The 126,649-nt window shown below is 43.9% G+C and overlaps 3 protein-coding genes and 4 long non-coding RNA genes across 18 annotated transcripts; 5 read left to right on the top strand and 2 right to left on the bottom strand.

The window, feature by feature from the left end:
- The first annotated feature begins 2,509 nt into the window (after window positions 1–2,509).
- Window positions 2,510–4,451, top strand: LOC128120321 (uncharacterized). Its single transcript, XR_008221845.1, has 2 exons — window positions 2,510–2,741; window positions 3,001–4,451. It is a non-coding gene; the product is annotated as an uncharacterized LOC128120321 (long non-coding RNA).
- A 34,871-nt stretch (window positions 4,452–39,322) lies between these two features.
- Window positions 39,323–42,571, top strand: LOC128120315 (uncharacterized). The gene is made up of 3 exons (XR_008221842.1): window positions 39,323–39,414; window positions 40,557–40,692; window positions 40,952–42,571. It is a non-coding gene; the product is annotated as an uncharacterized LOC128120315 (long non-coding RNA).
- Window positions 42,572–42,619: 48 nt separating this feature from the next.
- LOC128120316 (uncharacterized) lies at window positions 42,620–45,997 on the top strand. The gene is made up of 2 exons (XR_008221843.1): window positions 42,620–43,475; window positions 44,751–45,997. It is a non-coding gene; the product is annotated as an uncharacterized LOC128120316 (long non-coding RNA).
- A 6,616-nt stretch (window positions 45,998–52,613) lies between these two features.
- Window positions 52,614–63,850, bottom strand: LOC128120313 (uncharacterized). Of its 4 annotated transcripts, XM_052754147.1 has the most exons (7): window positions 63,756–63,832; window positions 62,461–62,596; window positions 59,889–60,051; window positions 54,695–54,876; window positions 54,053–54,100; window positions 53,425–53,594; window positions 52,614–53,164 (listed from the first exon to the last, which is right to left on the bottom strand). In XM_052754147.1, exons 4-7 carry the CDS (start codon window positions 54,820–54,822, stop codon window positions 52,830–52,832), a joined length of 681 nt encoding a protein of 226 aa, XP_052610107.1. In that variant the 5' UTR covers window positions 54,823–54,876; window positions 59,889–60,051; window positions 62,461–62,596; window positions 63,756–63,832; the 3' UTR covers window positions 52,614–52,829. The 4 variants fall into 4 exon arrangements, 3 of the variants coding, with proteins under 3 accessions (XP_052610107.1, XP_052610106.1, XP_052610105.1); XM_052754146.1 differs by lacking the exon at window positions 63,756–63,832 and having other exon boundaries at window positions 62,461–63,748; XM_052754145.1 differs by lacking the exons at window positions 62,461–62,596; window positions 63,756–63,832 and having other exon boundaries at window positions 59,889–60,763.
- A 33-nt stretch (window positions 63,851–63,883) lies between these two features.
- On the top strand, window positions 63,884–93,675 carry LOC128120314 (uncharacterized). 8 transcript variants are annotated; one of them, XR_008221841.1, is made up of 9 exons: window positions 63,891–64,031; window positions 64,281–64,338; window positions 65,230–65,389; window positions 70,750–70,844; window positions 72,084–72,252; window positions 72,514–74,647; window positions 76,281–76,420; window positions 91,469–91,582; window positions 92,768–93,671. It is a non-coding gene; the product is annotated as an uncharacterized LOC128120314 (long non-coding RNA). The 8 variants fall into 8 exon arrangements; XR_008221836.1 differs by lacking the exons at window positions 91,469–91,582; window positions 92,768–93,671 and having other exon boundaries at window positions 63,884–64,031; window positions 72,514–73,132; window positions 74,581–74,647; window positions 76,281–79,909; XR_008221839.1 differs by having other exon boundaries at window positions 63,893–64,031; window positions 91,469–93,675.
- Window positions 93,676–97,942: 4,267 nt separating this feature from the next.
- Window positions 97,943–123,743, top strand: Zkscan1 (zinc finger with KRAB and SCAN domains 1). Of its 2 annotated transcripts, XM_052754138.1 has the most exons (6): window positions 97,943–98,075; window positions 109,163–109,676; window positions 110,099–110,249; window positions 113,501–113,592; window positions 113,852–113,978; window positions 116,766–123,743. In XM_052754138.1, exons 2-6 carry the CDS (start codon window positions 109,251–109,253, stop codon window positions 117,656–117,658), a joined length of 1,689 nt encoding a protein of 562 aa, XP_052610098.1. In that variant the 5' UTR covers window positions 97,943–98,075; window positions 109,163–109,250; the 3' UTR covers window positions 117,659–123,743. The 2 variants fall into 2 exon arrangements, with proteins under 2 accessions (XP_052610098.1, XP_052610099.1); XM_052754139.1 differs by lacking the exons at window positions 113,501–113,592; window positions 113,852–113,978.
- Window positions 103,345–106,281, bottom strand: LOC128120312 (basigin-like). Its single transcript, XM_052754144.1, has one exon. The coding sequence runs from the start codon at window positions 104,134–104,136 to the stop codon at window positions 103,345–103,347; it is 792 nt and encodes a 263-aa protein (XP_052610104.1). The 5' UTR covers window positions 104,137–106,281.
- Window positions 123,744–126,649: the final 2,906 nt, after the last annotated feature.

Below are 126,649 nucleotides of genomic sequence, written 5' to 3'. Positions count from 1 at the left end.
GACAAAACTGTACATAGCTAAACATTAGCTCATCTCACTCACAGATAGAGAAAAGAACCATTAACAATTAATACCTCAACCCCTTACCTTCACCCCGGGCTATTTACACAAGACCCTAATTTAAGAGATTTACTGCTCACATTCCCGGGATAAAGTTTTAGCCATTTGCTAGATACTGAGTTAAGGCAGTTACTTCCCACTGACCCAAGGAGATTGCCTCCAGGTCAGGCAGGTGATAGGTGCCAAGCTTCTTTCTTGTGCAAATTAAGTTTTTATTCCTCCTCGGCCAGATGCTATTCCTAGATTTTCTCCTCAGTAATTACTCTGAGTGAAAGTGCTTTTACTAACCGAATACTACACGCTCTGACAGAGGTTGCTTAGCCACCTAAACATATGTCCCCCTCCCTGTCAGAAAGCAGCTGCAGCGGGGATGAGTGGGAAAAGTGGCGCCAAAGACAGTTGACTTTCTTGTGACTTACTGACGCCTAACATTCTACCTAGCCATTTCTAGATTATAGTTTGAGCACATAAATTCCCCAATTGGTCTTAGCCTTTAGTTGACCCTACCAGAGAACTCCCCTTTAGTCACTCCCCTTTTGGGTTGTAATTGGAAGCTGATAATTAATTGCTTTATGTGCGGGTCCTTATCACCTCTCTCTGAGACCCTGAAAACTTCAAGCCTCACATTGCTTTACCAGAGAATTACTGTGTGGGTGTATATACTGGTTCTCTGAGAGCACGTGGAGGATTGATGGAAAAGAACAAAGATGAGGACGGAGATGGAAAGAACTAGGGAGAATGATGAGAAAACAGCAAAAGGGACTGAGAGCAGGAGGGACTGAGAGGAGCTAATAAGAGAACAGAAAAGAAACTGTGCAGATAGAATCACCATAGAAGAATAAAGTGAATGGACTAAAAAACTCAGAGTGCTTAGATTCATTGAATATCCCTCAGATTAGAATCCTCAGCTGGTTGGTAGACTCTTCCGCGGACCCTGGGAGCAAGCAATATAGGCTGGACCAAATATTGCTTGCGTTAGTTTACTAATTTTTTAAGATGTTGTTTGTAAGTTTGAGTATCCCAACTAGTGGGCATATGTGGAACAAATAGTTCCTAGGTGATGTAATTCTGTCAGATGTACAAAATTTGTTGCGTCGTGAATAGTAATTGGGAATATATATCTGGATCCATTAGTTTATCAGAGTTGCAAAATGCTGGCATGTTGACTCTGTCCTTCTAAAAATTAATTAATTGGCTGAGATAATTCTTGTACTTCTTAAGATTGTTAATTTGAAAGGCTCTGGAATCATGTAGGAGACCAGCCTTTAGGTTTGTCCGTGAGATTTCTCTAGATTAAATTAATTGAGATGGGGAAACCCACGGTAAATGTGGGTGGCATTATTCCATGGATTGGAGGACATGTCTGCATGAAAAGGAGAAAGCAAATTGCACACCAGGATTCATCTGAAAGGATTCATCAAGGTCACCGTGTTGGAAGTCATGAGTGACTGGTGTCTATAGGCTCCCTTCAGTGTGGTCCCTAAGGAGAGAGGGCAGGATACAGGGATCTAAGAGTTCTGCCAGAGAGTACAGCAGCCTTCCCTTTCCTAGTGGTTGCTCACAAGGGGATGAAAGGAAGAAAAGAGGAAACTATCAGAGGACTCTCTGGAGAGGAAGGCAAAGAAGAGATGGAAGATATTCTGCTGTGGGATGGTCTGTATGTCAAATGTGTTGCTGATTGATCAATAAATAAATCACTGATTGGTCAGTGGCCAGGCAGGAAGTATAGGCGGGACAAGGAGGAGAATAGAGCTGGGAAGTGGAAGGCTGAGTCAGAGAGACACTGCCAGCCGCCATGATGACAAGCCGCATGTGAAGATGCCGGTAAGCCACGAGCCACGTGGCAAGGTATAGATTAATGGAAATGGATTAATTTAAGCTGTAAGAACAGTTAGCAAGAAGCCTGCCACGGCCATACAGTTTGTAACAAATATAAGTCTCTGTGTGTTTACTTGGTCGGGTTTGAGTGGCTGTGGGACTGGCAGGTGTCAGAGATTTGTCCTGACTGTGGGCCAGTCAGGAAAACTCTAGCTACAATATTCCAATATAGATGTTTGTTGTTGCCTCATAGAGTGGTAACAGGTAACGCCTAGACTGACCAAGGCCTTAAAAAAAAAAAAAAAAAAAAAAAAAAAAAAAAAAGGCCTGATATTTTTGTATAGTTAATCCTGGCCCAAACATAAACTGCAAGATGGAATAAGGAGTATGAATCATAGTGCTGTTTGTTTGTAGGTGAAAAGGCATTTATTTATTCCTCCAGTTTTTCAGGCTGTCTTCTCCCAGGTGTAGACACACACTAATTGCAGGTACAGGCCTTCAAGCAGTTTGGCCCTCACCCCAAGTATAGCCAGAGAGTATCTCAAGTTACCCAGGGGTAAAGGCAGATATTTTTGTTGGGTTGATCCTCTTTGATCGTGGCTTCTGGAAGCTGTGTGGCATGATCTTACAAAATATGAAGATATCGGACGTTTACAATTCAGACTCAAGTTTTGTCCCTGATAATCCTCTGTTGGGGCAAAAATCCTTACCTCCTTTTTCTCCTCATTCTCAATACACAGCACAGCAAGCAACTGGATTCCTTCTCTCTCGCTTCTCTGCTTCTTCAGTTTTACAGTGGAATGAATGTCTTTTGTTAGGAAACTGTCCTGTGCTCTGTAAACTCACTGAAGCTGGCTCCAGAGGTGAGATTTTCCCACAGACCCAAGCACGTATGTCTCACAGTGTCCTCCAAACTCCCTGTTTTCCATCCCTCTTCTCTCCACTTTGTAGCAGGAGAGAGGAGAAGAGCAAAGCAGCACTGGGATGAAAAGCACTCTGCCCTTGGAAACAGCTGAAAAGGCACTGTTTCCAAAAGAGGATACTGTTGTTTAACCCAGGATATAAAATGGCTGTGGTACCCAGAGCTAGAACTGACCTGCATTTCTGTTCCCTTTGGATTAGATTTCCTGGTACCAGAAAACACCATGCAAGATTCCAGACATGGGAGACAACCCACAGTCCTTCCCAGCTCTGACACCTGTGAACCGCATCAACCAGCATGGCATGACAACCCGGGTGCAGTTGTGGCATGTGTACCTTGGACTAAATTGGACTCATTGGACTTAAGACCTGCTCAACAAGAGGGCAACCATGCTTGATACAGGAAACAAACCTAACTATTCAGTGCTAGTGAGGTCATGGTTATTGGTGGAGAATTTACAGCCACTAATTTGCTAAATCAGCATCATCCCTAACAACAATCTGTAAACATTTGTCCTTATGCCCACAGATAAGTGTGGTCTTCACCGCTCATCAAGACAACTTCTCTTTGCAACATATGGAGACCACTACAGAAAAACACAATCAATCAATATGCAGAGTTGTAGAGCTCAGTCCCAATGGATACATGTATACAACACTTCCACATCTAAGGCTCAGGGGTAATTTAGTAAGAGGGGATGGGAAGATTGTAAGAGGCCGAGCATCAGGAAGTTTGTTGTGAGGTTGTGTCTCCTAGTGTGGTCAGAAACTATGCCCATAAAGTCTCACTAACATGACTGCTCAAGAATGAACAATGAGGACACCAATGGCCAGACCAACATGGGCAGAGAAGAGCCCATGAGGCCTCAACCCCACATAAAAAACTACAGGCAACTGAGGGAAGCTGGGAATGGAGAGAGCACACCAGTCACTTGTCCAGTACCAAATAGTCAGCCCTGAAAACATCCATACAAGTAACAGGGACTGAAGTAGCTATATTTAGAAATATACATGTGTATATGTATGTACATATTTGCATGCAATAATAGTTAATGAAAAAAGAAGCCATGAATTTGGTGGAGAGCAGGGATTGTTATATTGGAAGGGTTCTGAGGGAGAAAAGGAAAGGAGAAATGTTATATTGTTTACCTTCCCTGGCCAGGGAGGCTAAATCTCTTCACAATAAAAGGTCTGTGAAAAGATCTATAAGGGATTACCAGTGGAATCCAGACTTAAGAGTGATGTGAACAAAGCACTTCCACATTTATTCTTAAAGCAAGAGAAATGTGAGGTGACTTTTACAGTTAACCTAAGCAAATAGAAGGGCACTGAGGGAATTCAGCTGGTGGTATGTCTTATCATCTTTGGTCATATGAACAGAGCCAAAAGTATCCCACCCAGGCCTTTTCCTTTTCCGTAGAGGTAATGTGTACATGCCATGCCGTTCCCTCATGTCCTTGCTTTCAAGTGCATTCACTTATGGTTTATACATTTTTTTTTTCTAGAAAGCTACCTGGGGAAAAGAACATTCTGCACTCCATCCATATTTTACTGTTAAGTTTAAAGCTATTTTAAACATAGGCTCCTGATATTATAATCTCAGAAAGAATTACAAATGGCTAGTAAACTCTCTCTCTCTCTTTTTTTTTTTTTTCTTTTTTTTTTTTTTGAGAAACAGTCTCTCTACGAACTTCTTGACTGTCCTAGCACTCACCATGTGCAGACCAGCCTTGGCCTGCAACTCACAGATAGCCACTTTCCCCTGGCTTCCATGTGCAGGGATTAAAGTTGTGCATCCCAATCAGCTAATAAACAGTTTGAAAAATATTCAATGTCCTTGGCTATGAAGGAAACACAGATTAAAACTACTTCAGGATTCCATCTCACTCCAGGCAGAATGGCTATGATCAGGAATACAAGTGACAAGCAATAGTGATGTGGATTTACGGAAAAGAACACTCTTATGCGCTGTGGGTGGAGGCATAAACTAGTACAGACACTATGAAATCAGGCTGGACTCACGAATGTCCCCCACAGGCTCCCATAGTTGAACACTTGGTCCCCATTTGGTGACACTGCTTAGGGAAACTGTAAAAGGTAGAACCTTGTTGAAGGATGTACATAACAAAGGATGAACTTTGAGCACGAATGGCCTTGCTTCACTTCCAGCTCATCCTCTCTGCTTTTGAAGATAAAACTGTAAATCAATATAAATTCTTTCATAAGCTGTTATTAGTCAGAGTAGCTTCCCAGAGCTAGTGAGGTCATGGACCTTAGAAAAGAATCTACCAGCACAACTTTTCTAGACTAGCATAATTCCTTACTACACTTGAAATCTTATCATTATATCCACAGATAAGTGAAGCTACTATCCCTCATCTCAGACTCTTCCCTTTACAAAAAATGTGGAGATTATCAAAGGAAACCACAACTGGACACAATGCAGAAATAAACCAGTGGGTCATGGGGAGACCAGTACCAACGGATACATCTACATCACAGCTGTGTCTGAACAGGTACCAATATGGAAGCGAGGTTGTGAAAGCTAAAATACCAGGAAGTTTGCTCTGCAACAGTTTCTCCTAAAAATGACTATATAAACAAGACCGGGACAATGGCAGTATCAATGGACATGTTGATGTAGAACACCCCTAGACAAAGGACCCAGGCACCTAATGACTGCTGAGAGGAGAATTAGTTTCTCCCAGGGTTGAACCCCTTATTCAATGTCTAATGCAGAGTGGTCAGCCCTGAAACTGTATACACACAAACAACAAAAACGTATTCCACAAGTTGTGTGTACATATATATTACATATTGTCTTAGAGTTTTTATTGCTGTGAAGAAACACCATGACCATGATGACTCTTATAAAGGAAAACATTTAACTGGGTGGCTTACAGTTTCAGAGTTTATCATCATGGGGAGATTGGTGGCATGTAGGCAGACATGGTGTTGGAGAGGTAGCTGATAGTTCAGCATCTTGTGCAGGCAACAGGAAGTGGTCTGTCTCACTTGCATGGATTGAGCATATAAGAGACCTCAAAGCCCAACTCCACATTGACACACTTCCTCCAACAAGGCCATACCTATTCCACCAAAGCCACACTTCCTAGTAGTGACACTCCCTAGGAGCTAATGGGGGCCAGTTACATTCAAACTACTGAGTTCCACTCCCTGCCCCCAAAAGCTTGTAAAAATATCATAATACAAAATGCATTTAGTCCAACTTCAAAAGTTCCCATAGTCTATCACAGTATCAACAATGTTTCCAAGTCTAAGATTCACCCTTCTGACGTTCATGCAATCTCCTAACAGTAATCCCCTATAAAATCAACATTAAAGAATAGATTACTTACTTAAAATACATAATGACATAAATATACATTAGCATTCCAAAATGTAGGGAAGGGAGTAGAGTGACGAAACACCGGACAAAAGCAAGACCAAAAACCAGCTGAGCAAACTCCACATTCTCCATCTCTATGTCTGATGGCAAAATGCTCTTCAGATCTCTTAACTGCTTTTAGCTTTGATTACTGCAACATACTTCTTTCTCGTGGACTGGTTCCACTCCATTTGCAGCTTTCCTCAGCAGGTATCCCATGGTTGGGTGTGGCATCTGTATTCCACAGTTTAACTGCTGTGAACAGTGCAGCAGTGTGGGTGCACTGAAGGTGGGTGTGGACGTATGCATTGTGACAATGTGACTTAGATTCATTTTGTATAGACCCTGGAGTGGATCCGCTGGACAGTATGACAGCTTTAGTGTTTTGTTGTTGTTAACCTCCTGTGATGGTTGATCTTCCTCTCAGACTGGATACATTTGGAATCACCTGAGAGCCACACCTCTGGGTGTGTATGTGTGAGGCTGTCTCCAGAGAGGGTAAACTGAGCAGGGGAGACCCACCCTGAGTCTGGGCAGCACCTTCTCATGAGATGGGGTTCCTGACTGCTTCAAAATTGAAGTGGATGCTGAGCACCAGGATTCATCTGCTTTCTGACCAAAGAGACAATGTGATCAACCACTTCAGACACCTGCACCACTCCTTCCCCACCAGGATGGACTAAACCCTTAAACAGGAGCCCACATAAATATACCATCCTCACTCAAGTTCCTTTCTCAGATATTTGGTCAAAGAATTGAGGAAAGTTACCAACAGCCCTCCATATTGATTCCCATGGCAGCTGCACCAGTTCCCATTCTGACCAGCAGAGTATAAGAGCTCACTTCCACCTCCTCCCTGGAGATTTTGTTTCCTTAATATGACAGTTCTGACTATGTTGAGATAGTATCACCATACAATTTTAATTTGTATTTTCGAGTGGATTGTCGTATTCACCCTTTTTTCAAATGTTTTTGGAGTTTTTGTAAATTATAGTTGTATTTCCTCAATTCACTTGTCCATTTATTAATTAGAAGATTTTTTTCATATTCAAGTTTTGAAATTCATTACAGAGCCTAGATACTAATCTGTGGACTGATCTTCTCCCATTTGCCAGGCTGTCTCTTTATACTGGGGATTCCTTCCTTGCTATTGGAGCAAGGTTTTCAATTTTTGGAGGCCTATTTGTTGAGTTCTTGGAGTATATTGTGCACTGGATTTCTTCTCAGAATGTTCTTGCATATGCCCATATATTGAGCTGTTTTCTGTAGCTTTTTCTCTAGTGGTTTCAGGTCTCCCCTTAGGATCTTTGTCTAATTTGAACTGCACTTTTGGTTGGAGGAGAGATGAGAATCTAATTTCATCCTCTATGTGTGAATATCCAGAACTACTTACTCAAAAAATATCATTTTCCCCAATGTATGTTTTTGGCATCTTTGTCAAAAGTATGTTGGGGCCTGGAAGGATGGCTCAATGGTTAGGAGAACTTTCTGCACTGACATAGGATACAGGTTTGCTTCCCAGTATCCAATCTGTCAACTTACAACGACCAGTAAGTAGCTCCAGCTCCAGGGGATCCAAAGTCCTCTTCTGTCCTCCAAGGGCACTCCCATTCACTGCCATACACCTGGACACAGACATATAAATAAAAAACAAAAATCTTGTTAAAGACCAGGGTGGTTCTAGCTGTGTGGCTTCAATTCTGTGTCCTCTGTCTATTCCACTGGTCTACTCTTCTGTTTTCTGACAGTGCCATGCTGTTCCTGCCACTTAGAACCAAGTCTTGAGATCAAATATTCTGATAACCTGCAGTGTTCTTTCCTCCTTTGGATTATTTTTTAGGGTCTTTTTACCATCATATGAATTGTAGTTTTTTTCTCTCTTTTTGTGTGAGCAATATCAATGGAATTTTCACAAGAATTACCAAGATCAATAGATAGATTTTGACAGTATAGACAGTTTCATCTTTTAATCATGTCAATCCAAAAGTATGAGAAATTTTCTGTTTTCTAAAACTTTAATTTCTTTTTACTTTTTTGTAACTATCATGTGCCTTCATAGGTAGTTATTATTTTTTAAAAAAAACTTTTAAAAGTGGATGGGGTCCCCACCTCCTGATTTCGACAGTATCCACAGAGTTTGATTTCCAAATAGAATCAGGAAGAATTCAAATTTCAGGCAATTGAAGTAAGTTGTGAAAACCTAGGAGAAAGATATCCAGACATGGTGGCCCTTAAGGCCAGCACTCAGGAGGTAGAGACAGGCAGATCTCTGGATTGAGGCCATGCTGGTCTGCAGAGAAGCCCTGTCTCAAGAGCAAACAATCAAAAAGTTAGGAGAGAGGCTGAGAGATGGCTCAGCAGTTCAGAGCACTGCCTGCCCTCCTTGAGGACCTGGATTCCACTCCCAGCACCTACATGATGGCTCATAACTACCTCTAACTGTAGTCCTGGGCATCCAGTGCCTTCTGTCCTCCCTGGGCACCAATCATGCATGTGGTGCACAGACTTACCTGTAGACAAAGCACCCGTACACTTAAAATAATAATATCAGGGGATGAAGCTCACTGTTTCCCTGTTTAAGTGAGTTCTGTGTGTGGCTCTGGTGGGAACACTCACTGATACCTCACTGTCTTCATAGCTTCTATGGGTTTACCTCTCTCCTGAGATGAAAGGGGCTCTTGGTTCTGTAAGGCCTGTTGAGTATCCACTGAGAGAGAATCTATGGTGCCAAGAACCAGAGTTTCAACGAAAGCTGCCTTGGGTCTGGATGTTTCTCTTTGTGGCCTTTGCTTTGGAATGGCAGATGCTGAATGCTGCTTTCCTAGAGTGCCAGAGGAATTTTCATCTGCTTTCAATTCAGCCCTGTACATATTCCACTTGCACTTCTCTTGCTGTGACTGAAAACAGAAAAAGAAAATCTGCAAACCTCTGACCAAAAGCATCTTAAGGGGGGAAAGCATCTATTCATCTTAGGACTGAAGGTTACAGTCCAACACTGAGTGTAGTCAAAGCAGGATCTGAAGGTGCATCTGCTTGCTGGCACACATAGCATTACTTCCATTAAAGGATCACATTTCACAAGCAAAAATTAGAGCAAGGCTCATATAGAAAGCTGCTTACTCTCGACTTGCCGGCTGGCTTATACCCAGCTAGGTTTCTTATACAGCTGATTTCCACATGCCTAGGAATGGTACCTCCCCCAGTGGGCTGAGCCCTCCTACATCAACCTACAACCAAAGAGTCCCTCACAGACATATCCAGAGGGCCATCTGATCTAGGCCAATCCTACATTGGAGGGTCTCCCCTCAGATGACTCTAGCTGTGACAAGTTGACACTTTATGCTACCCAGGTCAATACACTGTATTGTGTTGTGAGACACCATTTTAGAGAACTGTTTGCTGTCAGGAATGGTGTTTCTTTCTCTATAAACTGTGAGAACTGTCATTGATCTCTTAAACAGAGCCTGTAAATGTCCAGAAAAGGGATCAGAAATGGCTTGGAAATTTGCTGGGCTTTCAATCCTCCATTTCCTGGGTCCCCAAACCTAATATTATTTGCAGGTAGCCAGCTAGGTCAGGGTCACCTCCCCCACCAGGTGTTTACACTTCTGTAACCTTGGGTGGGGTGAAGGGAAGGAGTCTTCTTCTGGCTTTAAGCTGCACTTTTACCTAAGAGGTCTCACAAGACAGAGGAGTAAAACCTCACATACATCTCAGCAACCCACTTGACGTTTTGATTATCACTGCCACTTGATCTTTGGAGCCTGGTCTTGGGTCCCATCATCTCTTCATTAACCCTTTCTTGCTCTCAGACCTTCTGTTCTCATTGGCTGTGTGGAGCCCATGGCCTCTGTCTAGTCTTTTAACCCGAGTGTCCACAGCCTTATGCAGGGGCAAGTCACTAATGGCAGAAGCAGCTCTCATGATGGAGAACATTCCACCAGAAGAATAAATGGTTTTTTCTAGGTATGGTGGTGCACACCTGTAATCCTACCATGTAAAGCAGTGGTTCTCCACCTTCCTGATGCTGTGACCCTTTAGTTCAGTTCCTCATGCTGTGGTAAACCTGGCCATAATAGTATTTTTGTTGGTACTTCATAACTCTAATTTTGTTATTGTTGTGGATCTTAATGTAAATATATGTGTTTTCTGATGGTCTTAAGTGACCCTTGTGAAAGGACCATCCAACCTGGAGATCTGGAGATGAAGACCAGCACACACTTCAAGGTGAACGCCAAGTGAGCCGATACTACACAGTGAGACCCTGTGTCAACACTGCACCCCAGGACCATTCTCTCAGTTTCTGGACTCTTGCTTCAGCTCCATTGATCCTTTTGGCTGTCTTCTTGACAGTTGATCCCACTTAGCTGGTAATAGCTGCTTGAGGTGGGATTGAAATTGGCCATGATCTAGTTGTTTTGTTTTCTCTCTGTGTGTATGTGTGTGTGTGGCGGGGGGGGGGGGGGTATGTTTGTATCCATACACGTGTTTTGGTGTGTGTGTGTGTGCGTACACACACATGTAAGTATGTGTATGTGTGGTCTATGTGTGTGTATGTGTCCATTCACAGGTGTGGAGTGAGTGTGTGTAGCCTTGTGTATGTGTGGTGTATCCTTGTGTATGTGTGAACATATGTGTTTGTGTTCATGTGGTGTCCATGTGGGTGGAAGCAGGAGTTTGAGTCTTCCTTATTCCTTCTACTCCTAGTTTTCATTGAACCACATTTTCTCACTGAATGCAGTGCTCACCAATTGACAAGACTGCTGACCAGTGAGCTCTGGAGACCTGCTGTCACCTAGGGTGTCTTAGTTTTCTTTTCTCTTGCTGTGATAGAACAGTGAACAAAAACAACTTTGGGAAAGCATGCATTTATTTCTTCACAGGTTACAGTCCATCATGAAGGGAAGTCAGGACAGAAATGCAGACAGGAACCTGGAGGTAGGAACTGAAGCAGAGGCCATGAGGGAAGACTGTTGACTGCCTTGCTCCCCATGGCTTGCCCAACTTGCTTTCTTATAGCACCCCAAAACACCAGTGCATGAGTGGCACTGTGAGCTGAACCTTCTCATATAAAGCATTCAGTAATAAAGAAAATGCTCCACAGACTTACCTCCAGGCCAATCTGATAGAGACATTTTCTCAACTAATATTTCCTCTAACAATTGACCCTACCTGTATCAAGTTGAAAACAACAATAATCACCACAAAAGGCAACACAGCACATTGGGCATCATCTGCACATGACCATAGCATTTTTTATGTAAATACTGGAGATCCAGACTCTGGGCCCTGTGTTTTCTTAGCAGGCAGCATACTGACAGAATCTCCCTATCCCCGATCTGGATTGTCCTGTGGGTACTTTGAAACCGCCTAGGGACATTGACATAAGCATTCCCACTGTTGTCTACCACAGTAATCATGTGGAGTGTGCAGAATGATTCCCATGTCACCAACTTAAAAAGTTATGGTCCTTTAACTCATGAACTGCCATTTCTGCATCTCTTGGCTTTCTTGGTTTTTAAGCTGCATGTTCAATTTCTTACTCATTGTTTACATTTCTTTGAAGTCTTCTGGAGGGAACGTTAGGTACACTGTGGAGAGCAGGGGACAAGGCAGTAACAGCATGGAAGGCTGTTTGAATGGCTGCATCTACTTACTCTCCTGTGATGTGCTTTTGAGTCGATGCTCTTATAGGGTGTCTTCCCTGGGCATGGCTGGTGTGCAGTTAAATGGTGAGTTCATTTCTTGTGATGTGTGCTGGTGTGTCCTTTGTGATTTTCTTGAACTAACTTACTAGCTCTGATTATGTTCTGTAGATTCTTTTTGCACATATTACTAATGAACTAGTTCACTTTCTCCATGAGTAGGGATGACAGCTAGACCACTGCTGCCATCATTTCTGGCTACTGCCCCTCTCTGTTCTCTGTGCTGGATAGGCCACCATAGTTCAACAGGAAAGCCTGTCCCCATCCTGCAAAATGGATGAGTTTTCTCTCAACCTGTCTAATGCAGCCCTGGATCTCTCGTTCCCAGAGTCATTGTACACCCTAGCTCTGGAGACTAGATGACATGAACAGCTAGCTTTTTGTTGTTGTTGTTCTTTGAGCTAGGATTTCTCTGTGTTGCCTTGGCTGACCTGAAACTCGCTCTGTAGACCAGGCTGGCATCAAACTCAAAGGATCCACTTGCCTCTGCCTCCCGAGTGCTGGGATTAAAGGTTTGAGCCACCATCACTGAGCTAACAGCTCACTTTTTGATTAGACATGGACTAGCCTGATGTATATAACCTCTTCAAAGTCAAATGCCTAGGTGGACAGTGATGTGGTGTGTGGGGGGGGGTTTCCCATATATCATAGCTGAAATGAGCTGCCCACTGATACCACTCAGTGTCCTCTAAATGGTAGGTGGCATCGCATATGCTCAGGATGAGGACTACACTGAGCCATTTTTGATGGTGACCTCTAGTTTTGTCCTTTGGAGGGTTTCCTGGACATAGTGAACATAAGACGGCATGCAATCCATTCCCCACAGACAAATGTGAAAATTTTCCATGGACTCAACTCTGTCATGTGTTGATCACCCCCAGAATTCTGGGAAAACCTGGCACTTCTTTATGATAACCATCTGTTTAAACATATTCATTGGGGTGTGACAAGTGTCACAACATACACTGAGTGTGTATACACAGCTCTGGGCTCAGGGTTGGTGAGAACGGGGAGCACCATTATAGTTAAGTTGACATCATTTTTCTCTGCATGGCCCTGCAGACCATTTTGACAGAGCAGAAGCCCATGGAGAAAGTGAAGACCTCTGAGCTTGAGCCCTGCTCTATCTGAACTCAGAATCTATGTCCCTAAGTATTAGGGAGACCTGAGCAGAAGACTGCCAGTTCACAATCATATATTCCTCACCATTGTTGGTATTTGCCCTTTTTCTGCCACATGAGCTGCTTGCTTTTCCCTGCTTCTAAGATGGCCTTCAAGGGTTCTCCTTCCATGATCCACATGTTTGCCTCAGAGTTGCCATACACAGGTAGACATGAGTAGATTGTAGCACATGGGGAATAGACACGATGCCCCTGAACCATAAAATGAGTAAACAAATTTTTATTAATATTAAAGTCTAGATAACAACCCACATTGAGAACACCGTAAAAAGGAGTTAAACAGCTCTTTTATGTGGCACCTCCTAGGCGGTTGGCTGTGTCAAGATGAAGCTGAATATCTCCTTCCCTGCCACCAGCTGTCAGAAACTCATTGAAGTGGATGATGAACACAAGCTTCGTATGTTCTGTGAGAAGTCCATGGCCACAGAAGTAGCTGCTGATGCTCTGGGTGAAGAGTGGAAGGGGTATGAGGTCCGAATCATTGGCAGGAATGAAAAAGTTTTCCCATGAAGCAAGGCATTTTGACCCATGGCAGAGTGCACCTGCTGTTGAGTAAGGGCCGTTCTTGTTATAGACCAAGGAGAACAGAGAGAGGAAGCACAAGTCTGTTTGAGGATTCATCATGGAAGCCAATTTCAGTGTTCCTAATTTGGTTATTGGAAGAAAAAAAAAAAAGGAGAGGAGGGTATTCCTGGATGGACAGATACTACTGTGCCTCGTCACTTGGGACCTTAAAGATCTAGCAGAATCTGAAAGCTTTTTAATCTCTTTAAGGAAGATGATGTCCGCCAAAAATACATGGTCAGAAAGCCATTAAACAAAGAAAAAGCCCAGGACCAAAGCACTCAAGATTCAACATCCTGTCACTCCTCATGTCCTGCAACACAAAGGCTGTCATATTGCTGCTCTAAAGAAACAACAGACAAAGGAAAACAAGGAGAAGGCTGCAGAATGTGATGAACTTTTGGCAAGAGAATGAAGGACGCCCAAGTAAAGCGCCAGGACCAGGTCGCCAAGAGACGTAGGCTGTCCTCTCAGAGCTTCTACTTGTGAGTCTGAGTCCAGTCAGAAATAAGTCTTTAAGGGTAACAAATAAATGATCACACCCTAAAAAATGTTAAACAAAATTCAGGGAGATACTAAAAATGAAAACAACAATAAAAAAAGAATTAGACAAAATTTAAAGAGATAGTGACAATGAAGAGAATAATAAAAAGAATTAAACAAAATGAAAGGCAATATTAACAATGAACACAACAATAAAAAGAATTAAGCATAATTAAAGGCAATATTAACATTGAAAACAATGAAAAAAGTACTAAAGAAAATTAAAGGAAATATTAACAATGAAACCATTAATAAAAAAGAAATAAACAAAATTAAAGGTGATATTAACATGAAAACAATGAAAAGAATTAGGCATACTTAATGCTTATTAATAAATATTAATATTGAAAAAACAAGGAAAATAATTAAATATAACTAAAGGCAATATTAATATTAACTTTGAAAACAAGAATAAAAAGTTTTAAACAAAACGAAAGGAGATACTTTCTCTAAAGACGGGAAGGACAGCTGGTCCTGGGTGGATCTCGGCAGGTGATAAACAATCTCAATCTATGTCAACATCAGGCAGAGGGAAAAAGGGCTCTGGTGCACCCAGCTGCACAACAGAAACTAGAAAGAGCCTCTCAGTATGTGGAACATCTGTAGCCACTTCTAGAGGTGGCTGTGCATCAGTGGGCAGAGGCTGATCTGGAGTTTGAAGTGGCACTGGTCCAGCTTCTGGCACGGTTGGTTCCCCAAGGGCCAGGTCTGTGTCATCTTGGGTTTTCAGAAATTCCTGGGGCCCTGCCACAGAAGTTGGTCCCAGATGTGGAGTCTCCACCATCTCTAATGCATCCTGCACGGGTGCCTCTGGAATTATTTCCCTGAGGAGTCCATCATCTAAGGCAGAAAGAGATGGACCATTAGTGGAAGTGCCCTAGAAGTTTCCATGATGGGGTGAGCTTCCCAGAGATGGCCTTGCTGGTTACACAAGGTCTGTTCATGTCAGAAAATCCCCAGTCCCCTCTCCCCACAACAGGACATCTCGCCCGACAGGTGTCCAGCTCTGGTTCCAGGCGGGATATCTGGACAATTCCCTGGTATAACCCATCCTCGAAATTACCTCAGCCTTCCTAGGCACCTACCCCAGGCCTCCTCACCCATTTTACAGTCCTGCTCCTCCAGCGCCTCCCCTTGGAGAGTGAAGTCTTTTGCAGGCTCATCGGGCCACAGATATTTCACGAGCCTCTTGGCCACGGCAAGGTTTGGAGACCGACTGAAGTCCCGGGGTTCTTTTATTCTCCATATGGACAGGAAGGATAACAAGGCACTGCAGGGAGGACCAGGTTGGAGGGAAGTAGAGTCAGAAGCCTGGCCTCACTTCACCAGCACAGCAGTGTCCCTTAGATGAGGAAAAGGCTGCCCAGCCCTCGTGCTGCTGGGCATGGTGGTCAGGAGTGTAGAGCTGTATGGACAGGGCTCGAGACACTTTCTGTCCTTGAAGGAGGGACTGGGCAGACTGGGCTGGGCTGTAGTGGGGATGGTTTCCCCTAGGGCCCTTTAGCTTCCGCCAATCCCTGTGCTCCTCAGGACCAAGGAGACCAATGGAGATTTCTGTTTTTCTCCACCTGCACGTGAAGTCTCTGCACGTGATTCCCACTACCATCCCTCTAGTGGGAATCCCAAGAGCAGGGTGACTGGTAACAGCTCAGTCCTCAACCCTAGCCACCCCAGACATCCCACTGTGTAGAGGGGCTCTTACCTCCCTCGTCACCCAAGCCAACTCACCTCTTTTTTTCCTGATCCTCCATACAGTCTGGCTGCAAAGGTCCATACCTGTGGCATTTCATGAGGGTGTCACCACTAAGGCCATGTGTCCCCAACCCACCAAGGGATCTAGAAGGAGCTACTTGAATCAGGTAGAGAAATAGAAGCCAGGAAGGGGATGAGAGTCCTCAGGGCTCCTTGCAATGTTCTGACTTCCATGGTTAGGGTCTGGGAATGAGCCTCTGGTCACAGCTCTCAAGGATCGTCACACAATGGGTAACCTAAGCTTCTCCTTCTTGGTTTTTTTTTTGTTGTTGTTGTTGTTGTTGTTACAGGATTTCTTGGGTGGTCCCAGGTACCCTTATCTGCTTCTGTTAGTCCCATCAAACCTAGATAGTGTCTAGAACCTTTTATACAAATGGGAAAAAGGCTCTGCTCAAAGAATAAGAAAGGATAGTGTTTGACACTTCTTAGGAAAAGTGAATGACAATCTAGTGTTGTCTCCCCTACCCCTATCTCTGGCCATGTCATCTTGAAGGTCCAGGCCCAGGACCAATGATGCCAGGGTACAATAATACTTGTTCTGTGAGAGCATACAGTCCCAGAGAAGGGTAGAGACATTCTAAAACCAAACAGGGGGCTTGAGAGCCTGACTTGTGTGTAGCCACTCACGTGTCCATAATTAAGTCCAGCATCTCCCAGGTGGTCACAAACTTAGGGTAGACAGCCAATACTATAAATATAAATAGGTAATTCCCATCCTTAACGGCTTTTGGTATATGATTGATAAGGTCTTTCATATAGGTTGGGCTCCGTGGATGAAATATGGGGTCATCTTCCTGATTCCTGATATCCTGAGGAAAGACCAAGGAAGGAAGGAGGGTTTAAATGTGAAATCTCAGAGACAATAACAACCCATTACCACACACTGAAGTGAAAAGCGAGCATAAAAGATGTTTCTCAGTGTTCTCACAGGAACACAGACCCATTCAGGAACTGCAGTGGATCAGGGGGACCAAAAAGTCTCCTGGCTGCAGGCTGACCTGTGTTACCTCATTTTCCCTACGGGAAAATGGACAGAGGTGTCCACAAATCCTTCGCAGCACACGTCGGAACCGGCCAGGAAGCTTTGGTTTTCGGTGGCCTGAGCAACCACAACACCTGAAGCAAGAGAACATCTTTACTGTTCTAGTGCCTCCAGACAAGTGAGTCAGTTGAGGCTGCTGTTGATGGCTGGTTACCTGGTAACCAGGAGCCTGGTTATCTGTAATAATACTAAGGAAGTGAGGTCACTTCCTGGGGCCCTCCAGCCAGCACTTCCTCCACATAGGCTTTCTCTAGGGCTGACCAGGGCTGCCATCTTCTCTCCTGCCTTTCCATGTGTACAATGGGACACAGTGGTGTGTAGATGTAACCAACGGTCTTATTAAATAAGAAACACAGAGCGGATTCAGAGAAGAAAGCCAAGAGGTCAGAGCTAAGAGCCTCACCCTTCCTCATTCAGGGATCCTCTTCAGCCAAGAGAGCTCTCCGAAAAAGGGGACCTACTTCCTGTGTGTGTCTTTATACAGTCTAGCTGTTCTGCCTTCTCATTGGTTGTAAACCCAAACATGTGACTGCCTCGTCACTGCCTGAATGTACCGCCATCCAGGTCCTTAAAGGTGTGCGCCACCGCCGCCATGCACTTGTTATGGCTCTATTAGCTCTGACCCCCAGACAACTTTATTTATTAACATACAATTAAAATCACATTTCAGTACAAGTAAACTACCACCACAGTGGTGTCCATATGCCCATGCCACACCCTGACCTGGGAAGCCTGGCTCCAGCCAGACCCTCAACTTCAAGAAGGCAGAAGAGGTTTCCCAACCATTACCTCTATACCACATGCATTCCAGGAAAAAAGTCATTTTCTCTTAGGGTCTTCCCACTGTTCAAAACCTCCTCCCTGTAGATCATTCTGGTGTTGATTTCCTAGTGTGTCATCTTTTGTATATGATCACAGATTCCCTATACCTGAGAAACCCCATACCTCTGTCACCAGAGGTGAAGGAACAAAAAGGCCCTGTGCCCATGTCCTCATACCCACACAAGGGCACACAGAGGACCCACTTACAAGTGCCTAGGTACATGTCAGTATAGAGAAGGCCATGCTTAGGTGGCCTTAGGGATATTTAGGTTGAGGTTAGTGTTAGGGTAACAGACAGTAGCAAGCTGTATGCGTTCATGTTGAATCGTGCCTTTCACTTACAGGTAGTTATGAGTCATCATGTAGGTGCTGGGAGTGGAACCCAGGTCCTCCAGGAGGGCAGGCAGTGCTCTGAACTGCTGAGCCATCCCTCAGCCTCTCTCCTAACTTTTTGATTGTTTGCTTTTGAGACAGGGCTTCTCTGCAGACCAGCATGGCCTCAACTCAGAGATCTGCCTGTCTCTACCTCCTGAGTTTTGGCCTTAAAAGCTACCATGTCTAGATTCCTTTCTCCTAAATTTTCACAACTTACTTCAATTACCTGAAATTTGAATCCTTCCTGATTCTATTTGAAAATCAAATGTCGGCAGCAGTAAGTTTGCTGCCTTAATTTTAAATGCCCTTTTTTGTCCTGTCCCAGTTAAGTCGTTTGTGTGAAAATTGTACGGTTGGGTTCCGGGGGTGCTGGGGATCAGTTCCCCTGTAGTTTTTCCTGTTTGGAAAACAGTGTCCGGCTTGCCTCCATTCCTTGACCCCTGCTGTTAGAGGTGTATATAAGCCCATGTTGGTATGAATAAAGAGAGCTGCTTCCCTGATGAACTGAAACTGGGTGTCTAGAGTGCTGTTTAACCTTGGTGTCCTTCCCCAGATTTCGTGCTCCAGCTGTGAGGATCGCGGTAATCAAACTCTGGATACTGTCGAAATCAGGAGGTGGGGACCCCATCCACTTTTAAAAGTTTTTTTTTTAAATAATCCCTACCATTGAAGGTACATGATCTCTACAACCAAAAATATAAGAAAAAATTAAGGTTTTAGAAAACAGAAAATTTCGCATGCTTTTGGATTGACATGAATAAAAGAAACTGTCTGTTTTGTCAAAATCTATCTAGTGATCATGGTAATACCTATGAAAATTCCAATGATATTCTTCACAAAGCAAGAGAAAAAAATCTACAATGCATATGATGGCTAAAAAGACCCTAGGGAAAAAAATAATCCAAAGCAGGAAAAAAAACACTGCGGGATATCAGAATATTTGATCTCAAGACTTGGTTCTAAGTGGCAGGAACAGCATGGTACTATCAGAAAACAGAAGAGTAGACCAGTAGAATAGACAGAGGACACAGAATTGAAGCCAAACAGCTTGCAGCCACCTTGGTCTGTAACAAGATTTTTGTTTTTTATTTATATGTCTGTGTCCAGGTGTATGGCAGTGAATGGGAGTGCCCTTGGAGGACAGAAGAGGACTTTGGATCCCCTGGAGCTGGAGCTACTTACTGGTGGCTGTGAGCTGACAGATTGGATACTGGGAAGCAAACCTGTATCCTATGTCAGTGCAGAAAGTTCTCCTAACCATTGAGCCATCCTTCCAGGCCCCAACATACTTTTGACAAAGATGCCAAAAACATACATTGGGGAAAATGATATTTTTTGAGTAAGTAGTTCTGGATATTCACACATAGAGGATGAAATTAGATTCTCATCTCTTCTCCAACCAAAAGTGCAGTTCAAATTGGACAAAGACCCTAAGGGGAGACCTGAAACCACTAGAGAAAAAGCTACAGAAAACAGCTCAATATATGGGCATATGCAAGAACTTTCTGAGAAGAAATCCAGTACACAATATATTCCAAGAACTCAACAAATAGGCCTCCAAAAATTAAGAATCATGCTCCAATAGCAAGGAAGCAATCCCCAGCATAATGAGACAGCCTGGCAAATGGGAGAAGATCAGTCCATAGATTAATATCTAGGCTCTGTAATGAATTTCAAAACTTGAATATGAAAAAAATCTTCCAATTAATAAATGGACAAGTAAATTAAAGAAATACAACTATAATTTACAAAAACTCCATAAACATTTGAAAAAAAGGGTGAATACCACAATCCACTCGAAAATACAAATTAAAATTGTGTGGTGATACTATCTCATCATAGTCAGAACTGTCATATTAAGGAAACAAAAGCTTCCAGGGAGGAGGTGGAAGTGAGCTCTTATACTCTGCTGGTCAGAATGGGAACTGGTGCAGCTGCCATGGGAATCAATATGGAGGGCTGTTGGTGACTTTCCTCAATTCTTTGACCAAATATCTGAGAAAGGAACTTGAGTGAGGATGGTATATTTATGTGGGCTCCTGTTTAAGGGTTTAGTCCATCCTGGTGGGGAAGGAGTGGTGCAGGTGTCTCAAGTGGTTGATCACATTGTCTCTTTGGTCAGAAAGCAGATGAATCCTGGTGCTCAGCATCCACTTCAATTTTGAAGCAGTCAGGAACCCCATCTCATGAGAAGGTGCTGCCCAGACTCAGGGTGGGTCTCCCCTGCTCAGTTTACCCTCTCTGGAGACAGCCTCACACATACACACCCAGAGGTGTGGCTCTCAGGTGATTCCAAATGTATCCAGTCTGAGAGGAAGATCAATCATCATAGGAGGTTAACAATAACAAAGCACTAAACCTGTCATACTGTCCAGCAGAGCCACTCCAGGGTCTATACAAAATGAATCTAAGTCACATTGTCACAATGCGTACGTCCACACCACCCAATCCAGTGTACCCACACTGCTGCACTGTTCACAGCAGTTAAACTGTGGAACACAGATGTCACACCCAACCGTGGGATACCTGCTGAGGAAAGCTGCAAACGGAGTGGAACCAGTCCATGAGAAAGAAGTATGTTGCAGTCAACAAAGCTAAAAGCAGTTAAGAGATCTGAAGAGCATTTTGCCATCAGACATAGAGATGGAGAGTGTGGAGTTTGCTCAGCTGGTTTTTGGTCTTGCTTTTGTCTGGTGTTTCCTCACTCTACTCCCTTCCCTACATTTTGGAATGCTAATGTATATTTATGTCATTATGTATTTTAAGTAAGTAATCTATTCTTTGATGTTGATTTTATAGGGGATTACTGTTAGGAGATTGCATGAACGTCAGAAGGGTGAATCTTGGACTTGGAAACTTTGTTGATACTGTGATAGACTATGGGAACTTTTGAAGTTGGACTAAATGCATTTTGTATTATGATATTTTTACAAGCTTTTGGGGGGCAGGGAGTGGAACTCAGTAGTTTGAATGTAACTGGCCCCCATTAGTTCCTAGGGAGTGTCACTACTAGGAAGTGTGGCTTTGGTGGAATAGGTATGGCCTTGTTGGAGGAAGTGTGTCACTGTGGAGTTGGGCTTTGAGGTCTCTTATATGCTCAATCCATGAAAGTGAGACAGACCACTTCCTGTTGCCTGCACAAGATGCTGAACTATCAGCTACCTCTCCAACACCATGTCTGCCTACATGCCACCAATCTCCCCATGATGATAAACTCTGAAACTGTAAGCCACCCAGTTAAATGTTTTCCTTTATAAGAGTCATCATGGTCATGGTGTTTCTTCACAGCAATAAAAACTCTAAGACAATATGTAATATATATGTACACACAACTTGTAGAATATATTTTTGCTATTTGTGTGTATACAGTTTCAGGGCTGACCACTCTACATTAGACATTGAATAAGGGGTTCAACCCTGGGAGAAACTAATTCTCCTCTCAGCAGTCATGAGGTGCCTGGAGTCCTTTGTCTAGGGGTGTTCTACATCAACATGTCCATTGATACTGCCATTGTCCCGGTCTTGTTTATACAGTCATTTTTAGGAGAAACTGTTGCAGAGCAAACTTCCTGGTATTTTAGCTTTCACAACCTCGCTTCCATATTGGTACCTGTTCAGAGACACAGCTGTGATGTAGATGTATCCGTTGGTACTGGTCTCCCCATGACCCACTGGTTTATTTCCGCATTGTGTCCAGTTGTGGTTTCCTGTGATGGTCTCCACATTTTTTGTAAAGAGAAGAGTCTGAGATGAGGGATAGTAGCTTCACTTATCTGTGGATATAAGGATAAGATTTCAAGTGTAGTAAGGAATTATGCTAGTCTAGAAAAGTTGTGCTGGTAGATTCTTTTCTAAGGTCCATGACCTCACTAGCTCTGGGAAACTATTCTGACTAATAACAGCTTATGAAAGAATTTATATTGACTTACAGTTTTATCTTCAAAAGCAAAAATAAAGCAGAGAGGATGAGCTGGAAGTGAAGCAAGGCCATTCGTGCTCAAAGTTCATCCTTTGTTACGTACATCCACCAACAAGGTTCTACCTTTTACAGTTTCCCTACACAGTGTCACCAAATGGGGACCAAGAATTCAACTATGGGAGCCTGTGGGGGACGTTTGTGAGTCCAGCCTGATTTCATAGTGTCTGTACTAGTTTATGCCTCCACCCACAGCGCATAAGAGTGTTTTTTTCCGTAAATCCACATCACTATTGCTTGTCACTTGTATTCCTGATCATAGCCATTCTGCCTGGAGTGAGATGGAATCCTGAAGTAGTTTTAATCTGTGTTTCTTTCATAGCCAAGGACATTGAATATTTTTCAAACTGTTTATTAGCTGATTAGGATGCACAACTTTAATCCCTGCACTTGGAAGCCAGGGGAAAGTGGCTATCTGTGAGTTGCAGGCCAAGCCTGGTCTGCACATGGTGAGTGCTAGGACAGTCAAGAAGTTCGTAGAGAGACTGTTTCTCAAAAAAAAAAAAAAGAAAAAAAAAAAAAAAGAGAGAGAGAGTTTACTAGCCATTTGTAATTCTTTCTGAGATTATAATATCAGGAGCCTATGTTTAAAAAAAGCTTTAAACTTAACAGTAAAATATGGATGGAGTGCAGAATGTTCTTTTCCCCAGGTAGCTTTCTAGAAAAAAAAATGTATAAACCATAAGTGAATGCACTTGATAGCAAGGACATGAGGGAACGGCATGGCATGTACACATTACCTCTACGGAAAAGGAAAAGGCCTGGGTGGGATACTTTTGGCTCTGTTCATATGACCAAAGATGATAAGACATACCACCAGCTGAATTCCCTCAGTGCCCTTCTATTTGCTTAGGTTAACTGTAAAAGTCACCTCACATTTCTCTTGCTTTAAGAATAAAAGTGGAAGTGCTTTGTTCACATCACTCTTAAGTCTGAATTCCACTGGTAATCCCTTATAGATCTTTTCACAGACCTTTTATTGTGAAGAGATTTAGCCTCCCTGGCCAGGGAAGGTAAACAATATAACATTTCTCCTTTCCTTTTCTCCCTCAGAACCCTTCCAATATATCAATCCCTGCTCTCCACCGATTCATGGCTTCTTTTTTCGTTAACTATTATTGCATGCAAATATGTACATACATATACACATGTATACTTCTAAATATAACTTCTTCAGTCCCTGTTACTTGTATGGATGTTTTCAGGGCTGACTATTTGATACTGGACAAGCGACTGGTGTGCTCTCTCCATTCCCAGCTTCCCTCAGTTGCCTGTAGTTTTTTATGTGGGGTTGAGGCCTCATGGGCTCTTCTCTGCCCATGTTGGTCTGGCCATTGGTGTCCTCATTGTTCATTCTTGAGCAGTCATGTTAGTGAGACTTTATGGGCATAGCTTCTGACCACACTAGGAGACACAACCTCACAACAAACTTCCTGATGCTCGGCCTCTTACAATCTTCCCATCCCCTCTTACTAAATTCCCCCTGAGCCTTAGATGTGGAAGTGTTGTATACATGTATCCATTGGGACTGAGCTCTACAACTCTGCATATTGATTGATTGTGTTTTTCTGTAGTGGTCTCCGTATGTTGCAAAGAGAAGTTGCCTTGATGAGCAGTGAGGACCACACTTATCTGTGGGCATAAGGACAAATGTTTACAGATTGTTGTTAGGGATGATGCTGGTTTAGCAAATTAGTGGCTATAAATTCTCCACCAATCACAATGACCTCACTAGCACTGAATAGTTAAGTTTGTTTCCTATATCAAGCATGGTTGCCCTCTTGTTGAGCAGGTCTTAAGTCCAATGAGTCCAATTTAGTCCAAGGTACACATGTCACAACTGCACCCGGGTTGTCATGCCATGCTGGTTGATGCAGTTCACAGGTGTCAGAACTGGGAAGGACTGTGGGTTGTCTCCCATCTCTGGAATCTCGCATGGTGCTTTCTGGTACCAGGAAATCTAATCCAAAGGGAACAGAAATGCAGGTCAGTTCTAGCTCTGGGTACCACAGCCATTTTATATCCTGGGTTAAACAACAGTATCCTCTTTTGGAAACAGTGCCTTTTCAGCTGTTTCCAAGGGCAGAGTGCTTTTCATCCCAGTGCTGCTTTGCTGTTCTCCTCTCTCCTGCTACAAAGTGGAGAGAAGAGGGATGGAAAACAGGGAGTTTGGAGGACAGTGTGAGACATACGTGCTTGGGTCTGTGGGAAAATCTCACCTCTGGAGCCAGCTTCAGTGAGTTGACAGAGCACATGACAGTTTCCTCACACAAGGCGTTCATTCCACTGTAAAACTGAAGAAGCAGAGAAGCGAGAGAGAAGGGATCCAGTTGCTTGCTGTGCTGTGTATTGAGACTGAGGAGAAAAAGGAGGTAAGGATTTTTGCCCCACCAGAGGATTATCAGGGACAAAACTTGACTCTGAATTGTAAACCTCCGATATCTTCATATTTTGTAAGATCATGCCACACAGCTTCCAGAAGCCACGATCAAAGAGGATCAAGCCAACAAAAATATCTGCCTTTACCCCTGGGTAACTTGAGATACTCTCTGGCTATACTTGGGGTGAGGGCCAAACTGCTTGAAGGCCTGTACCTGCAATTAGTGAGTGTCTACACCTGGGAGAAGACAGCCTGAAAAACTGGAGGAATAAATAAATGCCTTTTCACCTACAAACAAACAGCACTATGATTCATACTCCTTATTCCATCTTCCAGTTTATGTTTGGGCCAGGATTAACTATACAAAAATATCAGGCCTTTTTTTTTTTTTTTTTTTTTTTTTTTTTTTAAGTCCTTGGTCAGTCTAGGCGTTACCTGTTACCACTCTATGAGGCAACAACAAACATCTATATTGGAATATTGTAGCTAGAGTTTTCCTGACTGGCCCACAGTCAGGACAAATCTCTGACACCCGCCAGTCCCACAGCCACTCAAACCCGACCAAGTAAACACACAGAGACTTATATTGGTTACAAACTGTATGGCCGTGGCAGGCTTCTTGCTAACTGTTCTTACAGCTTAAATTAATCCATTTCCATTAATCTATACCTTGCCACGTGGCTCGTGGCTTACCGGCATCTTCACATGCGGCTTGTCATCATGGCGGCTGGCAGTGTCTCTCTGACTCAGCCTTCCACTTCCCAGCTCTATTCTCCTCCTTGTCCCGCCTATACTTCCTGCCTGGCCACTGACCAATCAGTGATTTATTTATTGATCAATCAGCAACACATTTGACATACAGACCATCCCACAGCAGAATATCTTCCATCTCTTCTTTGCCTTCCTCTCCAGAGAGTCCTCTGATAGTTTCCTCTTTTCTTCCTTTCATCCCCTTGTGAGCAACCACTAGGAAAGGGAAGGCTGCTGTACTCTCTGGCAGAACTCTTAGATCCCTGTATCCTGCCCTCTCTCCTTAGGGACCACACTGAAGGGAGCCTATAGACACCAGTCACTCATGACTTCCCACACTGTGACCTTGATGAATCCTTTCAGATGAATCCTGGTGTGCAATTTGCTCTCTCCTTTTCATGCAGACATTTCCTCCAATCCATGGAATAATGCCACCCACATTTACCGTGGGTTTCCCCACCTCAATTAATTTAATCTAGAGAAATCTCACGGACAAACCTAAAGGCTGGTCTCCTACATGATTCCAGAGCCTTTCAAATTAACAATCTTAAGAAGCACAAGAATTATCTCAGCCAATTAATTAATTTTTAGAAGGACAGAGTCAACATGCCAGCATTTTGCAACTCTGATAAACTAATGGATCCAGATATATATTCCCAATTACTATTCACGACGCAACAAATTTTGTACATCTGACAGAATTACATCACCTAGGAACTATTTGTTCCACATATGCCCACTAGTTGGGATACTCAAACTTACAAACAACATCTTAAAAAATTAGTAAACTAACGCAAGCAATATTTGGTCCAGCCTATATTGCTTGCTCCCAGGGTCCGCGGAAGAGTCTACCAACCAGCTGAGGATTCTAATCTGAGGGATATTCAATGAATCTAAGCACTCTGAGTTTTTTAGTCCATTCACTTTATTCTTCTATGGTGATTCTATCTGCACAGTTTCTTTTCTGTTCTCTTATTAGCTCCTCTCAGTCCCTCCTGCTCTCAGTCCCTTCTGCTGTCCTCTCATCATTCTACCTAGTTCTTTCCCTCTCTATCCCCATCTTTGTTCTATTCCATCAATCCTCCACGTGCTCTCAGAGAACCAGTATATACACCCACACAGTAATTCTCTGGTAAAGCAATGTGAGGCTTGAAGTTTTCAGGGTCTCAGAGAGAGGTGATAAGGACCCGCACATAAAGCAATTAATTATCAGCTTCCAATTACAACCCAAAAGGGGAGTGACTAAAGGGGAGTTCTCTGGTAGGGTCAACTAAAGGCTAAGACCAATTGGGGAATTTATGTGCTCAAACTATAATCTAGAAATGGCTAGGTAGAATGTTAGGCGTCAGTAAGTCACAAGAAAGTCAACTGTCTTTGGCGCCACTTTTCCCACTCATCCCCGCTGCAGCTGCTTTCTGACAGGGAGGGGGACATATGTTTAGGTGGCTAAGCAACCTCTGTCAGAGCGTGTAGTATTCGGTTAGTAAAAGCACTTTCACTCAGAGTAATTACTGAGGAGAAAATCTAGGAATAGCATCTGGCCGAGGAGGAATAAAAACTTAATTTGCACAAGAAAGAAGCTTGGCACCTATCACCTGCCTGACCTGGAGGCAATCTCCTTGGGTCAGTGGGAAGTAACTGCCTTAACTCAGTATCTAGCAAATGGCTAAAACTTTATCCCGGGAATGTGAGCAGTAAATCTCTTAAATTAGGGTCTTGTGTAAATAGCCCGGGGTGAAGGTAAGGGGTTGAGGTATTAATTGTTAATGGTTCTTTTCTCTATCTGTGAGTGAGATGAGCTAATGTTTAGCTATGTACAGTTTTGTCCTTGGAAAAATGTATCTTTGCTGAAATACTTTTGTCTGGAGAATGGCCCTGGCCAGATATATGTTAATGAAAGATAAACACAACTGAGGCAGTTGTCCAATTACTCCAAATGTATAGGGAAAGTTGTGCCCAAGATTGAGATGCAATCGTGAGAGTACATGTACCCGTAACATGGAGATGCACGATAAGTGGGGAGAATCACAGCTGTTATTGCACAAGAAGTTTACAACAAGAGACAGACAGTTCATTTAAAAGGCAGTAATCGCATAACGCCTTGTGTGCTGGTTTCCTCTAACAGAACTCTTGGTTCTGATAGGTTGACCTTCTGAACACTAGTTGTCACTGCTGTATACTCTCATGGACTTTCACTACCAGCGGCTCTCAATAGTAAACAAACTGATCAAGGAACATCTGTGGACAAACCTCTCACTCCACCCATCCACAAAACCCTTGACCTACAATCTGTCCTGCCTGCAAGATGTGCTGGAGCAATGGTGGTGCAGAACTTGTGGCAGTGGCCAACCAATATTTGGTTTAACTTGAGGCCCAGTCCATGAGAGGGAGTGGGTGCCCTATACTATCTGGATGGCCAGGAACTGGAGACTGGATAGTCCAGAGACCTAGGGTCGAATCAAACACTACAGGCAAAAAACAAACCAACAAAAAACAATGAAATGATTCCTAATGATATTCTGCAATACTCACAGATCAGTGCTTTGTCCAGTCATCATCAGAGAGGCTTCCTCTAGCAGCACATGGGAGCAGGTGCAGAGACCCACAGCCAGACGTTATGCAGACAGAAAGTTTCAAGTGGAGGTAAACATCCAAATATTATTTTATCCACATTATCCTGTCATATGAACTATGCCTTCTGCAGTTGTGAATACAAAAAAACTCTGACCTCCCAATTTGATACTTTTATACTACTCCATTTCATTGTTTCATTTCTTCATATGAGCAGCTCCAGATTCAGGGTTTTTATCAAGGCCAGGTAAATTTACTCTATAGTCTAGATAAGAAAATTTTGTGTTTGAAAGATTATTTTCAATTCTGAGAAATAACATAAATGAACTCAAGGCAAAGATCACATGATGATCTTAAAAGATGTAGAAAAAGCCTTTGATAAAATCCAACATGCTTTTTTGATAAAAGTCCTATGGTACCTCAATAGAATGGAGGTTTCTACGACAAACCCACAGGCCGTGTCAGGTTCAGTGGAGAAGAACTTGAATCAATCCCAATCAAATCTGAAAATAATCAGTGCCCAGTCCTTTTCATTATTGTATTTGATGCATTAGCTGGAACCAGGAAGCCTTAAAAGGAAATTAAAGACATACCAATAGGAAAAGAAAAAAAAATTAAAGTATCCCTACTTGTCAAGGATATGATATCATACATAACATTTTCCAAATATCCTGCCAGAAAACTTACAGAGATGATCAACAGTCTCAGCAAAGTGGCAGGTCACAGAATCACCTTACAAACTCAATAGCTATTCTACACACCACCAACAAACAGGCAGAGAAAGATCATGGAGACACTGCCATGCAGAGTAGTCTAAAGAAGACAGAATACCTGTGCAGAAGCTTCTAAGTGTTATGTTGGCTTATACATCAAATCTTGTTTATTTCCCAAGCGACTGCATTCTTGTTCAGAAGGTCCTTCTCTGTAATTATAGTTTGAAATTCACTCCTTACGTTTTCATCTAGCAATCTCCAGAGTATTCAGATATTCTGCTGCTGATCTGTTTGTATTCAAAAGAGAAGGATTGAGTCATATGCTTGTATATTTTTATTTACTATCAAAAAGATATTTTTCATGCAAAAATATTTTTTATTGGATGAGATGTATTAGTTCTTCACCTTTTGTTACTCTCCCTTAAAGTTATTTGGTATTACTTTTAAACTTTTAAATATTTTATTGTTTATTATTTTATATATGTTATTATTCATTTTTGAAATGAATACATTTACAGTTGACTAGGGAGGCATTACAATATGTGCTAATGATATGCAGAGAGTGATTTGGGAATACTTTGAAAGCATATATTACAACTGGAAAATCAAGAAAAAAACCAGTATAATTTCAAGACACCTGTGAGATTTCAAAATTAATTCAGGAGGGGAGGTGCCATAGACTCCCAAATATAAGGATATTGTTCTTTGCTACTATTCAGAACTTGATATAAGAACCTATTGCTGATGGTATTGGCGTCAAAACAGACAGGTGGATCAATGGAATCTAATCAAAGACCCAGACATAAATCCACACACCTATGAACACTTGATTATCGACGAAGAAGCCAAAACTATACAATGGAGAAAAGAAAGCATCTTCAACAAACGGTGCTGGCGTAACTGGATCCGCATGAACCCAACACTCAGTACAAAACCTTATCAAAGAAAAGGGGGCTAAGAGTAACAGCACCTTCCACCCAGCTTCATTTTTGATACATTCAGGGGTTAGGAGCCTTCAGAGGCTGGGTTTAAACGCATGGAGAGATTTTTATGACAGAGCCACTCAAAGAAATATAAACTTGTACCTTGTGCAAAACAAACAGTGATTGAAGCTCAGACACACTGCCACCACAAGAGACTCTTTTTGTTTGTTTTGGTTTTTAACATTCTTTTCTAGTCACTTCTTGGGGCGAAGGATAGAACTCAAAAAGCCAGGGAAACTTATCATACTTGGAAATAGAACTAGGACCGTCTGGAGTGTGTGTGTGTGTGTGGGGGAGCGGGTCCTTTAAAAAACACAGACTCGTGGTGGAGCCTCCTGCCTCAGCCTCCAGAGCCTGTGCCACCACAGGCCCTGCTTGCATTGCTTTTGTTTAGAGTTCGGGTTCCAGGGCCTGCTGTATGCTCAGGGCCACCTCTACTAACTACCAAGTCCAGCACCAGGATTTGGTTATTGATATCATTCATTCTAATAGCAGCACAAGTCACTCAGTAGCCTCCAGTCAGGGGACTCGGGCTCCACTTTACCCTGAAGCAACAGGACAAGGCTGGGGGAGGCGAGGCGTGGTGATAAAGCTGATGATGCATTTCCTTAGAGTTCCAGGCTTCCTTTCTTCTGTTTCCTGGGGGAGAGGTTTGCAATTAATATTTCGGTGATCTTTCAAAAGAAATTCTGTAACCACTCTTGAACATTCTGATTTTATTTCAAATTTCACTGCAGAAAAGGAGTTCCGTTTACTTTTTGTTGTTGCTGTTCCATGATTCTGGGGGGTTGTGGTTGTTGTTACATGTTTCTGGGATTTTTGTTCTTGCCTGCTGTTCCTGCCCTTCTGATTGTATATTACTTTTAAAATAAAAAAAAACTAAGAAATTCAAAAGATACAAGAAACTAGATGTAATGTCAACACTTGGAAAGCTGAGGCAGGAGGATTGTGAGTTCCAGTCTGGCCTATGCTCCTTAACAAGGCTCTGTGTGGGGAGAAAATAAAAAAGCAGTTCAAAAACAGGAGTGTCCTGTCATATCAGTATAATCATGAAAATATGGCACTGGGTCTGTCATGGTGGCTCATGTTCTGATCTACATTTAGGGGATGAGCACAGTGAAGATCAATCCAGTGTCGTCTTTGACTCTGGATAGAGTTCTGAGAGCTGCCTAGCCTACAGGAGCCCAGTGGAAAGAGAGAGAAGAAGCACCTGGGGCAGGACAAGTGGCTCACACCTTTAACCCCACCACTCAGGAGGCTGAGCCCCGAGAATCACTGAAAGCTGAGGCCACTCTGGTCTACACAGGAGGCTCTAGGCTGTCAGGACTACTGAGCAAGATCCTGTCTCCAAATAAAGAAATACAAGAAACAAATAAACTTGGGACTAGGAGATTGGAATAGAGCACTTTTCTGGCCTGGGGAAAGCTCTCTGGGTTCTATTCCCAAAGTTGGAAAAACAGACAGACAACCCAACAGTCAGCACATGGCCAGGATCCAGGTCCTTGCTCCTCTAAGGTTCCACCCTCCTGAGAAGGTGGCACCTGGCAGGCAAGCCGCAGCAGCAAAGGGCTGCTTTTCTCCTCTGGTCATTTTCTGAAGTTCCTGAAGCCACACTGAAATGTCTCCAGGGTTTTTTCAGCATTCTCCTCTGTAGGCACACAGACCTCTTCCTGACCCCTGTGACAAGCTCAGAGCCTTTCAGGTCAGAACTCATTTCAGCCAGGCTAAATGTCACCGTGGCAACCCAAGGATCCAGAGGGAAACTCCAAAGAAGTAAACATCAACACCCAATTAAAACCAGAAACTGAAAGAAAACTATGTCAGGGTTGAGATCTACTCTGTAGTATAAAACATGAAACAAACATCATCTCCAGTCCCCCTGCTATCACTACAGAGTCCAAGATAGCCTGAAATTGTGGCAGTCCTCCTGCCTCTACCTCTTGAATGCTGGGATTACAGGTATGAAACACACACACACACACACACACACACACACACACACACACACACACACACACACTTTAAAAGAGAGTTTCTTGCATGTGTAGATATGCACTACATTCATGCAGTACTCATGTAGGTCAGAAGGTGGCTTTGGATCCCCTGGACTTGGAGTTACAGGTTTTAGTTCTGACCACTGTGTGGGTGCTGGGATTTGAACCTGGGTCCTCTGCAAAAGCAGCAAGCTCTCTTAAAAGCCATCCCTCTAGAAGAGAAAGTAGGAAGTACCCTTGAACGCATTGGCACAGGAGATGACTTCCTAAATATAACACCAGTAGCACAGACACTGAGAACAACAATTAATAATAATAAATAATAATAAACAAATAAATAATAAATTAATAAATGGGACCTCTTGAAAATGTATGAGAATTCAGTGGAGTTTCAACCCTAGTTCATCTGCACATCTTCAGGTTCCCATGTGTGCCTTTAATACCTATGGAGTACCCAGGGTTCCCGGGGGTTAGCTACATCTGGCGTGGGATATCAGGGAAAAAAATCTACGTACACTATGTTCTTATGTGTATTAACTTTATTCCTCTAAGACAAAATTCTATCAATTCAGCTATAGCTCCGCCAGGCATTCAAGGCAGGAGGAATAACTCTAGACATATCTATATCCATCTACTTTATTTCTCTGGGAATGAAATCCTGTCTCCATAACTGCAGTTCCGTCCAGGTCCCTAGCTCATAGTCCTGCTAATGACTAATGTCAATTCTTTCAGCCTCATCTTCGTCCTCTGTACCCTCTTTCTCCATTTCTGCTACTCTCTATGTTGGTTATGCCGCCGAGCTGCCCCTCGTGGCTGGTCACCGCCCGCGGTGGCCATGCCCGCGGAGGAGCGTGCCCACGGAGGAGCGTGCTGATTAAAAGAATCTTAGCCATGGTTACCTTTTTAGAGCTTTATTGCGGGGGGGGGGGGGGGGGGAGGGGACAAAGAAAGACAGAGAGAGAGAGAGAGACAAGGGGGGGAAGGGAGAGAGGGGGACCGACGGGGGGGGGGAAGGAGCGCAAAGGAGAGGGGACAGAGAGAGCCCACAGAGGGCTCAACTGCTTTTTAGGCTGGGAAGCCGGCGAAGGCTGATGACGTAATTAAAGGACGTAAATAAGGACCAAAACCTTACATCCCAGACTTTCCCTTATTATAAAAAAAAGCAGGTAGATGGGACTAGGGGCGTCGTTCCTCTCAAAAACTGCTTCCAGCTGACTTTTGGACGTTGGTTGGCTCTGGGGGGAATGGAGAAGGGGAGTCTTCCGAGGTAGACAGGCGTTGTGGGATGCTGTCTGTCATCCGTTTGCTCTGGAGACATGTATCCCTCTTGGCTGTGGCTGGGAACTTTCTGTTTGACAAGATGCTGGTGACACAGAAAAAACTTAGAGAGAGAAAAGAATCATTATTATTTTATGTTGACATTTATCTGAGGTAGAACCGGCCTGTCCCTATGGATTTTGAAACATGTTAAGCTTTATCAGAGACAGATTATTTTAAAGTACCTGTTTCCTTTATTGGTTCAGCATCTAGGAGACAGGTGATCAATTGTTAAAAGCATCTCATAGTAATAGATGTTTACATTAAAGTCTTTTTGTAGCGCCCAGACGCTTTTGGGTCTGGGGGTGTAAATACCTTTTAGCTGTTACAGTTTCTTATTTGATGATCTCTGGTCTCCGGTTCTGTGGTGGTCCTGTACCATTAGCTGAACAGTGAGTTAGAACAGGAAACTGGGAAGAGAAAAGCTTGTGGTACATGAGAAATTTTTTTTTTTTTTTTTGGAATTAGGGACAAGGCAAAGATCAGGGCCCTGTCTGTATGCACATGAGAAACACAGGCACTGGATCTGGAATGAAGCAATGAGCTCTTATTTTAGGGTGGAAATCTTTTTTCATTAAGTAACTCTGAAAGTGCAATTAAATCAGGTGAGGTGGTAAGGCTGTCCTCTGTACCCGACAATAAAGGAGAGGTGACATTCCAAAACTCCCAGGACTGAGTCAGTGGCTCTGGTGTCCAGAAGGAAAGAATCGGATCGCTTCCCTGCTGCATTCTGGGTTCCCTGCCATGTCTGTAGCCAAGCCTAGGTCTGCTGAAGGTCTTAGCTTGATGTACCCATGCATCTTGGTGCCTGGGGGCAGTCAGCTGACTCTGTCTTTCTAGGTGGCACTTTTAACAAGGCTGTCGATGGCCTGGCAGGGCATTCTCTAGCCCATGGCCTTTTCCTCACTTAAAACAGGGACCCAACAGCTTTTGGGAGTCAGCGAGTGCCAGCACTTGGCAATTTTGTTTTCGGGCTTTTATTTCTTCCCTGGCACACCTTAAATGCCACAGATGACTCTTTTGCCTGTGGGGTCAGGAGCCTTGCTCTCCAGATGCTTAAGTTTTAGTCGGGGAGGTCTGGGGAACAAGAGACGAATTTTACTCTCCGAGTCACGGCACCATTGTTGGTTATGCCGCCCAGCTGCCCCTCGTGGCTGGTCACCGCCCGCGGCGGCCATGCCCGGGGAGGAGCGTGCCCGCGGAGGAGCGTGCTGATTGAAAGAATCTTAGCCATGGTTACCTTTTTAGAGCTTTATTGGGGGGGAGGGAGACAAAAAGACAGAGAGAGAGAGAGAGAAAGAGAGAGAGAGAGAGAGAGAGAGAAGGGGGGGAAGGGAGAGAGGGGGACGGACGGGGGGAGAGGGAGAGAGGGGACAGAGAGAGCCCACAGAGGGCTCAACTGCTTTTTAGGCTGGGAAGCCGGCGAAGGCTGATGACGTAATTAAAGGACGTAAATAAGGACCAAAACCTTACACTCTACTCCTGGCACTCAGAGAACTCTACCTGAGATCTGCTTACCCTCTATGGAACCTCTGTCTTCCTCTCTTCTCTCTAGCCATGCGGTTCTGTCCCTGTCTACAGAATATGCCTGCCTTTTCTTTCCCTGGGCACCTCATTGCCTACCACCTCAGGAATGTTGTTTTATCTCCCACCTTGATATGTAAAAAGCTCTTTTGTTCTCATTTAAAGTGCTCTGGAGAACCAGTAGGCCTCCTCAAGGCCAGGGGATGGCCTGAGCTTCATTAGCACAGGAAACAAAGCTATGCTTCTCTGCCAGCTTGTCAGCAGGGCAGTTAGTAACTTAGGTTCAGCAGGTCAGGGGAGCTGAACTGTTTACCAATAGGTCTGGGCACACAAGGATTTCACAGCAGAAGACAGCTGAAATATTAAAGGCTGGGTAACACCAAATATTCATAATAAATGGCTTTGCCTTTTGACAGACCCTTGGCTGGTCAAAGTTCAGCTTTAATACACAGCTGAATCTCTATGATATATTCTTGTGGCCCGCAAGACTTTTCATAAGGAAATTAGACACAGTCGAAGAAGCTTCCTAACTCTGTCTACTCTATTTTACCTCATGAGGCAATAACACATCTTCATCTTGGTGGCAGATGCATGCTGCTTTGGAAGCAGGCCATTAGGGTCATGTCCAGTCTTGTGTGCTTTCCAGGTGTAATGCTGGCCAAGGGTCGGCTCCTTCCCTAGAGCTACTCAAGACCTTTCCTACAGGGTATTTAAGGTCCGGCACATAGACTTGTCTGGTAGTTTCCCCTCTTCCCCTGAGACCACCCGAGAATGCTTTGCTCATTTTAAAACCTGGACTTTAATTCGGTTTGATTAGGCTTAGTGCATGGGCGGAGTTACTCACTACCTGGGCATATTTTACTTATCAGTACCTCTTTCTCAGGCTCTTTCCACCCTCTTTGTGAAGCTCTCTTTGGCAGATATCCCATAGCTCTGATACCTCCAATATCTTTCACTTCACACGATGGCCTCTTAGGACTTCCTGACATTTCAGGGCCATCATGTGGGGACTCCCCTGCCACATGCTGTCTGGCCTCTGTTCTCTGAAACCACAGAGCAATAATCTATGACCCCATTACTCCTACATCCTTCATGCTGATGCCAGCGCCAAGGAGGTGGCACTGCCAAGTTCTGCAGCCAGCTTGGGTTGGACCCTCATCTCCCTGAACCACACTGGCAGCAGCTTTCGTTTGTAGTTGCTTTCTAGGAGCAGAAAATGCTTTAGGCCTTTTCCTTTTACAAATCAGAAGTGCTGTGTGGGGTCTTGGCCTGGGAGAACTCTTTCGTTTGTTCCGGTCAGATCATTGAAGTCACTAATCTTAACAATCACAGCCTCTGTTCCAGCACATACCTGGGATGGAATGCTAAGTTTGCAATATTTTTTTTCTTTTTAAATTTAGCCATAAGTAGGTTCTCAGGTCACAGGCAGAAGGCAGTCAGATTCTTTGCCAAAGTATCCCATGAATGGCCTCTAGTCTGTTTGCTGACATCATTCCCCTCTGAAACCCCTTGAGCTGGGCCTCTCTAGTCCACATGGCTCTCAGCACTACTTACTGCCTTTAGGATCCTATTAGAATGACCCTTTAATCTCTACTTACAGTGTCCAACCACTTTTCTAGTCCAAAGTCCTAAAGTCTTCACATTCCTCTAAAACACAAACAAAAACAACATGGCCAGTCTTTTCAACAGCAATACTTCATCCCTGATATTAACTTCTGTATTAGTTACTTTCCTATTCCCATGATGTTAAAACATTGTGACCAAGGCAGTTTATGAAAGGAGGATTTTACTTGGGCTTATGTTTCCACACAGATAAGAATGCATGCAACAGGAAGACATGGCAGCCAATACAGGAAGCAGAGAGCTCACAATCACAAGAGAGCAAGGAAGTGGTGTGAGGCACAGGGCTTGGGGATTAAACCAGTAGCTTCCAAAAAAGGTAATCTGACACCTGTGGAACATTTTGCAATGTCTGGAGACAGCTTCTGCAGTCAGAAGAGGGAAGGTGAGGTTGGCACCTAGCAGACAGGAAACAGTCCCGAACTGGAAAGAAACCAAGTGTCTGTCACAGTTGGAAGAACAGACAATCTGTGGCATAGGGCTGTGCCCAGTGCTGCTGCTGGTCTACAATCCCAGCTCTTCAGGAAGCAGAGGTAAGGGAATCAATAGCTCAAGTCGCTCTCTCTGCTTTCAGCTTGTGCTGTGAGGTGTGAACCCTCAGCTCCAGCTCTAGCCTCTGTGCCTGTCATCTGTCACTCAGCTCCATCATCATGGGTGTTTATTTCTCTAGAACCATAAACTTAAATCAACCCTTCATTCTATGTCTTTCCCTGGTCATGCTGTTTTATCACAGCCACAGAAAAGTGACCAAGACAACAACAGTGTGAATTCAAGGATAGCCTGGGAACTTAGTGAGACCTTGTCTTAAATACAAGATAAAAAGAGGGCAGAGCATACAGCTCAAGAGTACAATGCTTGTAGAACTTGCTCAAAGCCCTGGGTTCTACCTCTAGTACCATTTTTTAAAAATGTGGGCCGAGGAGATGGTTTAGTGGGTAAAGTACTTGGCACACAAGCATGAGGACCTGAGTTCAGATCCCCAGAACCTGTGTAAAGCTGGATGTGGTAGCACTCTGTTGTCAGGATGGGAAACAGAGGCAGGGGAATCCCATGAAGCTAGCCTGGCATCTGCAGCTGTAAACAACAGGAGACTCTTGACAAGACTGGGGAGAGGAAACCTCAACTGAAGAGTTGCCTCCATCTGATTGGCCTGTGGGCATGTCTGTAGGGCATTTGCTTGATTGCTAATTGATGGAGGAGGGCCTTGCCAACACTGTGGGTGGTACTAACCTTAGGCAGGTGGCATGGGCTGTATAAGAAAGGAAACTGAATATGAGCCCAGCCTACTCTCCAAAACATACATCCAGAGGTGTGTGTCTCCTAGGTGATTTTAAATCCAGTCGAATTTGGCATGAAGATTAACTATCTATTCTAGTTCCTTTTCTGACCAAGAGCAACATGGGAAATAAAAGTTTTATTTTATCTTGCACTTCCAGGTCAGTCTATCATTGAGGGAAGTCAGGGTAAAACTTGTGCGGAACCTGGAAGCAGAGACCATGGAGAAGTAATGCTTGCTCTCAAGCTCACATTCTAGATTTCATGTTAGGTAATGAAAAAAAAAAAAAAAAGCAAAACAAAACACTGTAATATCAAACCTAGTACCTGTGCACCTTGCTTTACTTTCTGTAGTAGCATCACTTGCTTCTTGGCAAACGTGATGAGATCTTCTCTGGGCAACGTTTCCAGCTGAAGTAGTTGTCATATGATCGACTTTTGTAACCCATGCATCCATTGTGTCCCCCAAAAGAAACACAACGTCTGCCTAAAACAAAAACACGCTCAACATTCAAGGCAACCATACTTCTAAAATTAACAAGTATAACTTCAACAACTTTAAGTAATCAGAAGAATCAAAAAGCAAACAAAAACCCCAGCATAAAACTCTTACAGATACCATGAAGTTCTCTAAGTGTACGAGTGGGTGTTGGACCTAGAGATTTGTAGAGCTGTAAAATTCATTCTGTTGGAAGCTGAAAAGTCATCCATGTGCACATGATAACAAACATAACTACATTCGCACATGAATGGAGGGCCATTTAGGCTTTATCTAAAATCTTAGGCTTTACTAACTCTGAAGACTACTTAATCCTTGTGCCTTCCGTTTCCTCATCTGTAGAATAAGATAATAAAGGAACTTAGCTCACGAAGCGTAAGTGACAGAATCGGGAGCTTAGGCAAATGCCTGGAACCCAGTAAGCAAATGAAACATTTTGGTAATAAACAACTACCTTTCAGAATCATTGAGCATTAAACATTTCACAGGGCTGTAAGAAGGACCTTATTCAACCCTCCTTTGACTATGAAGCTGAGTCAACACGATATAACTCCTTGACTCTTCCCTTTATCTAGTCCTCTTCATCGCGTCACTGTGTAAACTTTCATAAAACAGAGCCGGGCGGTGGTGGCGCACGCCTTTAATCCCAGCACTCGGGAGGCAGAGACAGGCGGATCTCTGTGAGTTCGAGGCCAGCCTGGTCTACAGCGCGAGATCCAGGAAAGGCGCAAAGCTGCACAGAGAAACCCTGTCTCAAAAAACCAAAAAAAAAAAAAACAAAAAACAAAAAAAACAGACTAGTTAAATGTCTGAAATACAGCAGGATCTCTCGGGATAGCACTAACAAGGAGCAGGAAAGAAACAAACTGCTTGCACATCAGGAAATTAAAAAAACAAAACAAAACAGGAAATCAATGGGTGATTATAAATTGAAATGGAAATCCCTGAGGAAAGGAAGGGTGCTTCTTTTAAAGAAGAAATCCTTCTCCCCATGCCCGAATTTTCCAATTCATTACCCTTCCGTGCTACAGGGAACCTGGCAGTGGAATGCTCTCCTCACCTTGGATTTTCTGGTCCCGGAGGGTGCATCCCGCAGCCACCCCATCTTGAAGAGGGCCCTGCAAAACCAAATCGTCACAAGAGTTCAGCCAAAAGAGCTTGTGACAAGGAAGAGCCCCTTCAGGATCAAGAACCAGGGACCTTCGCCCTGGCACGTGCCAGCACCGGGCTCTACGCTGAGCGCAGCGGCTGGCACTGAGCCGCGGAAGCGGGGACAGCCTGCTGGCCGTTCCCTCCCCCTCCTTGAGTGATGCAGACCAAAGGGGCAGAGCGACACCACCGTTAGCTCCCTGCCCCACCACCGTTACCTCCATCGTCAAAATGACCCCGGGTCACCGCTGCTATGTAGGAGTCCGGGGTGCTCCGCCTCTGAGGCTGCCAGAGCAGATTAAGGGTGGTGCTAAGGGAAAGCCTCCCGAGAATGCCTCCCCAGGTTTCCAAGGTTACATGGAAGAGGCACTTCCTCTTCCTCCTCAGCCTCCAGGAGGAAGTTAGTTTCCTGTGTGCGGGTCTCTGGCCTTTGCCTGCAGCTCCAGGAGCCTCAGAGCGCTGCCCTGTGTGGAGTGAGGCGTTTGAACACAGGTGTTCGTTGATCAGTTTGTTTCCTAATTTTTTAAGATGTCCCAACTAGCGGGCATATGTGGAACAAATAGTTCCTAGGTGATGTAATTCTGTCAGATGTACAAAATTTGTTGCGTCGTGAATAGTAATTGGGAATGTATATCTGGATCCATTAGTTTATCAGAGTTGCAAAATGCTGGCATGTTGACTCTGTCCTTCTAAAAATTAATTAATTGGCTGAGATAATTCTTGTGCTTCTTAAGATTGTTAATTTGAAAGGCTCTGGAATCATGTAGGAGACCAGCCTTTAGGTTTGTCCGTGAGATTTCTCTAGATTAAATTAATTGAGGTGGGGAAACCCACGGTAAATGTGGGTGGCATTATTCCATGGATTGGAGGACATGTCTGCATGAAAAGGAGAGAGCAAATTGCACACCAGGATTCATCTGAAAGGATTCATCAAGGTCACAGTGTGGGAAGTCATGAGTGACTGGTGTCTATAGGCTCCCTTCAGTGTGGTCCCTAAGGAGAGAGGGCAGGATACAGGGATCTAAGAGTTCTGCCAGAGAGTACAGCAGCCTTCCCTTTCCTAGTGGTTGCTCACAAGGGGATGAAAGGAAGAAAAGAGGAAACTATCAGAGGACTCTCTGGAGAGGAAGGCAAAGAAGAGATGGAAGATATTCCAATATAGATGTTTGTTGTTGCCTCACAGAGTGGCAATAGGTAACCCCTAGACTGTCCTAAGCCATAAAAAAAAAAAGGCCTGATATTTTTCTATAGTTAATTCTGGCCCAAACATAAACTGGAAGATGGAATAAGGAGTATGAATCATAGTGCTGTTTGTTTGTAGGTGAAAAGGCATTTATTTATTCCTCCAGTTTTTCAGGCTGTCTTCTCCCAGGTGTAGACACACACTAATTGCAGGTACAGGCCTTCAAGCAGTTTGGCCCTCACCCCAAGTATAGCCAGAGAGTATCTCAAGTTACCCAGGGGTAAAGGCAGATATTTTTGTTGGCTTGATCCTCTTTGATCGTGGCTTCTGGAAGCTGTGTGGCATGATCTTACAAAATATGAAGATATCGGACGTTTACAATTCAGAGTCAAGTTTTGTCCCTGATAATCCTCTGGTGGGGCAAAAATCCTTACCTCCTTTGTCTCCTCAGTCTCAATACACAGCACAGCAAGCAACTGGATTCCTTCTCTCTCGCTTCTCTGCTTCTTCAGTTTTACAGTGGAATGAATGCCTTGTGTTAGGAAACTGTCCTGTGCTCTGTCAACTCACTGAAGCTGGCTCCAGAGGTGAGATTTTCCCACAGACCCAAGCACGTATGTCTCACAGTGTCCTCCAAACTCCCTGTTTTCCATCCCTCTTCTCTCTACTTTGTAGCAGGAGAGAGGAGAAGAGCAAAGCAGCACTGGGATGAAAAGCACTCTGCCCTTGGAAACAGCTGAAAAGGCACTGTTTCCAAAAGAGGATACTGTTGTTTAACCCAGGATATAAAATGGCTGTGGTACCCAGAGCTAGAACTGACCTGCATTTCTGTTCCCTTTGGATTAGATTTCCTGGTACCAGAAAGCACCATGCGAGATTCCAGAGATGGGAGACAACCCACAGTCCTTCCCAGCTCTGACACCTGTGAACTGCATCAACCAGCATGGCATGACAACCCGGGTGCAGTTGTGACATGTGTACCTTGGACTAAATTGGATTCATTGGACTTAAGACCTGCTCAACAAGAGGGCAACCATGCTTGATATAGGAAACAAACCTAACTATTCAGTGCTAGTGAGGTCATGGTTATTGGTGGAGAATTTACAGACACTAATTTGCTAAACCAGCATCATCCCTAACAACAATCTGTAAACATTTGTCCTTATGCCCACAGATAAGTGTGGTCCTCACTGCTCATCAAGGCAACTTCTCTTTGCAACATATGGAGACCACTACAGAAAAACACAATCAATCAATATGCAGAGTTGTAGAGCTCAGTCCCAATGGATACATGTATACAACACTTCCATATCTAAGGCTCAGGGGTAATTTAGTAAGAGGGGATGGGAAGATTGTAAGAGGCCGAGCATCAGGAAGTTTGTTGTGAGGTTGTGTCTCCTAGTGTGGTCAGAAGCTATGCCCATAAAGTCTCACTAACATGACTGCTTAAGAATGAACAATGAGGACACCAATGGCCAGACCAACATGGGCGGAGAAGAGCCCATGAGGCCTCAACCCCACATAAAAAACTACAGGCAACTGAGGGAAGCTGGGAATGGAGAGAGCACACCAGTCGCTTGTCCAGTACCAAATAGTCAGCCCTGAAAACATCCATACAAGTAACAGGGACTGAAGTAGCTATATTTAGAAATATACATGTGTATATGTATGTACATATTTGCATGCAATAATAGTTAATGAAAAAAGAAGCCATGAATCGGTGGAGAGCAGGGATTGATATATTGGAAGGGTTCTGAGGGAGAAAAGGAAAGGAGAAATGTTATATTGTTTACCTTCCCTGGCCAGGGAGGCTAAATCTCTTCACAATATAGGTCTGTGAAAAGATCTATAAGGGATTACCAGGGGACTCCAGACTTAAGAGTGATGTGAACAAAGCACTTCCCACTTTTATTCTTTTTTTTTTTAAAGATTTTTATTTATTTATTATGTATACAATGTTCTGCCCACATGTATGTCTGCAGGCCAGAAGAGGGCACCAGATCTCATTACAGATAGTTGTGAGCCACCATGTGGTTGCTGGGAATTGAACTCAGGACCTCTGGAAGAACAGCCAGTGCTCTTAACCTCTGAGCCATCTCTCCAGCCCCACACTTTTATTCTTAAAGCAAGAGAAATGTGAGGTGACTTTTACAGTTAACCTAAGCAAATAGAAGGGCACTGAGGGAATTCAGCTGGTGGTATGTCTTATCATCTTTGGTCATATGAACGGAGCCAAGAGTATCCCACCCAGGCCTTTTCCTTTTCCGTAGAGGTAATGTGTACATGCCATGCCGTTCCCTCATGTCCTTGCTTTCAAGTGCATTCACTTATGGTTTATACATTTTTTTTTCTAGAAAGCTACCTGGGGAAAAGAACATTCTGCACTCCATCCATATTTTACTATTAAGTTTACAGATTTTTTTTTAAACATAGGCTCCTGATATTATAATCTCAGAAAGAATTACAAATGGCTAGTAAACTCTCTCTTTTTTTTTTTTTTTTTTTTTTTTGAGATACAGTCTCTCTACGAACTTCTTGACTGTCCTAGCACTCACCATGTGCAGACCAGCCGTGGCCTGCAACTCACAGATAGCCACTTTCCCCTGGCTTCCATGTGCAGGGATTAAAGTTGTGCATCCCAATCAGCTAATAAACAGTTTGAAAAATATTCAATGTCCTTGGCTATGAAGGAAACACAGATTAAAACTACTTCAGGATTCCATCTCACTCCAGGCAGAATGGCTATGATCAGGAATACAAGTGACAAGCAATAGTGATGTGGATTTACGGAAAAGAACACTCTTATGCGCTGTGGGTGGAGGCATAAACTAGTACAGACACTATGAAATCAGGCTGGACTCACGAACGTCCCCCACAGGCTCCCATAGTTGAACACTTGGTCCCCATTTGGTGACACTGTGTAGGGAAACTGTAAAAGGTAGAACCTTGTTGGTGGATGTACGTAACAAAGGATGAACTTTGAGCACGAATGGCCTTGCTTCACTTCCAGCTCATCCTCTCTGCTTTATTTTTGCTTTTGAAGATAAAACTGTAAGTCAATATAAATTCTTTCATAAGCTGTTATTAGTCAGAGTAGCTTCCCAGAGCTAGTGAGGTCATGGACCTTAGAAAAGAATCTACCAGCACAACTTTTCTAGACTAGCATAATTCCTTTCTACACTTGAAATCTTATCCTTATATCCACAGATAAGTGAAGCTACTATCCCTCATCTCAGACTCTTCCCTTTACAAAAAATGTGGAGACCATCACAGGAAACCACAACTGGACACAATGCGGAAATAAACCAGTGGGTCATGGGGAGACCAGTACCAACGGATACATCTACATCACAGCTGTGTCTCTGAACAGGTACCAATATGGAAGCGAGGTTGTGAAAGCTAAAATACCAGGAAGTTTGCTCTGCAACAGTTTCTCCTAAAAATGACTATATAAACAAGACCGGGACAATGGCAGTATCAATGGACATGTTGATGTAGAACACCCCTAGACAAAGGACCCAGGCACCTAATGACTGCTGAGAGGAGAATTAGTTTCTCCCAGGGTTGAACCCCTTATTCAATGTCTAATGCAGAGTGGTCAGCCCTGAAACTGTATACACACAAATAGCAAAAATGTATTCTACAAGTTGTGTCTTAGAGTTTTTATTGCTGTGAAGAAACACCATGACCATGATGACTCTTATAAAGGAAAACATTTAACTGGGTGGCTTACAGTTTCAGAGTTTATCATCATGAGGAGATTGGTGGCCTGTAGGCAGACATGGTGTTGGAGAGGTAGCTGATAGTTCAGCATCTTGTGCAGGCAACAGGAAGTGGTCTGTCTCACTTTCATGGATTGAGCATATATGAGACCTCAAAGCCCAACTCCACAGTGACACACTTCCTCCAACAAGGCCATACCTATTCCACCAAAGCCACACTTCCTAGTAGTGCCACTCCCTAGGAGCTAATGGGGGCCAGTTACATTCAAACTACGGAGTTCCACTCCCTGCCCCCCAAAAGCTTGTAAAAATATCATAATACAAAATGCATTTAGTCCAACTTCAAAAGTTCCCATAGTCTATCACAGTATCAACAATGTTTCCAAGTCCAAGACTCACCCTTCTGAGGTTCATGCAATCTCCTAACAGTAATCCCCTATAAAATCAACATCAAAGAATAGATTACTTACTTAAAATACATAATGACATAAATATACATTAGCATTCCAAAATGTAGGGAAGGGAGTAGAGTGAGGAAACACTGGACAAAAGCAAGACCAATAACCAGATGGGCAAACTCCACACTCTCTATCTCCGTGTCCGATGTCAAAATGCTCTTCAGATCTCTTAACTGCTTTTAGCTTTGTTGACGGCAACATACTTCTTTCTCTTGGGCTGGTTCCACTCCCTGTTTGCAGCTTTCCTCAGCAGGTATCCCATTGTTAGGTGTGACATCTTTTGTTCCACAGTGCTGTGAACAGTGCAGCAGTGTGGGTGCACTGAACGGGGGTGTGGATGTATGCATTGTGACAATGTGACTTAGATTCATTTTGTATAGACCCTGGAGTGGCTCCGCTGGACAGTATGACAGCTTTAGTGCTTTGTTATTGTTAACCTCCTGTGATGATTGATCTTCCTCTCAGACTGGATACATTTGGAATCACCTGAGAGCCACACCTCTGGGTGTGTATGTGTGAGGCTGTCTCCAGAGAGGGTAAACTGAGCAGGGGAGACCCACCCTGAGTCTGGGCAGCACCTTCTCATGAGATGGGGTTCCTGACTGCTTCAAAATTGAAGTGGATGCTGAGCACCAGGATTCATCTGCTTTCTGACCAAAGAGACAATGTGATCAACCACTTGAGACACCTGCACCACTCCTTCCCCATCAGGATGGACTGAACTCTTAAACAGGAGCCCAAATAAATATACCATCCTCACTCAAGTTCCTTTCTCAGATATTTGGTCAAAGAATTGAGGAAAGTCACCAACAGCCCTCCATATTGATTCCCATGGCAGCTGCACCAGTTCCCATTCTGACCAGCAGAGTATAAGAGCTCTCTTCCACCTCCTCCCTGGAAGCTTTTGTTTCCTTAATATGACAGTTCTGACTATGATGAGATAGTATCACCACACAATTTTAATTTGTATTTTCGAGTGGATTGTGGTATTCACCCTTTTTTCAAATGTTTATGGAGTTTCTGTAAATTATAGTTGTATTTCTTCAATTCACTTGTCCATTTATTAATTGGAAGATTTTTTTGATATTCAAGTTTTGAAATTCATTACAGAGCCTAGATATTAATCTATGGACTGATCTTCTCCCATTTGCCAGGCTGTCTCTTTATGCTGGGGATTGCTTCCTTGCTATTGGAGCATGATTCTTAATTTTTGGAGGCCTATTTGTTGAGTTCTTGGAATATATTGTGTACTGGATTTCTTCTCAGAATGTTCTTGCATATGCCCATATATTGAGCTGTTTTCTGTAGCTTTTTCTCTAGTGGTTTCAGGTCTCACCTTAGGGTCTTTGTCTAATTTGAACTGCACTTTTGGTTGGAGGAGAGATGAGAATCTAATTTCATCCTCTATGTGTGAATATCCAGAACTACTTACTCAAAAAATATCATTTTCCCCAATGTATGTTTTTGGCATCTTTGTCAAAAGTATGTTTTGGCCTGGAAGGATGGCTCAATGGTTAGGAGAACTTTCTGCACTGACATAGGATACAGGTTTGCTTCCCAGTATCCAATCTGTCAACTCACAACCACCAGTAAGTAGCTCTAGCTCCAGGGGATCCAAAGTCCTCTTCTGTCCTCCAAGGGCACTCCCATTCACTGCCATACACCTGGACACAGACATATAAATAAAAAACAAAAATCTTGTTACAGACCAAGGTGGCTACAAGCTGTGTGGCTTCAATTCTGTGTCCTCTGTCTATTCCACTGGTCTACTCTTCTGTTTTCTGACAGTGCCATGCTGTTCCTGCCACTTAGAACCAAGTCTTGAGATCAAATATTCTGATAACCCGCAGTGTTTTTTTTCCTGCTTTGGATTATTTTTTAGGGTCTTTTTACCATTATATGAATTATAGTTTTTTTCTCTCTTTTTGTGTGAGCAATATCAATGGAATTTTCACAAGAATTACCAAGATCAATAGATAGATTTTGACAGTATAGACAGTTTCATCTTTTAATCATGTCAATCCAAAAGTATGAGAAATTTTCTGTTTTCTAAAACTTTAATTTCTTTTTACTTTTTTATAACTATCATGTGCCTTCATAGGTAGCTATTATTTTTTAAAAAAAAACTTTTAAAAGTGGATGGGGTCCCCACCTCCTGATTTCGACAGTATCCACAGAGTTTGATTTCCAAATAGAATCAGGAAGAATTCAAATTTCAGGCAATTGAAGTAAGTTGTGAAAACCTAGGAGAAAGATATCCAGACATGGTGGCCCTTAAGGCCAGCACTCAGGAGGTAGAGACAGGCAGATCTCTGGATTGAGGCCATGCTGGTCTGCAGAGAAGCCCTGTCTCAAGAGCAAACAATCAAAAAGTTAGGAGAGAGGCTGAGAGATGGCTCAGCAGTTCAGAGCACTGCCTGCCCTCCTTGAGGACCTGGATTCCACTCCCAGCACCTACATGATGGCTCATAACTACCTCTAACTGTAGTCCTGGGCATCCAGTGCCTTCTGTCCTCCCTGGGCACCAATCATGCATGTGGTGCACAGACTTACCTGTAGACAAAGCACCCGTACACTTAAAATAATAATATCAGGGGATGAAGCTCACTGTTTCCCTGTTTAAGTGAGTTCTGTGTGTGGCTCTGGTGGGAACACTCACTGATACCTCACTGTCTTCATAGCTTCTATGGGTTTACCTCTCTCCTGAGATGAAAGGGGCTCTTTTTTCTGTAAGGCCTGTTGAGTATCCACTGAGAGAGAATCTATGGTGCCAAGAACCAGAGTTTCAACGAAAGCTGCCTTGGGTCTGGATGTTTCTCTTTGTGACCTTTGCTTTGGAATGGCAGATGCTGAATGCTGCTTTCCTAGAGTGCCAGAGGAATTTTCATCTGCTTTCAATTCAGCCCTGTACATATTCCACTTGCACTTCTCTTGCTGTGACTGAAAACAGAAAAAGAAAATCTGCAAACCTCTGACCAAAAGCATCTTAAGGGGGGAAAGCATCTATTCATCTTAGGACTGAAGGTTACAGTCCAACACTGAGTGTAGTCAAAGCAGGATCTGAAGGTGCATCTGCTTGCTGGCACACATAGCATTACTTCCATTAAAGGATCACATTTCACAAGCAAAAATTAGAGCAAGGCTCATATAGAAAGCTGCTTACTCTCGACTTGCCGGCTGGCTTATACCCAGCTAGGTTTCTTATACAGCTGATTTCCACATGCCTAGGAATGGTACCTCCCCCAGTGGGCTGAGCCCTCCTACATCAACCTACAACCAAAGAGTCCCTCACAGACATATCCAGAGGCCCATCTGATCTAGGCCAATCCTACATTGGAGGGTCTCCCCTCAGATGACTCTAGCTGTGACAAGTTGACACTTTATGCTACCCAGGTCAATACACTCTATTGTGTTGTGAGACACCATTTTAGAGAACTGTTTGCTGTCAGGAATGGTGTTTCTTTCTTTATAAACTGTGAGAACTGTCATTGATCTCTTAAACAGAGCCTGTAAATGTCCAGAAAAGGGATCAGAAATGGCTTGGAAATTTGCTGGGCTTCCAATCCTCCATTTCCTGGGTCCCCAAACCTAATATTATTTGCAGGTAGCCAGCTAGGTCAGGGTCACCTCCCCCACCAGGTGTTTACACTTCTGTAACCTTGGGTGGGGTGAAGGGAAGGAGTCTTCTTCTGGCTTTAAGTTGCACTTTTACCTGAGAGGTCTCACAAGACAGAGAAGTAAAACCTCACATACATCTCAGCAACCCACTTGACGTTTTGATTATCACTGCCACTTGATCTTTGGAGCCTGGTCTTGGGTCCCATCATCTCTTCATTAACCCTTTCTTGCTCTCAGACCTTCTGTTCTCATTGGCTGTGTGGAGCCCATGGCCTCTGTCTAGTCTTTTAACCCAAGTGTCCACAGCTTTATGCAGGGCCAAGTCACTAATGGTAGAAGCAGCTCTCATGATGGAGAACATTCCACCAGAAGAATAAATGGATTTTTCTAGGTATGGTGGTGCACACCTGTAATCCTACCATGTAAAGCAGTGGTTCTCCACCTTCCTGATGCTGTGACCCTTTAGTTTAGTTCCTCATGCTGTGGTAAACCTGGCCATAATAGTATTTTCATTGGTACTTCATAACCCTAAATTTGTTATTGTTGTGGATCTTAATGTAAATATATGTGTTTTCTGATGGTCTTAAGTGACCCTTGTGAAAGGACCATCCAACCTGGAGATCTGGAGATGAAGACCAGCACAGACTTCAAGGTGAACACCAAGTGAGCCGGTACTACACAGTGAGACCCTGTGTCAACACTGCACCCCAGGACCATTCTCTCAGTTTCTGCACTCTTGCTTCAGCTCCATTGATCCTTTTGGCTGTCTTCTTGACAGTTGATCCCACTTAGCTGGTAATAGCTGCTTGAGGTGGGATTGAAATTGGCCATGATCTAGTTGTTTTGTTTTCTCTCTGTGTGTATGTGTGTGTGTGAGGGGGGGGGGTATGTTTGTATCCATACACGTGTTTTGGTGTGTGTGTGTGTGTGCGTACACACACATGTAAGTATGTGTATGTGTGGTCTATGTGTGTGTATGTGTCCATTCACAGGTGTGGAGTGAGTGTGTGTAGCCTTGTGTATGTGTGGTGTATCCTTGTGTATGTGTGAACATGTGTGTTTGTGTTCATGTGGTGTCCATGTGGGTGGAAGCAGGAGTTTGAGTCTTCCTTATTCCCTCTACTCCTAGTTTTCATTGAACCACATTTTCTCACTGAATGCAGTGCTCACCAATTGACAAGACTGCTGACCAGTGAGCTCTGGAGACCTGCTGTCACCTAGGGTGTCTTAGTTTTCTTTTCTCTTGCTGTGATAGAACAGTGAACAAAAACAACTTTGGGAAAGCATGCATTTATTTCTTTACAGGTTACAGTCCATCATGAAGGGAAGTCAGGACAGAAATGCAGACAGGAACCTGGAGGTAGGAACTGAAGCAGAGGCCATGAGGGAAGACTGTTGACTGCCTTGCTCCCCATGGCTTGCCCAACTTGCTTTCTTATAGCACCCCAAAACACCAGTGCATGAGTGGCACTGCCCACAGTGAGCTGAACCTTCTCATATAAAGCATTCAGTAATAAAGAAAATGCTCCACAGACTTACCTCCAGGCCAATCTGATAGAGACATTTTCTCAACTATTATTTCCTCTAACAATTGACCCTACCTGTATCAAGTTGAAAACAACAATAATCACCATAAAAGGCAACACAGCACATTGGGCATCATCTGCACATGACCATAGCATTTTTTATGTAAATACTGGAGATCCAGACTCTGGTCCCTGTGTTTTCTTAGCAGGCAGCATACTGACAGAATCTCCCTATCCCCGATCTGGATTGTCCTGTGGGTACTTTGAAACCGCCTAGGGACATTGACATAAGCATTCCCACTGTTGTCTACCACAGTAATCATGTGGAGTGTGCAGAATGATTCCCATGTCACCAACTTAAAAAGTTATGGTCCTTTAACTCATGAACTGCCATTTCTGCATCTCTTGGCTTTCTTGGTTTTTAAGCTGCATGTTCAATTTCTTACCCATTGTTTACATTTCTTTGAAGTCTTCTGGAGGGAACGTTAGGTACACTGTGGAGAGCAGGGGACAAGGCAGTAACAGCATTGATGGCTGTTTGAATGGCTGCATCTACTTACTCTCCTGTGATGTGCTTTTGAGTCGATGCTCTTATCTGATGTCCTCCCTGGACATGGCTGGTGTGCAGTTAAATGGTGAGTTCATTTCTTGTGATGTGTGCTGGTGTGTCCTTTGTGATTTTCTTGAACTAACTTACTAGCTCTGATTATGTTCTGTAGATTCTTTTTGCACATATTACTAATGAACTAGTTCACTTTCTCCATGAGTAGGGATGACAGCTAGACCACTGCTGCCATCATTTCTGGCTACTGCCCCTCTCTGTTCTCTGTGCTGGATAGGCCACCATAGTTCAACAGGAAAGCCTGTCCCCATCCTGCAAAATGGATGAGTTTTCTCTCAACCTGTCTAATGCAGCCCTGGATCTCTCGTTCCCAGAGTCATTGTACACCCTAGCTCTGGAGACTAGATGACATGAACAGCTAGCTTTTTGTTGTTGTTGTTCTATGAGCTAGGATTTCTCTGTGTTGCCTTGGCTGACCTGAAACTCGCTCTGTAGACCAGGCTGGCATCAAACTCAAAGGATCCACTTGCCTCTGCCTCCCGAGTGCTGGGATTAAAGGTTTGAGCCACCATCACTGAGCTAACAGCTCACTTTTTGATTAGACATGGACTAGCCTGATGTATATAACCTCTTCAAAGTCAAATGCCTAGGTGGACAGTGATGTGGTGTGTGGGGGGGGGTTTCCCATATATCATAGCTGAAATGAGCTGCCCACTGATACCACTCAGTGTCCTCTAAATGGTAGGTGGCATCGCATATGCTCAGGATGAGGACTACACTGAGCCATTTTTGATGGTGACCTCTAGTTTTGTCCTTTGGAGGGTTTCCTGGACATAGTGAACATAAGATGGCATGCAATCCATTCCCCACAGACAAATGTGAAAATTTTCCATGGACTCAACTCTGTCATGTGTTGATGACCCCCAGAATTCTGGGAAAACCTGGCACTTCTTTATGATAACCATCTGTTTAAACATATTCATTGGGGTGTGACAAGTGTCACAACATACACTGAGTGTGTATACACAGCTCTGGGCTCAGGGTTGGTGAGAACGGGGAGCACCATTATAGTTAAGTTGACATCATTTTTCTCTGCATGGCCCTGCAGACCATTTTGACAGAGCAGAAGCCCATGGAGAAAGTGAAGACCTCTGAGCTTGAGCCCTGCTCTATCTGAACTCAGAATCTATGTCCCTAAGTATTAGGGAGATCTGAGCAGAAGACTGCCAGTTCACAATCATATATTCCTCACCATTGTTGGTATTTGCCCTTTTTCTGCCACATGAGCTGCTTGCTTTTCCCTGCTTCTAAGATGGCCTTCAAGGGTTCTCCTTCCATGATCCACATGTTTGCCTCAGAGTTGCCATACACAGGTAGACATGAGTAGATTGTAGCACATGGGGAATAGACACGATGCCCCTGAACCATAAAATGAGTAAACAAATTTTTATTAATATTAAAGTCTAGATAACAACCCACATTGAGAACACCGTAAAAAGGAGTTAAACAGCTCTTTTATGTGGCACCTCCTAGGCGGTTGGCTGTGTCAAGATGAAGCTGAATATCTCCTTCCCTGCCACCAGCTGTCAGAAACTCATTGAAGTGGATGATGAACACAAGCTTCGTATGTTCTGTGAGAAGTCCATGGCCACAGAAGTAGCTGCTGATGCTCTGGGTGAAGAGTGGAAGGGGTATGAGGTCCGAATCATTGGCAGGAATGAAAAAGTTTTCCCATGAAGCAAGGCATTTTGACCCATGGCAGAGTGCACCTGCTGTTGAGTAAGGGCCGTTCTTGTTATAGACCAAGGAGAACAGAGAGAGGAAGCACAAGTCTGTTTGAGGATTCATCATGGAAGCCAATTTCAGTGTTCCTAATTTGGTTATTGGAAGAAAAAAAAAAAAGGAGAGGAGGGTATTCCTGGATGGACAGATACTACTGTGCCTCGTCATTTGGGACCTTAAAGAGCTAGCAGAATCTGAAAGCTTTTTAATCTCTTTAAGGAAGATGATGTCCGCCAAAAATACATGGTCAGAAAGCCATTAAACAAAGAAAAAGCCCAGGACCAAAGCACTCAAGATTCAACATCCTGTCACTCCTCATGTCCTGCAACACAAAGGCTGTCATATTGCTGCTCTAAAGAAACAACAGACAAAGGAAAACAAGGAGAAGGCTGCAGAATGTGATGAACTTTTGGCAAGAGAATGAAGGACGCCCAAGTAAAGCGCCAGGACCAGGTCGCCAAGAGACGTAGGCTGTCCTCTCAGAGCTTCTACTTGTGAGTCTGAGTCCAGTCAGAAATAAGTCTTTAAGGGTAACAAATAAATGATCACACCCTAAAAAATGTTAAACAAAATTCAGGGAGATACTAAAAATGAAAACAACAATAAAAAAAGAATTAGACAAAATTTAAAGAGATAGTGACAATGAAGAGAATAATAAAAAGAATTAAACAAAATGAAAGGCAATATTAACAATGAACACAACAATAAAAAGAATTAAGCATAATTAAGGCAATATTAACATTGAAAACAATGAAAAAAGTACTAAAGAAAATTAAAGGAAATATTAACAATGAAACCATTAATAAAAAAGAAATAAACAAAATTAAAGGTGATATTAACATGAAAACAATGAAAAGAATTAGGCATACTTAATGCTTATTAATAAATATTAATATTGAAAAAACAAGGAAAATAATTAAATATAACTAAAGGCAATATTAATATTAACTTTGAAAACAAGAATAAAAAGTTTTAAACAAAACGAAAGGAGATACTTTCTCTAAAGACGGGAAGGACAGCTGGTCCTGGGTGGATCTCGGCAGGTGATAAACAATCTCAATCTATGTCAACATCAGGCAGAGGGAAAAAGGGCTCTGGTGCACCCAGCTGCACAACAGAAACTAGAAAGAGCCGCTCAGTATGTGGAACACCTGCAGCCACTTCTAGAGGTGGCTGTGCATCAGTGGGCAGAGGCTGATCTGGAGTTTGAAGTGGCACTGGTCCAGCTTCTGGCACGGTTGGTTCCCCAAGGGCCAGGTCTGTGTCATCTTGGGTTTTCAGAAATTCCTGGGGCCCTGCCACAGAAGTTGGTCCCAGATGTGGAGTCTCCACCATCTCTAATGCATCCTGCACGGGTGCCTCTGGAATTATTTCCCTGAGGAGTCCATCATCTAAGGCAGAAAGAGATGGACCATTAGTGGAAGTGCCCTAGAAGTTTCCATGATGGGGTGAGCTTCCCAGAGATGGCCTTGCTGGTTACACAAGGTCTGTTCATGTCAGAAAATCCCCAGTCCCCTCTCCCCACAACAGGACATCTCGCCCGACAGGTGTCCAGCTCTGGTTCCAGGCGGGATATCTGGACAATTCCCTGGTATAACCCATCCTCGAAATTACCTCAGCCTTCCTAGGCACCTACCCCAGGCCTCCTCACCCATTTTACAGTCCTGCTCCTCCAGCGCCTCCCCTTGGAGAGTGAAGTCTTTTGCAGGCTCATCGGGCCACAGATATTTCACGAGCCTCTTGGCCACGGCAAGGTTTGGAGACCGACTGAAGTCCCGGGGGTGTTTTATTCTCCATATGGACAGGAAGGATAATAAGGCACTGCAGGGAGGACCAGGTTGGAGGGAAGTAGAGTCAGAAGCCTGGCCTCACTTCACCAGCACAGCAGTGTCCCTTAGATGAGGAAAAGGCTGCCCAGTCCACGTGCTGCTGGGCATGGTGGTCAGGAGTGTAGAGCTGTATGGACAGGGCTCGAGACACTTTCTGTCCTTGGAGGAGGGACTGGGCAGACTGGGCTGGGCTGTAGTGGGGATGGTTTCCCCTAGGGCCCTTTAGCTTCCGCCAATCCCTGTGCTCCTCAGGACCAAGGAGACCAATGGAGATTTCTGTTTTTCTCCACCTGCACGTGAAGTCTCTGCACATGATTCCCACTACCATCCCTCTAGTGGGAATCCCAAGAGCAGGGTGACTGGTAACAGCTCAGTCCTCAACCCTAGCCACCCCAGACATCCCACTGTGTAGAGGGGCTCTTACCTCCCTCGTCACCCAAGCCAACTCACCTCTTTTTTTCCTGATCCTCCATACAGTCTGGCTGCAAAGGTCCATACCTGTGGCATTTCATGAGGGTGTCACCACTAAGGCCATGTGTCCCCAACCCACCAAGGGATCTAGAAGGAGCTACTTGAATCAGGTAGAGAAATAGAAGCCAGGAAGGGGATGAGAGTCCTCAGGGCTCCTTGCAATGTTCTGACTTCCATGGTTAGGGTCTGGGAATGAGCCTCTGGTCACAGCTCTCAAGGATCGTCACACAATGGGTAACCTAAGCTTCTCCTTCTTGGTTTTTTTTTTGTTGTTGTTGTTACAGGATTTCTTGGGTGGTCCCAGGGACCCTTATCTGCTTCTGTTAGTCCCATCAAACCTAGATAGTGTCTAGAACCTTTTATACAAATGGGAAAAAGGCTCTGCTCAAAGGATAAGAAAGGATAGTGTTTGACACTTCTTGGGAAAAGTGAATGACAATCTAGTGTTGTCTCCCCTACCCCTATCTCTGGCCATGTCATCTTGAAGGTCCAGGCCCAGGACCAATGATGCCAGGGTACAATAATACTTGTTCTGTGAGAGCATACAGTCCCAGAGAAGGGTAGAGACATTCTAAAATCAAACAGGGGGCTTGAGAGCCTGACTTGTGTGTAGCCACTCACGTGTCCATAATTAAGTCCAGCATCTCCCAGGTGGTCACAAACTTAGGGTAGACAGCCAATACTATAAATATAAATAGGTAATTCCCATCCTTAACGGCTTTTGGTATATGATTGATAAGGTCTTTCATATAGGTTGGGCTCCGTGGATGAAATATGGGGTCATCTTCCTGATTCCTGATATCCTGAGGAAAGACCAAGGAAGGAAGGAGGGTTTAAATGTGAAATCTCAGAGACAATAACAACCCATTACCACACACTGAAGTGAAAAGCGAGCATAAAAGATGTTTCTCAGTGTTCTCACAGGAACACAGACCCATTCAGGAACTGCAGTGGATCAGGGGGACCAAAAAGTCTCCTGGCTGCAGGCTGACCTGTGTTACCTCATTTTCCCTACGGGAAAATGGACAGAGGTGTCCACAAATCCTTCGCAGCACACGTCGGAACCGGCCAGGAAGCTTTGGTTTTCGGTGGCCTGAGCAACCACAACGCCTGAAGCAAGAGAACATCTTTACTGTTCTAGTGCCTCCAGACAAGTGAGTCAGTTGAGGCTGCTGTTGATGGCTGGTTACCTGGTAACCAGGAGCCTGAGTTCCATCTGTAATAATACTAAGGAAGTGAGGTCACTTCCTGGGGCCCTCCAGCCAGCACTTCCTCCACATAGGCTTTCTCTAGGGCTGACCAGGGCTGCCATCTTCTCTCCTGCCTTTCCATGTGTACAATGGGACACAGTGGTGTGTAGATGTAACCAACGGTCTTATTAAATAAGAAACACAGAGCGGATTCAGAGAAGAAAGCCAAGAGGTCAGAGCTAAGAGCCTCACCCTTCCTCATTCAGGGATCCTCTTCAGCCAAGAGAGCTCTCCGAAAAAGGGGACCTACTTCCTGTGTGTGTCTTTATACAGTCTAGCTGTTCTGCCTTCTCATTGGTTGTAAACCCAAACATGTGACTGCCTCGTCACTGCCTGAATGTACCGCCATCCAGGTCCTTAAAGGTGTGCGCCACCGCCGCCATGCACTTGTTATGGCTCTAATAGCTCTGACCCCCAGACAACTTTATTTATTAACATACAATTAAAATCACATTTCAGTACAAGTAAAATACCACCACAGTGGTGTCCATATGCCCATGCCACACCCTGACCTGGGAAGCCTGGCTCCAGCCAGACCCTCAACTTCAAGAAGGCAGAAGAGGTTTCCCAACCATTACCTCTATACCACATGCATTCCAGGAAAAAAGTCATTTTCTCTTAGGGTCTTCCCACTGTTCAAAACCTCCTCCCTGTAGATCATTCTGGTGTTGATTTCCTAGTGTGTCATCTTTTGTATATGATCACAGATTCCCTATACCTGAGAAACCCCATACCTCTGTCACCAGAGGTGAAGGAACAAAAAGGCCCTGTGCCCATGTCCTCATACCCACACAAGGGCACACAGAGGACCCACTTACAAGTGCCTAGGTACATGTCAGTATAGAAAAGGCCATGCTTAGGTGGCCTTAGGGATATTTAGGTTGAGGTTAGTGTTAGGGTAACAGACAGTAGCAAGCTGTATGCGTTCATGTTGAATCGTGCCTTTCACTTATAGGTAGTTATGAGTCATCATGTAGGTGCTGGGAGTGGAACCCAGGTCCTCCAGGAGGGCAGGCAGTGCTCTGAACTGCTGAGCCATCCCTCAGCCTCTCTCCTAACTTTTTGATTGTTTGCTTTTGAGACAGGACTTCTCTGCTGTCCAGCATGGCCTCAACTCAGAGATCTGCCTGTCTCTACCTCCTGAGTTTTGGCCTTAAAAGCTACCATGTCTAGATTCCTTTCTCCTAAATTTTCACAACTTACTTCAATTACCTGAAATTTGAATCCTTCCTGATTCTATTTGAAAATCAAATGTCGGCAGCAGTAAGTTTGCTGCCTTAATTTTAAATGCCCTTTTTTGTCCTGTCCCAGTTAAGTCGTTTGTGTGAAAAATGTACGGTTGGGTTCCGGAGGGTGCTGGGGATCAGTTCCCCTGTAGTTTTTCCTGTTTGGAAAACAGTGTCTGGCTTGCCTCCATTCCTTGACCCCTGCTGTTAGAGGTGTATATAAGCCCATGTTGGTATGAATAAAGAGAGCTGCTTCCCTGATGAACTGAAACTGGGTGTCTAGAGTGCTGTTTAACCTTGGTGTCCTTCCCCAGATTTCGTGCTCCAGCTGTGAGGGTCGCGGTAATCAAACTCTGGATACTGTCGAAATCAGGAGGTGGGGACCCCATCCGCTTTTAAAAGTTTGTTTTTTTTTTTAAATAATCCCTACCATTGAAGGTACATGATCTCTACAACCAAAAATATAAGAAAAAATTAAGGTTTTAGAAAACAGAAAATTTCGCATGCTTTTGGATTGACATGAATAAAAGAAACTGTTTTGTCAAAATCTATCTAGTGATCTTGGTAATACCTATGAAAATTCAATAATATTCTTCACAAAGCAAGAGAAAAAAATCTACAATGCATATGATGGCTAAAAAGACCCTAGGGAAAAAAATAATCCAAAGCAGGAAAAAACACTGCGGGTTATCAGAATATTTGATCTCAAGACTTGGTTCTAAGTGGCAGGAACAGCATGGTACTATCAGAAAACAGAAAAGTAGACCAATGGAATAGACAGAGGACACAGAATTGAAGCCACACAGCTTGCAGCCACCTTGATCTGTAACAAGATTTTTGTTTTTTATTTATATGTCTGTGTCCAGGTGTATGGCAGTGAATGGGAGTGCCCTTGGAGGACAGAAGAGGACTTTGGATCCCCTGGAGCTAGAGCTACTTACTGGTGGTTGTGAGTTGACAGATTGGATACTGGGAAGCAAACCTGTATCCTATGTCAGTGCAGAAAGTTCTCCTAACCATTGAGCCATCCTTCCAGGCCCCAACATACTTTTGACAAAGATGCCAAAAACATACATTGGGGAAAATGATATTTTTTGAGTAAGTGGTTCTGGATATTCACACATAGAGGATGAAATTAGATTCTCATCTCTCCTCCAACCAAAAGTGCAGTTCAAATTAGACAAAGACCCTAAGGGGAGACCTGAAACCACTAGAGAAAAAGCTACAGAAAACAGCTCAATATATGGGCATATGCAAGAACATTCTGAGAAGAAATCCAGTACACAATATATTCCAAGAACTCAACAAATAGGCCTCCAAAAATTAAAAATCATGCTCCAATAGCAAGGAAGTAATCCCCAGCATAAAGAGACAGCCTGGCAAATGGGAGAAGATCAGTCCGCAGATTAATATCTAGGCTCTGTAATGAACTTCAAAACTTGAATATCAAAAAAATCTTCCAATTAATAAATGGACAAGTGAATTGAAGAAATACAACTATAATTTACAAAAACTCCATAAACATTTGGAAAAAAAGGGCAAATACCACAATCCACTGGAAATATAAATAAAAATTGTATGGTGATACTATCTCATCATAGTCAGAACTGTCATATTAAGGAAACAAAATCTTCAGGGAGGAGGTGGAAGTGAGTTCTTCCTCTGCTGATCAGAATGGGAACTGGTGCAGCTGCCATGGGAATCAATATGGAGGGCTGTTGGTGACTTTCCTCAATTCTTTGACCAAATATCTGAGAAAGGAACTTGAGTGAGGATGGTATATTTGGGCTTCTGTTTAATGGTTTAGTCCATCCTGGTGGGGAAGGAGTGGTGCAGGTGTCTGAAGTGGCTGATCACATTGTCTCTTTGGTCAGAAAGCAGATGAATCCTGGTGCTCAGCATCCACTTCACTTCACTTTTGAAGCAGTCTGAAAACCTAGCTCATGAGATGGTGCTGAGCAGATTCAGGGTGGGTCTCCCCTGCTCAGTTTACCCTCTCTGGAGACAGCCTCACAGACACACCCAGAGGTGTGGCTCCCAGGTGATTCCAAATGTAGCCAGTGGGAGAGGAAGATCAACCATCACAGGAGGTTAACAACAACAAAACACTAAAGCTGTCATACTGTCCAGCAGAGCCACTCCAGGGTCTATACAAAATGAATCTAAGTCACATTGTCACAATGCATATGTCCACACCCCTGTTCAGTGCACCCACACTGCTGCACTGTGCATAGCAATGTGGAACAAAAGATGTCACACCTAACAATGGGATACCTGCTGAGGAAAGCTGCAAACAGGCAGTGAAACCAGCCCAAGAAAAAGAAGTATGTTGCCGTCAACAAAGCTAAAAGCAGTTAAGAGATCTGAAGAGCATTTTGACATCGGACACGGAGATAGAGAGTTTGGAAGTTTGCCCATCTGGTTTTGGTCTTGCTTTTGTCCGGTGTTTCCTCACTCTACCACCTTCCCTACATTTTGGAATGCTAATGTATATCCTATGGCATTATATGTTTTAATTATGTAATCTATTCTTTGATGTTGATTTTATAGGGGATTACTGTTAGGAGATTGCATGAACGTCAGAAGGGTGAATCTTGGACTTGGAAACATTGTTGATGCTGTGATAGACTATGGGAACTTTTGAAGTTGGTCTAAATGCATTTTGTATTATGATATTTTTACAAGCTTTTGGGAGGCAGGGAGTGGAACTCCGTAGTTTGAATGTAACTGGCCCCCATAAGCTCCTAGGGAGTGGCACTATTAGGAGGTGTAGTTTTGTTGGAATAAGTAGGACCTTGTTGGAGGAAGTGTGTCACTGTGGAGTTGGACTTTGAGGTCTCATATATGCTCAATCCATGCAAGTGAGACAGACCACTTCCTGTTGCCTACACAAGATGCTGAACTATCAGCTACCTCTCCAACACTATGTCTGCCTACATGCCACCAATCTCCTCATGATGATAAACTCTGAAACTGTAAGCCACCCAGTTAAATGTTTTCCTTTATAAGAGTCATCATGGTCATGGTGTTTCTTCACAGCAATAAAAACTCTAAGACACAACTTGTAGAATATATTTTTGCTATTTGTGTGTATACAGTTTCAGGGCTGACCACTCTGCATTAGACATTGAATAAGGGGTTCAACCCTGGGAGAAACTAATTCTCCTCTCAGCAGTCATTAGGTGCCTGGAGTCCTTTGTCTAGGGGTGTTCTACATCAACATGTCCATTGATACTGCCATTGTCCCGGTCTTGTTTATATAGTCATTTTTAGGAGAAACTGTTGCAGAGCAAACTTCCTGGTATTTTAGCTTTCACAACCTCGCTTCCATATTGGTACCTGTTCAGAGACACAGCTGTGATGTAGATGTATCCGTTGGTACTGGTCTCCCCATGACCCACTGGTTTATTTCCGCATTGTGTCCAGTTGTGGTTTCCTGTGATGGTCTCCACATTTTTTGTAAAGAGAAGAGTCTGAGATGAGGGATAGTAGCTTCACTTATCTGTGGATATAAGGATAAGATTTCAAGTGTAGTAAGGAATTATGCTAATCTAGAAAAGTTGTGCTGGTAGATTCTTTTCTAAGGTCCATGACCTCACTAGCTCTGGGAAGCTACTCTGACTAATAACAGCTTATGAAAGAATTTATATTGACTTACAGTTTTATCTTCAAAAGCAAAAATAAAGCAGAGAGGATGAGCTGGAAGTGAAGCAAGGCCATTCATGCTCAAAGTTCATCCTTTGTTACGTACATCCTCCAACAAGGTTCTACCTTTTACAGTTTCCCTAAACAGTGTCTGTCACCAAATGGGGACCAAGTGTTCAACTATGGGAGCCTGTGGGGGACGTTTGTGAGTCCAGCCTGATTTCATAGTGTCTGTACTAGTTTATGCCTCCACCCACAGTGCATAAGAGTGTTCTTTTCCGTAAATCCACATCACTATTGCTTGTCACTTGTATTCCTGATCATAGCCATTCTGCCTGGAGTGAGATGGAATCCTGAAGTAGTTTTAATCTGTGTTTCCTTCATAGCCAAGGACATTGAATATTTTTCAAACTGTTTATTAGCTGATTGGGATGCACAACTTTAATCCCTGCACATGGAAGTCAGGGGAAAATGGCTATCTGTGAGTTGCAGGCCAAGCCTGGTCTGCACATGGTGAGTGCTAGGACAGTCAAGAAATACGTAGAGAGTTGTATCTCAAAAAAAAAAAAAAAAAAGAGTTTACTAGCCATTTGTAATTCTTTCTGAGATTATAATATCAGGAGCCTATGTTAAAAAAAAAAAGCTGTAAACTTAACAGTAAAATATGGATGGAGTGCAGAATGTTCTTTTCCCCAGGTAGCTTCTAGGGAAAAAAATGTATAAACCATAAGTGAATGCACTTGAAAGCAAGGACATGGAGGGAACGGCATGGCATGTACACATTACCTCTACGGAAAAGGAAAAGGCCTGGGTGGGATACTTTTGGCTCTGTTCATATAACCAAAGATGATAAGACATACCACCAGCTGAATTCCCTCAGTGCCCTTCTATTTGCTTAGGTTAACTGTAAAAGTCACCTCACGTTTCTCTTCCTTTAAGAATAAAAGTGGGAAGTGCTTTGTTCACATCACTCTTAAGTCTGGAGTCCACTGGTAATCCCTTATAGATCTTTTCACAGACCTTTTATTGTGAAGAGATTTAGCCTCCCTGGCCAGGGAAGGTAAACAATATAACATTTCTCCTTTCCTTTTCTCCCTCAGAACCCTTCCAATATATCAATCCCTGCTCTCCACCGATTCATGGCTTCTTTTTTCGTTAACTATTATTGCATGCAAATATGTACATACATATACACATGTATACTTCTAAATATAACTTCTTCAGTCCCTGTTACTTGTATGGATGTTTTCAGGGCTGACTATTTGATACTGGACAAGCGACTGGTGTGCTCTCTCCATTCCCAGCTTCCCTCAGTTGCCTGTAGTTTTTTATGTGGGGTTGAGGCCTCATGGGCTCTTCTCTGCCCATGTTGGTCTGGCCATTGGTGTCCTCATTGTTCATTCTTGAGCAGTCATGTTAGTGAGACTTTATGGGCATAGCTTCTGACCACACTAGGAGACACAACCTCACAACAAACTTCCTGATGCTCGGCCTCTTACAATCTTCCCATCCCCTCTTACTAAATTCCCCCTGAGCCTTAGATGTGGAAGTGTTGTATACATGTATCCATTGGGACTGAGCTCTACAACTCTGCATATTGATTGATTGTGTTTTTCTGTAGTGGTCTCCGTATGTTGCAAAGAGAAGTTGCCTTGATGAGCAGTGAGGACCACACTTATCTGTGGGCATAAGGACAAATGTTTACAGATTGTTGTTAGGGATGATGCTGGTTTAGCAAATTAGTGGCTATAAATTCTCCACCAATCACAATGACCTCACTAGCACTGAATAGTTAAGTTTGTTTCCTATATCAAGCATGGTTGCCCTCTTGTTGAGCAGGTCTTAAGTCCAATGAGTCCAATTTAGTCCAAGGTACACATGTCACAACTGCACCCGGGTTGTCATGCCATGCTGGTTGATGCAGTTCACAGGTGTCAGAACTGGGAAGGACTGTGGGTTGTCTCCCATCTCTGGAATCTCGCATGGTGCTTTCTGGTACCAGGAAATCTAATCCAAAGGGAACAGAAATGCAGGTCAGTTCTAGCTCTGGGTACCACAGCCATTTTATATCCTGGGTTAAACAACAGTATCCTCTTTTGGAAACAGTGCCTTTTCAGCTGTTTCCAAGGGCAGAGTGCTTTTCATCCCAGTGCTGCTTTGCTGTTCTCCTCTCTCCTGCTACAAAGTGGAGAGAAGAGGGATAGAAAACAGGGAGTTTGGAGGACAGTGTGAGACATACGTGCTTGGGTCTGTGGGAAAATCTCACCTCTGGAGCCAGCTTCAGTGAGTTGACAGAGCACATGACAGTTTCCTCACACAAGGCATTCATTCCACTGTAAAACTGAAGAAGCAGAGAAGCGAGAGAGAAGGGATCCAGTTGCTTGCTGTGCTGTGTATTGAGACTGAGGAGAAAAAGGAGGTAAGGATTTTTGCCCCACCAGAGGATTATCAGGGACAAAACTTGACTCTGAATTGTAAACCTCCGATATCTTCATATTTTGTAAGATCATGCCACACAGCTTCCAGAAGCCACGATCAAAGAGGATCAAGCCAACAAAAATATCTGCCTTTACCCCTGGGTAACTTGAGATACTCTCTGGCTATACTTGGGGTGAGGGCCAAACTGCTTGAAGGCCTGTACCTGCAATTAGTGAGTGTCTACACCTGGGAGAAGACAGCCTGAAAAACTGGAGGAATAAATAAATGCCTTTTCACCTACAAACAAACAGCACTATGATTCATACTCCTTATTCCATCTTCCAGTTTATGTTTGGGCCAGGATTAACTATACAAAAATATCAGGCCTTTTTTTTTTTATGGCTTAGGACAGTCTAGGGGTTACCTATTGCCACTCTATGAGGCAACAACAAACATCTATATTGGAATATCTTCCATCTCTTCTTTGCCTTCCTCTCCAGAGAGTCCTCTGATAGTTTTCTCTTTTCTTCCTTTCATCCCCTTGTGAGCAACCACTAGGAAAGGGAAGGCTGCTGTACTCTCTGGCAGAACTCTTAGATCCCTGTATCCTGCCCTCTCTCCTTAGGGACCACACTGAAGGGAGCCTATAGACACCAGTCACTCATGACTTCCCACACTGTGACCTTGATGAATCCTTTCAGATGAATCCTGGTGTGCAATTTGCTCTCTCCTTTTCATGCAGACATGTCCTCCAATCCATGGAATAATGCCACCCACATTTACCGTGGGTTTCCCCACCTCAATTAATTTAATCTAGAGAAATCTCACGGACAAACCTAAAGGCTGGTCTCCTACATGATTCCAGAGCCTTTCAAATTAACAATCTTAAGAAGCACAAGAATTATCTCAGCCAATTAATTAATTTTTAGAAGGACAGAGTCAACATGCCAGCATTTTGCAACTCTGATAAACTAATGGATCCAGATATACATTCCCAATTACTATTCACGACGCAACAAATTTTGTACATCTGATAGAATTACATCACCTAGGAACTATTTGTTCCACATATGCCCGCTAGGTGGGATACTTAAACTTACAAACAACATCTTAAAAAATTAGGAAACAAACTGATCAACGAACACCTGTGTTCAAACGCCTCACTCCACACAGGGCAGCGCTCTGAGGCTCCTGGAGCTGCAGGCAAAGGCCAGAGACCCGCACACAGGAAACTAACTTCCTCCTGGAGGCTGAGGAGGAAGAGGAAGTGCCTCTTCCATGTAACCTTGGAAACCTGGGGAGGCATTCTCGGGAGGCTTTCCCTTAGCACCACCCTTAATCTGCTCTGGCAGCCTCAGAGGCGGAGCACCCCGGACTCCTACATAGCAGCGGTGACCCGGGGTCATTTTGACGATGGAGGTAACGGTGGTGGGGCAGGGAGCTAACGGTGGTGTCGCTCTGCCCCTTTGGTCTGCATCACTCAAGGAGGGGGAGGGAACGGCCAGCAGGCTGTCCCCGCTTCCGCGGCTCAGTGCCAGCCGCTGCGCTCAGGGTAGAGCCCGGTGCTGGCACGTGCCAGGGCGAAGGTCCCTGGTTCTTGATCCTGAAGGGGCTCTTCCTTGTCACAAGCTCTTTTGGCTGAACTCTTGTGACGATTTGGTTTTGCAGGGCCCTCTTCAAGATGGGGTGGCTGCGGGATGCACCCTCCGGGACCAGAAAATCCAAGGTGAGGAGAGCATTCCACTGCCAGGTTCCCTGTAGCACGGAAGGGTAATGAATTGGAAAATTCGGGCATGGGGAGAAGGATTTCTTCTTTAAAAGAAGCACCCTTCCTTTCCTCAGGGATTTCCATTTCAATTTATAATCACCCATTGATTTCCTGTTTTGTTTTGTTTTTTTAATTTCCTGATGTGCAAGCAGTTTGTTTCTTTCCTGCTCCTTGTTAGCGCTATCCCGAGAGATCCTGCTGTATTTCAGACATTTAACTAGTCTGTTTTATGAAAGTTTACACAGTGACGCGATGAAGAGGACTAGATAAAGGGAAGAGTCAAGGAGTTATATCGTGTTGACTCAGCTCCATAGTCAAAGGAGGGTTGAATAAGGTCCTTCTTACAGCCCTGTGAAATGTTTAATGCTCAATGATTCTGAAAGGTAGTTGTTTATTACCAAAATGTTTCATTTGCTTACTGGGTTCCAGGCATTTGCCTAAGCTCCCGATTCTGTCACTTAAGCTTCGTGAGCTAAGTTCCTTTATTGTCTTATTCTACAGATGAGGAAACGGAAGGCACAAGGATTAAGTAGTCTTCAGAGTTAGTAAAGCCTAAGATTTTAGATAAAGCCTAAATGGCCCTCCATTCATGTGCGAATGTAGTTATGTTTGTTATCATGTGCACATGGATGACTTTTCAGCTTCCAACAGAATGAATTTTACAGCTCTACAAATCTCTAGGTCCAACACCCACTCGTACACTTAGAGAACTTCATGGTATCTGTAAGAGTTTTATGCTGGGGTTTTTGTTTGCTTTTTGATTCTTCTGATTACTTAAAGTTGTTGAAGTTATACTTGTTAATTTTAGAAGTATGGTTGCCTTGAATGTTGAGCGTGTTTTTGTTTTAGGCAGACGTTGTGTTTCTTTTGGGGGACACACTGGATGCATGGGTTACAAAAGTCGATCATATGACAACTACTTCAGCTGGAAACGTTGCCCGGAGAAGATCTCATCACGTTTGCCAAGAAGCAAGTGATGCTACTACAGAAAGTAAAACAAGGTGCACAGGTACTAGGTTTGATATTACAGTGTTTTGTTTTGCTTTTTTTTTTTTTTTCATTACCTAACATGAAATCTAGAATGTGAGCTTGAGAGCAAGCATTACTTCTCCATGGTCTCTGCTTCCAGGTTCCGCACAAGTTTTACCCTGACTTCCCTCAATGATAGACTGACCTGGAAGTGCAAGATAAAATAAAACTTTTATTTCCCATGTTGCTCTTGGTCAGAAAAGGAACTAGAATAGATAGTTAATCTTCATGCCAAATTCGACTGGATTTAAAATCACCTAGGAGACACACACCTCTGGATGTATGTTTTGGAGAGTAGGCTGGGCTCATATTCAGTTTCCTTTCTTATACAGCCCATGCCACCTGCCTAAGGTTAGTACCACCCACAGTGGTGGCAAGGCCCTCCTCCATCAATTAGCAATCAAGCAAATGCCCTACAGACATGCCCACAGGCCAATCAGATGGAGGCAACTCTTCAGTTGAGGTTTCCTCTCCCCAGTCTTGTCAAGAGTCTCCTGTTGTTTACAGCTGCAGATGCCAGGCTAGCTTCATGGGATTCCCCTGCCTCTGTTTCCCATCCTGACAACAGAGTGCTACCACATCCAGCTTTACACAGGTTCTGAGGATCTGAACTCAGGTCCTCATGCTTGTGTGCCAAGTACTTTACCCACTAAACCATCTCCTCGGCCCACATTTTTAAAAAATGGTACTAGAGGTAGAACCCAGGGCTTTGAGCAAGTTCTACAAGCATTGTACTCTTGAGCTGTATGCTCTGCCCTCTTTTTATCTTGTATTTAAGACAAGGTCTCACTAAGTTCCCAGGCTATCCTTGAATTCACACTGTTGTTGTCTTGGTCACTTTTCTGTGGCTGTGATAAAACAGCATGACCAGGGAAAGACATAGAATGAAGGGTTGATTTAAGTTTATGGTTCTAGAGAAATAAACACCCATGATGATGGAGCTGAGTGACAGATGACAGGCACAGAGGCTAGAGCTGGAGCTGAGGGTTCACACCTCACAGCACAAGCTGAAAGCAGAGAGAGCGACTTGAGCTATTGATTCCCTTACCTCTGCTTCCTGAAGAGCTGGGATTGTAGACCAGCAGCAGCACTGGGCACAGCCCTATGCCACAGATTGTCTGTTCTTCCAACTGTGACAGACACTTGGTTTCTTTCCAGTCCGGGACTGTTTCCTGTCTGCTAGGTGCCAACCTCACCTTCCCTCTTCTGACTGCAGAAGCTGTCTCCAGACATTGCAAAATGTTCCACAGGTGTCAGATTACCTTTTTTGGAAGCTACTGGTTTAATCCCCAAGCCCTGTGCCTCACACCACTTCCTTGCTCTCTTGTGATTGTGAGCTCTCTGCTTCCTGTATTGGCTGCCATGTCTTCTTGTTGCATGCATTCTTATCTGTGTGGAAACATAAAAGTAAAATCCTCCTTTCATAAACTGCCTTGGTCACAAGGTTTTAACATCATGGGAATAGGAAAGTAACTAATACAGAAGTTAATATCAGGGATGAAGTATTGCTGTTGGAAAGACTGGCCATGTTGTTTTTGTTTGTGTTTTAGAGGAATGTGAAGACTTTAGGACTTTGGACTAGAAAAGTGGTTGGACACTGTAAGTAGAGAATAAAGGGTCATTCTAATAGGATCCTAAAGGCAGTAGTGCTGAGAGCCATGTGGACTAGAGAGGCACAGCTCAAGGGGTTTCAGAGGGGAATGATGTCAGCAAACAGACTAGAGGCCATTCATGGGATACTTTGGCAAAGAATCTGACTGCCTTCTGCCCGTGACCTGAGAACCTACTTATGGCTAAATTTAAAAAGAAAAAAAATATTGCAAACTTAGCATTCCATCCCAGGTATGTGCTGGAACAGAGGTTGTGATTGTTAAGATTAGTGACTTCAATGATCTGACCGGAACAAACGAAAGAGTTCTCCCAGGCCAAGGCCCCACACAGCACTTCTGATTTGTAAAAGGAAAAGGCCTAAAGCATTTTCTGCTCCTAGAAAGCAACTACAAACGAAAGCTGCTGCCAGTGTGGTTCAGGGAGATGAGGGTCCAACCCAAGCTGGCTGCAGAACTTGGCAGTGCCACCTCCTTGGCTCTGGCATCAGCATGAAGGATGTAGGAGTAATGGGGTCATAGATTCTTGCTCTGTGGTTTCAGAGAACAGAGGCCAGACAGCATGTGGCAGGGGAGTCCCCACATGATGGCCCTGAAATGTCAGGAAGTCCTAAGAGGCCATCGTGTGAAGTGAAAGATATTGGAGGTATCAGAGCTATGGGATATCTGCCAAAGAGAGCTTCACAAAGAGGGTGGAAAGAGCCTGAGAAAGAGGTACTGATAAGTAAAATATGCCCAGGTAGTGAGTAACTCCACCCATGCACTAAGCCTAATCAAACCGAATTAAAGTCCAGGTTTTAAAATGAGCAAAGCATTCTCGGGTGGTCTCGGGAAGAGGGGAAACCACCAGACAAGTCTATGGGCCGGACCTTAAATACCCTGTAGGAAAGGTCTTGAGTAGCTCTAGGAAAGGAGCCGACCCTTGGCCAGCATTACACCTGGAAAGCACACAAGACTGGACATGACCCTAATGGCCTGCTTCCAAAGCAGCATGCATCTGCCACCAAGATGAAGATGTGTTATTGCCTCATGAGGTAAAATAGAGTAGACAGAGTTAGGAAGCTTCTTCGACTGTGTCTAATTTCCTTATGAAAAGTCTTGCGGGCCACAAGAATATATCATAGAGATTCAGCTGTGTATTAAAGCTGAACTTTGACCAGCCAAGGGTCTGTCAAAAGGCAAAGCCATTTATTATGAATATTTGGTGTTACCCAGCCTTTAATATTTCAGCTGTCTTCTGCTGTGAAATCCTTGTGTGCCCAGACCTATTGGTAAACAGTTCAATTCCCCAGACCTGCTGAACCTAAGTTACTAACTGCCCTGCTGACAAGCTGGCAGAGAAGCATAGCTTTGTTTCCTGTGCTAATGAAGCTCAGGCCATCCCCTGGCCTTGAGGAGGCCTACTGGTTCTCCAGAGCACTTTGAATGAGAACAAAAGAGCTTTTTACATATCAAGGTGGGAGATAAAACAACATTCCTGAGGAGGTAGGCAATGAGGTGCCCAGGGAAAGAAAAGGCAGGCATATTCTGTAGACAGGGACAGAACCGCATGGCTTGAGAGAAGAGAGGAAGACAGAGGTTCCATAGAGGGTAAGCAGATCTCAGGTAGAGTTCTCTGAGTGCCAGGAGTAGAGAGTAGCAGAAATGGAGAAAGAGGGTACAGAGGACGAAGATGAGGCTGAAAGAATTGACATTAGTCATTAGCAGGACTATGAGCTAGGGACCTGGACGGAACTGCAGTTATGGAGACAGGATTTCATTCCCAGAGAAATGAAGTAGATGGATATAGATATGTCTAGAGTTATTCCTCCTGCCTTGAATGCCTGGCGGAGCTATAGCTGAATTGATAGAATTTTGTCTTAGAGGAATAAAGTTAATACACATAAGAACATAGTGTACGTAGATTTTTTCCCTGATATCCCACGCCAGATGTAGCTAACCCCCGGGAACCCTGGGTACTCCATAGGTATTAAAGGCACACATGGGAACCTGAAGATGTGCAGATGAACTAGGGTTGAAACTCCACTGAATTCTCATACATTTTCAAGAGGTCCCATTTATTAATTTATTATTTATTTGTTTATTATTATTTATTATTATTAATTGTTGTTCTCAGTGTCTGTGCTACGGGTGTTATATTTAGGAAGTCATCTCCTGTGCCAATGCGTTCAAGGGTACTTCCTACTTTCTCTTCTAGAGGGATGGCTTTTAAGAGAGCTTGCTGCTCTTGCAGAGGACCCAGGTTCAAATCCCAGCACCCACACAGTGATCAGAACTATAACCTGTAACTCCAAGTCCAGGGGATCCAAAGCCTTCTTCTGACCTACATGAGTACTGCATGAATGTAGTGCATATCTATACATGCAAGAAACTCTCTTTTAAAGGGGTGTGTGTGTGTGTGTGTTCCATACCTGTAATCCCAGTATTCAAGAGGTAGAGGCAGGAGGACTGCCACAGATGCAGGCTATCTTGGTCTCTGTAGTGATAGCAGGGGGACTGGAGATGATGTTTGTTTCATGTTTTATACTACAGAGTAGATCTCAGGCCTGACATAGTTTTCTTTCAGTTTCTGGTTTTAATTGGGTGTTGATGTTTACTTCTTTGGAGTTTCCCTCTGGATCCTTGGGTTGCCACGGTGACATTTAGCCTGGCTGAAATGAGTTCTGACCTGAAAGGCTCTGAGCTTGTCACAGGGGTCAGGAAGAGGTCTGTGTGCCTACAGAGGAGAATGCTGAAAAAACCCTGGAGACATTTCAGTGTGGCTTCAGGAACTTCAGAAAATGACCAGAGGAGAAAAGCAGCCCTTTGCTGCTGTGGCTTGCCTGCCAGGTGCCACCTTCTCAGGAGGGTGGAACCTTAGAGGAGCAAGGACCTGGATCCTGGCCATGTGCTGACTGTTGGGTTGTCTGTCTGTTTTTCCAACTCTGGGAATAGAACCCAGAGAGCTTTCCCCAGGCCAGAAAAGTGCTCTATTCCAATCTCCTAGTCCCAAGTTTATTTGTTTCTTGTATTTCTTTATTTGGAGACAGGATCTTGCTCAGTAGTCCTGACAGCCTAGAGCCTCCTGTGTAGACCAGAGTGGCCTCAGCTTTCAGTGATTCTCGGGGCTCAGCCTCCTGAGTGGTGGGGTTAAAGGTGTGAGCCACTTGTCCTGCCCCAGGTGCTTCTTCTCTCTCTTTCCACTGGGCTCCTGTAGGCTAGGCAGCTCTCAGAACTCTATCCAGAGTCAAAGACGACACTGGATTGATCTTCACTGTGCTCATCCCCTAATTGTGGATCACAACATGAGCCACCATGACAGACCCAGTGCCATATTTTCATGATTATACTGATATGACAGGACACTCCTGTTTTTGAACTGCTTTTTTTTTTTCTCCCCACACAGAGCCTTGTTAAGGAGCATAGGCCAGACTGGAACTCACAATCCTCCTGCCTCAGCTTTCCAAGTGTTGACATTACATCTAGTTTCTTGTATCTTTTGAATTTCTTAGTTTTTTTTTTTATTTTAAAAGTAATATACAATCAGAAGGGCAGGAACAGCAGGCAAGAACAAAAATCCCAGAAACATGTAACAACAACCACAACCCCCCAGAATCATGGAACAGCAACAACAAAAAGTAAACGGAACTCCTTTTCTGCAGTGAAGTTTGAAATAAAATCAGAATGTTCAAGAGTGGTTACAGAATTTCTTTTGAAAGATCACCGAAATATTAATTGCAAACCTCTCCCCCAGGAAACAGAAGAAAGGAAGCCTGGAACTCTAAGGAAATGCATCATCAGCTTTATCACCACGCCTCGCCTCCCCCAGCCTTGTCCTGTTGCTTCAGGGTAAAGTGGAGCCTGAGTCCCCTGACTGGAGGCTACTGAGTGACTTGTGCTGCTATTAGAATGAATGATATTAATAACCAAATCCTGGTGCTGGACTTGGTAGTTAGTAGAGGTGGCCCTGAGCATACAGCAGGCCCTGGAACCCGAACTCTAAACAAAAGCAATGCAAGCAGGGCCTGTGGTGGCACAGGCTCTGGAGGCTGAGGCAGGAGGCTCCACCACGAGTCTGTGTTTTTTAAAGGACCCGCTCCCCCCCCCCACACACACACACACTCCAGACGGTCCTAGTTCTATTTCCAAGTATGATAAGTTTCCCTGGCTTTTTGAGTTCTATCCTTCGCCCCAAGAAGTGACTAGAAAAGAATGTTAAAAACCAAAACAAACAAAAAGAGTCTCTTGTGGTGGCAGTGTGTCTGAGCTTCAATCACTGTTTGTTTTGCACAAGGTACAAGTTTATATTTCTTTGAGTGGCTCTGTCATAAAAATCTCTCCATGCGTTTAAACCCAGCCTCTGAAGGCTCCTAACCCCTGAATGTATCAAAAATGAAGCTGGGTGGAAGCTGCTGTTACTCTTAGCCCCCTTTTCTTTGATAAGGTTTTGTACTGAGTGTTGGGTTCATGCGGATCCAGTTATGCCAGCACCGTTTGTTGAAGATGCTTTCTTTTCTCCATTGTATAGTTTTGGCTTCTTCGTCGATAATCAAGTGTTCATAGGTGTGTGGATTTATGTCTGGGTCTTTGATTAGATTCCATTGATCCACCTGTCTGTTTTGACGCCAATACCATCAGCAATAGGTTCTTATATCAAGTTCTGAATAGTAGCAAAGAACAATATCCTTATATTTGGGAGTCTATGGCACCTCCCCTCCTGAATTAATTTTGAAATCTCACAGGTGTCTTGAAATTATACTGGTTTTTTTCTTGATTTTCCAGTTGTAATATATGCTTTCAAAGTATTCCCAAATCACTCTCTGCATATCATTAGCACATATTGTAATGCCTCCCTAGTCAACTGTAAATGTATTCATTTCAAAAATGAATAATAACATATATAAAATAATAAACAATAAAATATTTAAAAGTTTAAAAGTAATACCAAATAACTTTAAGGGAGAGTAACATAAGGTGAAGAACTAATACATCTCATCCAATAAAAAATATTTTTGCATGAAATCTTTTTGATAGTAAATAAAAAGATACAAGCATATGACTCAATCCTTCTCTTTTGAATACAAACAGATCAGCAGCAGAATATCTGAATACTCTGGAGATTGCTAGATGAAAATGTAAGGAGTGAATTTCAAACTATAATTACAGAGAAGGACCTTCTGAACAAGAATGCAGTCGCTTGGGAAATAAACAAGATTTGATGCATAAGCCAACATAACACTTAGAAGCTTCTGCACAGGTATTCTGTCTTCTTTAGACTACTCTGCATGGCAGTGTCTCCATGATCTTTCTCTGCCTGTTTGTTGGTGGTGTGTAGAATAGCTATTGAGTTTGTAAGGTGATTCTGTGACCTGCCACTTTGCTGAGACTGTTGATCATCTCTGTAAGTTTTCTGGCAGGATATTTGGAAAATGTTATGTATGATATCATATCCTTGACAAGTAGGGATACTTTAATTTTTTTTCTTTTCCTATTGGTATGTCTTTAATTTCCTTTTAAGGCTTCCTGGTTCCAGCTAATGCATCAAATACAATAATGAAAAGGACTGGGCATAGTGGACAGCACTGATTATTTTCAGATTTGATTGGGATTGATTCAAGTTCTTCTCCACTGAACCTGACACGGCCTGTGGGTTTGTCGTAGAAACCTCCATTCTATTGAGGTACCATAGGACTTTTATCAAAAAAGCATGTTGGATTTTATCAAAGGCTTTTTCTACATCTTTTAAGATCATCATGTGATCTTTGCCTTGAGTTCATTTATGTTATTTCTCAGAATTGAAAATAATCTTTCAAACACAAAATTTTCTTATCTAGACTATAGAGTAAATTTACCTGGCCTTGATAAAAACCCTGAATCTGGAGCTGCTCATATGAAGAAATGAAACAATGAAATGGAGTAGTATAAAAGTATCAAATTGGGAGGTCAAATTTTTTTGTATTCACAACTGCAGAAGGCATAGTTCATATGACAGGATAATGTGGATAAAATAATATTTGGATGTTTACCTCCACTTGAAACTTTCTGTCTGCATAACGTCTGGCTGTGGGTCTCTGCACCTGCTCCCATGTGCTGCCAGAGGAAGCCTCTCTGATGATGACTGGACAAAGCACTGATCTGTGAGTATTGCAGAATATCATTAGGAATCATTTCATTGTTTTTTGTTGGTTTGTTTTTTGCCTGTAGTGTTTGATTCGACCCTAGGTCTCTGGACTATCCAGTCTCCAGTTCCTGGCCATCCAGATAGTATAGGGCACCCACTCCCTCTCATGGACTGGGCCTCAAGTTAAACCAAATATTGGTTGGCCACTGCCACAAGTTCTGTACCACCATTGCCCCAGCACATCTTGCAGGCAGGACAGATTGTAGGTCGAGGGTTTTGTGGATGGGTTGAAGTCCAGGTTTCTCTTTCTGTAGCCTGCAGAGTACCTTCTCATGCCAAAGAGACTAGTGGAGACTCCATGCGGGTACCAGCTCAACCTCTGTGCATTCAGTGAGCTGTGTGGATGTTGTCTTCGGCAACAGGGTCCTGCTGTCCATTTTCCTGTAGAGACCCTCTGTCCTCACATCAGCTTGGCCCCACCACCACCCACCCAGGCCAACAATTCAACCGAATGCAAACCAGCCCCACCTCTGGAAGCATGGCTACAAAAGATGTCCATGTCCTCCATTACTAGGAGCCCTCACTAGGATCACCCTCATAAATTCCAGGAAGTTCGCACTGCCCTAGATTTCCAAATGCCCTCAATTCCATCTGTCTCTCCCTGCATTCTTTCCTTCCACCTCCCTCCAAACCGATCCCGTCTACTACTGTCTTCACATGCCTCAAGACCACCTGCAAAATCTATTCTGTTTCTGTTCCCAGGGAGATCCATGCTTCCTCCCTAGAGCCTGGCTCTTTATCTAACCTCTCTGGGCTTGTGTATTGTAGCTTGATTATCATTTACTTGAATCCATACCAGGTTTGGCTTTCTGGGTCTGGGTTACCTAACTCAGAATGATTTTTTTTGAGTACATCCATATGATATTTTCTTGTATTCACACATATATATTTCACAAAGAAAATAATACTATATTTGTGTTTTTGTTTTCCAATCACCCAAAGTATCTATTTTGTCTTATCACTTGTGTATGCAATTGAATGTGCTAGATTCATTTTGATATCTTTGTAATACTATTTAAAATCATATGTTATAGCACTTCCTACATTATACTGTCTAAGTAAGATTTGTTTGTCTTTTTGACAAGTATCCATTTGACTATATCCTGTCATTTGTGACTATAAAAAAAATGGAGGGGTTCATTTTATATATAGATATATTCATTATATATACATGCACACACACATACACACACATATATGTAATTTGTAGGAATACTATCAAATCTCAGTATTACTTTTGGATATAGAGTCATTTTTACAATGTTAACACTATTAATCTTGTAACACAGGAGTTATTTCTATATTTTAGCATCTTATTCCATTTCTTTCTATGTTAAAGTTAAGTGAACTTTTAGAGGTTTTAACCACCTGGATTCCATTATTTATATTTCCTATGTATTTTAGAAGCAAATAAAATGGTATTATTTTGCTGAATTTCTTCCATCACAACTTTCATCTGGACATAGAAAAGGTAATATTTGAATGTTTGTGCCCTGTTATCATGTTTAAAGTACTTATCATAGCTAAGTGTATTATGCCTTAGGCTCATTTAAATATGGGAGCTTATTATAGGCAAATGGGAGTGGTAGGACTTCTGCCTGCACTATTTCTATCCTTTTTTTCTTCAGCTCATTTGGCTTCCTTCTCTAGGTAAGGTTCTTTCTTTACATCACTCCTCACAGTTAAATAGCACCTGAAAGGAAGCAACTGATTTGTGGAAGGTTTTAATTTGGCTTCCAGATTGAGTAGGTCATGTCCATCGTGGCAGAGATGGCATGGTGGTAATGAAGAATGAGGCTACTTAATTCCGTCTATGTAGACCAGAATGCAGGGAGTTTAACTTGACCTTCAGCTATCTTAATTTTCCCTACATTTCACCCAAGACTGCATATTATGGGTGAAAAAAAGCCAGTATTCAGAGGTCTTTTCAACTATCATTTCATCGTCTGTGGAAATGGCTTCACAAACACTCAAATATGTATTGTTAGTGCCTGGGTGTAATGTAATCCAATAAAGTGGGAAAATGATATTATCCACTGTTCTGGCTAGTCAACTTGGCACAGACTAAAGTCATCCAAGAAATGAAACTTCAGTTGAGAAAAAACCTCCACTAGTTTAGCCTATGAACCGGTCAGTGGGGACATCTTCTTGACTGATGATTGATGGAGAAGGAAAAAGTCAATGTGGGCAGTGCTATGTCTGGTTGGGTGGTCCTCAGTGCTATAAGAAGCAGGATGAGCAAACCATGAGTAGCAAGCCAGAGCAAAGCACTCCTGCATTGCCTCTGCATAAGTTCCTGCCTCTGCATAAGTTCCTGCCTCCACGTTCCTGCCTTGAGTTCCTATCCTGACTTCCCAAGATGATAGACTACAAGCTTTACTATGAAATATATCCTTTCCTCCCTAAGTCTAAAAGTGTTCTTTTTACTAAGTATTGTTTGGTTGTTTAGGGTCTTTTGTGCTTCTATGTAATCTTTAGGATTTCTTTTTCCATTTCTTTGAATAATATCTTGGGGATTTTGATTAGGATTGGCTAGAATCTATAAAATGATTTTGGTAGGATGGTCATTCTCACAGTATTAATCCTACCAACCTGTGGGTCTGGAAGATTTTTCTGTCTTCTGATGTTTACATCACTCTTATCTTCACAGACTTAAACTATTTATGGCAGGAATTATTGCTCCCTTGGTTAGTTATTCTCATTGATTTTGAAGCTATTGTGAAAGGTAGTGTTTCTGTGATCTACTTCCCAACATGCTAGCTATTATTACGTTCTGTGTGAAGATTATGGATTTTCATTAGTTAATTTTGTATCTTACCACTTAGGTGAAAGTGATATTTCTAGATGTTTTTTTTTTTTTTTTTTTTTTTTTTTTTTGGTTTTTCGAGACAGGGTTTCTCTGTGTAGCTTTGCGCCTTTCCTGGGACTCACTTGGTAGCCCAGGCTGGCCTCGAACTCACAGAGATCCGCCTGCCTCTGCCTCCCGAGTGCTGGGATTAAAGGCGTGCGCCACCACCGCCCGGCTAGATGTTTTTTGGTAGTTTTGTGGATGTCTAATATACTTTTCCAAATAGAGAAAAATCAAATTATTTTCCATTTTGTAGTTCTTTTATGCAGAGTATTGGAAAGGAATGGGAGATAGTGGAAACCTCTGTCCTGTTCATAATTTTAATGGATCTCTTAGAATTTCTCTCCATGGAGGATGCTGCTGCTTGTGTGTTTGTAACATACAGCCTTTATCATGGTGAGTTATATTATCTCCAGTAGTGTACTTTCCAAGACTTTTGTCATGAACGAATGTCGGATAAATGTCAAAGGCCTTTTTTTAACAACCATTAAAATGATCATGTGACTTTTCTCTCCCTGTACATGTGTATAGTTCATTACATCTGTTGAATTACATATATTGAGTAACCCCTGAATCTCTGGGATAAAGCCAATTTGATTCTGATGGATGATGTATCTCTTCAATATCTGTTTATCAGAGAAGACATTTATTTTGCCTTCTTTTTTTAAAAAAAAATGAGATTTTATTTAAAATGTAATCACATCCCTTACCCCTTTTCCTTTCCACTCACAATTAAATTCTATACCCCCATCTCTCTTATCAATAACCTCTTTTTCTTTTATTATTACTGTGACATGTACATTGAGAAAGAGAAAAGAGTGAAATTTGTACAAATGTAAATAAACCTGCTGAGTCAGTTTTTGTTGTGTATGAGTATATGACAAGATAATTTATACTGGATAACCTTTTAGGAGGCTTATCCCTGCAAGAGGCTAATTCTCTCAGCAGTTTTTTGTCTAGGACAATGGTTCTCAACCTTCCTAATGCCACGGCCCTTTAATACAGTACCTCACGTTGTGGTGACCCACAACCATAAAATTATTTTCATTGTTACTCCATGAATGACTGTAATTTTGGTACTGTTATGAATCATAATGTAAATATCTGATATGTATGATATCTATTATGAGACCCCTGTGAAAGGAGCATTTGACCCCTCCAAAGGGTTACAACCCACAGGTTGAGAACCTCAGGTCTAGGGGTTACAGATGTAAGACTTTCCCTTTGCTTTGGCATATCTATTGATATTGCAATTGTTAAGATCTTATTTAACATATATTTCTAGGAGAAACAGTGTGAGAGCAGACTTACTGGTCCTCTGGCTCTTACTATCTTTCTGCTCCTTTGGCAATTTTTTTCCAGAGATTTAGGTGCCAGAGTTATATTGCAGGTGTATTCCATGTGGATGCACAAGCCAACATCTTCACAGGCATGACCACTGGATAAGACTAATTAATGACTGTTTCTCCAACTTGTCAGCTTGCATAGTTTTTTTATGGTACTATGGCAGCTAGATGATATTTCTGCTATGTTCCTGTGTTTTTTTTGCTAGTATTTTATTTAGAATTTTTGCATCTATGCTTCTCAATAATATCAGCCTATAGCATTCTCTTTTTGTATTTGTCTTTACCTGGTTTGGGCATTCAGATTAATCCTAGCTTTGGAGAATGCATAGGGAAGTGCACCTCCCTATGCATTTATTTATATATATATATATATTTATTATATATCTAATAAAAATTTATTCTATTTTTATTAGAATAAATTAAGAAGTATTTGTTGTAGTGCTCTAAAAGTCTGGTAGAATTCTCTTGTGAATCCTAGATGGATATCTTGTACTGAACATCTTGTACTCTGGAAAGTTTTCAGTATCATTTCAAAATCTTTGTTTGTATTGGGCCTGTTTAACTTACTGATCTCTTCTTGACTTAGTATTAGTTATGGGTGAAGTTAGGAATTTTCATTTGCTTTACATTTCCTAACTTAATGATACAATAGTATATGATTCTTAAGTATTTCCTTATAATGCTCCAATTTTCTTTAACATCTGTTGTAATATTTCCCTGTTCACCTCTGACTTGGTTAATTTGTCTTCCTTTCTTTCTTTCTGGCTTAATGTGCTAAAGTGTGTGTCAACTTGGTTTATCCTTTCAAAGAACAAACTCACAGCTTTGTTGGTATTCACATCCTGCAAGACAGAGAGGTTTAGGAAAGTACTTTCTGATTAACACTACGTTAACTCAGGAATTACATTCACCAGTTGAGAACTGGAACTTCATAAAACTAAAATGCTCTGGATAATAGGATTAACAAGTCTAGTGAAGGAGAATCACACGGAATGGGAGACAGTGTTGGTCAGGTTTATATCTGATAGAGGACTTATTTTCTGAATATATAAAGAACTCAAAAATCAGAGTTAAGAGAAAAATAATTAAATGCTCTACAGAGCTGAACAGAGAGCACACCAAAGAATAGCTATAAATAGCATAACAAGTGTTCAACAACCTGAGCAATTAGAGAAATGCAATTTAAAACAACTCTGAGATTTCATTTTTCATTAATTAGAATGAAGAAGATTGGGAAAATATGTAGCAATAAAAGCTGGTAAAGAGGGGGAGAATGAAGAATTCTTTTTTTTTTTTTTTTTTTTTTTTTTTTTTGGTTTTTCGAGACAGGGTTTCTCTGTGTAGCTTTGCGCCTTTCCTGGTACTCGCTTTGGAGACCAGGCTGGCCTCGAACTCACAGAGATCCGCCTGCCTCTGCCTCCCGAGTGCTGGGATTAAAGGCGTGCGCCACCACCGCCCGGCAAAGAATTCTTAATCACTGTTGGTGATTATAAAATGATACAGCCACTATAGAAATCAGTGTGAAGTATTCTAGAGAGTGTGATAATAGTAGTTCTCTGATATGAAAGGGGTAGCAGGAATAATGGATAATAAAGGAATAATAAAGAAATGAACTGATCAATTCCCAGCACCCACATGGTGGCTCACTACCATCTGTAATGAGATCTGGCTCCCTCTTCTGGCCTGTGGGGATACATGAAAACAGAATATTGTATACATAATAAATAAATAAATCTTTAAAAAAAAAAAAGAAAAAGAAATGAACTGAGAAGGGGATAGGAAGGATAATTCAAGAGGTTAGTGAAGGAGTGATAAATAACATGATGAATGTTTGAAAAGCCAAGTGAAAAATATTATTATATAGTATTATGATAAATTAATGTTTGAAGTTATTTTAAAATGTCTGTAGAGAATGTACTTATAATTTATATTTGTATTTGTATGAATCTAAGTTACGTTCTTATTTTTATGATAAGACACCAAGACCAAGGCAACATGTAGAAGACAGAGTATTTTGTGGGGCTTACAGTTTCAGAGAGTGAGTCCATTACCATCATATCAGGGAGCATGGCAGCAGGCAGGCAGGCATGGCACTGGAGCAGCGGCTGAGAGCTTCACCCAATCTGTGAAGAACTGTCTTGGAATTTTGATGCTTTGGACTGAATCTGTAGACTGTTTTTGGTCATTTTCACAATATTGATTGTACCAAAACATGAGCATGGAAGAGCTTCCAATCTTCTGTAGTCTTCTTCAATTTCTATCTACAGTATCTTAAAGTTTTATTATACAACTCTTTCACTTGCTCGGTTAGACTTATCCCAAGATTTTTATGTGGATATTGTAAAAAGGACTGTTCCTCTGATTTTTTCCTCAGTGTTTTGTCATTTGTTTATAGGAAGGTTACTGATTTTGTGTTAATATTGTATCTTATTAATTTACTGATAGTGTTTACCAGCTGGAGAAGTTTCCTGGTGGAGTCTTTAGGGTCTTGTACACATAAAATCATATCATTGTCAAATAAAGATACTTTTACTTCTTCCTTTCTGATTTCCATCCCCCTGATTTCAGCTGTTTCATTGTTCTAGCTAAGACTTCAAGAACTATTAGAATAAGTGTGGAGAGAGTAGATGTTAGGATCCTGTAAATGTGCAGCTTGGGGTCTTGCATCTTACGTCATCGGGGGCGTTGACGACTACGTACCTGCCATGGTCACGCAGTCTGTGCCTTCTCTCTCTGCTCTCTACTCTCTCTGTGTTCCCTCTCTGCTCCCTGCTCTCTGCTCTGCTCCCGCCATCTCCCCCTCCCCCCCAGACCTAGCTCCCCCCCCCTCCCTCACCTTTCCCTTCTAATAAAGCTCTCTGTAACTCTAGTAATCATGGCCGTGGCTTCTGACTTTTCCACCAGTAACCATCGCCACCAAACAGTGCTGTTTATCTTTCAGAAGACACTGGTTTTTATTTCTGATTTTAGAGGAGATTCTTTGAGATTCTCTCAGTTTAGATTGATGTTGGCTGTGGGCTTGCTACACACTGTCTTTATTATATGAAGGTATGTGTTAGTTTTATGCGGCGCTGTTTACCCTGTGAGAAAAAGTCATGGGGCACAACAAAACCCACTATAAGAGTTTATTAGGAGAAGGGAGGGACAGGAGAGGATGTGATCAGGCCTGTTTGAAAGACATGTGTGGAAGAGGGAAGAGAGGGTAATGGGATCCACCTTTCATGGACTCCCCCCACGCATGCACATATGGGCCTACACTACACCACGCATGTGCATAGATTACGTGATCATGCTGCACACAAATTACATGACCACACAGCACACAGATTACACAGGTACGGCCCAGGAAATGACTAAGCATCTTGCCAACACATGCGAGGTCATGGGGGCATGGCTAGAAATCAGTATGTCCCTATTTTAAGCTTTTGTCATGTGTGTTACAACCTGAATAATCACAGAGGTTAGGTACCTAGAAAGGCACCAGAAGGAGAAGAGAATCTTCCAAGGAAGTGAAAATTGGACACTGAGTTACCAAGTATAGTCACTGTCTTATAGTGACAGGATAGGAAAAGGGATTCCAAGGAAATGGAACCAGGAAACAAGGAAAAGTTGAACTGTCCTTTCCCCCATATCCCCCATGATGGTTAATATCGATTGTCAGCTTGACAGGATCTAAAAGTCCCTTAAGAGACTCTGGACTCCTCTGTGAAAGATCATCCACATTAGGTTAGCTGAGGTGGAAAGGATCACCCTAAATGTGGGCAACACCAGACTGAACAAAACAGACAAAGTAAGCTGAGCACCCCCCTCCCTTCCCCTCTCCCTATTCCTCTCCCTCTCTCCCTGCCCCTTCCCCATCCTCTGCTTCTTGATTGTGGATGCAAGATGACCAGCTGCTTCAAGCTCCGGCTGCCATGCCTTCCCACCACGATAAACTACACCTTACAAACTGAACCAAAACCAACCCTTCTTCCTGAAGTTTCTTTTGCCAGGCATTTTCACAACAACGAAAGAGTAACTAGTACATTCCATTGGGAAACAAGTCCTTGTACCTCTGGATGCTCTCTAATAACGGATACCTCCAGGCAGCCTCCTCAGACACCTCTTCAAGCCTGCTTCAGGAAAGACTTAGAGGTAGATTCTGTTGCAGTTTCAGATTATTGCCACTAGGTGGCAATATGGATCCTGCTGTGGGGTCCTAAAAATTAGGTTTCTAGCAGCCTGTGAAGTAAACATTTAAAATGTCTCTCAACGATTTCTTTTCTTTTTCGTTCTTTCTTTCAGCAAGTGTTTCTTTTAATTTATGACTCGCTGAATTTAACTAGGGTTGATTGGGTGAGCATGAGTGTGGGCTTGGGTGACAAAACTTTTCCTGAGGGGACAGGGTGAAAGGACCAAGCAGATGCCATAACAGGCTGCTCAGTCTTCTCTCAGAGATCAGGCCTCAATTTCAGTTTCCTGAGGCTTGAGCAAGCAGTTTCTGGAAGGGCCATGAACAAAAGACTGCTCAAAGTTTAGCCAGATGTTTACTTTCTGGGGCCCCTCACCAACTTAGAGTTATGTGCAGTACGTGCTTGACCAGCCAGCCCCCATGGTGGCTCAAGGACAAAGCCTGGGACTTGTGCTGGACTGCCCCCAAAGTAATAAATTGTAACCACCAACCAGTAAATTCAAAGGTTACATACCCTCACCCAATTAAAAGAGAACAGAGATAAAGATAAACCAATCCGAGTTGCACCCGTGCAAAACTCCCCCAACCCCCCTGAAGGGCTTGTGGATTTTGCCTTTAAAAAGCCAGCCACACAAAGAAAAAGCAAGTTCCTCCTGGCCTCACGACTGCGAGTGAGTGCTTTGGATGAGCTTCCCTGTCCGCGGCTTGTAAACAAACAGAAATAAACCATGCTAATTGCATTCTGAACCTAAGGTCTGTGGTGGTTTGTCTTTGGGGTCCCAATCTGGGCATAACAAGGGAACCCACAACACACCAAAGTACGGATACTACCAAAGTCCAACCTGGTGAACCGATGAGTTGTATTGGGGTTGCTAACAAGAATATGGGGTGAGGGGTCACTTACTGGAACAGAAATGACTCAAAGACAGCTGCATCACATGAGGAACTGTGTATTAAAAGGTCTCAGCATTAGGAAGGTTGATTTTAGGAGGTCAGAAAAAGTAAAGGACAAAAGGGGATAGGGAGAAAGGAGATAGGGAGGCAGGCTTCCTCAGCAATTTTCTCCTTTTTCTTTTCTTTCTTTTTTTCTTTTTGTTCTTGTTTTGGTATGATTTGGGTTCGGTTTTGCTTTGTTGTTTTTCAGATTTTTGTTGAAGGGGACTTTTTTGGTCTTGTTTTGGGGGTTGTTTACCGTTGGTTTTTAGGTGTTTTTTTTTGATGGGGTGGGGATTGTTTTTGAGACGGGGTCTCATAGAGCCCAGGCTGGCCTCTGACCCACAATATAGCCAAGGAAGACCTTGAACTTGAGATCCTTACCACCTCTTCCTCCCACCTCCTGAGACTATGGGTGGTCAGTCATCAATACAAGTACTCAAGACATGACTATGAACTACATTCACAATGCTGTACAACAGATCTTCAGCGTTTACCCATCGTGTCTAGCACTTCACACTTTTGGAGCAACATCTTCCCATGCTCAACAACTCATCATGAATAGTTGAGACTTGGGAGAGCCTGTGTGGGACACATTGCTTGTCTGTTGGAATGAGATTAAACTCAAATTTATTAACCACATGAAGTATGTGGAAATGTCTTTTTCTGAAAATCCTTCTTGCCTTCAGAAACTGAACTTTTGCTGGACCTTGCATCCAAGTTAATAACGTGCCTGGGAATCATTCAAAACTATGTACCTATCCTGCTGCCTTACTGTGTACTCAGCCTGTTTAACTTGCCTTTAAGGGAACAATGTAACCGACCTCACCATGCCTTGCAATTCCCATGTAATCAGCATTTACAACCTAAGCTAAAGGCATAGCTTCAATATTAAATTATGTACTCTCCCATGTCCCTGACCCAGAATGATGGGGGTGCAGGTTGTAATCATTTGCTGAAAGCAACCTTAAACAAAATAAATACCCCATAAATGTTCAAAGCAACATGTGGGTATAAAGACTGATAACAACTGTTTGTAGTTTCCATGCTATTCTGGGCCAACTGGGATCTATACAGTAACTTCTTACCTTGTAGAACTTGGTTAAAGATTTCTAGAGAAAGGAATCCCTCATGCTTTCTCATGCTGTGTAGCAAAGCTCTTCGTTAGGGACAGACTTCAGACACACACAACAAACAGGCCACAGACAGATGGAAGGCACAGAGATAAAAGTAGAGAATTCAAATTTGGGCTTGCTCTTAGTCTACATGACTCAAAGAGGAAGTCTTTCTATTCTTAATGCAATACTAATGCAGATGTACACATCTGTAACCCTAGACCTAAGGAGGCTGAAGGAGGAAGATTATAAACTGGACCAGCTTAAGCTACATACTGAATTCCAAGCTACCCTGGCCTACATAGTGAAAATTTATTTAAAAAAACAACAGAAAAGATCAAATCTGCCAGATAGTGGTGACATGCTTTTAATCCCAGCACTCAGGAGACAGAGGCAGGTGGATCTCTGTGAGTTCAAGACCAGCCTGGTCTCCAGAGTGAGTTCCAGGACAGCCAGAGCTATATAGTGGAACTCCCTGTCTCAAAGCCACCCTCCCACCAAAAAAAGAAAGAAAAGAAAAGATCAAACCTGTGTAACACTGATATGGGTTGTTGCTGTAGTTCATGGGAGCTTTTCATTGATTCTTCCCCATTAATGAACAATGTCTGACTACTGCCAGACAAGGATCTGTGTCTACTTGCCAAAATAGTAAGATTTTAAAATCCTCTTTAATATTCTTTGGTAGGAATCAGTTATGGGGCTGGAGGGCATGTCTCAGTGGTAGATCACCTGCCTAGAATCCCCCAGTGAGGGGCTGGGGTGTGGCTCAGTGGTAGAGTACCTGCTAGCATATGTGAAGTCCAGGTCCTGGGTTCCATCCCCAATACCTCAAACACACACACACACACACACACACACACACACACACACACACACACACACACACACACCTCAATTCAGATTCCACATTTTAAGTGCTCAGCATATACATGTGACTGACAGCTGCCCTGTTGGAAAGAACAGGATTGGAATCTTAAACAAAGAAAGAATCTCTGGGCATAGCTTCCTCATGTCCAAATCCTGATCTCTAGAATGAGTCCTGCATTTCAATAACTACAGATCATGAGCACTACTGTCTACTGTTAATTACTTTTAAATGATCAAGACTGAGTTGCCAGGTCGGAAGTCACATCTGAGTCTTTACTTAGCATGAATTCCCTCCTAGAAAAGGCCACTGTCTTGACTATGACGTTAACATTGCATTCTTCTCTCTCTCCATCTTCTCTCCCTGCATGCGTCTACTCTATGTGCATAGATAAATGGAATCAAACAGTCTTTGTCCTCTTGTGAGTGGCTTATTTCATTTGGCACAGTTGTCCTAAATTTGAACTACGTTGTGTGATGTATCAGAATGTCCTTCCTTTAAATTTTTTTTATTTTATTTTTAAGTGTGTGTGTGTGTGTGTGTGTGTGTGTGTGTGTGTGTGTGTGTATGCACACGCGCATATGAATGCAGATATTCAAAGAGTCCAGAAGAGAATGTCAGATGCCCAGGACCTGGAGTTTAAGGCTGTTGTGAGCCACCCAGTATGATACTAGAAACCGAACTCAGATTTCTACCAGTGAGTGCTTTAACCACTGGCCATCTCCCCAGCCCCGTGCCCTTCCTTTCTAACGGCCGAGTGCACATGTGTCACATTCTGTTTAGTCATCCGTCAGGTGGTGGACACTTCATTTGGTGTCCTAATTTGTTGTTGTGCTAAAACACTGACCAGCAACTTAAGGAGAAACGGGGTTTTTTGGCTCACATAGCCCAAGGACAGCCCACCCTTGAGGGAAGTCAGGGCAGGAACTCAAACAGGAACCATGGAGGAGAGCTACTTACTGTCTTGATTCTGCTAGGTTACTTAGCTACCTTCCTTACACAACCCAGGGCCACTTGCCCAGGGATGGCAGCGCCCACAGTGGACTGGGCTCCTCCATACCGATTGCCAATCAAGAGAATGCTCCCACAGGCCAGTCTGATGAAGATGATTCCTCCATTGAGGTTCCTGGTGAGTCTGGTTTGTGACATGTTGACAAAGACCAATCGGTACCCTGAGGCAGTTCCATCACCATCTTTTGGCTACGATGACTCTGCTGCTGTGAACAGGGATGTACAAATATCTTTTCACATCCTTGCTTTCAGTTTTCTAGCATTTATGCCCAGAAATGGAATTTGTGTCTCATATGGCAATTCTGTTTTTAAATGTTTAAAGGTTAGCACCATATTGCTTTCCAAGGGGTCTTCACCAGCAAGACACAAGAATTCTAATTTCTCCACATCCTTGTCTACACCCCCTTTTTTGAGGTAGGGGTAGTTTCAATAGTTGCCACTGAAAGGAAAAGTATCCACTCAGGACCGCCAGCCAATACCAAGTTCTCAGCACAAAGGAGATTTATTTGCCCCAGAGGGACAGAGGGCAGAGAATAAGAGACAAAGTCAGGAGAGGGAGGACAAGGGAGAAGGGGAAGGGGACAAGGGACAGGGGGAGGGGGATTTGTCCCAGAGGACAAAGGACTGCCTGCCTCTGGATAGAGGGGAGACAGAGGTGGCCCATAGGAAAATGGCGGTTTATAAAGGTAAAGGTGAGGGCTGGAGAGATGGCTCAGAGGTTAAGAGCACTGCTTATTCTTCCAAAGGTCCTGAGTTCAATTCCCAGCAACCACATGGTGGCTCGCAACCATCTGTAATGAGATCTGGTGCTCTCTTCTGGCCTGCAGGGATATGTGCAGACAGAATACTGTATACATAATAAATAAATCTTAAAAAAAAAAAATAAAGGTAAAGGTGAAAATCCCATGTTAGGATGAGGTGTTTACTTTTAATTGGGCATGTTAATTAAGTGAACCAAAGGGGGCTTCTGATTGCTGGACTTCAATACTTGGATAGCTAGACCTTGATAGTCAGCCTCAGGAGGAGGAAGTGGTCAAATAAGGGAATGGACCTTGGGGGCTAGCCTTAGGAATGCAATCTAACGGATTTTAGCAAGGCAGAGAGAATGGGGGAGAAGGGCAAGGACCGCCAGGGCCATGTTTGCCAGGACCAGGCTGACTAGAGCCCCTTCAGCCACCCCAACAGGTATGAGGCAGTAGTCTCTGAATTCTAGCACAATCCATTTTGTCACAGTTCCTGGAAGCATGAGTTCCTCCTTTCTCCTCTTCCTCCTCCCCTCCTCCCCTCCTTCCTTCCCCCTCCTCCCCTCCTTCCTTCCTCCTCTTCCCCTCCTTCCTTCTCTCTCCCCTCATGTTCTTCCCCTCCCTCCTCCCCTCCTTCCCTCCTTCCTTCTCGTCCTCCTTCTCCTCCCTAGCATGGTTCTGCAAGCCTGCCTGACCTGGCTTCTCCTTTCTTTCTACCCCCACCCCACCCCCACCCCTTTTTAAAATACAGCATCCAGTGTAACCCAAACTGGCCTCAAACTCACTATGTATCAAAGGATGACCTTGAATTACTGATCCTTCCCCCTCCACCTCCCAAGTTCTGGGATTACAGCCATGCAATGCCACACCTGGTTTCTGTGGTTCTGGGGGTGGAAGGCAGGATTTCATGCATGCTGCACAGGCATTCGAGCATATAAAAGTTATGGTCCCCGCTCACAAAATGACGTTTAATCACCTTTCTATGTGATTTTTAAATTTATATGTTTTATATATTTATATATTTTATAAATTTATATATACTCGAGACTCATGTGAGCTAAAACTCTACCTACAGAAAATATTCAGAGTCACTGAGACCATCAGAGTTGTCTCTGTTTATAGAACGTCTGCCTTGGGCTGGGGAGATGGCTTAGGCGGCAAAATGCTTGCCGTGCATGCAAGAGGACCTGAGTTCAGTTCCCCGGCACTGCACAGTTGTGCAACCTTGGCACCGAATAATGGGAGCGCAGATTGTGAGTTCAAGGACAACCTGGGCTACATAGTGAGACTCCAGGCAAAAAAGTTTCTTCTCAAAGGCCTCTGGGCCTTGTTTTTCCCTTCCAGCCATACCTCCCAGCACGACTTCTTCTCTATAAATGGAAAAAGGCTGACTCTTCCTCCCTCCCCCACGCAGCCTCCACCGTGCGCCACGGAAATGTAGACGTTTATGAGTTGCCTTGCCTGGAAAAGGTAGTGACAGCAATTCTAGGGTCCCTGCCAAGTTCCACCCTGAGCAGAAACTGTTGTCTTTTTTCCTCCAAAAATCTTCTCCAAGGTGACAAATGGGTCCTGTGGGAGGAGATAACTGGGAAAAGTGGAGGGTCTGACCACCTTGAGAGAGGTCCTTACAAAGAAAAAAAAAAAAAAAGCCAGACTCCGTAGTGCAGGCTTATAATTCCAGCTCCTCAGGAGGTTGAACTGAAGAACCACAAGTTAAAGTCTAGCCTGGGCTACAGAGGGAGTTCAGTGCTTGCCTGAACAAATTAATGAGACCATTTATCAAAAAAAAAAAAAGTTAAAGTAAAAATAGGGCTGAGGATGTCACTCAATGATGGAGTGTTTACTAAGTATGTGTAAAGCGCTAGGTTCAACCCCTAATACTGAAATAGATAGGGTATTGAGAAATAGACAATAGATGTATCCATAGGTGAGTGGTGGGTGTAAGGAAGGAGGGAAGGATAGATAATAGATAGATGTCAAAGTAGATCCATAGATAGAAAGCTAATAATCGATAAATATGTAGATAGAGGATAGATTTAGATTTAGATTATAAACTGATAGATGATGATAGATCATCTATGATAGATAGATGATAGAGAGATAGCTGATAGATACTTGATAATAGAAAGATAGAAGATGAAAAGATAGATAATAGATGATAGGTAGATAGGTAGATAGATAGATAGATACATAGATACATAGATACATAGATGATATCATTTTCAATGGACTAGTCCCATGGTCCAGGAAAGAAATGGCCTTCTGTTGTACCCAGAGTCCCCCAAAGACCACCAAGAGACCGATCCAAATGCAAAAGCAAAGAGTCTTTTTATTTTAAACCTGGGTCTCTCCATCCATCTGACGCAGCAGCTGAGCAGAGAGACCCTGAGTAGCAATGGGGCAGGGTTTTTATAATGGTTAGGGGAGGGGATTGGGGGAATTCCAACTCTATATAGTTACAAGCTCAGGATCGGTGCTTACTTTTTTCTTACCCATTTTCTCTGACAATTAGACATCCCATTTCTTATCTGTAGGAAACTTGCTCCCTCTAACAGCTATGGTATGTAGTCTATCATCTCCTTTAGGTGATAGCAGGAAATGTCTGGAACTCATTTCTTATGTAGCTCTTAATTGTCTGAGTCTAGGAGCAGCACATCCCTGGTGGGTTCCCAGGGCCTAAGGGTGGCGGGGCAGGACATCCCTGGTGGGTTCCCAGGGCCTAAGGGTGGCGGGGCAGCACATCCCTGGTGGGTTCCCAGGGCCTAAGGGTGGCGGGGCAGCACATCCCTGGTGGGTTCCCAGGGCCTGCTGGCCCCTAGTATGACCCTTCTCAAAGATGGCTGCAACCTTGTCATCTTCTCAGTTCTTAGTCACAGGGGTTTGAATTAGAAAACCATTGCTTACGCCATTTGCATTTGAGAACAAGTCAGTCTCCCGCCTAAGCCTCAGTGTCTTTGTCTATGAAAGGGAGGACAATAGTCTACTGACCTGTGCAAATGTCAGAGTTAAGAACCCTTGCAGAGGACCCAAGTTCAGTTCCCAGCACTTACTAAAGTGTGGCTCACAGCTGCCTCTAACTCCAGCTTCGTGAAATGTTGACTCCTGGTTTTTGGATTCCACAGGCTCTCGCGCTCGCTCTCTCTCTCTCTCTCTCTCTCTCTCTCTCTCTCTCTCTCTCTCTCTCACACACACACACACACACACACACACACACACACACACACACACACACGGGGGGGGGGGGAGATAATGAGAATAAATCTTGTTTTTAATTAAGCAACTATGTGAATTAATAATACAACACAAAATGCAAATGGACTGGCACGATAACTCAGCTACTAAAATGTTTGCCTTGCAAGCATGAGTTCAATACCCAAACCCACATTAAGAAAAGAAAAGGGTCTGGGCAGTGGTAGTGCAGGCCTTTAAGAGGCAGAAGCAAGCAGACCTCTGAGTATGCGGCCAGCCTGGTCTACATAGGGAGTGCCAGGATAGCCAGGGCTATTCAGAGAAACTCTGCCTCGAAAAACAAAAGACGGACCACATCTGAGGAACGACACCAGGAACTGTGCCCTGGCCTCCATACATATACATGCACACATGTGCAAAAACACCTGCACACACATGAACTCTCTCTCTCTCTCTCTCTCTCACACACACACACACACACACACACACACACACAGAGCCAGGCCTGGTGAATGCACACCAGCACTCACAACTCCAAGGCAGGAAAATTGTGAGTTCAAGGTCAGCCTGGCCTAGAGAGAGGGGGAGGGAGGGAGAGAGGGACAGAAGGTGAGGGGAGAGAAGAAAAGATTAATATGCGCATGCTTAGGTATAGAAAAGGTGCAGGCTGTGGACTATTAGGGCACAAAGGTCCCCAGTCCCTAGCACCCATTCCTTCTCACTCCCACAGCAGACAAAACTCTGCTCTCAACTCAGACCCAAGGCTCAACTGACCCTTCTGAAGCTAAAGAACCTGAAGGGACTGGCAGACTCCACCCCATGTTGTCATACCTCTCCTCCTCGCCCATCACCCAGGAGTCCCCACCTCGCCCTCTCCCAGTGCGGCTCTCTGCCCAGGCCGAGCTGCTCTGCCAGACAGTTAAAGAGCTTCTGTGTAACGCTTTGTAACGTTTGGAAGAGGAAGAGGGAGAGCCTGGGCCTGGCTGTTACTGAACCTTGTGGGCCCCTCTAGCTCTGTTTACACGGGAGAAAGGGAGCCAAGACAGATGACCTTGTTGCCAGGGACCCAAGATTAAATAAGTCACCAAAGCCGAGGTCCCTGTGCCTCACCCTCCTTGTTTGCAGGTCCCAATGTCCCAATGACAAACAGAAGTGGGGCAGAGGAGCCTCCGGTCCGGAGAGGCCTGTTTACTTTTCAGGGTGAGGGATGTTTGCACAGGGAGGGAGCTGGCAGCTGCCATCTGGCTGTTCTCTGCTTGAGCACAAAGCATTTGCAGGCCTGGCACCCTCTGTTCTCCTGAGGCCCTGGAGAGGCAACACTCCCACACACCCCCACCCCACCCCCAGCAATGTTCCCCTCTTCCTTGGCAGTTTTTAAGAAAACATTATAACGTAGCTGTTGCTAAAATTCCTTCCCTGGGTGGGGCTGGGGTGAACAATGTCTACCCTGTCCTCCTCCAAGGTCCCAATGACAAACTGAAGTTCCATTCACCCCAGGGTTAACTTTGAGTTTATTTGGCTTACTTACAGAATGTGGGTGAGGGTTTACTGGCAAGGGCATGGGTGACCCCAAAACAACCAGTCTTTACCCTGCATGAATAATGGCTTCTCCTTGGCAGAATAAACGGAGCCCCACTTCCTCTAGACTATCCCAGCCTATATATTGTAGCCCTTCCCAGAGACATCCCCTGCTTCCCACAGTCCAGTCCATGTACTATTTGGGCAAATTTCCATAAAAATGGCTAGGAGGAATGGCTGGATAGCCAGATGAGGGTTCAGTCACACATATGTGCGCGCGCGCGCGCGCGCGCGCGCGCGCGCGCACGCACACACACACACACACACACACACTCGCACTCATTCTCTGAGTGCCCATCTGTGCCGATCATGTGCAAGCGCAGACACAGCTGGTCTTGGGGAAGCCCAGTAGTTTGGCTCCGAGAACAGTGCTATACAACATAGCTGCTTTGACGTTTTTCCTCTCTAGTTCATACTAAGAGGTATAGATATTTAAGATATATTATAGATATAGATGTGTAGCACGTCTCACTCACTTTTTTTGTGCTTGCAGATGACTACTCTGGAGATGGTTCAGTTGGCCAAGCACTTGCCTTGCAAATACAAGAACCTGAATTGGAATCCCCAGGACCCACATAAGATGTCTAGAACCCCCAAAAGTCCAAAGGTCATATAGCCTGTGTATATACAGCAGCAATGAGATCCTATCTCAAACAAGGGCGTGGGAGGATTGACACCCAGGCCTGTCCTCTGACCTTGACACACATACCCACACTCACACATACTTTGGTGACGTGATGCCGGGGCATGGTGGCACATGCCTATAATCCTAGCACTTGGGAGGTAGAGGCAGGTGGATCCGAAGTTCAAAGGCATCCTTAGCTGAATAGCAAATCTGATGCCAGTCTGGGCTTCTTGAGACCCTTTCTCAAAGAAGAAGAGTAGGAGGTGAAGGACGAGGAAGATGGATGTTGGCCGTGTATGATAACATATCCATGTAATCCCAGCCCTTGAAAAAAATGGAGGAAAGAGGATCAGAAGTTCAAGGGCATCCTTGGCTACATAAAGAGTTCAGGATGAGACTGTGCTACCTGGGACCCTGTCACAAAAAGAGAAAGAATGGTGATACAGGCTGAGCACAGTGACACATGCCTGTGATCCCAGAACCCTGGAAATGAAGGCAGGAGGCTCATGCTTGGCCTTCATAGTGAGTTCAAGGTCAGGCTGAACTACACAGCTAGACCCTACCTCCAAACTACAAATAAAATACAACATAAAATGAAATAGGTGATGTGGGCTGGAATGGAGGTGAAGCTCAGTGGTAGAGCACTTGCCTTGCTTAGCATGCCCAAGACCCTGGTTTGGTGCCCCAGCCTGGTAAAACAAGATAAGAGGAGAGCAGGTGTGGGGGAGCATGTCTTTAATCCCAGCACTCGGAAGACAAAGGCAGGTGAGCCTCTGTGAGTGTGAGGCCAGCCTGGTCTACATAGAGAGTTTCAGGCCAGGCAGGTATATAAAGTGAGACCCTTTCTCAAAAATAAAAATAATAAAGGGAGGAGGAGGGGAGAAAAAGAAGATGAAGAGAAAGAAAAAAGAAAGGAGGAGAAGGGGAAAAGACAAAAAGGGATACTCCTATAAAGAAGCACTTTGCAGGTACTAATCAATTGCCACATCTGCAACTTCAGGTGATCCTCACTGGGTCACTGTCATCCAAATCATGCCTTTCTGTAGATAAGGACTTCAGGAGGCACAGCCACTCGCTTAAAACCACACACTCAACAGGCAGCAAAGGCCAGGGGATGACTCCACATTTGACGTTCTTTTCCACTCTGTCCCCTTTCCTCTCCCTTAGGTGACAAAGCAAGGGGAGCAGAGAGCCCATTCTACTCTATAACTGGGGGACAGCCTTGTATTTCAGGGACATAGTGAAAGCCAAGGTGTTCGTCTATATGGGGAATGCAGACCATCCATGGGTACCACAGTGGACTGTTCTCTGAAGGCCAAAGGAGCCCTGAGACCCAACCACCAAATAGAACTTAATACCGGGAGCACCCATCACCAGCTGGAATCACAGAGATAAGAAACAGCAGCTTGTTGCAGAATCACAGTGTACTAGTTACTGTTGCAATGCTGTGACAAGCTTTATTTTGGTTCCTGGTTTCAGAGGAGCAGGGGTCTTTGTGGAACAAATCTGTAACAGGGCCAAGTGCTTCCTGAAACATCTCAGGTTCATTACCAGTTTGACTTTGAATTCATCTTTGGCCACTGCACATGCAGGAAGCCTTTACTGCTATCCTATTTCTGTGACCCTCACATTCGGTTACTAACCTCTGCAACGGAGTCATGACCCCCCAGGTGAATAAGCTACTACTACTCCAATGCTTAGAAATGTTCCAGCTGCTCTCCAGACTCTAGCCCAGCTCCAACATGTGTCCCTATGCCATGGGCTCCCTCTCCTCAGCCATTTAGTGTTCGCCACAGGCAAAACTGAGGAGGCGCTGCTGTATGTGGTTAACCTGTGATTGAAGACTCAAAGAACAGAGAAGTATAATGATCACAATCAGCCATGGAGTAAGGATTCCAGTCCCTGAATGAAGAACAGTAGGACCATGCCAACCTTAAACTCCTAAATGAGGAGGAAAGGTAGAATTCCATAGTAACTCTGTGAAGGGAAGCATGGTCTTCCTTTTTAATTTTTTTTTTTTGTATTTATATGTGCTTGTATGTCTCAGCACAAGTGTTTGCTTGTGTGTGTGTGTGTGTGTGTGTGTGTGTGTGTGTGTGTGTGTGTGTGTGTGTGGTGAGTTTGAGGCCAGCCTGGACAACATGAGCCCTGCATTAAAAAAAACAAAAAAACGTAAAAGGTAACAACAGTTCATGCCTCTATGATCATGGTAGAATTAAACACAGATTTTTTTTTCTGTATAACTTATCATAAATCCAAAATTCGACTAGCCCTATGGAGAGACCCCCATGGAACTCATGAAGGAAAAGTGACTGGATGCCTGGGGAAACATAACCCAGAAGCCTCTAATATGCAGTGTTGGCCACACAAGCCAGGAACACTTCCCTTTGGCAGTGCCTCCACCAGCTTTCGCAACACTGGTGGAAGTTGGAGGCTCCCTTTGCCAAGGGCCCTTTAGGAACTCGGGCTTGTTTGGGCACCAGCCAAACTTTAATTGCTATCGCTGGGTAATTGTAAACCATTATGGTTCATGATTCTACACTTTCACCTTGAGTTCTTTCAAAACTCTTGGGTGGAAGTCTCGTGATATCACTAGTTGAGCCCTTTTACCAACAGCTCTAGAACCTCAGGGCTGCGAACACTATTTCCTGCAGGACCATGAGTAATGTCTTCTGAGGAAACAGAAATGACTTCAAGGATCATGTACCAACATATTCTTACATGCTTTTCTCAAAACATCAGTATGAAAATATCTCCCTTGGTTTTATATATACGATCGTTGTCTCTTTTTAAAACTTTGCTTATATTTACTATTTTATGAAGGGGTGCAGTGACGCCATAGCATAAGTGTGGAAGTCAGAGGATAGCTTGAAAGAGTTGGTCTTTCCTTCCACGATGGGTTCCTGCCATCACTCGGGCCATCAGACTTAGCATCAAGTGCCCTTACTGATGAAGCCATCTTGATGGCCCAGGATCATTGTCCTTTTCCCCCCATATGACTATAGGCTCCATTGTTTTCTTAAGAAACTAAGATGAGTAAGTGAAAATAAATTATGATAAAGAATAGTTATAATATTAATTAATTGTTATGGTTAATTAACAATAAAACAAACTGTTGGTTGATGATTATCTACCAGTGCTTTACCCATTAATTAAGTCAGAGCTCTCTTGGTCTAATGGAAATGTCCTCACAGACACCCAGAAGTGGATTGGAGGTAGTGGTGGTATTTGTTACTGGGATTGAACCTTGGTGTTTGTCTTAGTTACAGTTTCTATTGCTGTGAAGAGACACCATGGCCACAGAAACTCTTATAAAGGAAAATATTTAGTTGCATGGCTTACAGTTTCAGAGGTTTAGTTCATTATCATCATGGTGGGAAACATGGTGGCATGCAGGCAGGCATGGTGCTGGTGATGGAGCTAAGAGACCTACGTCTTGACTTGCAGGCAATGGAAGTGGTCTGAGACACTGGGTGTAGCTTGAGATATATATATATATATATATATATATATATATATATATATATATATATATATCCTCAAATCCCTCCCCCACAGTGACACACTTCCTCCAACAAGGCCATACCTCCTCCAACAAAGCCACACCTCCTATTAGTGCCACTCCCTATGAGCTTATGGGGGAGCAATTACATTCAAGCTACGCCAGTGTTCAACAACTGAGCTATATCTCCAGCTGCCCTAATGAACTTCTCTGTTGTTGTGATAAAATAGTGACCAAAAACAACTTGGAGAGGAAAGGGCTTATTTTAACTTATATACATAAGGGAATAAAAAGGAACTAACTCAAGGCAGGAGCTTGAAGCAGGAACTAACAGAACAATGCTGCTTACTGGCTTGCCCAGCTAACTTTCTTTTTAGTTGTGAGTCTCTCCTTTGAGCCATCCCTCCAGCTCTCAGTTACCTTCTTTACGCAGCCCAGGCCCATCTTCCCAGAGATTGCACCACCCACAGTGGGCTGGGTCCTCCTATATCAATAAAAATAATGTTCCAACCCACAGAGACAGCTGACTTGAGCTTGTGGGAGCTTACAGACTCAAAACCAACAGCCAGGGAGCCTGCATGGGACCGACCCAGGCCCTCTGCATGTGGGTGACAGTTGTGTAGCTTCGTCTGTTTGTGGGACCCCTAGCAATGGGACCAGGATCTGCCCCTGGTGCATGAGCTGGCTTTTTGGAACCAACTCCCTATGGTGGGATGCCTCGTCCAACCTTGATGCAGGGGAGAGGAGCTTCCTTCAGTGATGAACACCAACGTGGAAGTGTAAGGCAGATAAACCCTTTCCTCCCCAACTTGCTTTTTGGTCTCGGTGTTTCATCACAGCAATAGAAACCCTAACTAAGCACCCTAGAGGAAAGGAGACTGCAATGTCATTCTACTCATTTTCTAGTGGCCGCAGCTGAGGGAGATGAGTGCTGACTTAAGGTTATATGGTCAGGTAGCATCCTTAGGGCAAGGAGTGCTCTTAAGTTACTGAAAAAAAAAAAAACACATTAGTACTTGGTTTATTCTTGGTTTCTGAATAAATGTGAAAGATTATAACAGAATTGGGACAACATCAAGGTGAAATTGAGTTTCAGGCCAGCCTAGATTACATAGTAAAACCTTAAAAAATTTCAGTGTATTGGGGTGGAGGGATGGTTCCACGGTTAAGAGCACTGGTTACTCTTGCAGATGACCCTAGTTCAGTTCCCAGCACCCATATGAAAGCTTACAACCATCTGTAACTCCAGTTCCAGGGGATCCAGATGTCGTCTTCTGATCTCCATGGGTACCAGGTATGCAAATAGTACACACGCATATTTGCATACAGGCAAAACACTCCTACACATAAAATAAACTAAATCTAAAATGATTTCCAGTTCACCGTAGTTGTATTACATTGGACAGATTGTGGGTTGTTATTTTTCTGTTTTGCTATTTCCTTTATGATACTGATAGGGAGTAATATGCACCCAGCAGTATGCTTTGAGAGCTGAATAAAAACTTTAGCTTAAAAGCTGTAAGTGAACTAAAGTTTTACTTAGAAATTCTGTTTGCTTGTTAAAAAAAGAAAAAAGAAAGAAAAGAAAAAGCAGCCCCTATTTCTTATCTGGGAAAAACAAACACTTGCCAGAAACTGCCTGAAAGGAAGTTTGTCCCAGCACACAAAGGTCATGCTGCAGATAACATTTCTAAGAGAAATGTTTGCTAAGAGAAAAATACTTTTACCAGCCAAGCTGTGTTATTTGCCAATGCCTATATATTTGATTGCTACCTGCCAAGTGTTTGTACGTTATTATCTACCTACGTAACTATCTGTCCCTATAAACATGCCTAACTAAATTCCCTTTACTGATTAAGGGACTTGGAGGCCACTCTCAAATGGTTCACGGAGATGGGGATGACAACCTTGATGCCTAACCTGCAAAAAGCTGTAAGAAAATGTACGGGGTGGGGGCTGCACCCTTCAACTCACAAGCCTGGTTTCTAGTCCATGGGTGAATAAAGATTTCTCCTACTTCTCCCAGGGCTGGCTGGCTTCCTGTTGGGTGAAACTTACCCTAAACAATACTGAAATTGCTTTTAAGTTTTGGAGTATTTTTTTATATATAAAGTTCTCTCTCCAAGCAGTAGCATTCAAGCTCCTGGGTATGGTCTCTCTCTTATAGACTTGTCTCGGAATGTAATCATATATAAGGAGGAGCCTTATTTCTGCGTGGCCCACAAGGCAAAGAGATGAAGGCGGTAATTGTTGAGGTTAGGAAAACACCTTGAAGGTAAGAGTGTCTGTGATTCCTCTGAAAAAATCCTTGTAAACTGCTATAATAGCATACTCTACATGAGCAAAACTCCGAACCCTTGTAAGTAGCTTGTTTACCTGAAAGCCTTTTTGTCCACGGGCCAAATATTTGAAAACACCACTCACTCAATTGGCACACCTCACCAGGGCTGATTTGTGAAACCAGCCATCTTCCTCTGTCTACACCCTTGTTTCAGCTCCTCTGCCACAGACATACAATTACTATTATTATTGCTTGATAATAACTGTAATTACTGCCTAAGACGGAAAAGACGGGGAGAAAGTAACAAATACAGAGCTGAAGACACTGCAACAGAGAAGAAAACAAAAACTGAACACCCTGAACAGAATCACTCCATCACCTCCATCTGTCGCCTCTGGAACTGAAGACAATCAGGGCTTGGGGATGGGGGTGGGGAGGGCGGGCGACTCCAGGGCAAGCGCTTCGGAAACCGAGATGCCAAGTCCTCCCGCGTTCCTAGAGAGGACCCGGAAGCGTGGAGCGGTCCCGGAAGGTGAGGTGCTGACTTACTTCCGGTCTTTGTGAGTCATTGTGTCTGTGGCGAGGCGTTTGGGAGGGCCTAGGTTGGTGTGCGGTGCCCTTCGGCCGGGTTGAGCCCGGGAGTCAGCCGTGCTTGGTTGCTCGGTGTCCCCAGGCCACTCCGGAGACTCACGGTGAGTCTCATGGCGGACTCTCGCGAGGACGGGCGGGCCGCGAGGGTGGGCCGTGTGACCACCCGGGGGGCTTGGAAAGGAACCCTGCCGGATTCCGGGGGTGCTCGAAACCCTGGGGTCAGTGGGGCACCCTTTCGTGTCATCATCTTCGTATGACGTTTCTGAGGACGAGATCACGAGTGGACGTGATCCCTGTGTCTAGATTCTTCTCCCCCTCCCTCCGTCGCCATTTGCTGTGATTGCAGGGAAAAGTGTGTGTGGTTTTCGTTTTATTGCTGTCCTTCACTCCCCAGTCCCGGGTCCTTGAGAATAGTGAGACAGATGAACGCTGCGGAAGACCTTGAGCTCTGCACACGTTCTGAGGTTCCGCCGACGTTTCCAGATCACCTGCTTTTCTGTCTCTCCACCTCCCAACACTGAGCGAAAGCGCTGGAAGCTTGACAGTGGTTAAAGACGTAGTACAAATTAACCACCGGCTCTCGGCTTTATGGGATGCTTCAAAAGCCCTTGCTGGTTTAAGCTTTTTAAATGTGCTGTCTAGAAAATAGTTTTTAGTTCACTTTGCTTGGTTGGAGTGAGTGAGATGTGAAGGGTATCTGGGAACCACACTGGGGCAGTAGGAGATTGATCAGCTTAATGACCTTGAATAAGACAATTGTCAACTGTCAGTTTTATTATCCGTAAAATTAACTACCTCTGCTCAGAAAGGCTCTTCCAAATTAAAATGAGTGAAGTTGGTCAAATGTAACTGAAAACAACAAATCATTTAACCTGACACTCCCCTTCCTTACACACACACACACACACACACACCACACACACACACTTTGATTATAGAGAGTGGCTGTTCCATGGCCCGGAACCAAAGAAAGCATTTATTGTACGGGCAGTGCTAGGCAGACTGGAGGCAGTCCATAAATCCTTGTTGAAGTATGAATTCATTGTAACCACATCAACAAGTGAAGTTGCCAGGAAAGCCGGACAAATGTGGGAAAATAGCTTTTTTACAAGGGATCTATAGTGAAGATTTATCCAGATGGTTTCTTCGGGTTTGTGTCCTCTTTGAATTACTACACAAGATCCTCACTCATTTTATTCAGTTTCACCATTTTTAAATTACAGAGATGCCTGCTAATAAATACTGTTATCTTTTGTTAATTCTCTACTTACTCTCTCAAAAATTTTTCAAGTGGTTTATACTGTATTTAAATTCAACCAGGCCAGTCCAGTGTACTAAATTATAAATCTTAGCTTTTCATTCTGCAGTGGTATTGACATTCTTTAAGTATCCTTAAAAAAAAAAAAAAGGGTCTCTCTAGCCCTGGTTGACCTTGGAATTCCAGCTACTGCCTCCGGAGTGCTGGGGTTACAGGCACTTGTCACCACACTAGGCTACCAGCTATCTTTTAAGAATAAAAGCTACACAGAGAAACCCTGTCTCGAAAAACCAAAAAAAAGGAGTAACTCTTTCATATTCAAAAACAGAGGATCATTTATTTAAACTTGCAAGACTCTGCCATAGAAGAAACACTGGATTTTGAGAAAACAACTTTTGAAATAAAATGGAGTGTGGAGCCCCGAGTCTTTTCTTGTCAGAGAGTCATTTGTTTTCCTTTGGTGAGGTCTGGTTGCTGGGCTATGATCTTTTCTGAAGGAGATGACAATGTCAGAATGTTTCTCAGAGGAACCTCGTAGGTGGTTCTGCCTCTCCCCTCTGTTCCTACCCCATTGCTAGTAAGAATACCGGAAACCAGACTGGTTAAGTAACTCACCCAACAGATGTGTGACTTCTTATTTGCAGGGGATATAATTCATTTGTTCAGCACACAGTGCCTTCACTGTTACAGTATTTCTTCCATGCTAATCTTCTAGGCAGGCTGAAAAATTGTAATCTGCGATTAAATCTCTTGAATTTACTTCTTTAATGTTTTTTGTTTTGTTTTCTAACCAGTTCTCAAATAGCCCTGTGCAGCCTCGAATTCACTATGTAGGCCAGGCTGGCCTTGCCTCCACCTCTAAAGTGCAGGGAATATAGGCATGCTCCACTACGCCTGGCTCGTTCCTGTTTTCTGTCTTGCTGTACTGAGGTTGAACCCAGGGCCGTATGTATTCTAGGCAAGTGCACTGCCGTGGAGCTGTGTCATCCAGCCCTTACATCCAGTTCATTTTTAAATAGTGAGACTTCCCCAGTGCCTGCTAAGTGCCAGAAACTTTTCTCAGAGTTTCTAAGTTAATTTGTTTAATTTAAAGAAACGTGGAATGGAAAATGAACACGCAAAAAAGTCGTAACATGGTAAATTCAATCAAATACTGTTCGACTCAAGCCAGGGCCTTAAAACTTCATGGGCTATGCCACTACAGCCCTACTTTTTTTGTACTTTGTATTTGTTTTATTCATGTTTTGTGTTTTTGATATCATTTTTTTGGCTTTTAAGATGTCTTATGTAGCCCAAGATGTCAGTGAGCTCCTGACATCTTCCCAAAGTGCTGTGATTACGTTTGTGCCGCCACACCTGGGTCTGATTTTCATTTAAGACAGGGTCTCACTAAGTTGTCCAGGCTGTCCTTGAACTCATTTTGTAATACAAATGGATCTTGGACTTTTGACCCTCCCGTCATGCATTTTCCTAAAAGAATGTTTGGGCAGGGGTTTTAGCATGCACCAGGCCTGCATTTGACCCCCAGCACTGCAAAAGTAAGAGCAATATTAATACGTGGGACTGGGGAGATGGCTCAGTTGGTAAAGTGTTTGCTGTCCAAGCATGAGGGTCTGAGGTTGGATCCCCAGCACCCATGTAAAAAGCCAGGTGAGCCGGGCGGGGGTGGCACACGCCTTTAATCCCAGCACTTGGGAGGCAGAGGCAGGCAAATCTCTGAGTTCAAGGCCAGCCTGGTATACAAAGTGAGTTCCAGGACAGGCTCCAAAGCTACACAGAGAAACCCTGTCTCGAAAAAAAACGGATGTGTGTGTGTGTGTGTGTGTGTGTGTCATGAACCTATAATCACGCCCTTGAGAAAGTGGAAACAGGATCCCCAAAAGCAAGCTGGCCAGCTAGCCTTGATGAATCAGCAAGCTCTGGGTTCAAGTGAGAGATCTTGCCTCAGGAAGGTGGAGAACAATTGAGGGATACATCCACTGTCCACCTCTGGCTTCTACACACAGGCACATCACACTCATACTGGAAAAAGAAAAACATAAATTAAAAATAGAACTTGTCCTGAGTTGTGACAGGTTTAGTTTCAGGGCCTGTTCTAGTATTTACTTGCGCTGAGAGCTTAGGTGAGTCATGTACTGTGTGTAAACTGCAGTTTTCACATTACAGAGCAAGCTGATAATCGTAGCTGTCTCATAAGACTGTTGGTATGTGGTCCAGGGAGTGCTCCGTGTATTATTTGGTACCTGCAAATGTTAGCTGTTACTCTCTCTCCTTTTGTAGTGTTGGTGAGCATCAGTGATGGACAAGATCAGTGGGCAGAGTCGTTCTGCTGAGTGGGGAAGGGTTTGTGAAGTGGGAAGGTTGATGGGAGGGGAAGCAGAAACAAAATGGAGCCCACCAACTGGGGCTGTGGAGTTTTAGGAAAAATCATCAGTAAATCAAGTAAATTATGGGTGGGTAGGGAGAAAATAGAAGTGGAGAGCCAAAGAAGCCAGAATTGAGCTTGGGCTAAACAATCAATACGAACAAAGAGTTACTTCACTCAGAGTTGTGGATGTGTCATGGATGTAGCAGGCGTGAAGCCCTGGGTTCCATCCCCAGCACTGCGTAAAACAGATATGATGACTCACACCTGTAATCCTAGCACTCAAGAAGTGGAGGCAGGAGGATTGGAAGTTAAAGGTCATCCTCAGCTACATAATGAGTTGGAGGCCAGCCAGAGCTATGTAGTATGACCCTTTCTCAAAAAATAATTCACTCAGCCGGGTGGTGGTGGCCTGTGCCTTTAATTTCAGCACTTGGGAGGCAGAGGCAGGCTGATCTCTGAGTTCCAGGACAGCCAGAGCTGTTACACAGAGAAACCCTGTCTCAAAAAACCAAAACAACAACAATTCATTCTGGTTCTGGGAGAGTCAGTGCGTTGGAAGAGGGGGAGTCAGAGGAGGTAAGGTTAGTTTTAAGGCCCCGCAGGTGAGGGCTGCTCACTGTTGAAGAGGAGGGTGGAAGGGGAACTGAAATAGCAGGGATGGTTCTCCCCACCTGTACAGCCCAACTCCCCATCTCCTTGTTTAAGCTAGACAATCAGAAGGCAGTGTGCATCTTGAAGGGTGAGTGAAACATTGACAGAGTGAAGACACTGATTGTGGCCCATGCTTGGTCCACATAACTAGAAATAAAGGGGTATACTGCTAACAGGAAGAGTGCAGTCGGGCTGGATTAACTAGAAATAAAGGGGTGTACTGCTAACAGGAAGAGTGCAGTCGGGCTGGAACAGAGGAGTAGAGTGTGTCCTAACCGTGGAGACCCTTGAAAGCTGAAATGATGTAATCAGAGACTCACAGACGGTAATTGAAGGAAGTAAGTGTCCTCAGGCAATACTACACTGACCTTTGTATGTTGTGTGTATTGGGATGGGAAGAAAACATTGCTGAACCAAAACAGCCACTGCAAGCTAGTGTGATGGCTTAGCTCAATCCTCTGGACTCACATGGTAGGTAGAAGGAGACTCTCGAAAGTTGTCCTCTGACCTCCCGTAGCTCGCTGTGGGATGTGCATGTATGAGTACACACAAATAAAATTTAAGGTTTTTTAAACCCAGTTACCTACAAAAAGTTGCATGCCTGTTCTGTTCTCGATATTTAGTATGTTATATTATTTATTTATTTATTTTAGTGGTGGGGTAGGTCTCTATTTGTGGGGTCCCAGCAGGCCCAGCCATGTTGCCCATGGTGGGGATGGACAGCCCCATACAGGGGAGCAGGTGGTGGCCCCCTCCACCAAGAAGTCAGCTTGCCCTGGCCTCTCCTTCATGGCCAAGGACAAGACCCCACTCCCCCACTTCACAGGGTTGTAGTGACACACTTTAAAAAGGGAAGGGAAAAAAAATCAAACAACAGAAACCCCTAAGGAACGGATTCTCTGCATAGAAACCTTGTTTAGTTTAAACTAGAAACAGGTGCTGTGGGCAGCTTGCTTCTTCCAAGTGGGCTTTCTGCAAGGTGAGGTTCTGTCTTCACCCGGGTTGGGATAGGAGGTCCGGGGGTGGGGGGTGGGGGGGTAGGCTCAGGTAGGGACAGTTGGGACAGGGAGTGGAGGTAGACGCTGGGTTGGGATCAAATTTTGTCCTTGTCCTTGGTGTGATGCTCGGCGCCCTTCAGTGGGGCAGCACCAGGGTCATCCTCGTCCAGGATCTGGTCGGGCTTCCGTCGCTTCTCATAAGTGAAGATGATAGTGATCAACACCAGGACCTCAGCTACAATGCCCAGGAAGGGCCAGAGGGCAGCCAGGCGGCTTCGCACACGCAGTGTGATCCTCTCCTGGACAGTGCCCTGGGGGTTGGTGGCGTTACACATGTAGGTGCCAGGGTCGCTATTCATGTCCAGGTTGCTGATGGTCAGCTCAGATCTCTCCGCTGTGGATATCACGACGTACTTGCTCTCAGAGCCATTGGTGATCAGCTGGTCTCCAGAGTCAGAGGTCTTAAACCAGGTCCACTGAGTGATAGGAGGGTGGGATGAGTCAGACTTGCAGACCAGTTTCACATTCTCTCCCTCACTGGCATGCTCCGACTTCTTTCCCACCTTGATCCGGGGTGGTCCTTCCACAAGGATGTCACCCCTGCCGGCGGGCTCGGGAAGGAAGATGCAGGAATATTCCCCAGAGCTGTCGTCTGTGTCCACCGTGTACTGCATCTGCAGGTCAGGTAGCGTGTCCTCCTGAAGTACCTTGCCACCTCTCACCCAGCGGTGGCCAACAATGTCGACGCCACTGCTGTTCAGAGAGCACGTAAGGTATGTCTTGGAGCCGTCGTCGTTGATGGAGGTTAAGATGGTGCCCGCCGCAGCGCAGGCGCCTTGGCCGCCCAGGAGCGCGAAGCCCAAAGCCAACAGCAGCGCCGCCGCCATGTTGTCTTGTCGGAGCGCGGCCCCGCGGCGGCTCTATAAGGACCAGTATGTTATATTATCACTGAAAGATAATTTTTATGTTAGTACATGTACACGATCCCATTTCTACCAAATCTAATCAGAGTATTTTTTTAAGTAAAAACCATGTAATTATAAATGCTCTCCTAGTTTAAAAGTATTGGCTCAGTATTAAGAGCGTTTCCCTAGCATGTTTTTGGGTGTTTTTTTTTTTAATAACCCCCTCCCCCCCTGCCACACACACACACACACAACACAGGGTTTCTCTGTGTAGCCCTGGCTGTCCTGGAACCGAAGAGATCCACCTACCTCTACCTCCTGATGATGAGATTAAAGGTGTGTGCCACCACTGCCCGCTCTTTTTTTTTTTTTTTTTTTAGTTACATTTATTTATTTATTTGGGTACAGACAAATCAAGTATGGGGAGGTTGAGGTCAGAGAACACCTTTCAGGAGCTCAGGTCACCAGGCTTAATGGCAACTGCCTGTACCTACTGAGCCATCCTGCTGGCCCCGGGATCCTTTAGTTTTGATGGATATGTAGAAGTGAAAACAATACTTCCAAAGACCAGTAGGTTCAGATAGAATTGCAGTCATCATACTCAGCAAGTCTGTTTTCATTTTCCATGATTGTTTAAAAACTAATCCAACTAGTGTTTATTGACTATTTCTGATAGTGTGTTACAGCAAACACTGTGGGCTTGCAAATCCTATTTTTAATAGTAGAAGAGACAAACGCAGTCGAAGTACCCTTAACCAAGTCTGATTCCTTTTTTATTTTACATTTATTGAGCAAGTGTGCGGGGTTGGGGGGTTGTTTGTGGAGTATGTGCTTGTGGAGGTCAGGACAGCTTGCAGGAATTGGTTTTCTCCTTCTATCATGTCGATACCGGGGAGGGAACTTGTGTCCTCGGGCTTGGCAATTAGGACTTTACCACAGAGCCATCTCCCCAGCCCCTCCAGTGTAAGATTGAAAGTGCTGGGGAGCATTTAAGGTTTCCAAAAGTCGCAATCAGGTCTTGCAGACTCACCAGAAAGTTGGGGCTTATTATTACTAAAGACTTCAATTCCAAGCTGGGGAGATACCTGGCTCAGCAGGTAAGTGTACTTGCCGCCAGGCCTGACCAGCTGAGCAGTCCCTAGGACAGGTGAGACAAATTCCCATTGAAATTCTTCATTGAAAGAACTAGAAAGTAGTTCCAGGTTATTCTTAAAGGTTTATTTATTTGTGTGTGCTGTTGCTCGTGTGTATGCCAGGTACGTAGACTCACCTTGTGATGTGATGCTAAAATCTAAACCCAACCCTCATGATCACACAAGGGCTCTTAACTACAGGGATATCTCTCCAGCCCTGTAGTTGCAGGTTTTTCAAGAGTGCACGCACTGAGATTCCAAATTTTAGTGCTTACTTGTTCAAATCTTAGATGGTCTTTTAATTAAAAAAAAAAACAAAAAAACCCAGAGCCTGATATCAAGGTAAAAGCTGAAAGATCAGAGACGCAGAACAGCCAGCCACTAACTAGTTCTTACCTCTATGAAATCCTCAGCCTAAAAAGAGTGAGTTCCTATTTGTTCATGCCTTATATACCTTTCTCCGCCCTGCCATCACTTCCCGGGATTAAAGGCGTGTGCCACCACTGCCTGGCTCTGTTTCCAGTGTGGCCTAGAACTCACAGAGATCCAGACAGATCTCTGCCTCCCGAGTGACAGGATTAAGGGTGTGTGCCACCACTGCCTGACCTCCATGTCTAATCTAGTGGCTGGCTCTATCCTTTGATCCTCAGGCGAGTTTATTAGGGTACACAATATATCACCACATTTACTGCTTTCACCAAGGACTCAGGTCCCATTCCCAACACCCATCTGCATCCAGTACTCTCTTCTGTCCTCCTCAGGCACCTGCACATATGTCATGCACATAAATTCATGAGGGCACACATACACACAGATAATTTTTTTCAAAAAGGATGTACATATTAAAGATGGTTTCCAGAGCTGGGCAGTGGTGGGTGCACACTTTTAATCCCAGCACTGGAGAGGCAGAGGCAGGCAGATCTCTGTGAATTCAAGGCAAGCTCCAGGACTGTTACACAGAGAAACCCAGTCTCAAAAAAAAAAAAAAAAAAAAAAAGATGATTTTTCAGGGTAATTGATAATTGGTTTTTTGGCAGTTGGGATTTCTTAACAATAGGACCCTTAATCATACTAACTAAACACTGATAATAAGATATATCCACAGCCCTGCTCACACATTTTTAAAAGCTGCCTGCTTTCCCAGTCATTGATGCTTCTTAATTTGGTGTAGGTCGGCATTGGGTGTTGCCTCTTGTGTGGCTGAGACCTTGCTCTCTTCATCGGAGCTTCAGCTGTACCATTCTTTTGTTTTTACCTCATGGATCCTCTGATTACAGTCTCCTCGTATCCTTAAAGTTGCCAGTCTCTCTTATGAAGAGAAGAGGTGAAGCCAGATAGAATAATCTGTTATTTTGCGTAACATAGCTCAGATATGCAAGGGAATGTCACGGGATCCAAAACTGAAGAAGCAAGTTGAGAGGAGAAGGTCTTCCCTTGGGATGTAAGGTACCTAATGTGACATGTTACAGCTCACCATTTAGACCAAGTGACCTCTTTGTAGGTTAAAATATGACTTAATTTATCTCACTTTTGCGGGGTGGGGGTGGGAGCTGGTTTTGGTTTTCTGAGATAGAGTTTTTCTGTATAGCCTTGGCAGTCCTGGAACTTGCTCTGTAGACCAGGCTGACCTTGAACTCAGAGATCTGCCTGTCTCTGCCTCCTGAGTGCTGGGATTAAAGGTGTACACCACCATGCCCAGTGTTTGGTTTTTGTTTTTAAGATAGCTTCCTGCTGCCCAGGCTGGTCTGGAGCTGTTCTAAGGTTGAATTCATGATTCTTGCCTCTGCCTCTCAAGTTCTCAGATTATAGGCTTCTACACCTGCCTATTCCTACAAGCCCTGTCTCCTCCTCCCCTCCCCTCCCCCTCCTTTTCCCTTTCTCCCCCTCTCCTCCTCTATCCCTTTCCTTCTGTTCTTCCTCTCCTCCCATGACCCTTTCTCTTTCTCTTTCAAAGGGGTCTTGGGTATCCTACACTGGCTCTGAACGTGCCTAAGGATGACCTTGAACTCCTGATGGTGCTAAATGCTAGGATTACAAATGTGTATGCCATACCTGGTTTATGCAGAGCTGTAGAGTGATTCCATGGCCTCATGTGTGCATGCTAGGCATGTGCTGCCACCTGTGCCAATCCCCAGCCCTCACTTTGGACATACGGATACTGTGATACTTGCTTTCTGTAGTCTGTGTGGAAGCTGCAGCCTTCGGCCCACCACAGCACTCAGAAAGTATTAAAAGGATCTAAATGGTACATCAGCAAGTCCTGTGTCTTCAAGTTTGGCTTCAGTGTCAGGGACATATCTGCTCCTGAGAATATTAAGCGTTCTAAACTCAGTTACGTGTCTATACAGATACTAATATTTTTTTGTCGGCTAGGATTGGGGGGGGTGTAGATGTACAGACTTGTTCTGTGCTTAGTCTAGCCCTTGGCACTCGGTGGCCTAGGCATTGAGAATGTCTCCATTTTGTAACCTGCTGTCTCCCTGGAAGGACATTGCTCTGACTGCAGGCAAATACCCTGAGGGTAGAGGCCACTGTTGAAGGCTTCTGTTTGAAAACCTTTATATTAGAAGTGACATCAAGGCCAGTGCAGCTCTGCTGTGATTTCTCCTTTATGTCTAGAGGCATTCTTAGTGTCTTCATGTGTGGCCTTGTATGAAGGGGTAGGAGCACAAGTCACTTTGTATGCGCGCACATGTGAGCATTCTCATGTATGTGTGGGTACATGTGGGGGCCAGAGGACAACCGTGAGTGTTGTCCCTCAATTGCTGTCGGCCTCAGTTTCTTTCTGTTGTTTTTTTTTGTTTCTGTTCTGGGTTTTTTGTTTGGTTTTGGTTTTTGTTTTTCGAGACAGGGTTTCTTTGTGTAGTCTTGACTGTCCTAGAACTCACTCTGTAGACCAGGCTTGCCTTGAACTCACAGAGATCCACCTGCCTCTGCCTCCCGAGTGCTGGGATTAAAGGTGTGCACCCCCACTATCCTGGAGCTCACCGAGAATGCTAGACAGGTAGGCCTTTGAGCCCAAGGACCCACTTTTCTCTGCTTCCAGGTCACTTTTTTTTTTTTTTTTTTTTTTTTTTTTAAGCTGAGGACTGAACCCAGCGCCTTGTGCTTGCTAGGCAAGTGCTCTACCACTGGGCTAAATCCCCAACCTAAAATGTCTGTTTTTATGTAACATTTTGTGTTTTTTAAAATCCTTTTTTTCTCACATTAGTTCATTGATTTCAGCATTCTTTTTCTTTCTTTTTTTTTTTTAAATTTATTATGTATACAGCATGTGTGATTGCATGCCAGAAGAGGGCACCAGATCTCATTACAGATGGTTGTGAGCCACCATGTGGGTGCTGGGAATTGAACTCAGGAGCTCTGGAAGAGCAGTCAGTGCTCATAACCTCTGAGCCATCTCTCCAGCCCCCTGATTTCAGCATTCTTATGGCTATTGTTGGCATGGATTTTTTGTTTTTGTTTTTGTTTTGTTGTTGTTGTTGTTGTTTTCCTAGACAGAGTTTCTCTGTGTAGTTTGGTGCCTTTCCTGGAACTCACTCTGTAGCCCAGGCTGGCCTCGAACTCACAGAGTTCATTTCAACCTTGCTCTGCCTCCCGAGTGCTGGGATTAAAGGCGTGTGCCGCCGCTGCCCCAGGTCACTTTTTTTTTTTTTTTTTTTTTTGGTTTTTCGAGACAGGGTTTCTCTGTGTAGCTTTGCGCCTTTCCTAGGACTCACTTGGTAGCCCAGGCTGGCCTTGAACTCACAGAGATCCGCCTGGCTCTGCCTCCCGAGTGCTGGGATTAAAGGCGTGCGCCACCACCGCCCGGCCCCCAGGTCACTTTTTAAAACATGTCTTACTGCTGTTCATTCGTTTTTGTTTTTTAACTTTAGGAATAGTGCAGAAACCAATAGAAAACAGTTGGCTGGGACAGAAACGCCAGCCTGATCCTGTTGGACCCCACCAGTTCCCCAAGCCTGAATGATGACTGCTGAGTCAAGGGAAGCCACGGGTCTGTCCCCACAGGCTGCACAGGAGAAGGATGGTATAGTCATCGTGAAGGTGGAAGAAGATGAGGAGGAGGACCACATGTGGGGGCAGGACTCCAGCCTGCAGGAGACGCCACCGCCCGACCCAGAGGTATTCCGCCAGCGGTTCAGGCGCTTCTGTTACCAGAACACTTTTGGGCCTCGAGAAGCTCTGAATCGACTAAAGGAACTTTGTCATCAATGGCTTCGACCCGAAGTCAACACCAAGGAACAGATCCTGGAGCTGTTGGTGCTGGAGCAGTTCCTGTCCATCCTGCCCAAAGAGCTGCAAGTCTGGCTGCAGGAGTACCGGCCGGACAGCGGAGAGGAAGCCGTGACTCTTCTGGAAGACTTGGAGCTTGATCTGTCAGGACAGCAGGTAAAAAGGGCACCTGTTGTGTGTAAGAAGGGCATAGACTTAGGAGAAGGCTCAGTGTTGGGAGTGTTTGGGGCATTTATTCTCACTCCCCTGCTCCCCTGGACTCGTTCAAAGAGTTCTGGGGACAGGCAGTATAGTTCAGTTCTAGAGTGTGTGCGTGGCATTTGTGACGCTCTGGGTTTGGTAGCTGATGATAGGAAGGAAACAAGGGGGACAAAGTGGTCTGGCTGCCTCCTTTCAGCATCCATTGGCATACTTAGAGCCTTTATTTTAATATTTCTAATTCCTATTTTAAAAGTAGCTTACCGGGCCAGGCATAGTACTTCATTCGTACAATCCTAGCACTTGAGATGCTGAAGCAGGAGGATTATGAGTTCAGGCCAACCAGAAGTTTTACCCAGAAACCATTTTCCTCCCCCCAGGTCCCAGGTCAAGTTCATGGGCCTGAGATGCTTGCCAGGGGGGTGGTGCCTCTGGATCCAGTTCAGGAGTCCTCAAGCTTTGACCATCACGAAGCTACCCGCTCTCATTTCAAGCATTCATCTCGGAAGCCTCGCCTCTTGCCATCCCGAGGTAGGAAGCTGGGTTCATGTGTAGAAGAGAAGTAAACGTTCAGGTTAGAGGTGTGGCTCAGTTGGTAGAACGCTTAGCCTGTCTTACATGAGGCACTAGGTTCCGTCGCCAACGCTGCGAAACAAGGCGTGATGGCACAGTCCTGTACTCTTTTTCTTTCTTTTTTTTTTTTTTGGTTTTTCGAGACAGGGTTTCTCTGTGTAGCTTTGCGCCTTTCCTGGAACTCACTTGGTAGCCCAGGCTGGCCTCGAACTCACAGAGATCCGCCTGTCTCTGCCTCCCAAGTGCTGGGATTAAAGGCGTGCGCCACCACCGCCCGGCACAGTCCTGTACTCTTATCCTTCTGGAGACAGAAGCAGGAGGGTCTCTGAGTTCGAGGGCAGCCTGGGGTACATAGTGAGTTCCAGGCCAGCCATGGCCACATAGTGAGACCCTGACTCAAAGGCAAAACAAAACAAGCTGGCTTGGTGCCCACTAGTGACACTCGGGACAGGGCCGCAGGAGATTGAGAATCTCAAGGTCATCCTCAACTACACAACACATTTGAGGTCAGCCCAGGTCACTGAGGGAGTGAGACCTGGCCTGATCTCCCTTTAAAAAAAAAAAGATTCTGGGGCTGGAGAGATGGCACTGACTACTCTTCCAGAGGTCCTGAGTTCAATTCCCAGCAACCACATGGTGGCTCACAACCACCTGTAATGAGATCTGCTGCCCTCTTCTGGCCTGCAGTCATACATGCTGTATACATAATAAATAAATAAATCTTTAAAAAAAAAAAGATTCCCAGCAGTGGCAGCACACACCTTTAATCCCAGCACTCAGGAGGCAGAGGCAGGCGGATCTCTGTGAGTCAAGGCCAGTTAGTTCCAGGACAGCCAAGACTGTTACACTGTGAAACCCTGCCTCAAACCTCCCCCCAACCCCCCAAAAAAAGGATGGGGAGAAGGGGACAAATAAATGGTCTGAGATGGAAGTACCTCTTTCCATGTTACCAGGTAACCCCTTAAAGAAGCATACTTGTTTGGTTGTTATGTCTTTTATTATTACAGCATAGCTCACAGACCGATCTTAGGCTGAATGTTGTTTACTAAGGAAGTAAGTGGACTATGTACCATACTCGGTGAGCATTACATTATGTGTTGAACTGTGTGCATTCCAGATGTCTAGCCAAATTCTGAGTGGAGGATATTAGAACCAATGGTGTATTATTTCCAGCCTTAATGGTTTGTTTTGAGACAGGATCTTGCTGTGTAGCCCAAGGCTGGCTTCTAACTCCCAGTCCTCCTCCCTCAGCCTCCTGAGTCCTGGGATTACACCAGGCCTGCTTCCAGCCTGAGTTGCGAAACACTTTAGTTAGTAGTTCTTAAATAACTTTGTAGGGGGTCGTAAATCTTTGTAAAGATCCTTTTTGCTTTGTTTTCCTTTCGTTTTTGTTTTGCTTTCATTTTTTGAGACAGAGTTTCTCTGTGTAGTCCTGGCTGCGAAAGATCCATTTATTTAAATATATAAACTGTTTTATAACATTCTTTCAAAGGTTACCTTTAAACTTTTCAAAGGGAAGAGAATAGGAACAATTATCTTTTTGACTGAGGAACAATGCTAGTTTAGGATTTCTGTAAAAATCTATTGCATTTGGTTGGTTCCCCAGCCCACTTTACAGAAATAGACAATATTTTTTTTATCAGAGTTTAAAATAAAGCAGGTGCATAGAATATCAGAACAATTGCCAAAGGTGTAAATATTAGGGGCTGGAGAGATGCTCAGCAGTTAGGAGATCTTGCTGCCCTCACAGAGGACCAGCGTTCATCTACCTCAGGCCACTCACAAATGCCTTTAACTTCTGCTTCAGGGGATCTGACACCCTTTTCTGGCCTCCAAGGGCACCTGAGCACTTGAACACACAGACACGCGCGCACACACACACACACACACACACACACACACACACACACACACCCTTTTCCTTTAAGTTTGTTACTGAGTTACGGAAGAGTTAAAGTACGTTCCTCACCAGGGTCTTTATTTGTGAGGTCGTTTAGAGGAGCACTATCAGAGGGTAGACTTAAAGAAGCGTTCTCTTTCCCAGGCGTCTTGGAAGGCAGCCAGCAGACATGTGCAGCTGTAAATGTTTAACTCCTCCTGTGTCGATTCCCTGCTGGGACTCTTGAGTACTCCACAGCAGATGGTTTGGGCGGTGTCTTTAGGTGTCAGCTAGGGAGGACACTCGGGATCTAAGCACCAGATTGTTGCCTCAGGTAGCTAGGGAAGTGGTTCTATAGACTGCAGCTAGAGTTATTAGTTACTAAATTGTTCTCGAATGAATTGAGACAAGGATTTATTCTCAGTTTCCTCTGCCTTGTTCATCTTCCAGTGTTTGCTAAACTCTGAGAAGGCCTAAGTGTTAGGGTCTTATTCTTGTGTGTATTTCGCCTCACAGATAGAAACAGCTAGAAGATGTAGTGGTTGAGTGGTCTGTTTCTGTGGTCCTTTGCAGTTGGTACCTCTGTCTACCAGCAACATTTCCAGATCTAATGAGGCTTGGCAAAGGATGGGGAAGTGAGGAATTTTAATGTTAAAGTTGAATTTTTTTATTCTTGTTACTCATTGCATACAGTTGATAGTCTACGCTGTGTTAACGGTTGTGTTTCATTATGTGTGTTGACCCATACCTTCCTACATTCGCATGTCTCATCAACATTTGAACAGAGTGTAGGTTTTATCAAACAGCTACTGTGGCCAAATAAGAGGGGGAGAAAGGATCAGAATGGTGGAAGTGTACTTAGAAGTGTGAAGGTCCCCTTCTTTCCCTCAGTGTTCCTGTGGTCATGAAGACGTGTTGTTCACAAGTGTAGGCAGAAAGGGGAGTCTAGTGCCCTGGTGCTATTCTTGTGCTGGAAGAAAATACAAGCCTTGAAGCTACTGACTAAAGCTGAGAATAGGAACCTGGGCTTTAGACTGAACCTACCATTGTAAACCAAATGGCGTTACATAGTCATTACCCTCTTCAGGGCTTCATTTTCTTCTTTTAAAGTTTGGACCTGGTGATTTTAAGGACGCTTTTATGAGCTCCGTCTCTGGGAAGCTGAAGTCTTGCTTCCTATCAACTGTATCCTGTGGCGCTAGCCTTTTAGTAGCTGAACATCAGACAGTGATATGCTGTATATCACAGGTATAAGAAGAATGTTGGGGCTCATCACTGAGGGAGGCTCAGGGAAGAGCTGTTTTACTCACAGCCCCTTTCTCCTCCTCAGCTCTCCCTGCCACCCATGTTCCTGCCCCTCATCATGAGGGGAATCCCAGAGACCAGGCGATGGCATCTGCACTATTGACCGCAGATTCCCAGGTGAGCCATGGGCCCCTCTTCCTTCCTGAGACCCTGTATCTGCCCCTTTCTGGAGCATCTCTCATGAGCCTCTACCAGGTCACTTGGTGCCCAGCCCAGAGAAAAGCCCTAGACCCCTCAATGTTAGTGTCCTTCCACCATAACCCCTTCAGTCCACCAGGGTCTGGCCATGTGTTCTCTCCTAGTGTCCCACAGTCCTGCCATCAGCTCTATCCCTGACCTCAGGTTTGCTGAGCATGGGGATCTCCTATTATTTCAGGCAATGGTGAAGATCGAGGATATGGCCGTGTCCCTCATCCTGGAGGAGTGGGGATGTCAGAACCTGGCTCGGAGGAATCTCAATAGGGACAGCAGGCAGGAGAATTTGGGGAATGTGTTTTCCCAGGGTAAGACTGATGCAGAATTCCTGTCTGCTAAGATTGTTTTGCTTCTGTGTTGGTTAGTAAGGGATAACATTTGTGTTTGTTGACTTCCAAAGGCGTGGTACTCCAACTCCCTAGAGCCTTGAGGTTTGTTACCTCTAGGTAATCCTGCTCTTTGAAATCAGGAATGAACCCTTCTGCTCTGAGGCTCAGTTCCCTGGGAGGATTCTTTCTGCTCTGGTGCTTCAGCTCGCCTCTGTCAGGGGAATCTCCTCCTACTAGAGGTAGCCAGGCAAACTGACCACCAGTCCAGCTCCAGCCCATTTTTACCATGTTCCTAAACTTACCAAGACATCCACCCTCCCTGGATGTCTGCCTTTTTCTGTTCTATAGAGATTACCCAGTATCCTTGTTGTGATGCTCGAGCCTGGCCCTTAGCCCTCCCTTAGGATCAGGTTCCCAGGTCCGAACCCGAAGATGATCTTCTATGAAGAACTCTTGGTGCTGAATGTAAGAGGGGAGTGATTCAGGGGCATCAGATAGATAAAATGGCCCACCCAGCTGACAGCTGTTGCACGGGCCTCTCCTAGATCTCAAGCCCTAGGACACAGTGCCCAGAAGCCCAAAGGAGATCTCATAGCAAGAACTCCACCTTGGGTGGGCAGAGGGAGGATAAGCAAAGTGGGTGTGGAGAAAGGGCTTTACTGGAGCTCAGGTTTGCTTTGGAAACCGGTGTAAAGGGGAGGGTGGTTTTTAGGTACCTGCTCTTTATACTGAAGAGAAATTAAGAACTGGTTGGTCTTTGTTTATAAACTATCACTGCTAGAACTGTTGAAGGAAAACAAAAGGAACTCTCTTGAGAACTGTCCAGCTAGTCAGGGACCTTTGCCTGGATTCAAAAGAGGTAGACCAGCTTTCTCTTTTCTGCGCTTGACTCAGTGATTATGGTGATTTCATCAGTAAGTCAAAGATTAGGTATTACCAGTTCCTCTAGTCATAGCATTCAGGAGCCTTTTGGAATGGTGCAGACCCTCTTGGAGTCTTCGCTTAAAAGCAGAGTGGCGGGCCAGTGGGATGGTTCAGTAGGGAAAGGACACTTGTCATACCTAACAGCCTGAGTTCAGCCCCAGGACCCACATATTGAAAGGAGGGAACTGAGTCTCACAGGTTGTATTCTGACCTCCACACATAGGTCATGGTTCTCACACATACGCTAAATACTAAACAAACAAACAAACAAATAAATAAATAGATGCTTTTAAGAATTGTTTAGGGGCTGGAGAAGTGGCTCAGCAGTGAAGAGCACTGGCTGCTCTTCCAGAGGACCCATGTTCAATTCCCAACAGCCACATGATAGCTCACAACCATCTGTAACTCCAGATCCAAGAGATCTAAGACCTTCTTCTGACCTCTGCAGGTACCAGGCATGCACATGGTACATAGACATATGCATGCAGGCAAAACACACACACACACACACACACACACACACACACACACACACACACACACACACACTAATTGTTGGTTGTTTTTTTTAAACAGTGATACATGGGATCTAGTAGTGTGGAATAAAAATTAAACTTAAGTATTTTAATACGCTGGCTGCTAAAATACAGAGATTAACTCTACACTGTAAATTCTGTTTTCTGGTTCTTCTGATTACAGTCTCAGGAGTTGTTTCTTTCCTGTCAGCCTTAGCTGTCAGTTGGTAAAGATTTTAGCTATTTTGGTAATGAATCCCCAGATAGCTCCTTCATCCCTTCTCGTTCCAGGAGCTCAGATAGCTCTGTGCTGTTCTTCCTGGTGGAGAAAAACTGCTTGCTGTGTCAAGGGGCCCTATAATCTAACCATCTCCTTGTTGATAAAGTGTGGTGGAGCTGAGGAGTGTCTGCTTGGCCTTCCCTCTGCCAACACCACTGACCAGTTCTTCAGAACGACTTGACTTGCCTGTTCTCTTTTTGTAAGACTTACAAATATTTGCTCGAAATCTCACTTTATTTCTTATTATTGTATTTTATTTTTGAGACAAGGTCTCAAGGCTGGCCTGGAACTCACAGGGATCTGCCTGCCTCTTCTTCTCTGGTGCTGGGATTAAGTTTACAATGTGACTTCTTTTTTTTTTTTTTCTTGACACAGAATCTCTATGTAACCCTGGCTGTCCTGGAACTCTATAGAAAAGACTGGCCTTGAACTCACAGAGATCTACCTGCCTCTGCCTCCAGAGTGCTGTGATTACAGGCGTGTGCCACCACGGCCAGCTGTGACTGGCTAAATATGTTTTCCTTCAAATTAGTTACAGATGGCCGTATGATATAACAACCTGTGAAGCTTCTCAATTCCTTCCTTATCCTTCCTTAACTTTCTTTGTTCTCCTCACCACGCCATGCCTGTTTATTCACACCCTTTACATCCTTTTCACTCTTTTTTTTTTTCTTTTTCCCTTTGAGATGGGTTTTGCTATGTAACCCAAACTGGTATGTAACTTTTTTTTTTTTTCTTTTTCCCTTTGAGATGGGTTTTGCTATGTAACTGGTCACTGGTAATTCTCCTGCCTCAGCTTAGTGAATGCTGGATGTGCACCACTATGCCTGGCCTTCTTTGTACTCTTTACTAATACTATGATTTTCCACCTCCATCCCAGCTCTGTAACCCATTGTCACTAACGTTTTCCCTTTTCCTACTTTTGTCTTTAATGCTGTGAAGTCATTTCCCAGGTATATGGAAGTTTCTTAGAAAATAATGTCACTGTATTACTACCCGTACTCAGAAGAAAATGGTCCTATTCATATTTTCTATTTATCATGTCAGGTTCTGAAAACAGGAATGGGAATGAGTCAACCTCAAAGGCTGACGTCAAAGAAGATTCCACCTTACGTGGGGAGACAGCAGGAAGATTCCAGAAAGAATTTGGAGAGAAACGTGAACAGCAGAGCAGAGTAGTTGAAAGGCAGCAGAGAAACCCTGAAGAAAAAACTGGCAAAGAGAAGAAAGAGCCTGGGCCACCTACAGCCAAGGAAAAGAAGCCCGCTGCAGGAGAGAGGGGCCCAAGGGAGAAGGGCAAAGGTCTGGGAAGAAGCTTCAGCCTGAGTGCAAACTTTAATAACACCCCCGAAGAGCTTCCATCGGGAGCAAAGACTCATAGGTGTGATGAGTGTGGGAAATGCTTCACAAGAAGCTCCAGCCTTATCCGCCATAAAATCATCCACACTGGAGAGAAGCCCTACGAATGTAATGAGTGTGGGAAAGCCTTCAGTCTCAATTCAAACCTTGTCCTACATCAGCGAATCCACACAGGAGAGAAACCTCATGAATGTAACGAGTGTGGCAAAGCCTTCAGTCATAGCTCAAATCTCATCCTGCACCAGCGCATCCACTCTGGAGAGAAACCCTACGAATGTAATGAGTGTGGCAAAGCCTTCAGCCAGAGCTCAGACCTCACGAAGCACCAGAGAATCCACACGGGGGAGAAGCCCTATGAATGTAGTGAATGTGGAAAAGCTTTCAACCGAAACTCATACCTTATTTTGCACCGGAGAATTCACACTCGAGAAAAGCCCTACAAGTGCACTAAGTGTGGTAAGGCCTTCACCCGGAGCTCAACCCTCACGCTGCACCATAGAATCCATGCCAGAGAGAGAGCCTCAGAATACAGCCCAGCCTCTCTGGATGCCTTTGGAGCATTCCTGAAAAGTTGTGTGTAAAGCAATAGCATGTCATCAAACCACTTCCCCGCTTTGTTTCTAAAATTATGTCAGACATATATGGCCATCAAGGGAAATGTAATAACACCATCAAATTGTTTGAGAAGTCACACGTAAGGATCCTTAAGAGTTACATCGACAGTGTTCTGCCTTCAGGTGGTCTATAGGCATGTAATTCTTAGAGTCCTTGCAAGGGAGAGCTGGTCCTACGATATCCTTCAAAATATTTCCACTCGCGATAAAAGCACACACAGTGAAATGCCAAGCTTTCCAGTAATGGGTATACCAATCAAGACTAGCTCTGTGAGTATTCCACTGAAGTTAAGAAGCCACGTGCTGCCAACAAGGCCTACTTGGACAACCTGTATTTCTTAATGAAGAGAGACAGTTAATACAAAAACTACATCGGGACATGCTGCTCGAGCAAGTTATATATCCAGAAAGTTGTCTATCTGATCACTGGTAACCTGCCAAAGCTATAGAAATCTAGGACTTTGCTGATCAGAATCAAACCAAAGATTTCTATCTCTCTGAAAGAGAGGGTATATGCACCAGTTTGTAGTTCTACGGACTGTAACAAATGTGGGTGTCTCTGCCATCGTTGGCGAGGTCAGGCCTACTGAAATAGCAACAATTGAAGATGCTTCTCTCCCTCTTCAATGTCCCTAAAGCATTCTAGCACTCCTAAATGCACTCTCCACAAGTTGGCACTTGATTATATACTGTCTTTTAATCCTTCATCGTTCAGTATACGGAAGCTTTTATTACCCCTCTCCCCCCAAAAAAAGAAAAGATGCTTCAGTTGTCAAGAAATACAGTTATGTCCTGACAGCACAGCACTGGATGTATACTAAACACACACAAGGCACTCCTTATGACAGACTTCCAACAGGACTGTCGTATTTGTGATAGAGCCTGTGAATCGTGAGTACCTGAAGTACGGTACCTTCAGAGCTCTAGGCCGTGCTCTAACTTATTCTAGGGACAATGTAATTTTTGTCCTAAGTATAAGCAAAAGCTTGTTTAGCTGCCTGCAGAGACTCTGTAAACATGGATCAGTAAGTAAATACCACAGAATGTCAAAAAATGACTTTGGTCATCCACTTACAGAAGAAAAATATGAACACTAACTATAAAGTTTTTGTTTGTTTGTGTGACATCATTCCACTCAAAGCTCTTATTCTTGGCCAGAATTCTTCTCGGTCAGCTGCTGAGTAGTTGTCTTTTGAGTATTTGCTGAGTTGTTCAAAATTTAGCTAAAGCTCTTCAAAAGATGTGATGGGTTTTTGTTGTTATTGTCCTTTTGTTTGTTTTTGTTTTTAATTCTCAGAAAAAGGGAAAGCTAAAGGGAGCATTTTTTCCACATTTGAGCAGAGACTTGTAGAAGTATCTGTCATTAGCTGGCAGTAGCTGAAGATGTCCTCTTGCTCTGGGACTTCCACCACCACACTGTGGTATGGTTGGTTGTGTCATTGTGTTTAATAGCACACGGCGTCTTTTTTAATCTCTCCTGAAAGACTGACGTGAGTTTGGGGGACTTTAGCCTTTCCTATATCTCTGCAGGTGGCTTCCCAGAAGCTCTTGATGGAGACTTAACACGTACAGGAGACCCAAGTCTGGACTACGTAGGTGTCGGGGGCTTGAACAGACCACTCTGTTAATGAGAGCATGAAAGTGTGGAGAGCCCTGCAGAGCCCTAGAAACATAAGCTAAAGATAAACTTGAAGACTATTGACATGAACACCCCACGAACGGTTTGAGATTTCCCCTCAAGAAACAATGAAAATCATCTTGCATTAACCAGCATCAAAAGTCCGTGAGACGCAATAGCAGGTCTCATCAGGTTGGTGCCTGTGTGGCCTCAGTTTCAGGTCAAACTAGAATCCTACAAGCAATCATGATCTGGTCCCTCTTTGACTTTCTTAGACCAGTCACACGTGAGTGACAGTGTCTAAGCTGTTTGCTCAGAGCTGCCTGTGAGTGTTTGTGTCCACCTAACCGAAAAGCAGCAGAGACGCTCCAAAGGCTACACCGGTTCACCTGGAGTGAGGTGGAGCTGGAGATGCTTTAAGGCTCTTACAAAAGGAATGAATCACGTGCACTTGTGAGAACTCTGACTTGCTAAAAAGCAACTGAAATAAGGTTCAGGACCCTGGGAGCCCATCCAGTCACTGGCTTTGATCCCAAGAAAGGACTTTGGTCATCTCCCTGTTGGCTGCTTATACACAGATGTACACAACTACATGCTGACATACTTCAGCCGGCACTCCAGGGCTTTGGTTTTAAATGAAATTAAGACAGGTCTGTGCCCCCCCACCCACCCCTCATTTGGTTCCCGTTTTATTGGGACATGTTGCTATTAGATAGTCACTGGAGTGGCTTCAGATCTTCCACAGATGCACTCCTGGAGGCAGCCATCGGAAGATGTGTTTTACTTACAAAGCAGGTTATAGGTGGTTGTCAAAATGTCTTAGATGTTCGGCACGGTATCACTGCATCATGGTCCAAAAGGCTGACATCTGTAGTGCTCAGGATGGCTGTTACCAGTTAAGTGCTTACTAGTTAATCATTAGCATGCTAATGTTGACCTGAGGGGACTTTTTTGAAGACTTTTTACCTGAAATTTAACCTTATGACAAAAGTCAAATTCTTCAAGTTGTGGACTTTCTACTTCAGCCTGGCAGGCAAGGCTAAGCATAGATGTGTGAGACAACTTGATATGTAAAGCACTTGATATTAAAGGCATAAACATGAGACTGCTAACTGTGTGTAAAGAGACTGACATGTTTAATATGGGGACAGTCCACACCTTATATACATCAGAAAATTGATTCCAGAATGGGACCTAGTCTGAGTGTGATGTCTGCAAAGCTTACACTGTAAATAAACTCTTAATGTCTGTGAGGCCAACTTCATAGTACTCATTGCTTTGGACGTGAAATTCCCTTGGTCTGTTCCAGTCATGCAGTAAGTTCCAGAAACTGCCAAGAGAGCTCAGTCTTAACTCCAGAGGATCCACAGGAGGAAACAAGTATGGGGAAATGCTAAAGAACTAGTAAAAATGTACAACTTCTTACAGAAATTGTTAACTTGGGTACCTCGATATATTTTGTAAGGCCATAATGTCAGTGTGTTTTTGTACCTCACCCCTCCTGTCTTTTTTTTTTTTTTGAGAGTTTCTCTGTGTAGCTTTGGAGCCTGTCCTGGAACTTGCTCTGTAGCCCAGGCTGGCCTGTCATTCTTTATAGTCCTTGTAAACCTGTTCGAATCTGTTGAACAGAACGGATCACCGAAGAGAAAAGTGAAGTTTTGGAATAATTAAGAAGCTGGTGTGGTTGTAAACATAATTAGTTCACAGAATTAGGCGTGGGGAGAAAACTTCTCAGGCTGGTGCTTGTTGAGTTTGTGAGAAGAGATCAGTAGAACACGAAGTGGAGCAGCTTCTGTAAATGCCCCTTCCAAGCTGCCTGGTCTATACCAATCAAAGGGAATGGGTGGCTTCTGGCTTGGCGGTGGGCAGAGGGCCTTCTCCATTGTTAATATATTTGAGGGGACGTACACTCAGCAGAGGATAGGAAGTATACAGAACAGCTAGCCTGCCCAGATTCTGTGAACCATAGTACCACAGTTCTGTTTTCCCTCTCATAACCCTCTGTTCTTAGACACGTGGAGACTTGGCCCACAGGAAGGGCTGTTTTCCAGGAAACACACTGGGTCTTGGTGGGGAGGTGGGGGCTAGCTATCTCAAGAGTTTGAGAAGCATTGGGAGATTTGCTTTAACTCTACTGCAAGGCCTGTCCTTGCTCCCATTCTCTGGCACATTTATGCTTAGGAGACTGAAAATTCATAGCTGTGAATATTTATTGGTTTAAGTTTTTAATCCTAGAATTGTCAACTTTATTTCCAATAGGTATGCTGATCTGTTTATCAAAAGGGAATTTAATCAGGTTCACCTTGCCATCCTTGTGGAAGGCTAATTTTGTCACTTGCAGTGACAAAGCTGGAACACTCAATACAGCAAGCTTGCCAGGAGAGCCCTTTTCTGCGTCCACTCTCAGAAGTGTGCATGAGAGGGCTGGGGGTGTGGTTCCATCCCCAGGATTTCATCTAAAAGATGTGTCGGCGGCACTGTAATCCTAGCACGTGGGAGGTAAAGGCAAGAGGATCGGAGTTTGAGACCAGCCTAAACTGCAGGAGATCCTATCAAAAAATATAAGTATGTGTGTATATCTATAAGGGAGCCAAGCGTAGTGGTACAGGCCTGTAATCCCAGCACTCAGGAGGCTGAGACAGATCACAAATTCACAGCCAGCCTGTGTCCACAGAAATAGGAATATGTTGGAATTCCCTATTAGAGAAGCAAAGGTCTGTGCATTGAATGAAATATAGAACCAGAGAGGCAAACTTAAATGGTATAAATAGATCACTTCATAGAAGTTAGGGTAGATTTTTATTTCAGCTACAACTAGAGACAATGAGCATTGTTGGAAAGTTTTTCTAACATAGATCTACGCTTTGCTCTTCGTATGGAAATACTACTGTACATTTTAAAGCAGTTGCTTATTTTGCTATTCAGATTTTGTATTATGTCTGATAATACTTGTTTTGCTTTTCAAAACTTTGTAAAACAAACTTGAAGTTATAGGTAAGGTAAGCCATCTCTAACACTGCAGGTCAAACATAAGCTTGGGAAGTCCTTTTGCCATTCCATGATAACTAACGTCTTCATATGAGAACTTCGTTTCCTGTTGTCTGGTTCTCTTTCCTAGTTGGTCCCACTGATCCCATGCTTTTCTCTAATATTCTAAACAGCAGAATGGAGAGAATGAAGATTAGCCAGCTCTGAACCGTGGTCCCAATGGAAAAAAACGGAATCATGGTCTGCTGTGATTTTTGAGGTCTGGTTTTTTGGGGTTTTGTTTGTTGGTTGTTATTGGAGGTTTCGACACACCCCCTTCCAAAAAAACTGACTCAACTTCAAATTACACGGCCCTTAGCCAAGTTAATTGGTCTTTAAAATGGTTTCAGTTCACAAGCACTCGCTAAGTAAATGTGGTCCAGTGTTCAAAGATAGAAAGAATGAGATTTGTGAAAGGTTGGAAGAGGCTGGACCAAAACTTGTATTTCATTCCAGTTTGAGATTGGGGTTAAATCCTTTTGGTCCACAAAAGGGGGACCAGTCACACTGAGTCTCACTTATCCTGTAGTCTCTGGACAAAATTAGATGTGTTACAAAAGAACGGCTAAGAACATTCCAATAGCCTCATGATCTGCTAAGAAAATACGGAGGGCAGAAAGACATCTCTGGTGGGGGATGGGGTGCTTCCTCACCACCTCCTCGTCTTAACTGGTAACAGCTTGAAGTTGCCAGTCTGCCCTAGCTGGACTAGAGTGTAAGACTTAGGTAGACTTCCTTGGTGAGTGGTATGGCTCAGTAAAGAACATTTACTTAGAGTGTCCCCTGAGGGTGAGTGGCCCCAGGATGTGGTGCAGCACTTGCATGGAATTCCCTAGTGAGAGGTGGGGCATGGTTAAGCAGAGCACTTGCTAGAATACCCCAGTAATGGGCTATGGTGTGACTCAGGAGTAGAGCAATTGCCTACCATATGCAAGGCCCTGGATGCAGTCTCCAGCATTGTCCCTGCCCAAAAGAAATGCTTCTGCTGGTAGTGAGGATTACCAGTTTATTGCAACTTGTGGGGTATGGGTGGGAGGAAGATAGTGATTAAACAGAAAAATCTTGTCCTGAGAATATGAGCGTTAAGGGTTAGGGTGGTTATGCAAGCAAAAACAATTATTTTGAGTGTATTTTTATAAACTTTTAGTTAAAGATTGTTATAACCAGGTCAACATGCTAAGCATAAATCTATAGTTAACTCAGGCACTGTCTTTTTGTTTAGAGGCTAGATAAACGATCCTGTTTTGTTCATTCCCAGCTTATATTAGCATCAATTAGACCCAAAGAACAAACTTTGTATGTCAGCAGGATTAAATCATTGCTGTTAAAAACTGGATTTTTTTATTTGACCAGCCTCTGAAGAGTCCAGATGCTTAGTAGATGTTCAATAAATACTTTTAAATGGAATTTGTTTTAAATCCTCATTCATATTTCTATAAAGGCTCCTTTTGCTAAATAATGGGATTTAGAAGAACAACGGGTCTTTTGAATTTGTTTCTATGTTTCCCTTAAAGCTAAAGAACTCTTTCAAAAATAAGCTGAAACATTGGTTGAGAGCTAAAGTTTCAAAAGAGAAACGGAAAGCTGGGCATCTAGTGAGATTGGTAGAGTGCTTGCCTTAACTCCAAGGTGCAACCCCTCTACCACCTAAACCAGGTAAGGTGGCACACACCTGTGATCTGAACACTGGGACAACAGAGGCAAGAGCATCAGGAATTCAAGGTCATCTTTGGCTATATGGTAAGTTTGAGGCCAGCCTGGGCTATGTGAGATCCTGGAAGAAGAAGAGGAAAGAGAGAGAGTGCACTTGATAACAGTCAGTGGTCCACTTTAGGAGACAAGTGAGGTCTGTTGAGATGTTAAAGTAGTAAGGGTGGGGGTGGGGGTGGGGGATGAGATATGTAGCAAGTGTTCTGTTGTCTCCTGGGTCTTAGTGAAATAAGTTCCCAGCAGGCAGTACTGGTGATTGTTTTTGTGTATAGATGTTTTCGTTTTGTCATCCTTTGGTTATATTCAAGTTATGGTTTCAGGGCTGGGGAGATAGCTCAATCAGTCTAGACCTGAGTGAATACCAGAACTCAAGCAAAGAAGGGCTGGGTTGGGGAGGTAGGAACAGGTAGATTCTAGGGTTAATTGGCCAGCCAGCCTAGCTTACTTGGTTAGTTCCAACCAAGATAGAGACCCATTGTCAAAAGCAAAAAAGGTGGACAGCTTCTGAGAAATGATGCCCACGGTGGTCCCCTGGCATCAGCAAGCACAAATGTGTATGTACACATATCCAAATGCATGGTGGTGCACTGAATCCCAGCACCCTCGGAGGCAGAAACGGGAGGATCATTGCAAATTGAAGCGCAGCCTAGTCTTCAGAATAGGTTCCAGGTCAGACAGTGAGACCATCTCAAACTCCAAAGAGGAACCTCCTACTTAGAACACTTCTGACATCAAATGTCAGTTAGGATGGTGGTCGGTTGGTTTGGTTTCATGGTTCTCTGGATACCTATGACTGAATGTCCTGCAAGTCAATTCCCACCCTAACTGAAGTTAGTGCAGACTCCACAGGTTAAGGGACTTAGTCCCACAAAACTGTCCTCACCTCAAATGCCAGGAGTCTCCAGCTGCCACCTGAACTTCTGGCTAACTGTGAATCAGTGGTTTTCACAGCCTCTACCTCTTTATTAGAAAGGATAGATAGTGGCCAGAGAGATAGCTCATTGCAATGGCTGTTCTTCCAGAGGACCCAGGTCCAATTCCCAGCACCCACATGGTGGCTCACAACCATCTATAACTCCAGTCTCGAGGATTCCAACACCCTTTTCTGGCCTCTAACACGTTAGGCAAAACACACATAAAAATAAAGCATTTAAAAAAATAAAAGGATAAATATCTTAATTACTTTTCTATTGCTGTGAAGAGGCACCATGACCACAAGCAACTTGGGAAGGAAAGGATTTGTTTGGCATACATATCCTGAATCACACAGTCCATTTGAGGGAAGCCAAGGCAGGAACCAGGAGGCAGGAGAGGCCATGAAGAGTATTGTTTACAGGCTTGCTCAGCCTGTTTTCTTATGGAACCCAGGACCTCAAGCCCAGGGTTGGACTCACCCACAATAGGGCTGGGCTCTTTTCCCCCATCAATCATGAATTAAGAAAATGCACTACAGGGTTGCCTACAGCTAGATCTTATGGAAGCATTTTCTCACTTGGGGTTCCCTCCTCCCAGTTGACTCTCTAGCTTGGGTCAAATTGACATAAAAACTAACCAGCACCATAGTGAACAAGCCAGGTGAAGACATGCGTGGGGCAAGGTAGAAGGTGGGCTGCCATGCTTCTCTGAGCAAGTCTTCCAGCACCTGTATCCACCACTGACCATCTGCTGGGCATGGTGGAACAGGCCTTTAAATTCCCGAACTCGGGAGGCAGAGGCAAGCGGATCTCTGTGAGTTCAAGGCCAGCTTGGTGTACAAAGAGAGTTCCAGGACAGCCAGGGCTGTTACACAGAGAAACTGTCTTGGGAAAAAAGAAAAACAAGGATCTTAGGGATCACCACGAATACTGGGTGTGATGGAGCGTACCTGTAATCCCAGCACTCAGAGGCTTAGCAGGAGGATTGTGAGTTGAAGGCACTACATTCCGAGAGCCTGGTGGGTGTGGAGATGGATGGGTGGAAGGGAAGGGAAGGCAGGAGGGGAGTGGGGGAGAAAAGAATAGCTTGGGAGGGAGGGACAGAGGGAGAGAAGGAGGGGTGAGGGGAGAACCAACCTTGAAAGAACAGGAAGGAGTCAGGAACCGCAGTGAAACTGCTGAGATTTCCCCTGCTGGATTTCTGTGACACACAAATGGGAATCCATCTTTGTTGAATCAATCTCTGTAGAAAACAAAATGGAATGGTGTAGAGAAAGGACAGTGAAGAGTACAAGTCTCCAAGCCATCCACATTTTAAATCTTTTTTAAAATTACATTTATTATTTATTTATTTATTTATTTATTTATTTATTTATTTATTTATTTATTGTGTGTGTGTGTGTGTGTGTGTGTGTGTGTGTGTGTGTGTGTGTGTGTGTACACATGCCACATGTTGGCTCTCTCCTTCCAGTATGTGGGTCCGAAGGATTGAACTCAAACCCTCAGGCTTGGTGGTAAGTGCCTTTGCCTGCTAAACCATCTCTACAGCCCACATTTTACATTTTATACTCCAAGGTTTAGAGGCAGTTTCATGACATGATCATGGAATGCAGTAGGGTATTTTTAGGGTGATTTTGATTTTGCAAACATGAACGTGAATGTGGTGTGTGTAAATGATATGCAGTGCAT

This window comes from Peromyscus californicus, unplaced genomic scaffold, assembly GCF_007827085.1.
Source record: "Peromyscus californicus insignis strain IS unplaced genomic scaffold, ASM782708v3 Scaffold_2__1_contigs__length_46816999, whole genome shotgun sequence".
In the NCBI taxonomy this organism is placed as follows: Eukaryota; Metazoa; Chordata; class Mammalia; order Rodentia; family Cricetidae; genus Peromyscus; species Peromyscus californicus.
Note: the sequence above shows the minus strand (reverse complement) of the source record. Positions and strands in the feature narration are given on the sequence as shown.

Coding starts and splice junctions, on each gene's coding strand:
- LOC128120312 (XM_052754144.1), bottom strand. CDS start 104,136: ATGGCGGCGGCGCTGCTGTTGGCTTTGGGCTTCGCGCTCCTGGGCGGC.
- Zkscan1 (XM_052754138.1), top strand. CDS start 109,251: ATGATGACTGCTGAGTCAAGGGAAGCCACGGGTCTGTCCCCACAGGCT. Junction 113,593..113,851: donor TATTGACCGCAGATTCCCAG/GTGAGCCATGGG, acceptor CTATTATTTCAG/GCAATGGTGAAGATCGAGGA. Junction 113,979..116,765: donor GGGGAATGTGTTTTCCCAGG/GTAAGACTGATG, acceptor TTATCATGTCAG/GTTCTGAAAACAGGAATGGG.
- LOC128120313 (XM_052754147.1), bottom strand. CDS start 54,822: ATGAAAGACCTTATCAATCATATACCAAAAGCCGTTAAGGATGGGAAT. Junction 54,101..54,694: donor CTGGACTTAATTATGGACAC/GTGAGTGGCTAC, acceptor GAAATGCCACAG/GTATGGACCTTTGCAGCCAG. Junction 53,165..53,424: donor GGAGCAGGACTGTAAAATGG/GTGAGGAGGCCT, acceptor TTTCTGCCTTAG/ATGATGGACTCCTCAGGGAA.